The 121,896-nt window shown below is 39.1% G+C and overlaps 4 protein-coding genes and 2 pseudogenes across 8 annotated transcripts; 4 read left to right on the top strand and 2 right to left on the bottom strand.

The window, feature by feature from the left end:
- Window positions 1-948, top strand: part of LOC119261151 (60S ribosomal protein L6-like) — a 6,939-nt pseudogene extending 5,991 nt beyond the window's left edge.
- Window positions 949-15,559: 14,611 nt separating this feature from the next.
- On the bottom strand, window positions 15,560-33,651 carry RCHY1 (ring finger and CHY zinc finger domain containing 1). Of its 3 annotated transcripts, none has more exons than XM_037529455.2 (9): window positions 33,513-33,651; window positions 27,430-27,549; window positions 27,086-27,201; window positions 26,298-26,376; window positions 22,574-22,618; window positions 22,413-22,471; window positions 22,301-22,327; window positions 21,434-21,554; window positions 15,560-16,868 (listed from the first exon to the last, which is right to left on the bottom strand). In XM_037529455.2, exons 1-9 carry the CDS (start codon window positions 33,600-33,602, stop codon window positions 16,743-16,745), a joined length of 783 nt encoding a protein of 260 aa, XP_037385352.1. In that variant the 5' UTR covers window positions 33,603-33,651; the 3' UTR covers window positions 15,560-16,742. The 3 variants fall into 3 exon arrangements, with proteins under 3 accessions (XP_037385352.1, XP_037385351.1, XP_054543935.1); XM_037529454.2 differs by lacking the exon at window positions 33,513-33,651 and adding an exon at window positions 32,972-33,119; XM_054687960.1 differs by lacking the exon at window positions 33,513-33,651 and adding an exon at window positions 31,201-31,312.
- A 31-nt stretch (window positions 33,652-33,682) lies between these two features.
- Window positions 33,683-43,911, top strand: THAP6 (THAP domain containing 6). The gene is made up of 5 exons (XM_037529456.2): window positions 33,683-33,827; window positions 34,748-34,850; window positions 36,008-36,215; window positions 36,843-36,968; window positions 43,305-43,911. Exons 2-5 carry the CDS (start codon window positions 34,771-34,773, stop codon window positions 43,557-43,559), a joined length of 669 nt encoding a protein of 222 aa, XP_037385353.1. The 5' UTR covers window positions 33,683-33,827; window positions 34,748-34,770; the 3' UTR covers window positions 43,560-43,911.
- A 3,407-nt stretch (window positions 43,912-47,318) lies between these two features.
- LOC119260334 (60S ribosomal protein L6-like) lies at window positions 47,319-47,971 on the top strand (annotated as a pseudogene).
- A 16,533-nt stretch (window positions 47,972-64,504) lies between these two features.
- ODAPH (odontogenesis associated phosphoprotein) lies at window positions 64,505-69,515 on the top strand. Its single transcript, XM_037529312.2, has 3 exons — window positions 64,505-64,574; window positions 69,121-69,256; window positions 69,401-69,515. Exons 1-3 carry the CDS (start codon window positions 64,505-64,507, stop codon window positions 69,513-69,515), a joined length of 321 nt encoding a protein of 106 aa, XP_037385209.1.
- Window positions 69,516-77,323: 7,808 nt separating this feature from the next.
- CDKL2 (cyclin dependent kinase like 2) lies at window positions 77,324-118,588 on the bottom strand. Of its 3 annotated transcripts, XM_037529886.2 has the most exons (15): window positions 118,100-118,588; window positions 116,495-116,569; window positions 115,628-115,826; window positions 108,510-108,704; window positions 101,125-101,303; window positions 99,705-99,817; window positions 98,270-98,409; window positions 95,103-95,191; window positions 87,620-87,749; window positions 86,490-86,788; window positions 85,768-85,861; window positions 82,468-82,591; window positions 82,143-82,249; window positions 80,558-80,645; window positions 77,324-79,735 (listed from the first exon to the last, which is right to left on the bottom strand). In XM_037529886.2, exons 3-14 carry the CDS (start codon window positions 115,793-115,795, stop codon window positions 80,580-80,582), a joined length of 1,704 nt encoding a protein of 567 aa, XP_037385783.1. In that variant the 5' UTR covers window positions 115,796-115,826; window positions 116,495-116,569; window positions 118,100-118,588; the 3' UTR covers window positions 77,324-79,735; window positions 80,558-80,579. The 3 variants fall into 3 exon arrangements, with proteins under 3 accessions (XP_037385783.1, XP_054544032.1, XP_037385782.1); XM_054688057.1 differs by lacking the exon at window positions 116,495-116,569 and having other exon boundaries at window positions 118,470-118,588; XM_037529885.2 differs by lacking the exon at window positions 116,495-116,569.
- Window positions 118,589-121,896: the final 3,308 nt, after the last annotated feature.

Below are 121,896 nucleotides of genomic sequence, written 5' to 3' on the forward strand. Positions count from 1 at the left end.
TGTGATCATAGCATTGTGGTTATATTTTTTTTAAATAGTTCTTGCTCTTCCCATCTTGCAAGATGGTAGGTGAAAAAGCTGAGAAGGGGGCTAAGTTAGAAAAAGAAATCTGAAGCCAAGAAAACTGATGCTTTAAAAAAAAAAAAAAGAAAAAAGAAAACTGATGCTGCTGGCAAAGTTAAGAAGGGTAACCCCCAAGACCAAAACACCTAAGAAGGGGAAACGCCACTGCAGTCAAAACCTTATCGTACTCAGAGGATTTGGAAGACTATACCAACCTACTATGTGTCCAGAAAGATTAGTACAAGAGAAAGTATTCAGCAGCTAAATCCAGGATTGAAAAGAAAAAATAAGTTTCTTGTTGTTGTCACAAAACCGGCTGGTGGTGACAAGACTGGCAGTATCCAAGTGGTAGCCAAGTGGTTAAACATCAGAGAATGCATATTATCCCACTGAAAAGGTGCCTTAAAAGCCACAGCAAATACCTTTTGGTCAACATGTAAGAGCTAGCATTACTCCTGGGACCATTCTGATCATCCTCACTGGGCACCACGGAGGCAAATTCCTGAAGCAACTGAGCAGCGGCTGCTACTGTGACTAAATCACTGTCCCTCAATCAAATCCCTCTGCACAGGCTAAACCAGAAATTTGTCACTGACACCTTCATCAAAATTAACATCAGCATTGTGAAAAATTCCAAAACATTACACTGATGCTTACTCAAGAAGAAGCCATATAAACTCCAACACCAGGATGGTGAGATCTTCTATACAGAGAAGGAGAAATACAAGATTACAGAGCAGCACAAGTTTGAATGGAAAGCTGTGGATTCACAAATTCTGACAAAAAAAAGCTAACCCTCAGCTCCCGGACTACCTCTGCTCTGTGTTTGCTCTCACCAACGGAATTTACCATTACAAATTTGTGTTCTAAATTTCTTACCAAGAATCTAATTCAATAACTGATACATTAAAAAAAAAAGTTCTTATTTTTTAGAGCTATCTGAAATAAATAGTAGTAAAATAATATAATGACTAGAATTTGCTTCAAAATCTTGTGAAGGGAAAAAGTGGGTAATGTTATAGCTAAGTAAGGTTAGCTCTGAGCTGATCATGTTGAAATGTTGAATATGTGATTTGCTGTATTAATCTCTTCCTTTTTACATATATCTGACATTTTCCATATTAAAATGGGTGGGGAGAAGCCAACAAATGTAGACTTAATTTTAAGAAGTACAAATGTGAAACAAGTAATCTACTATGTCTAGAATACTAATTAATCTTGCTTCACTGTAGCTTCCCGTATTGGCTACCCTATCCTTGGTCTCAAATTCTTCTCATATGCTCAAACTCGTTCTGTTATTTAGCTCTTACCTTGGAAGTGCACCCTTAACTTCAGTCTCTTATCCCAGGCCCTTTGACTAATGTACCTAAACTTTCTGTTTCAGTTATTATTATAGGTAACAAATCACCCCAAAACTTAAAAAATTAAAACAACAATGATTTTCTATCTCTTGGGGTTCTGGAGTTTGACTAAGTTGAGCCTGGCAGTTCTCACTCTGAGTCTGACACAGGGTTACAATTGCAAGAGAATTAAGGCTAGAGGCATCTGAAAGTTTCCTCACACATAAGTCTGGAAATTAATGTTGGCTGTCAGCTGAGGTTGTCAATCAGAAAACCTATATGTGGGCTCACCATGTAACCCGGGCTTCCTCACACCATGGTAGTAAAGTTCCAAAACCTAATATCCCAGTAATACCCCAAGCTCTAGTGTATCATCTTTATCTTGTTTAAGAAACATCACTTCAGTCAGAGTATTTCCCCCATTCAAAGGGAGATAAAGCAGTTCCCACCTCTTATTAGGTGGAATATCAATGTCACAGTGGAAATGGGCACAGGGAATGGAACTCTTGTTGCAGCCATCTTGGAAAATCCAATCTGGAGCCCCCTTGATATGCACGTTTCTTGGCTCTGACCAATTTCTAATTATCAGAAAGCCAAATAGCACTTTTCCACTCAGAACTATCATCCATCTGGTCTTGCTCAGCTTATAGATTCCCCAGGGCACCAAAATTTGCATTACTCTAGCACCAGTAGAGCCTGGTCTCAGATTTCTGACTCCTCCCTTAACCCTTACTATTCTTCCTCCCTCCACTCTGGCCCATTCCAAAATGTGTAAACACATAACACTGGTCATACTCTTTAAAAAACTCTACCTTAAAAACAGGCAGACATGAAAGATGGTGGTAATAGACTTGCTTAATTAAGTTTTAAAACTATTCACTGACTATGCATTCTTAATGTCGGTTTGTGTCGTTATTATATAATGGGCACTAAAAATCCTCACTGTCAGTATCCTGGAAAAGCTCTTACTTTTAAATACCAGGTTGGGGGGGGGGGTGGGGTGCGGAAATCATTGTGTAGATGATTCCTGTCACCAGCAACACTGTGGCTCCATCTGCTGTCAGGAAACAAAGCTGACAGTGCCCTGGGTTCCTTTGCCCTGAAGGATTTTCCAGCATGGTTGTGCCATAGGCTGCCAACCATTTAGATCAATAAGCATAAATCAGAGAGAGGAAGAAAGTTATGTGACTTTGTTTAGGCAAGATACTAAAGGTAAAGAATGAAAATCCCATCTGTGTTTAGCCAAATGATAATAAGGGGAAATAGAGCTATGTAGATTCTCAAGGGCAGATTTCAGAGACCCGGTAATACAGCTATCTTTGAATAAACCTTTTACGTAAGTAAAATTGGTCTTGACAAATAACCCATGAACAGAACAATTAAATAAGATGCCCAATGTTACACAGGAAATAAATAACAGAGCCAAGACATAATCAGCAATCTGTCTCCACAACCTGTGTCCTTTACCACTCTACCACCCCAAAATAACTATGACTATTAATGGGGGTAAAAAACTTCTTTATGTATATCAATAAGTATTGTTTATATTATGGTTCTTACATAGAAAATTAATTTCCAGGAAAATTACAGTATCCTCCTTACCCCCCGCCACTTTCAAAAGTTCAAGTTACACTGGCTTTGTTTTTTACAAAAGACCTATATAAATAAGTACTCATTTCCACTGACAGGGAGAAACTCAAAGAGGATTTCCATTTTTTAAGATTTATTTATTTATACAAGCACTGGGTACAGTCAGAAGCGCGGGAGGGTGAGAGAATTCACCAGAGCCAGAGCAGGGAACAGAACAGGCAGACTGATGAAATACACTGTTGAGGGGAGCAGCGGGCGTGACAGGAGAGGTCTGTCGCACCATGTGGGACCCACCCTCGCCAGCGGCCGGGGATCGAACCGATGCTGCAGAGGCTGCGGGCAGCTTCGCAGCCCAGTGCTCAACTGCTGCGCCACCAGGGGAGGTCCTGATTTCCATTTTTTAAACAAAAGGTAAAAAGCAAATAAAGCACTCAGCAGTGAGCAGAAAGTGGGCTACTGAGGAAGTGAGCACCTTGAGCAGTGAGAGAGGCAGCACAATGGACCTCCCTCCGCAGAACTGCTTTAGACAGGCTGTGTATGTATCATCTCATTGCTGCTTCTGCTATATGTTAGTTAGTGCTATTTTAAGTCTTGTGTGTTATTTGGCATGATTTGGTAGGTTACTTTTTGGGTCTGGGAATGTGAAAATTTTTTTCTGTATAAATTAAGGGTAATTGCTTCTTTGCTTTATACTATATTCCAGCTGATGAAGTTTCACAGGAATGCTCTATTTTCAGATCATGGGGGAAATGTGTACTTACCCCATATTAAGCAAAGAAATTAGGAAGTAATTAAAGTCTCCATCCACAATTAGGTCATTTTCATGATTAGAAGGTTCTTTTCCCTTATAAATTTAGGAACAGAATTGTTCTTTTTAGGAATCAAATGTATTACAGTGACCCACACACACACACTGTAATCTCAGACTCGCCATAACGACACTAAAATTCATCAGCTGCTTTTACAAAGGAATGGATTCCCTTATAATAAGCTCAAGGCTTACACAAGCAGACTGGTTCATATACCAACCAGAGTCAGCTGAGCAAACAATCATTCAGAATGTTCCAAATCCAAAGATTGGTTCACTCATCAAATGAGACCTGCATGGGGTCAGGGATGGGAGTGGTAAAGGAGTCTTTCTTTATAAAGAACAGAGCAAACAGTTCCTAGTCAGCTCAGGGGTGGGAGTGAGGAAGGTGAGGAGAATCAAATAGGTCTGGGTAGGATAAAAGGAGGTAAAAGTGTTTGGAGAGTTCTTAGTTTCAGGCTGAAGAGAACACAACCAATTCCTGGTATGATGCTAGAAGGACCTCATGGTCTATGAGGCCCTAAAGAAAAAGCAAAAAAGCAAGGACCAATCCATTTGAGGCCACTTGTCACTGGGCAGACTTCCAAGTCTCCAGGCAGAACCCCAGTAATAATGGCAGCATCTACATCCTGTTCCAGTCACTGGAGACTTTGGGGAGAGGATACAGTTCATTAGGAGCAAATGCTGAAAATCTCCTCTGCTCAAACAGGAAGGGCATAAAGTCTTAGTATCTGAGGATCCAAGACACACCAGGGACTAACCTTAGTACGTTAGACCTCACTATACAAACCCTTTGAGGCTGTTATTACTATCTCTATTTCACAAAGAATAAAATGTCTGGAAAGGTAAGAATTGACCTAGTATCCCATGTCAGTATTTTATTAATATATTTTCTTAAGATTCATTTATTTATTTATACAAGAACCGGTTATAGGCCAGATGCGCGGGAGGGTGAGAGGATTCACCAGAGAAAGAGCGGGAACAGAACAGGCAGACTGATGAAATATACTGCTAAGGGGAACGGCAGGTGGGACAGGAGAGGTCTGCCGCGCCATGTGGGAATCTGGCCGGCTGGCCGGGATCGAACCCATGCTGCAGAGGCTGTGGACAGCTTCACAGGGCAGCGCTCAACCGCCTGCCCCATCAGGGGAGGCCCCATGTCAGTATTTTAAATTTACATCTCTTGGGCCTCCCTGGTGGTGCAAGGGGTTAAGACGCAACCTATGAAGGGCCTCCCCTGGTGGCGCAGCGGTTGAGCGCTGGGCTGCAAAGCTGCCTGCAGCCTCTGCAACGCGGGTTCGATCCCCAGCCCCCGGTGAGGGTCCCACATGGCACACAGACCTCTCCTGCAGTGCTCACTGCTCCCCTCAGCAGTGTATCTCATCAGTCTGCCTGCTCTGTTCCCCGCTCTGGCTCTGGTGAATTAAATAAATAAATAAATCTTAAAAAAAAAAAAAAAAAAACACAACCTATGAAGCTGACCGCAGCCACTGTAGCACGAGTTTGATCCCCAGCCGGCCAGGGAGCTACCCACATGGTGCAGCAGACCTCTCCTGGCTTGCCGGCTGCTCCCCTCAGCAGTGTATTTCAGTAGATCTGCCTATTCTGCTCCCCATTCTGTCTCTGGTGAATCCTCTCAACCCCCCACACCTCTGGCCTGTACCTCAGTTCTTGTATGCATAAATAAATCTTTTAAAAAAATAAAATAAACTTACATCTCTTTGCTTTCAAAATCCAAACTTTTTCTATTATATCAAGCAATTCATGTGACAATTCATGACAATTAGGAAACTCTGAGAGTTGTTACTAGCCAGCCACACCCCTAAAATTTTAGACTAGCTTAAAAACCCAAGTGCTTGGATACACAAACACACATAGCTCGTGCTGCCCAGTTGTGACAATGGGAAGTACAGTTTGGAGAAAATATCTCTATGCACTTGTCCATGTTTTCTATCCTTCCATATTCCTCATATCATCCTTCCCCCAACGGAGATTATTTCTCTTCATCTGTTTGTGTAGGGTAGGTGTTTATCAATGGGGACAACCTTATTTTTTTCAGACTCCAATTCATATACATCTACAGAGCCTTAGAGAAGATACTGGAGCAGAAAACAAAGAGAACTCTTCCTTTGCAGTCCTTCATAGAGAGGTTAGAGAAGTAAATCAAAGTTTGTTGGGCTTTGGTTTGGTCAAGCAAAACCAGAGTGGGTTGGACTATATATGTGGCTTCTAATCTGTTCCAGTTCTAAAGTCTGTGATTTCATTATTTAAAACAAATCCATTAATCTTTGCAGTGAAATAGCCCCCAAAGTGATATATCAACTCACAGAGAAAAAAGGTCAAAAAGAAAGAGATTAATTCTAACAATTACTGCTCTTTTCCTAGGAAAGCAACATGATTAGATTTATAAAAATAAATAAATAAAAGTGCACATACTTAAACCAGCCAGCACTCATTCTCTCTCAAGATGGCAAAGTAGAAGGCAGGCCCTGCCTCATGCCACAGCCCACCATCCCTGGAGGTTACATCAGTTTTGTAGTCGATACCAGGAAGAGATTATCTATCTCATCCTCTACAAGTTAAATCCAGGCCACCAGATCTGACCAGATGGGCTTACTTTTCATCCAAAGGGCATCAGTCTCAGAGTTATTGGCACGGGATTTCTCCATGTTCTTGCTCAGCTAATGAAACAGGAAATTGTGTTCTCTAGGAAGTATTGGGAAGTCTTCATCCTGTTAGGGGGAAAGGATGTTCTGAGCTAATCCTATACAGGCTTTGTGGGGTGAGGACCCACAGTCAGGCACCCCGTTTTGTATCGGGGCTGCCCTATAACAATCCTTTTCTCCATTCCTCCCCATTCACCTCACCACAGCAGAGGAAGGAGTTTTCTGATTGTGATGAGATTTGGGGAAAGTTATTACAGATCCATGGTCTAGGCCCTCTTTAGTCCCAGCCTTATCCCAGCTGCAGTGTTTAAAATTCACTGCTCCCTTTCCAGGGCAGAGCCTCCACTGTGGAGAGAGGCCTGTGCTCTGCCTGTAGTGTCCACGTAGGTCAAGGAATAACAAACTCAATCTGGCTTGGTTCCAAACCACAATCTCTTTTTCAGTTTTACCAAGAATATCTGACTCACTTATCTACTTCTCAATTAATACAAACTTAACTGATGCATATCTCTAAAATCATTGACCCTTTAAGATTCTGAGAAAGCATAGATCACATTAAGTTCTGTATCAGGCACCCCTGGAAGGGTTCTATAGGAACTAAGGACTCAGGATGGGAGATTAACATACATATAATCTAAGCCAAGCAGAATGGAACAAATGCCCATCAGATTTCAAGCAAATACTGTTGTGATGCTAAGTGGGAAGTGAGAAAGAGGAAGTGCAACAATCCAGGTCAATCTGGAGTGGGTATTCAAAAGATATCTTTCAACCCTTTGCACTCCGAACCATTCTGGACATTGGCTACCAGGTACTCGACGCTACTTTGCGGCAGAACGTGCATTTACAGACCCTTGTATTATTTAGTATAACTTTGGAACCAAGAAACATATTATAATGATATTGGACTTATATGAATTGGGTGACATCGAGAAATGTATATTTGCAAAAAAACCAATATTTTATTGTTTATAATTTTGTACAGTATGATAAGTTTTGTAACACTCCCCAATATGCATTGCAGGCTGATTAGTGCATGTTTGACATGTCCGTATAGAGGTCTAGCTGGAGCTCATCTTCACTACGACTTGTGTCATGAGATTCATTCGTGGTTGGACGCTTTGCCATTGTTCTAATAAAAAATATGAATAAATGCATGGGTTGAAAATTTCTAATTGTTATTACTAACTGACAAGATGATATTTACCAAAATAGCTTTCACCAAACAATTTATTCACTAAGAAAAGAATCACTTTTCCGTTTTCTCCTCGTTAGATCTATGTGCGCTGCTCGAAGCTTCAAACCAAAATGAGCTCAGCTTTGAAAATCTTTTCCTCCAGATGTAGACTTGTTTATTTGTAATTATATATCTCACTATACAGTGCGCGCTATGTTCGAAAACCGACCTTTCTTCTACAAACTCCCCTTATCGCTCTTTTCATGGCGTCGCGAAGTGCTCGGACCATCGTGAGCACGCATCTCACGTTCGCGTCCGACACAAAACCCGCTGACATTTCTTGTATATATCTTAGTAATTTTACGATATTTTGATTTAATTTCTTGTGCCATTTCAAGATAAAACTTCAGGGAAACATGCATGTCTCAAAAAGTTGCGTTGAAATAACTCAATTCCCTGTAATCACTAATAAATTGCAATGTCCTCTGAGAGGGGACATCCGAGTGATATGCTAGAATTCCGATGTCCCCTGAGAGGAGACAGCGGCGTGCAAAGAGTTAATACTTTGACTAGGCTCTGGGAGAAGACCCAGAACTGTCCCTTCCGAGTTTCTCCAAGCTCAGAGTGTCAGGGCTCCCACACACGTAAGAGGATGAGTCAATAGTCAATGGCAAAGCTCAAAGTAAGCCCATTCCATTGGCAATGATTAGAGTTAAGCAGTTAAGTTAGATAGGTTAAAGTGCTGTTTGCCATACTTAGTTCAATCTAAATTCTGATTCTAAAAAAAAAAATAAGCAAAATGAGGAAAAGATCAGTGAAAATGGATGGAAAAGTTGGAAGAAGGTGGGTGATGAAAGTAGTTTTGACTCCAATTTGAATAGAATGCCTGCCACAGGCAGGAGGTGGGGTGCAACCAGCCCAAAGCTTTGATCATAATCAGTTTACAAGTATAGATGCTTGACCTGTGTAGGCAACAAAGTCTGAGCAAGGGCTTCATCAGTTAGGGAATAGCAGGCATTATATCCGGTGTATCACATAGTATAGACTGGGCCTGTTCATTGACATCCATAAGAATTTCACTGCTTATTCTAAAACAGAATACATAAATCACAAGCTGACACACCTCCCTAAGACCATACTGTTGTAGTCCCTATGTAGCAAGGCCAAGCCAAAAAGTTGTCCTGAAGAAGCCAATTCCAAGCACTCTTTAGTTTTTAAGCCACTTGGCACTGTTAGAAGTCAAGAAATGCACTCCTATTGTTAGGGGGAAAGGATGTCCTGCGCTAATTCCATACAGGCTTTGTGGACTCCACCCCCACTCTAGACCAAAGTCATCAAGACATTGGGAAAGACAAATCCCGTCACCACCAAAGGGAAGGTGGCTGGGACCTGAGGGTGGAGTTAAGCAGCTAGGTTGGGTATAAAAACCAGACACGTGGGCCTTGGGGTCTCTCGCTCTGTCGCTCACCTCCTGGCTTCACGGCTCCTGGCTGGCGGCCAGCTCTCAGAGTGCCACTTGGGATTCCAGATCGGCGGATCTGGTAGGACGCATTTAAAACTTTGTCTCCCACTTTTCTCCCTGAGCTGTACATTTCCTCATTTCCCCTTCCCTTGTAAACAAACCTTTTATTAACCTTTCGCGTGTGCCTGCAGTAGAGCATTGATAAGTCCTTTTAAGCGCGCGGGTGAGGACCCACAGTCAGGCACCCCGTTTTGTGTTGGGGCTGCCCTATAACACTAGCACTTTCTATCAGTCAATAATCCATCTCTCCTCAGCCAGGAACAACTTGAGGTTATTTACTGCCTTTATCATTTTTAATAACCTGGCAATAGATACGGTATCTGGCATGTCACTGGAGCAAAATAAGAGTTTGTTAAATGGGATAAATGAAGAGAGGAACCTTCAAATTCCAGCATGATGTAACTGATTCCTATCTTCTACTTTGAAAAAGCCATGATTCACCATCTCATTTCACTCATTATGGTATACTGCTAAAAACTTCTGGGGTCTTTTCAAGGAATTTTACACATATGTGTACATACACACACATGTCAGATTCTTAGATATGGCGAAAACTTGGTAACCATTTTTTTATTTCACTAGAAATTCAACAAATTCTTATAAGCCATACATTGTAAGAGATTATTTTAACAAGCTCTACTACCACCCTCAAAAGTAGGCTTTCTTTCACCCCAACCCCTCTGCATTAGGTCCTGCCACGGCCTATCTTGCTTACCTCCACCTTAACCTGGCACCACTCTATTACCATTTGCATTTGTCTTCCACAAGTCAAATGCTAGATGGTTTTCATAGTTTTAATTGTGCCTCTGAAACAGGGATATAGGGGTGTTATAGTAGGTTAAAGGACAATTTTTGCACAATTGCAGGGAACAACAACGGGGTTTATCTAACCAACAGGGGAAACAAAAGGTTTCTAAGGCCACAGGTGACCAGTTATCTTACCCCAGATAGTGTCCACAGTGTCCTGAAATTCCACACAAAAGTCCACTCACCCAAGATGGCATCCAGGCAACGAGGTCCTGGAGCTCGTAGCAGCCGCCAAGCAGCCGGCCAGGATCTAACTCACCGAAGCTGGGGCGACGCTGCAGCAGCAGCAGCCAGTCTGAAGGTCGGCCTGGATAGCACCACCCTCATTGACATGTGCCTGATTGGATCATTTTTACTTCTAAGTGACTCATTGGACCGTTTTAGGGCCAATAGCCCGTCTGGCGCCATATAATTAACTAATGAGCACGATTGGTTCATTAGGCTCGCAATTCATTGGTCCGTTCTACATCCATGTGCCCACCCGGCTATCAAGCCCCGCTGTGGGTGCGTGGGTGCTGTTCAGAGGCCCCGCACCAGGTGGCTAGCAGGAAACTTCCACTTGGGGTCCAGACTCAAAACCAGGCTGGCGCCCACGGGAGGAGCTGCCCGAAGGTGGCAAATTCTGGCACAGGCAGGGAAAACCGCCAAGTTTTTCCAGTGGCTCCCACCACGTAGGTGGCAGTGGGAAAATGCCAGCCTTGCTCCCACCACAGTTTAGTCCTTCCAAAGCTTCAGATACACTATTTCATATACAGGGCTGAGGAAAGAAGGGGAAAGGCAAAAAACAAAGCATAACAAAGGAAATGCTAAGTCCTGTAAGGTAGATACAAAGTGCTATTGTTTACAAGAGGAAGAATTTACAAAACAAATTTGGATATTAATTAACATTTCTGGGGAAGGTAAAATGAGCTAAACACAAGCAAGCAAACTTTTATTGATTATATTTTTCTAAGAATGATTGTTCCATGAGGAACATATATGCAAAGTCAAGGAACAAAAATTTAGAGGATTGTTTAAGAAATCTATGTAAATGAATAATGAAAAATAAAACTCAAAAGATAAAACTGGAACACTGTAAGGTCTTCAAAGTGTAGAATCTGGGTCTAATCAAATAAATAGTAGGGAAGCTGTACAGTATTTTGACCAAAATTGTAACAAGTCTAAGTTTTAGGAAAAGTAATCTGGCAGGATGGATGTGAGGAGTCAGAGAGTAAAATAGGATGTGAAACAACCAGGTAGGTTTGAGACTTTTATGATAATGAAAAAGAGAATGTGTAAGATCAAAATAAGCAGACCTGCCCAAAGATGGTATATAATCCAAAAGAGTAATTGGACAAACACAATGAAAAAGTACATGTAAAAATGTCTATAAGAAACAAGTCCATTTAGTAAGAAATAAATTCACATGAATTTAATGCAAAACAGCAAAATGTTAAGAGAACTGAAACAGAGACAATTTAAAACGGCAGTCTCGAATATCCACTATTTCAAATTCACTACTAAACACTACTATACCCATGCCCTTATGAAAAAAGGATGTTGGTTTCTTAGTCTCAATTCACTGTTTCATAACCAAAATTTAAAAAGAAAATTAAACATGTACACAATATAAAAATAGCTCCATGAAAAATAAGCATGATTTTAAAATCTATGATGCCATAAATATACTACTACTTCAAACACAAACTAAAATTATTATACAGAGCTCCAGAAACCATCAGATTAAAAGAAAATTTATACACACTTTCTAGTGATTAAAAGGGCCAAAGAGCTTTCTGTGCACCAAGAAATTCATAAACTTATTGAACTGGATTTTAAAATAAGTACACTACAGATGCAAATTCTATGGCAGAGCAACCTGACTTATTTTGGGGGCAAACAATTCTGCGTTCCTAATTTCAGGGACAGACAATTCTAATATACTGGAGGTCAAAATAAGTATTTTTTATTATTAATTTTAAGATTTATTTATTTTTATACAAGAATTGGGGTACAGGCCAGAGATGTGGGGGGTGAGAGGATTCACCAGAGACAGAGCGGGGAACAGAACAGGGGACCGAAGTACACTGCTGAGGGGAATAGCAGGCGAGACAGGAGAGGTTCCATCCCACCATGTGGGTTTCTTCCTGGTGGGCTGGGAATCAAATTTGTGCTGCAGTGGCTGTGGATTGCTTCATAGGTTGCATCTTAACCCCTGTGCCACCAGGGAGGCCCAGACTAAATATTTAATATTCCTGTGAGCTTTTAAAAGTCTCTGAACAGGAAAAGAAAAGAATGAAGTAATCTGTTAAAATGTGAATGGAAGTTATCACTGGAAAATGAGGCTTTTATTACTTTTATTTTTACCTCTGTCCTTCAATAAAGTGAGAAAAGGCTAAAAAAAATTTTAAGAAGTTTCCCCCTTATCCTCCAAGAATATGGTCCAAGAACCCCTGTGTCTGAAACCACAGTAACAAACCCTGTATTTACTGTTTTTTTTTACTATACATACATACATATCTATGAATTTAATTTATAAATTAAGCATAATAAAAGATTGAAAATAACTAACAAATTAGAATTGTTAACAATATAATAAAGGTTATGCAAATGTGAACTCTCAAAATCTCATTGTATTGTGCTCACCTACCTTCTTGTGAGGGTACAGTGCCTACATGATGAGATGAAGTGAAGTGACTGACACAGGCATTGTGAAGTGTACGTGTAAGACTACTTACTACATACAGCTGTGAGCCGCTGGACTAATGGATAGGTCACATTGGGGTGAATCAGAGCAGGATGGCATGGGATTTCATTACAATACTCAGAATGACACACAATTTATAACTTATTTGATTTCTGGAACTTTTTCACTTTATATTTTTAATTAGTGGTTGAGTAGAGGTAATACAGATAGTTTAAACTGAGGAAAACAGGGGCCTCCCTGGTGGCGCAAGGGGCTGTGCACCACACTATGAAGCAATACGCAGCCTCTGCAGAACGAGTTCGATCCCCGGCTGGCCAGAGAGCAGCCCACATGGCGCAGCAGACCTCTCCTGATGGCAATGTGTTTCAGTCGGCCTGCCTGTTCTGTTCCCCACTCTGTCTCTGGTGAATCCTGTCACCCCCCGCATATCTGACCTGTACCCCAGCTCTTATATGCATAAACAAATAAATCTTTAAAAAAAAAAAAAACTGAGAAAAACAAACCCACAGATACCGGGGTCTACTGCATCCATTTTAATTACTGAATGCTAAGAAATTTTGTTTGTAAATAAGAACTGATCAAGGATTGGGGCATTGAATTGACATATCACGGAGAAATCCTTAAAGAAACTCTAGGGACTTTAGCCTAGACTTCAACACTTTAACTTTAATGGCATTTGAAAACGGCTTCAAGTACATGACTGAATATAATAAAGTGATTACATACTAATTCTGCATTATTTTGGACAAATTTGGATTCTGAGCTGAAGATAAAAGTAATCAGATTTTGAATTAAAATATATAAAATTGGAAGGTTTTTCTAATCATGAGCTCTCCATAGATGACTTAGCTGGCAAGGATTAAGTGAAAGACAATGTAGAATGGACCTGATCTAATTTCCAGTTCCAATCTTTAGCAGCTGTCTGTAGAATAAGCCCTGACAGTTAGGTTTTCTCTTTCTGTAATGCAATTACCTGAAGTAGGCACTGAATGCTAAGGCACACCCTAACAGTCACACACTAGGTAAAAAGCCAGGACACCTCCCCCACTTAGGCATCTTTGTTTTAGAGATGATGGTTGATTACAGTAACTGTTTGAACCACTTGTTACTCTTCCAGAGCTTTATATTTCTGCTCCTATTTTTTCAATTCACTGGTAGTGAACCCAGGAAACCCTAAGGCTTCCACACTGGATTCCGGCAAAACCAGAACTCAAGTCCTTTTGTTCTCTCTACCTGTGACCTCACTGTATGGCCCTAGGTCTGCTAATGAAATTTCCAGATCCTGTAATAAACATTTGTCTTTTCCAGTTTTCTGCTTGTTAGTGCTAAAGGATATTTTGCAATCATAAGTACTGGTTTGGAAAGCAGAGACGGGAGATGTTTATAGTTAGCTCATCTGGGCCCAGGTGACTAGCCTCAGGCCTCTCTAGTTAGCATCATTACTATCAACAGGCGGGGACCAGCAGAAACAGTCATTTGCTCCAGCATGTCATTTAACTTCTGAACCTGAGCTTTCTAATCTATAAAGTGGAGATAAACCTACATAATTATATTATCATAATGATTTTTTTTTAGATTTATTTATTTATACAAGCACTGGGTACAGTGAGAAGAGCAGGAGGGTGAGAGAATTCACCAGAGCCAGAGCAGGGAGCAGAATAGACTGACAAAATACACTGCTGAGGGGACCAGTGGGCACTGCAGGAGGTCTGCGTGCCATGTGGGACCCTCACCGGGGCAGAGGATCAAACCGGTGCTGCAGCCCAGCGTTCAACCACTGCGCCAGCAGGGGAGGCCCTATTATCATAATGATTAAAGCTAATGCATAAGCTGGCACACAGTAGATGCTTAAATCAGAGTTTTGCTATATAATGTTATATTCACTCCTACTCAAAGATATGACAAAAGGAAGTATGATTTAGTTTAGCAGGATGAGATGGTAGAAATAAAAAGTATTTAAAGTGGAAAACTAGTCTTTCTTCTCTGTATACTGATGGTAAGTCCTGGCAATACATCCCATGCCTTTAAATCAAGATGAGCACTACTGCTCCGCCCAGGCCAGAGAAACAGAAGGGAGAGAACAGGGAAGACAGGAAACGGAAACGTTAACACGGTAGTCTCCAGGGAAAGGGGAGTTTCCAGCTTTCCTGCTGCACCCAAGGAAGGATAGAGCTGACCTGGGAGAAGCTGGAGAGGACACTGGGGGAAGGAAGAAAGAAGGGTGGGGAGCCTAGAGGTGACACATGGAGCAGAGACATGTGAAGAAACTGTGCTTGCTTCTTGGTCCTGGACTGGTTGGAACAGAGGTGGGTGAGAAACCCATGGAGAGGTTAACAATGGCAGCTTTGATTTTGATTTTGTACCTCTGTCCCAGATGTGCTGAGCCCCTTCAGCCCCTTTCCTACAGATCCCCAGAAGAAGATGCCTCAGACTTGTGGCAGGCTTTTGGGTCTCAGCGGCCCAACTTTGGGCCAATGCTGTTTGGCTGGGCATTTACCCACAGGGGATGGGTTAACTTTGATTTGGAAACTATATTCCTTGTCTTTTCTTTGTTACACACTAATTGAAGTTTCCTTTTCCTTAAAGGTCTTACTAGAGTATGTTTGTCGTGATGAAGTGGGTGGCAGAACCTATTTACAAAGGGCAGGTTTGGGAGTTCTGGGGCTCCCCTCACCCTGCTCTTTAACAGGAGTAATGGAATAAAGAAAATCTGAGCCCAAAACTGGCAATCAACACTGATGCCTTTATGCAAGAGATTTCAACAAAAGAGAAACAAATGCATCAGAAATGTTATGATTCCCAGTAGTAAAACTATCTTCCTTATTCACAGGAGACCAAAGGAACTCAAAGTTGAAAATAAAATTTGTGGGGGGCAGGCACAGGGGAAAAAAAAAAGAAAATGTGTGTTTAATAAATACCCATCAACTGAAATGTACATATTTTATTCTGTAACCTAGAGCTTTATATAACAAGCTGGACATTTATATATTACACATAATACATATAACAAGCTAAGCATTTTTTATACTTTGCTCCCACATTAAGAGGTATATTTAATTTTATTATAAGTCCCCCCCCCAAAAAAAATATATCAGAGATCTGGCCAGGAATATTTCATACCACTTTTACTCATTCATATCTATTCGCCATCATGTAGGGAAGAATTCATGTATTTACAACAAAAACAACCACCATGTGCGCAGGAGAGGGCTAGGCAAGGATGAGGAACACTAGAATGTACCACCATAACAGCAGTGTCTTTTGTTTGTATTGCTCACTTATCCTCACAGCATCTAGAACCATACCCAGCAAACAGTAGCTGCTCACTGAATACCTGATGACTGAATGAATTATTCTTCAAAGAGATAATTCTCAACCTCAGTAAAATTACTTCAGTGTCGATAGCTTAGAGGCTTGGAAGAGTTCTACTCTTTTACATTTTTCCCATTACTCTTACGGATAAAAACCTCAAAAGAAGGAAAAGATTTTCTTTATATTATAAAACTGATTGTACTGCTTTACTGAAGCAAGAATAGATAACCCTAGAAAAAAACCTTTCTATAAAATACTGTTTCAAAATGATTTCTTTGCAGTTATTACATCAAAATTTACATTTACAGGATCCAAAGGACTGTCTTAGAAAACCCTAAAGCACATGTAATTGATTTTAACAGTAAGATAGAACATATTCTCATTATAGCACAGCCCGGAAAAATCAAGAATAATATTGAGAATTAAATGCAGTTCTATCACTTGAAGAAAAGTTCACAGAAGTGTAACATAGTTCTAGGGATGTTAATTTTCAGTGGCAAACATGACTGCCTTCTAAATAGCTGACACAAAAGGGATTTACAATCAAAACACAAGTGCGGTAAATTTCCTCCAATATAGAGCTCTGATAATTCTACCAAGAGACCCTGAATCATTAAGTACATTTGATTTTTACAGTGTGACCCTAATACAAAACACATCAATTCTAATGCATAGAGTCTGACACATTAGACAACAGGATACTAAAGATAGATTTTTTTCTATTATCAGAAAATGCTGAGTTTTCCAGTGCAGTATAGGCTGATCATTGCTGATCTAATCATTGCTGATCATTGCTGATTTTCCAGTTTGAGTGGTATTGTAGGATTCACAAATATTACATTTCATGCCTAATATATGGAACTGCACTGTAGATCTTCCATTGCAATCATTGCAGAGAATCTGAAAAGTGAAGAGATGAATTAAAATTAAGTATACTGAATCTTACTGATACAAAGCAATAGCTGCTCAAAATAACTCCTCAAAAATCACACTGCAGAAGTGAAAACATAATCCCAAACTTCTCCATAAGTAGAAATACCTTTAATTAGTTCACTGAAAACACACAGCAGCTATAAAGGTAGCTCTGAATATTGAAAATGAAAGTGTGTATTTGAACAAAGAAGGCTTATTTTAAAAGTTCCCAAATAGTATAAATAGCAGTTGTATGAAAACTAGCATAGGCATAATCAGGTCAATATCTATACTTACAATTCATGATTTCATTATTTTTCATTGACACTTAGAAAATTAACTCAAATAAAACAAATGTTAAGTATCTATCATTATTTTTTGCTTATTCTTTAGGTTTAATACACTAAGCTTCTAGTCTTATACTTCAGTAATGAATTGCAGTCCAAAAGAGTAGTTGCTAAGATTGAATAAAGAGCAGCATTTGGTTTATCTCTAAAATGACAATAAAATGCTACACAGGAATTACTCTCTTCCATTACTAAGGCCCTGAGGGGGAAAAAAAAAAAAGGTGTTAACCTGAAAATAAGTCAATAAATTACTATGTGAGAAAAGCATTAGCTTTTACTATAGTCACATACTAGAAAACTTCCCAAAATCCTATAAAATTGTAATTTGGAAAATGATTCTTGCAAGAATGTGATCCAAATGTAGAAAATAGATTAGCAGTTGCCTAAAACTACTTAGTGCCTAAAAGTGCCTAAAACGAACTAGTTGCCTAAAAGAATTAGTGAACAACTGCGAAAAGGTATGGAGTTTCTGGGGTTATGAAAATATTCTAAAATTGATAATGGTGATATTTGCACAACTCCAAAAATATACTAAAAACACTGAATTACACACTTAAATGGGCAAGTTATATGGTATGTGAATTACATCTCCATAAAGCCGCTTTTCTGAAAAATGACCAATATGAAATATAACACACTGCAGCCTCTAGCATCATATGATTACTGGTTAGTATTCTAAAAGTGATCTCTCATTGAGTTTACTAACAATTAAATTATCCAGATGAATTATGAGAAGTTCCAGCAGGAATAAAACAAAAAATATTTCTTTGGGCTTGTTAAGTGGTTTTATCCTTTTGTATACAGTATCTGAACTACACTAAAGATTTATATAAATGTCCAAAAGTTATTAAAGCACCAGAAAGCTATCTAGTTTTCTACTTCCTTTTAATTTTTAAGATTTATTTTTATTTATACAAGAACTGGGGTGCAGGCCAGAGGCGTGGGAAGGTGAGAGGATTCACCAGAGACAGAGTGGGGAGCAGAACAGGCAGACAGACCGAAGACACTGCTGAGGGGAGCAGCAGGCAAGATAGGAGAGGTCTGCTGCGCCATGTGGGTATCCCCCTGGCCAGCAGGAAATTGAACCAGCACTGCAGAGGCTGCGGACAGCCTCACAGCGCTGCGCTCAACCCGCTGTGCCACTGGGGAGGCCCTACTTCCTTTTTAAAAAAAGATTTATTTTATTGATTTATGCACACAAGAGCTGGGGTGTAGGCCAGAGGTGCGGGGGGAAGGAGAGAAGTGAGAGGATTCACCAGAGACAGAGGAGGGGCAGAACAGGCAAATTTAATGAAATATACTGCTAAGGGGAGCAGCAAGCAAGACAGGAGTGGTCTGCGGTGCCATGTGGGTCACCTCCCTGACCGGGGATTGAACTAGTGCTGCGACTTAACCCCTTGCACCACTAGGGAAGCCCCTAGTTTTCTACTTCTGATCTATAATTTATTACACCATGCTAAGAACAAACAGCAGCACATCTCAATTAATAGGGGAAAAAAAGATGATCATTCTTCTCAAGGTAAAAGGTACGGAAATACTTATAAAATTTTAGACTGCAAACTAATTGAGATCAAAGAAGTTTGAAATAGAAAAAAAGATAATAAACATCAAAAACCAAAAATTAACTAAAAATAAAAATGGGCACACACAATCATTTGAAATAAAAATTTAAATAATTTAAATAATTTAAAATAAAACATCAGACTAGTAACCACCCTCTACTGAATTACATTACTGACTGACTCTGGTAAGTAATTTGTAAATAATTCAGAATAAGGTTGTTGCCTGCCATCTAGTGTTGGAAAGAATCAGGAAGATAATCATTAGTAAAGATTATTTTATCCTCCTACATTAAACTAAAAAGCTTAGAGACAGTAACCCAAAAAAAAGAGAGACACCCTATGGAATGGGAGAAAATATTTGCATACCACACAACCAATAAGGGACTAATATGAAAGATCTACAAAAAGCTTATACAACTCAACAAAAGCAAACAGTCAAAAATGGGCAGAAGAATTAAAAAGACATTTCCCCAAAGAAATGCAAATGGCCAACAGGCATATAAAAAATTGTTCAACACTACTTATTATGAGGGAAATGCAAATAAAAACTACAATGTGGTACCACTTCACACTCGTGAGAAAGGCCCATATTAAAAAAACTGGCAACAACAAATGCTGGCGAGGATGTAGAGAAAAAGGAATCCTCTTAGACTGCTGGTGGGAGTGCAAACTGATCCAGCCACTATGGAAAGCTGTGTGGAAAACCCTCAAAGCACTAAAAATGGATTTAACTTATGATCCAGCAATTCCCCTACTAGGAATCTAGCCAAGGAATACAAAAACAAGGAATTTAAAAAGAAATCTGTACTCCTATGTTTATTACAACACTACTTACAATAACTAAGATATGGAAACAACCTAAATGCCCCAAAACAGATGAATAGATCAAGAAGATGTGGTATATATACACAAAGAACACTACTCAGTGATCAAGAAAGATAAACTTATACCATGTGCAGCAACATAGAAGAAGGGATTATGGAAAGGATTATGCTAAGCAAAGTAAGTAAGAAGGAAAAAGAAAGAATACTGGATGGTTTTACTTATAGGTGAAGCAGGAAAAATGAATAAAGGGTCAGGAAAAAAAGACAAAACTTGCAAGCTGACCAAAGAATAGAGGCAAACAGCAAGAGAAGGGGAAGGAAAAGGGTCACAAGACTGGAGGGGGGCCTCCCTTGTGGAACAAGGGGTTAGGTCTCAGCACTATGAAGCTACTGGCAGCCAATGACCTCTCCTGTCTTGCCTGCTGCTCCCTCCTGTCCCCACTCTGTCTCTGGTGAGTCCTCTCATTCCCTCCCTCCCTCCCCAACAACTCTGGCCTACACCCCAGTTCTTGTATGTACAAATAAATCTTAAAAAAAAAAAAGGCAGGAGGGAAGAGCACAAGGGATTAAGTGAAGGTTCACAAGTGCTATGGTGTTGGGAGAACTACAGGACAACACCTAAAGGGAGAACAATGATATAAGAAAATAAAGAAAAAATAAATTTTAAATTTTTTTTAAAAAAGGAGGGTTTTGTCCTTAAGAGAAAATATCTGCTTATCACATGTCAACAATGGGCTAATTTCAAATAAATAAATAAATAAATAAATAAATAAATAAATAAATAAGCAACAGAATAACCCAAGCAAAGAATGGGCAAAGACCTAAGTAAATAATTCTCCAAAGAAGACATACAGATACCCACAAAGACATGGAAAAATGCTCAACATCACTTATTATAAGGGAAAGACAAATCAAACCCACAATGAGACACCACCTCACCCCTTTGAGAATGGCCTATAAAAAAACCAAGAAACAAGTGTTGGCAAGGGTGTGGAGAAAAAGGAACTCTCATTCAATGTTGGGGGTAATGTAAATTGGTTAACGCCTCTATGAAAAAATGGTACGGAGAAGCCTTTAAAAAATAAAAATGGAAATACCATATGACCCATCAACATCACTTCTAGGTATTTATCATCTCAGGAATATGTGAACTCCACTATGAAAAGATTTATGCACTCTACAGTCACAAAAGCATTATCTATAGTCACAAAAGCATTATTCACAATAGCCAAGATATGGAGTCAACTTAAAGCCTACTGACAGACAACTGGAAATTGTGATATATGTACTCAACAGACTATGAGTCAACTATTTAAAAAAGTGACTTCTGGGACAATATGGATGGAGCTTGAGATGATTTATGCCAAGTGAAATAAGTCAGAAGGTCAATGACAACTATCAGGTGGGTTCACTTATTTGTGGACTATAACTAACCAAAGGGGAAAAAATTGGCAAATAAATCTTCAAACTCTAAAAATGATGGTCGTTACCAGAGGGGGAGGGAAGGAATAATAAAAGGAGAGAAGGGTTTATGTGATCATGTTTTGGCACTGGAACTTTGGTGGAGGGTAAGTGAAGTATATGCACATGCTAAAATGTTAAGATGTACTCTGAAAAGTAAATAGTTTTATAAACAAATGGGAAATCATTATATTTGATATAAAAATTGTAACAATTTTTAAAAGATTTTGTCCTTCCCATTAATCACCACTTAGCACTTATACCAAAGAGGTTATCTTTTAGACAGATTTGAGCAAAAGAACAAAAACAAAAAACATCAACAAGGAGCAGGAACACTTTTAAGCACTTATTATACTTACATCCACAGTCATATTCTGATATTCTGATGGCATAGGAGTCTGTGCTACCTCATCATCCAGCTGTCTCCAGGACCAAGTCATGTCGAAAGCAGAACGCATACATAATGGACATCTGTAGCCACTAGAAAAGATAGAAAGGTTATTTTCCAAATATTAAATGGATCACGTATCACCTGGGTATACTAGATCATGATAACTAGTATACAAAGCACCCAAGACAGGGCCTTGTTCTGTATTTCAAGACATTCCATAAAATTTATTCAGATCATATTATTTCCTTTCTAAAAATTTTGAAAAACCTTCTACCTGGCTCTTATATTAAATTAAAATTTCTGTTCATCAGTTTCCAGGAACCAAATACATTTATACAGTGTCTTCTTCCCTAACTATTCTCAACTCAATTTGACATCATTTCCTCACAATAAAGTTCCTGCTTTAGATAACCTCATTACCAGTTTTTTGGGTTTGTTTTGTTTCGTTTCTTTGCAGGTGATTGCACTGGGCCAATATAATGACTTAGCAGAATCATTAGTAACACACCTCAACAATTTTACATTGTAAGTCATTCTGGTAGGGACTGTGCTCCCTGATAAGTATGGCCAAATAGTAAGAGTTATCTATTTTAAATTGTGGGAAGAAATAAGGCATAAAAGAAACATGGACAGAAAGGTGCAATCCTATACTCCCCATGATGCTTTGTCAGTTTAACATTGTTCATCTACCCTATCCACCTCAAGATGGAGGTGCCATGTCCATGCCCAACACAGTACAAGCAACAGCAGTATTTTCCTGCCTTCCCACACCCTTACAAAACAAAAAACAGACATCTTACAATTATAATATTTTTAAATCCCATCAAACACTCACGCTTTCATCATTTCTTCATAACACGTTCTGAAAGAAAGTATAACATTATTTTAATAAAGCAAAAACTACTTCCATTTGCCAACATCTTTCAAGTAAAACACCAAACTTTTACCTATGCAGAAGATGTCCACATGGCAAGACCTGAGCAACAACACGGGATGTATGAATGTCCTATAAATGAAACAAACATTATTGCTTACATGAAGACAATATAAAGAAATTATTTTTAGTTCAGCAAGTAAGATTTCTAAAGAAAAAAGCTTTTAAGCTTACCTCCAAACATATTGGACAATTCTGTCGGGAAACATTTTCAATACACTATTTAAAAAAAAAAATCAAATTACCAAAGGCTTATTAACTAGCTGAAAATGTCAGACATAACAGTATTAATAATAAAATCTAGCTTTAATACATGTTTCTGATATGTCAAAGATCAAACAAAATAGTTGTGTTGCTTTGCATACTAACTGAAACAATGTAATTGCTCAATACATCTTAATTATTCAAATTGTCTTCACTTTACAGATAAAGAAACTCAATGAGCCACAATATACCGAAGATGCAGAGTGACATTTGGAATCTTTCATTTTAATGTGTGTTTTTTTTTTTTTTTAATATTTAAAGGGCAGGTTTATTAGGGAAGGGATAAAACAGTTAAAGACACTTGCGTAGACACAAGCGGACAGGAAGAGCTGCCCCAGAAGGGACAGGTTTGCTAAGAGAGGCCTGCCTGGTTGCAGGCAGGTGGCCTTGACAGGTCATGGGCAGGCAGGAAGGCTGCTGAGGGAGAGAGTTGGTGAAAAGAAGTACCTGCAAAGTCACAGGTGGGCAGACCGAGTGCTCCCAGTTTAATGTTTTATGCTAAAGCTAAACTACTTAATATATATATATAATAATTGAGTCTTATTAGGTACCATACGTTAAGAACATTATCTGTATTAGCCCAAATCATTATCACAACTCTAAATGATACAGGTACAATTTTTATCCATTTTATAGATGTTTGAGGCTTCAGTAGCTAAATAACTTCCAAAGTTACATGCTACTAAGATATGGAACTATATATGAGCTATAAAAGGCTACCTCCAGAGTCTGAGTTCTTAACCTGATAAGACTTAGCGTCTGATTATGAGGGGAGGTAAAGGAACACAACAAGTCACGGATGATGCCCAGGTTTTTGAAGTACATAAGCACTAAAGGAGATGATACAGCTATTTACTAACATACACAGTTAAGGACTTCCCTGCTGGCCTAGGGATTAAGTCTCAGTGCTACCACCACGAAGGCCCACCTCAAAGGCCTGAGTTTGATCCCTGGCCAGGGAGCTAAGCCACATATGGCACAGCAGCCCTCTCCTGTCTCGCCCATTGTTCCCCTCAGCAGCGTATTTCAGTCAATCTGCCTTTTCTGCCCCCCACCCTTTCTCTGGTGCCACTCACTCCCATACCTCTGGTCTGCACCCCAGTTCTTCTACACAAAAATTTTTTAAAATGAGAAACTGGGACACCTCTGGCCTGTATTCCAGCTCTTGTATGCATAAAAAAAAAATTAAAATCTTTTAAAAAAAAATAAGAAATATACACAGTAAGATAATTAGCAAGACAATAAACAAAAACATCATGAGGAGGGCCTCCCCAGTGGCGCAGCAGGTTGAGCACAGCACTATGAAGCTGTCTGCAGCTTCTGCAGCATCGGTTCAATTCCCAGCCGGCCAGGGTGATTCCCACATGGTGTGGTAGAGTGGCGCCCGTTGCTCCCCTTAGCAGTGCTTTTGGTCTCTCTGCCTGTTCTACTCCCCACTCTGTCTCTGGTGAATCCTCTCACCCGCCCACGGCTCTAGCCTGTACCCCAGCTATTGTATAAATAAAAAAAATAATAAATCTTAAAAAAATATACATATATAAAATATATATACACACACAAAAAATATGAGAAAAATGTATATGTATATATACACACACGTGCACGCACAGTTTTTTAATAATAGAGTAGGCAGAAAAAACCCTTAAAAATAGCAAGTTCAAACACAAAAACATTAATTCAGAAGGGCACCTACACCTCTATGTTTATTGCAGCACTATTTACAATATGCAAGCTATGGAAACAACCCAAATGCCCAAAAATAGATGACTGGATCAAGAAGATATGGTACATATACACAATGGAATATTACTCAGCAATCAAAAAAGATAAATTCATGTAATTTGCAGCAACATGGATGGTGCTGGAAGGGATCATGCTCAGTGAAAGAAGCCAGAAAGAAAAAGAAAAATACTAGATGATCTCACTCATAGGAATTTAGAAAACCTAAATAATGGACCAGGAAAAGGACTAATTATAATAAAGTAAAAATCAAAATCAAAAAGTAACTATAAACCAGAGACACTGAGGGGGGGAGGGGTGGTAGTAGGATTAAAACAAGGGTCGTGGGAATTGTACGGGGACTATAATCAACATAAAAATGCACATATTGTACACAAATGAAGAATGATATAAAAAATATATTAAAAAAATAGCAAGTTCAAAAATCTAGATTGTAATCCTAGCCCTGTCATTTACTAATAATTAAGATCTCGGGAAAGTCATTACATCTTGGGTCTTAATTTTCCTTACTATAAAACAAAATCAATACATATTACATTGACTCTAAGATGTACTTTCTAGGGCCTCCCTGGTAGCGCAATGGGTTAAGCACCGCACTATGAAGCAATTCGCAGCCTCTGCAGCACAAGTTCAATCCCTGGCCGGCTAGGGAGAAACCCACATGGCAAGGCAGACCTCTCCTGTCTCACCCACTGCTCCCCTCAGCAGTGCGTTTCGGTCAGTCTGCTGTTCTGTTCCCCACTCTGTCTCTAGTGGATCCTCTTACCCCCCCGCATCTCTGGCCTGTGCCCCAGCTCTTGTGTGCATAAATGAATGAATCTTTAAAAAAAAAGAAAAAAAAGATGTACTTTCTACACACACATTTTAACATCTCTGGAACCACAATGATAATCAATGGTATCTTTAAATTGGTAAGATGCAAATCTTGTCATGCAGGTGAAATAAGTTGATTGTGTTCATGCTGTGTTCACACATGCATGATTGTGCATATGCACACACATAGAAATATCATTTGTAAAAGGATACTGACTCCTGGATAATCCACTAGCATATTTTGCTATCAACCCAAATCCCAGCCTGCAAAATCACCACCTTCACAGTCCATTAATTAAGTACCAAAATCACCACCAAAGTCACAGTACCTTAAGAGTACTTAAAAACCTTAGGAATAATCTTCATTCAGCCCCATTCTTTTTCCCTTACACTTTGTTACCAAACCCCACATTATCCATCTCAATTTTTCTCATTACTTCACTATTTCAGGACAGTTATTATCTACTATCTGTAGTTCTACAATAACCTCTTATCCTTATCCTTACCCACATGGCAAGGCAGACCTCTCCTGTCACGCCCACTGCTCCCTTCAGCAGTGTGTTTTGGTCAGTCTGCTGTTCTGCTCTGTTTCCTACTGAAATTATTATAACTCAAAGTAAATGATTTCAAATAGTACTTTTTCTAATCAATGTCTATGTCTCTCTTTCTCTTTCAACACCCAAACATTTTACTACATATGCTATTCCCCTGTAACTGGAACTCCCCATACCTGTATAAACATTATTTATACTTCATTCTGATTGTATTACTTTGCATTTTTTAAATTATTCCTAAACCAGTACTGATGATAAGAATCTATAAATCAGTAAGATTTCAGCATTATGCTAATAACTGATATAAGTATATTCTTACAAACCATAAGAAAAGGAATTATAGATTCTGAGATAATTATTTTGGAATGTCTACTTCTTAATACTGCTTTAAAAAAAAATCTCTATTACACCTGGTAATATCTGAAAATTAGCATACTTCCAAATTCTATAAATTAGAATTTATAGTTTCAAAGATGGTTTCAAAAGCATTGTATTACTTTTTAAATTATGCAAACTGAATTATATACCTTGTGTTTTCCTTGGAGATTCACAGCTAGGCATAAGTTACATTTTAAACAGTGGAAAAAATCTTCCTTTGGACCAATCCTAAGAAAACACAAACATGAGAGCCAAGAAATTGGATTCATTTTTACTACAGTAATAATTTGTTCATTATATATGTTTAGTGTCACTGTAAGGAAAGTTCAACCTATAGAGGTGCTTGTTTATTGTATTGTTATACTTTATAACATCCATGTTACATGTTTTTGTAGCTAATACTTCAGAATTTCTAAAAAAGAAAAAAATTCCTATACACCAAGATAGCAATAGTAGCTTGTCAATGACTGGTTGGACTTGTCAATGAGTGGCTGGTACAATGAGTGGTTATCAATTTATTTTCACTCATTCTAATTTTCCAGTTTTTGTGAATCAAATCATATTTTATCTTTTTAATTACTTTTTAAAAAGGAAAAATCCACCCTAATATTTTACCTCACTTACCCACAAAACACTTAATATGAAAGTATATTTTATATCCCAAAGTTTTAAATAGCCACACAACAGTTGATGGACTACTTAAACGATTATTGCAAAAAACAGATATAAAGAAATACTTTAGAAAAATGGAAATGTGTAACTTGATTGTGTGGGTAGTAATATACAAATACACATATATTTGTCAATACTGAATTGGGTACTTTACATGAATTCATTTCACAGAACTAAGTTATATCCTAATAATATTGACTTTTTAAAACTATTATTGCCCAGATACATTAACAATAATCATAAAATAATACTCTATATACAGTACCTACAAATTCCACAGTTTTCACAATGGTACTGCTTCTTGTCTTTGTCAAACAGATGACATATATTGCAGTAATATTCTCCAAACAATGTGCTACATTCCTCACAAGTCTGTTGGGCCTAAAAAAAGACAAATTATTTAAAACTGGAATAAACTTATCAAAACATTTTGAATTACAATTTGAATATCCAGAATTTATGTTAAAGTATATGAAGTTTTATTTTTAAAAGTATTGAAACAAATCAAAGACTTTGCTCACTCTAAGGGCTAAAGATACTGTATTTGCAATACTCGATAAAATTTTTTAAGTCACCAGAAAAAATGTAAGTACAACAATAAAATCTTACGTGTTGAATTTTTTCACAGTTTATACACTGCACTTCCTTTACTTTAAAGCGATCTAGCTGATGATTTTCTTTGTTATCATGACACAGCCGACAAGTATAAAATTTGTCACAGCAAGGTGCCTAAACCCCAGGGGAGAAAAAGAATTATAAGAAACCAGAAGAAACTTTTCTTCGTCTTTCTCCTAGAACAAGGTCAACAATGATAACCAATAAATCATTTAGTAAACTGCTCCTAAATATAACATGTCACTGTTTCTTTGCATATTTTAACATCTATCCCCATAAAGTTTTTTTTTTTTTTTTTTTTAATTTATACAAGCACTGGGTACAGTCAGAAGCGTGGGACGGTGAAAGAGCCAAAGCAGGAAACAGAACAGGCAGACTGACGAAACACACTGCTGAGGGGAGCAGTGGGCGCGGCAGGAGAGGTCTGTCACGCCAAGTGGGACCCTCGCCGGCAGCGGGGGATCGAACCGGCGCTGCAGAGGCTGCAGGCAGCTTCCCAGCCCAGTGCTCAACTGCTGCGCCACCAGGGGAGGTCCTATCCCCATAAAGTTGAACATAACTTTTTTCTTAAAGACAAAACAATTATGGGGCTCCCTGGTGGCTCAAGGGGTTAAGGCACAACCTATGATGCTGTCCAAAGCCGCTGCAGCATGAGTTCCATCCCCGGCCAGGGAGTAACCCACAGGGTGCAGCAGGCCTCTCCTGACTCGCATACTGCTCCCCTCAGCAGTGTATTTCAGTCAGTCTGCCTGTTCCCTTCCCCACTCTGTCTCTGGTGAACCCTCTCACCCACCACACCTCTGACCTGTACCCCAGTTCTTGTATACATAAATAAATCTTTAGAAAAGACAAAACAATTATGAAGAATGGATATCCTTAAATTGAAAAACCAATTCACAACACTCATTCTGAGCCTAAATGTTGGGCAGGCAACTTAGACATTTACAGATCAGTTCACTTACCTACTTTACCCTCTTAAACACTAATATTATGAATTATATATATATATATATTTTTTTTTTTTTTTTTTTTTTTTTGTGGGACCCTTGCTGGTGGTCGGGGAACGAACCGCGCTACAGAGGCTGCGGGCAGCCTCGCAGCCCAGCACTCAACCGCTGCGCCACCAGGGGAGGCCCTATATATATATTTGTTAATGCATTCATTTTCTTACATTGTTGTTCATTTCTGTACAGTATTTGATTTCTCTACTCAGGTGTAATCCCCATAGAGTTCTTCCACCACCATAGCACCCGTAATCTATCACCATGGCCATTTGTGCTCTTCCCTCCCCGTTCTGATTGCCAGTCTTGGTCTCAGAATTCCTTTACAATCTTAAAAACTGTGAATCAGTGTGAATTATACCCACTAATACTGTGTTTTAAATTAAAAGTGATGGATTTTTAAAAGATCTATTGCTTCTTTTATATATACTTATATATTCAGTGTAGAAAAACTGGGGTGTAGGACAGAGGCGTGGGGGGTGAGAGGATTCATCAGAGACTGAGTGGGGAGCAGTCCAGGTGGATCTACTAAAACACACTGTTGAGGGGAGCAGCAGATGAGACAGGAGAGGTGTGTGGCACCCTATGTGGGTTAGTTCCCTTGCCAGCGATCGAACTCAGGCCATAGAGATGATAGTGCTGAAAGTGAACCACTACACCACCAGGGAGGCCCTACTACTTCTTTTAAAAATAACATTAACAGGGCCTCCCCGGTGGCACAGTGGTTGAGCGCTGGGTTGTGAAGCTGCCCGCGGCCTCTGCAGTGCCAGTTCAATCCCTGGCCACCGGGCGAGGGTCCCACATGGTGCACAGACCTCTCCTGCCGCCCGCTGCTCCCCTCAGCAGTGTACTTCATCACACTGCCTGTTCTATTCTCAGCTCTGGCTTCGGTGAATTCTCTCACCCTCCCGCGCCTCTGACTGTACCCAGTGCTTGTATAAATAAATAAAACAACATTAACAACACATTACATATTAATATAAATTACATATTTTAATTTGTAAAAGTTGTGTTTTAATATGAAAAAGTTGTGTTTTCCCCTCAAGTACACAGAATCTCATTCTTGCTTCCGCTTCTGGTTGGAGTGTATGAAAAAAAATTGGGTTCAAAGAAATACGTAGTTGAAAAAAGGAGTAGTATTTTAATAGTCTTTTCAGAAAATCACATTTCTTCTCTTGATACCATTATCAAAACTCAACAACTCTTGGGCCTCCCTGGTGGCGCAAGGGGTTAAGCCCCGCACTATGAAGCAATGTGCAGCCTCTGCAGCACGAGTTTGATCCCCGCCAGAGAGAAACCCTAATGGCGAAGCAGACCTCGCCTGTCTCGCCGGCTGCTCCCCTCAGCAGTGTATTTCAGTCAGTCTGCCTGTTCTGGTCCCTACTGTCTCTGGTGAATCCTCTCACCCTGGCCCCTGTATCTCTGGCCTGTACCCCACTTCTTGTATGCATAAATAAATAAAACTTTAAAAAAAAAAAAAAAACTCTTGTAAGTATTCAGCTTTAAGACAGAATCTGAAATTACACGTTAGTTGCTCTCCACTACATTAAAATCCACTGTTCATAGGCCTCCCCAGTGGCACAGCAGTTGAGTGCTGGGTTGCAAAGCTGCCCTCAGCCTCTGCAGCGCCAGTTCGATCCCTGGCCACAGATCCCTGGCCACTGGGTGAGGGTCCCACATGGTGCGCAGACCTCTCCTGCCGCCTGCTGCTCCCCTCAGCAGTGTATTTCGTCAGTCTGTCTGTTCTGCTCTCTGCTCTGGCTCTGGTGAATTCTCTCACCCTTCCGCGCTTCTGACTATACCCAGTGCTTGTATTAAAAAAAAAAAAAAAAATCCACTGCTCTTATCTTGCATTTTGAATGGATCTTTACCTATGGTCATTTGGAAAATATCAGTGCACTGGTTATGCAGATCTTCCAAATATTCACATTATTTAACATGCAATGTTTAAAAAAATCATATTCATTAATATTAAACTCATCTCATCAGAAATATCTTTAGGTATTAGGATACTTCTTTTTTTCTTTTTATACTTTTTTTTTTTTAATAGAGGCATGTTTTATTTATTTATTTGTTTGTTTGTTTTGTTTATACATGCACTGGGTACAGTCAGAAGCGCGGGATGGTGAGAGAATTCACCAGAGCCAGAGAGGGGAGCAGAGCAGGCAGAAGGACCGAAGTACACTGACTGCTGAGGGGAGCAGCAGGCGGCAGGAGAGGTCTGCCCGCCATGTGGGACCCTCCTCCGGTGGCTGGGGAGCAGCAAGGGAACGAACTGGCGCCGCAGAGGCCACGGGCAGCTTCACAACCCAGCACTCAACCGCTGCGCCACCAGGGAGGCCCGGTATTAGGATACTTCTAAGCCCACAGACAATAAAAGTTTTCCAAATTTTTTCTATTTACATGAAGCTCAAATTTTATCATCAATTTTTTTCCTTGTAATGAGTTTCACTTTCCTCTTTTTCAAGAAAATCTCCACCCAATACCCAAGACTGAATAACCACAGTTCAAGTGCAAAATGTTGTTCCGTGAAAACAGCAACTAGTTCAGTCTGCAGTCCCAATGCACAAGTTTTTCCCTCATAACAGCCATCCAATTTCAGTTGTTTCATGTAAGTTCATGATGAAAACATCAAACTTAAACTATAGATGTAGAACAGTTTAGTGCCACTGCCTTAGTTTATATTGAGAAGCCAGCAGTTTTACTCATTGTTTTTGCACATGCTAAAAAAAGGACAAATAATCTGTTAGAAAGTAGTTTTGACCTTGAGGATCATCAAAAAGGGCCTCAGGGGCCTCCCCTGATGGCACAGCGATTGAGCACTGGGCTGTGAGGCTGCCCGCAGCCTCTGCAGCGCTGGTTCGTTCCCCCGCCACCGAGGGTCCCACCAAAAAAAAAAAAAAAAGAAAAAAGGAAAAAACTGATTTCTCATATCTACTTTAAAAAAAAAAAAAAAAGGGCCTCAGAAAGCCCACGGGTTGATGTACATTGAGAACCACTACTCTAGAACAGGAACTGAATCCTATTCATATCTTGAACATGGAATTCTCTGACCACTACCTGCTCTCTTTCCAACTCAATCCAATCATTCCCTTGTAGAAACCCTATCTCCTTCATTCTCTCTTGATACACATAGTTATGTATCCAAAATCGCAACTCTGGTTAAATTCATTTTTTTCTATATAAATTTAATTATCACATATAACATCCTATGTGTGTATAGCTGAATATGGCTTAAGAAATAAGACCCACCAGACTGACTGGTATCACTTTTAAGTCATAACCACAAATTAAAAAGTGGACTCTTATTTTCATGTGCCCTAGTCAATTTCCTCACTCTTGTAGAATCTACGACCTACAATTCTGGTGGTTATTTCACATGTTGCTCTTTAAACCTGGAATACCTTTTCTTCCTATCTTATACTCTGTTGGTGACCTTTCTTCTCACTTCACTGTGAAAATAGAAATAACCAAGCACACAATCTCCCACAAACTCTACCAACCTACTTGCAAATGCATCTTATACAGTATCCCTTACATTACCATCTATAGCCCACATTTTTATGTAAGGCCAACAACACTTGTGCAGAGGATCCTCCTATCTTTGGCTACTCACAGTTTTCTCTTTCTGTTCTGAATACAAAATGTTCTTATTTTACTGGGTTATTTTCAAATACATACAAACATGCTACAATACCTCCCATCTTAAGAAGGGAAAAATTCCACAATCCACATGTCCCATTAACCACAGCCTCATTTTCTGGTCACTTATAACAAAACTTCAAGAATTATCCATAAAGACTAGTTTCACTACTCCCTTTCGCTCTTGAATCCACTCCAATCAGGCTTTCTCCTAATTTCACCACTAAAATTCTCTTGTCAAGTTCACAGGTGACCTCCTCACCAAACTTAAAGGTCAATTTTCAGTTGTCATCTTATTCAAAGGGCATTTGACTGAGTTCCTTAATCTCTCTTTAAAACTCTTCAGTTGGCCTCTGGTATTTAAAACAGAAAGTACTTGTCTTAGAGCTACGAAATACAGGTGTGGTTTCCTGGGAGGCTGAGAAGAGAGCCAAGACACTGATTTCAGTTTTAAAACTCAGGTTAAAAGAATAACAAGATCTCAGTGGAAATGGAATCATGAGGCTAGCACTCAATTTTTTACACAACCTTTGGTGAATGACTTTGAGTTTCATCCGAAAAGTAAAAAAAGTTCACCAAACTGTGCCCTACAAGGAAAGGTTTCAGGTTACCTTTACAGGCCTCACAGTTTTGATCAAGCAGGAACGTCTATCTTCCTTATTTTAAAGGAAGCACTTTAAGAGTGCCTTCTAAAACAGCACAGATTTTAGCAGCGCTAATATTTGGGGGTGAGGCTGTGGTGATGCCAAAGCTCAAATTGTTTAAGTAAAATCTTAAACTTCTTTTGCAAGGAATTCCAGTCAAATTTTAATTGGGCGGTTGCCAACTTATAAAATAGAGCAGGGTTTTTCTCAAAGAAAGCAGCAAAAGTAACAATGTATTCATGCAGATACCTTCCTACACATAGTTTCCACTAGTGGTAATTACACGACTCTCTTCCTGTTTCATACATATTACTCATTCTTTGGCGGGTTTATTCATAGTCACTGATTTTAAACCGAGCCTGGCCGCCTGTGAAATGTACTTGCCACTGAAGCTGAAATGTGTTACCTTTCTCCACTTAACTCTTTCTTGCCCATTATTTTATCACACTCCTTAAAGTGATCCTGGGGGAAAGCCAGGACACGTCTCAGGCTGTCTCAGCCTACTTCCAGCAGCAAAAGACTAAAATGAATAAACCTCTTGATAAAGCCACCGACAGGTAAGCCCAGCCACTAATCAAGCAAAAAAAAAAAAGCCTTGCTTGTTAAGTACAATCAGGAAGAAAACTGGGGTCTGCGGTCGCCTTGCCAAAACTCTTCTCTACAGCAGGAATCGAGCTCGAGGTGGAGAAGTGTCCTGAAAAACAGCTCAGCCCGAGTCTAACCGCCTCGCCCACTCCGCCCACCCGGTCCAGCGGAAGCGCATCAGGGACGAGCCCGGAGAAGTCGTCACCTTCAGAAGACATCCTCTGTCATAGTGCTCGCAGCCCCGCCGCCCTCGCTCTGGGCCGCAGGCGCCATCTTCCTGCGCTGAGGCCGCCATCTTTTCCACCGCCCTCCACTGACGTTTCTGCGGGTGAAAGCCACGCCCAGAGAAGCAGCGCGCTCTCGCACCCCCCCTTCCGGCCGAAGCCGCTCCCGGGGCCAATATGGCGGCCGAGCACGTGACCCGGGGCAGCCGGATTTCCGGTTTCCGGGGCTACGGGGCGGAAGTGGAGGCCGACGCAGTCTCTGTCGTCGATGTTACTGGCTGTCTTCGCTGCTAACGGTAATAACTCTTAGGTTGCTCTTGTATCTCCATCATTACCCGCCCAAGCCCTCAGCGTGGTTCGGAGCGAGCAGGATCGCCGCTGCGCGGAGACGTCCGGAGGCCCCAGAAGGGCCGCTACCTGGCCGCATCCGCACCTGTGACAGGGCGGCCCCTCCCTCTCCCTGCGGCGGCCGGTGCCTGGAGGACGGGGCGGAGCTCGGCTCGACTTCTGCTCGGAGATGGTCCCCGCGCGCTCTGCGGCTGCTGCTGCTGCTGCTGCTGAGCCCAGGGGCGTCTCGAGATGCTTCTTCCTTACTCCGTTTCGCCTTGACTTGCTCATCTTAGTTTCATAATATGCGTTAATATTTGCCATGTGCCAGTGGCCAGCTAAGATGTAGGGACCAGAAATGAGCAAAAGCACACACTCCTCACTCCCACCATACCCTCGTCGAGTGGTGGGAAAGAAACACATGGATCAGAGAATCACTGTAGTAAATGTAAGATTACATTACAATTTGAGAAGTGCTGGGAAGAAGTGCTTGTTCTACAAGCCATAATACTAGAGGAGCTCCCACTCAGTCTGACTGTCAAGGAGTGTTTCCCTGGGGACTCAACATTTGAGATGAAAGATCAGTAGGAGTTTGTGTGCCAAGCACTTTTTGGCACAGGAGCCTGTTGCCTGTCAGAAGTGGTGGAGGGAAATGTACAAGGCTGCAAAATTAAAATCGGGTGCTTCGGCATACACAATATGTATAACTAACTTTATTAAAGAGCCAAGCCCTTGGAAAACACTATGAACAAAGCTGAAGTTGATGGAAGAAAATATTTGCCTCTGGGTTTCCAGCATTGTTTCATGTAACCTAAAACATACTGGGAAATGTCAGTATGTTCCCGGTAGCTTTAACGTTACTAACTCTTACCATTTTAATTTTTTTCAGTTCTGTTATGAGTCGCTAAAATCATGGTGAAATGTTGCTCGGCCATTGGATGCGCTTCTCGATGTTTGCCAAATTCCAAGTTAAAAGGACTGACATTTCACGTGTAAGATTTTGCTGTAGTTAAGCCAAGTACTTTGACTGTTGGAAAAAGCTGAAGATAGTCTACGTAAACCTTCAAATTTTGACCTTTAGTCCCCATGTCCTTTTTAAATAACTTTTTTAGTTAAATTTGAGTGACAGTAGTACTTTTATGATTTAGTTTAGACATTTGAGACACCTGCCAAAGTATCCATCTGGTTAGCAATAATATCATAAAGTTCATTTTTGCTAATATTTTTTACTTTGCATTTTAACACCTTCAAAGAAGTCTGAATTTACAGTCTGAGGGGAGAAAGGATATTTACACAAATAAATGATGTCCTTTCTATTTAGAAATAGATCAAGCTTAGATGGTAAAGAAAAAATAGAAATTACAAGAGGCCTTTGGCTATAATGCAGATCAATTAAGGTGATCATAATTTAGTATTTTAGCAGTTCTTCTGACAGCAAAGGAAAGACAGGATAATAGGTCTGAAATTATTCATTTGCTAGGTTTATTTTGCTGTTTTTTGTACCAGGCGCTGAACCATGTGCTAGAGAAAGATCGCCTAACTACTTTGCTAGGTATGAGGGAATCAAATGAGTATGTGTGCTCTACCTTATTCCACGAGAAGGATTTAAAACAGCTTGAAAAATTGGAAAAGGTAGAGTTATTGGCCTCCAAAGTAGTCCTCATCTCCAGAACTCCAAGTGGAAGCTATTTTCTGCAGTCATTCATTAAACTCTTACAGAACTGTTATGTGTTAAATGCAGTACTGAGAAATTTCTGATACTGACAGAAAAATGAAAGTACAATGGACTGTATTCATGTGGGATAGGTTCTAGATATCAGTTTATATAGGTAAAGGCCCAAATAGTAGTCTTCATCATCTATAGATGAAAAAACTTTCTATTGTGGATCTTACTGTAAGTTGTTAAATATCCATTGAAACTTTTCTTCAGTATGAGAAAAATCAAAAAGAGTGCCATATGTCTATAGCATGATTGGTATAAAAATTCAACTATTAAAACAAAGTTATGAAAGCATGATTCATGATGGTTTCCTGAATATTCTCATTCCCAAGACTAATAAACTAATTAAGGAATCAATTTAGTCACAGCCTTAATTCAAGTATATGTCAATAGTGTTTAGTTTTCAAGAAAATTTTGTATTTTTTCTAGATTCCCCACAGATGAAAATGTCAAAAGAAAATGGGTATTAGCAATGAAAAGACTTGATGTGAATGCTGCAGGCATTTGGGAGCCCAAAAAAGGAGATGTGTTGTGTTCAAGGCACTTTAAGAAGACAGATTTTGACAGAAGTGCTCCAAATATTAAACTGAAACCTGGAGTCATACCTTCTATCTTTGATTTCCCATCTCACTTACAGGTATGTTTACAAAGCACTGCTTACCATTATTACTCACTTTTCATGGGACTATTGAAAAACTTTAACCATATTCATTTGAAGTCCTTTGATTTATTAAATTTTAAATTGCTGCTTCAACTTCGTAATTTGTAGAAATATTTTACCAATAGACACACAGAAATATTTATACATTACTAAGGGTTGGTGAAGTGGACTGTAACTTTAGGATTTAACGTAACTGAAGATTTGTGGTCTAAAAATTGGAAGTTAGCATAAAAGGCTTAAACTGGAGTTCCAAGTTGACAGTCCTCTCACACTGGAGCAGGAGTCAACAGCAGAGCCCCTACCAGACCAAACTATAGTCACATATTCATGTTTAAAGCTTAGGTTGGAGCAAAAAGACAGAGGGAAAAAGGAGGTAAGAATTAGAGAAGGAAAGGTGAGAAAAGGCTAGAAAAAGAAAATAAAGGAATTTTAGTAAATTCTGAACAAGATTATATAAATAAATGCTAATTGAATTATGTGCTTTCCTATGGAAAAAAAGTTGCATTAATTTTACTAAACAAGTTTAAAAGTAATAAAAACTTAAGAAAGAACAGAAGTATCTACAATAATTGTTATGCGTTGTTAATTAATTGTTCTCAACAGGGAAAAAGAGAAAAGCTTCATTGTAGAACAAACTTCACTCTCAAAACTCTTCCCGTCACAAACCACAATCACCAGCTTGTTGGTGCTTCCTCGTGCACTGAAGAATTCCAATCCCAGCTTATTTTTGTAAGTAAGGTTCCTAATATTGGTATTTCTTTTTTAGATTTATTTCTTTTTTTATTTATGTATGCATACAAGAGCTAGGACAGAGGTGCATGGGGTGAGAGGATTCACTAGAGACAGAGTGGGGAGCAGAACAGGCAGATCTACTGAAATACACTACTGAGGGGAGCAGCAGGCAAGACAGAAGAGGTGTGCTGTACTATGTGGGTTAGCTCCCTGGGGTTGAACTCATGCCACAGAGGCTGGTGATAACTTGATAGTGCTAAGACTTTAACCCCTGCACCACCAGGAAGGCCCTAATGTTGGTATTTTAACATGAATGTGTTCTCTCTATTAAGATCAAACTAGGGGTTTAGGTGTATCAGATTTTTTCTAATACGTAATATCCAAAAATAATATTGCTTTCCAGGGCCATTATAGTTTGTATAAATGCAATAACAATGTAAAGACAGTTAACCCTTCAGTTACATATTTAATTCAAAGAATAATTTTACAAAGATATTCCTACCAAGAAAATACAATAATTAATTCCTCCCTTTAGGTACCATATCTTCTAATATTGAAATATCTAATACCTGAAATACCTAATGCCTAAAATATGGTTAAGCCTTTATGTTTTTCTTGAACAATAGTCATACACATAACGAATATTCTAGCTTATATTTATTTATTCATCTCATTGGAATCCAGATCTATCTTATTATTTTAATTACTATAGTTTTATATTCTTGTAATCAGGCAGTGTTAGTCTTCCAACTTCATTCTTTTTCAGAGTTGTTTTTTTATATTCTAGGTTCTTTATACTCTTACATGAATTTTAGAACCAGTTTGTAACAGTTTCTACAAAAACTCCTGTGAAATTTTGATTGGGATTGTATTGAAACTACAGATCTATTTGTGAAGAATTGACATCTTAGTAAGACTATTTTAAGTCTTTTAACCATGAACTCAATAGATCTTTTCACTTCTTTATACTTTTAACATCTCCCAGCAATGTTTGATAGTTTTCATTGTGAAAGTCTTTCACTTCATTTGTCAGATTTATCCCTAAATATTTTATATTTCTGTTCTATTATAAATGGTATTGTTTTATTTACTGCTGGTATATAGAAACTTGATCAATTTTTGTAGATTGATTTAACATTTTGCAAACTTATAAAACTCACATAATTAATTTTAAAGGCTTCTTGGTAGAGGCTATCAAATTTCCCACATGAATAACTATGTTGTCTGTCATTAAAGGTAGTTTTAGTCTTCCTTTGCAGTGTGGGTGCCTTTCATTTCTATTTCTTTTTCTTGTTTTATTGCACTGCATTGAACCTCCAGGGCCCTGTTGAATAGACTTACTAAAATCTATTGATGCCTTGCTCCTGATTTTAGGAGAAAGGCATTCAGTCTTTCATTATTAAATATGATACTAATTGTAGGTTTTTTTGTAAATTCCCTTTATCATGTTGATGAAATGCACTTCTATTCCTACTTTGCTGAGAGTTTTTTTTAAATCAGAAATGCACATTTGTTTTTACCCCACCTGTGTTTTTCCTCCTCTTCTCAACTCTATGAGTTCTTTGCCTTCATTTTCTTCGTCCTGTGCCCATTATAAATCTAGCACCATAAGAAAAGCCACCTCTGCCCGATTTATTTCTACCAACTCCCATTTTCCTCAGTGAGTCCTAACCTGCCAGCCTCCAGGTCTCAGTGGGGCAGAGGCACTCTGAAGTGGTGCTTCCACACACTGAAAGGAACTCAGGGTGCCTGCTACTTACTCATCAAGAAATCTGTGTTCTACCTACTTAGCAATTAAGATCTTCATGGTCCCAAAGTAGTAGCTGGGACCTGACTCTTAAGTCTCACTCTTACCTCCTGGGTCAGTGCTAGCACAGTCTGCCGAAGTTCCAAAGAATGACTCTCCTCTCTTCTCCACCCATTACTTCACATGTTTTTTCTGTGTGTATTTCCTTTTGTTTTTATGGGATTTTTTTTTTTAAGATTTATTCATTTATTTATACAAGCACTGGGTACAGTCAGAAGCGTGGGAGGGTCAGAGAATTCACTAGAGTCAGAGCGGAGAGCAGAGCAGGCAGACTGACGAAGTACACTGCTGAGGGGAGCAGCGGGCGGCAGGAGAGGTCTGCGCGCCATGTGGACCCTCACCCGGTGGCTGTGGATCAAACCGGCGCTGCAGAGGCTGCGGGCAGCTTTGCAACCCAGTGCTCAACCACTGCGCCACCAGGGAGGCCTTATGGGATTTTTTTTAATCAACATAAATTCCCAGTTGTTTATTTTCACAAAAGAAAATAACAATGTATTTGCTATACCAAAAAAAGAGAGAATGTTAGTTTTGTCAAATGCATTTTCTGTACCTATTTAGAGAGATCATATAGTTTTTCTTAATTTTACTTTATCGATATGACTTATATATCGGCTGGTCTTTTAATGTAAACCAACATTGCATTCCTGGAATAAACCCTACTTCTTTGTGATGTATTTACCCTTTTCCACATTATTGGATTAGATACTAAAGTTTTGTTTATAGTCTTTCCTTGTATGTTCAAGAGGGATATTCACCTATAGTTTTCTTTCTTATGTCTTTGTCTGGGTTTATATTAGAATAGAGCTGACCTCAAAGAATGGTTTGAAAAATATTGTTTCCTTTTCTGATTTTCTGGAAGAGTTTAAATAGTATTGGTATTATTTGTTCTATAAATATTTGGTAGATTCCTAGTAAAACTAGCAGGACAAGTAATTTTCTTTGTGGGAAAGTTCTTTTATATATTTTTTTAAATTTTTTTTTAAAGATTTATTTTTATTTTATTTTATTTATTTATTTATACAAGCACTGGGTACAGTCAGAAGTGCGGGAGGGTGAGAGAATTCACCAGAGCCAGAGCGGGGAACAGAACAGGCAGAAGGACCGGAGTACACTGCTGAGGGGAGCAGCGGGCGGCAGGAGAGGTCTGCGCGCCATGTGGGACCCTCCTCCAGTGGCCGGGAGCAGCTGGGGATCGAACCGGCGCTGCAGAGGCTGCGGGGAGCTTTGCAACCCAGCACTCAACCGCTGCGCCACCGGGGAGGCCCAAGTTATTTTATATCTTACAGAAGATTTGTCTATTTCATCTCAGTTGTCAAGTTTATTAGCTTAAATTGTTCATAACATTTTCTTATTACTGTTTTAGTATCTTTAAACTCTGTAGTAAAATTGTCTCTTCCATATCTACTGTTGGTAATTTGTTTCTCTGCTGCTCAGTCCGCTAGAGTTTTACTAATTTTATTGATCTTGTCAAAGAATTAGCTTTAATTTGTTCTCTTGCTTTTGTTGTTATTTTTGTTTTCTACTTTACTGCTTTCTCTCGTATTTATCATTTTCTTTTACTGTCTTCAGCAAAATTTGCTTACTTTTTTCTAATAATGTAGGCAGTTGGTGATATTAATTTCTACTGGGGTACTGCATTAGTTCTATTTCTGAAATTAAATGTTATGCTTTCATTTCCATTTAGTTGAAAATACTTCTAAATTTCATTTTGATTTGTTCTTCCACTCATGAAAACTTAGAAATGTGCCATGTTGTTTTCAAATGTTGGGGAATTTTCCAGATAGCTTTCCATCATTCATTTTTTATTTAATCCTAAAGTGGACAGAGAATAAACAATGCTTGGCTTGAATGCTTTTTAAAAAATTTAATATTTATTTTATTTATGCATACAAGAGCTGAGGTGTAGGCTAGAGGTTTGGGAGAATAAGAGGATTTACCAGAGACAGAGTGGGGAGCAGAACAGGCGGATTGACTGAAATGCACTGCTGAGGGGAGCAACTGGCAAGACGAGAGGTTGTGCCATGTGGGTTTGCACCATGTGGGTCACCTCCCTGGCCAGGGATTGAACTCATGCTGCAGTGGCTGCAGATAACTTCAGAGTACTGAGACTTAACCCTTTGCACCACTAGGGAAGCCCATGCTTTTAAATTTATTGAGGCTTGTAATATAGAATAGCTAATGCTTTGTGTGCAGTTGTCAGATATTATATGTTATATTTTTCAGCACTGTAAGTAGGTACTAAATACTTGGTTTGCTCTGTCTTGATAAATTAGCCCCTCTGTCCTTAAGAAATGGACCCCTGCATCCATGGTTATGTTGTTTTCTCTGAAATCTACTTTGTCTGATGGCAGTATACACACTCTAACTCACTTTTTATTAGTGTTATGTTGGTTTATCTTTTTTCACTCTCACTTTCAACCTTTTTATCTTTTCAGTATTTTTTCTTTCTTTGTAGGCAGCATTTCTACCTTTTGGGGGCTCTTAGCTTTGTTTTAGTTTTGCAGTTGCTTTTGGATTTATAACAGGCATCTTTAATTTATCACAGGCTATATCCAGGTGACATTATGCTACTTCACAGGTAGTAAAAATGTTACAATAATATACTTTTCTTTCTCCTGTCCCACCCTTTCTGCTACCACTATTAATACATTTCATATTTACACATTATAAACCCCATACCACATTGTTGCTATTTTTGCTAAAACAGTAAATTATCTTTCAAACAAGTTTAAATAATTTAAAAAAAAAACAAACTTGCACATACCATTGTAGTTGCCATTATCTGGGATTTTCATGTCTTTGTGTAAGTCTTTGGTTCCATCTGGCATTATTTTGTCTGAAGGACTGGCTTTAACTTTCCTTATATTGCAACTGTGCTGGTGATAAATCCTTTTAGTATGTATTTGAGAAGTTATTTAGTCTTCATTTTTTAAAAATATTTTCACTAAATCTTAACATTCTAGGTTGATAGTTTTAGGATTTTATTATTTGGCTTTTGGCTTTAGTTCTTGAAAGATACTGTGCCACTGTATTCTCACATGCATTATTTCCTTTTTTTTAAAGATTTATTTATTTATATAAGAACTGGGGTACAGGCCAGATGTGCGGGAGGGTAAGAGGATTCACCAGAGACAGAGCGGGGAACAGAACAGGCAGACTAACTGAAATACGCCACTGAGGGGAGCTGCAGGCAAGACAGGAGAGTTCTGCTGTACCATGTGGGTATCTCCCCGGCCTGCCAGGACCGAACACGCACTGCAGAGGCTACGGACAGCTTCACAGCGCTGCGCTCAACTGCCTGGATTATTTCTAATGAAAAGCCTACTGTCATACTTGATCCTTTGTACTTAGCATTTCTTTTTTCCTTTGCTTTTAGGAACTTTTCCAAAGGCTTTCAATATGTTTATGATGTACCTTAGTTTAATTTTCTTAATGTTTCTTATACTTGGGATTTCTTAAGCTTCTTCTTTACCTGTGAGTTTATAGCTTTCATCAAACTTGGAAATTTTTGACTTGATTTCTTCATTGTTTCTTTTTCTACCTCAACTTTTCTTCTGAGCTGTTATGACATGTGTACCAAGCTATCTGAAGTGTCACTACTCAGTGAGGTTCTGACCGTGTATTGGTTTTTTTTAGATGGGGTCATTCCAATCTATTACTTCATCTTGACTGGAAGCAAAAATCCTCTTCACTAATTTTAATACTAAATAACAGCTTTTCAAAATAGTTTTACCTTGTCAGTGTTATTCTCCCTGTTTTGAATGAAAAATAGTATACCCAGCAAACTTACACATAATCATAGTAAGTATTGAGAAAACTTAAATTATCACTTTAAAATTCCAAAATCAGAATCCTCTCTAAATCTAGAATACCCAGCCTGAGGCTCTGCTCCAGTGCTCTTTGGCTGTCATTCCTTATCAACTGAAATATTTATTAAAATTGAGTAATTCAAGGCCTCCCCGGTGGTGCCGCGGTTGAGCACTGGGCTGCGAAGCTGCCCACAGCCTTTGCAGCACCGGTTCGATCCCCGGCCACGGGCAAGGGTCCCACATGGCACGCAGACCTCTCCTGTCGCCCGCTGCTCCCCTCAGCAGTGTACTTCGTCACTCTGCCTGTTCTACTCTCCGCTCTGGCTCTAGTGAATTCTCTCACCCTCCTGCGCTTCTGACTGTACCCAGTGCTTGTATAAATAAATAAATAAATCTTTTTTAAAAAAAAATAAAAAATAAATAAAATTGAGTAACTCACTTGAAAGTTTAAGTCTGTGTTTGTAAGGTAAGATAAACTTAGCGGCTCCACTCTCAGGGAACAAAACCTGTATAGTCATAGCAAGCAAGGTTTCTTTCCTATGCCTAAACAAAAGCCATATAGTTTCCATCCCTATCTTCTTTCTATGTTCTTTGAACATTCTTAGTATCACCAACTTAAAGATCCCTAAGCACCTTAAAGGAGGAACAAAGAAAGCCTAGGTATAAGCTTTTATCTAAGTACTTGTCTGTCTAATAACTTGGTGTTTATGTTTTTAGGAACATAGCTACAGTGTAATGGACAGTCCAAAGAAACTTAAACATAAATTAGATCACGTGATCAGCGAGCTAGAGGATACCAAGAAAAGTCTGCAGAATGTTTTAGACCGAGAAAAACGTTTCCAAAAGTCACTGAGGAAGACAATCAGGGAGTTAAAAGATGACTGTCTCATCAGCCAAGAAACAGCAAATAGACTGGAAACTTTCTGTTGGGAATGTTGTCAGGAGAGCATAGAACGAGACTATATTTCATGAAATAAGTTCACGTACTACCTTAAATGACATTGGTATAACTTTTTAGAAACTTATTTTCATTTATCATCATTAAATACTATCCATTTCAGATACTTGTTTGGATCCTCTGGAGCATTATGCACTGTAGTTATCCAAAGACTCTTTTGAAGATGTGTAGAAATTTGTTCTAGTCTATCATGTTTTTGTGTGACTTGTGACAATTATGTTTTTATAGACCTAAATTAGTGCTAGTCACTATTGTATTAAAGGATGTTAAAGGCTCAAGAAAAGTCCACAAGACTAAGGAAATGATATCAAATCAGCCACATTAAGCTGTAGTCCTAGGAAATGAACACTTCTTCAGCAGCATCAGATTTTTTTTCAAGGAAGTACCTTACATGTGCTTTATGTTAAGTCCATTGAATTGTACTTTAATGTATTTTACAATAAAGTAGAATTCAGTTATATGTCCATCTTGAACCCCATCCAGGCTGCTTTTCTTACCAATAATACAAAAAGATCTTTTTACAAGACATTGTGTAGTGCTGACCGTGAGAATGACACTTGGTGCAGATCTATTGCCTTTTAAAGTTCCTCAGAATCAAGTTAAAAAGACCTTGATGAGGTCTTAGTTTTCCTCTGCATTACATCGCTCCTCCTCACCAGGGAGTCCTTTGATGTAAACCAGTATAGCTTTAAAAGATTCTTAGAGGGTCATAAATCTGATTTTCCATGCTTATTTGGCCTGACAGTTATTCCAAACATTGTCTCATGACTTACTTCATCAGAAAGGTGTATTTTTAATCCCTGAATGCAAGTACTAGCTGAATATTTTTAATGCTGCTTTGTATTTTACAGAAAGTAATATTGATGACATTTTTTAAAAATATAGAAGAAACTTTTAAAAATAAGGATGTGGCTCTTCTACTTGAAATAGGAATTGGAGAAAGGATTACAATATTTTCCTCTAATTAGAATAGATTACTGTCCAAAATTTTTTATTTAGCAAAAAACATAAGTAAAACAGCCATTAGAGTAGGCGCATACTGAATATACAGAAATAGAACTCTTAGCTGTTTGTTGATCCAAGTGAGAGAAATTTAGCTTTTCTCCTAATTTCTTAGTAAAAACAATTCAGTCATCTTATCAATTAGAGTAAAAATTTCTTAACCCAACGCCAAAGTTCCACTTCAATACACATGTATATATACAAACCTCATTCAGATTTCTATGCCTTAGTAAGTAGAATTTCAGTACCTATTATCTCAATGTGCTAACTAGAAAGGAACTGTATTTTGTGCTTAAATTTGATTATCATTTATATTATATTACTATCAGTAAGAATATGATGGCTTAAAATTTTTTTATATTTAAGAATTTTATATTTTTATCCATGTTATATTTTGATGTAGGATTCCAAACCTTCCCTCAAAGTGGGATTTTACTCATATTTGAGAGGTCAGCATTACACTAAGAAGGAATCACTGGTCATATCTTTTTACTATCTTAAAAAAAAGTTCATTAGCTACCCGTTATTTATTTTAGTTATTTAATTTTTAATTGATAATGGGCACTTTAATGGAAAGTTTGGGTGTGCACTTAGATTTTATGGAGATACTGTGGTAGAGATGCAGACTTTTTCCCCCTTACTCTACTTTTCAGTATAAAAATTAAAATCAATGTGTCCTGCAAATACGAGAACACATCCAAACATAGTATATCCAAATATTAGCTCTGTACTGGCTGCTTAGAATAAATGAAACCTGGGAAACCGTCCTAAGACTCAAGCCCTAGTTTCTGCCACTCTCATAGTTGCCACAATCAGTTTACTACTTGTGTTCACAATGACCTCAGCCTTAGTTCCCCTGCCTGAGAGATAGGTAACTGTGGGCAAAATATTGATATTCTCAAGGGCCCAGAGTTTTCTGTCTGCTCTTTATTCTAATGGAGAAATGATTGCCAGTAGAAATCTGACATAAGAAATATAGGATCTTCCCCACCTCCACCTCTAACAAATGCCTGAACACAGTGTATACCTCAGTCCTCTGTTCCCAGAGATTCCAGCTTAGCCAAGGAAGAGCAAAACCCCGTGCAGAGCAAAACCAGTTCCCCTTCAGAGATTCCTCAAGCAGCCAAGGCCAACCTCAGCACCAAACCAGGTATGAAGGACTTAATGTGACATTTTTCTCCATATCAAGTTTAAATCTCTGGAAATAGAATTTGGTTACTAAAGATGATCACAATTATACCATTGTCTTTAATTTGAGAAAAGGTGAAATGTATCAAAAGATATGTTTAGTTTTAATTAAATTATTACAGAAATAATTGGGGGTTAGGAATCCTTTATACTTGAAAAATAAAGTATTTTTTCACTGATGTGCTGTATGTGGTTTTATACATTCAGTTATTCAATAAAATGAGCAGAGAAACAAAAGAGTATGTGGTGGTTTTGCTTTAATGTCTTCCTCATGTTTCCTCTCTACCATAGCTACTATCATAGGGCCTGCTAACTTAGGTGACCCAAGTGGCAGGCTTATTTTCACCACAATAAGGCCTACCTTGGAAGCTGTTTGGGGCTTCACTGAAAACTGGCAGCCTTAAATATGGCCAATTGCATTATTGAGAATAGTATACTTAGTGTGAAATACACTTCTTTCAGAAGCCAAAGAGATAGTCTGTTAAAGCATTGTGTTTCCTTCTTCCTTGTGGGAAATGCAAGTCATAATCATTTATCATTTACTTCATAGGGGATGGCCTACCATGTTCCTCACCACTCGACACTCCCACAAAATTCTGCTGATGTGGCCGGCCCAGAATTTCATGGGTTTTATTTCACCCTCTGAGTTACCCGCAAGGCCTCAAATTTACTAGTCAAATCTTGCTTATCTCATTGGATCAATACCATCCATCAATATAGTGAACAAAGAAATTGTCTGTAGAATGTCTGTCTGGTCTAGGTCACTTTCAGTTATAGAACTGAAGCAAGAGTGTAACATGTTTGTTCCATGTGATTGTGAACTGTCTATAGTCCTATTTTCTTACAGAGATGGAAAAATCAGCACACACCAGATCAGTGGTCACGTACCTTATATCCATAGCCATGTTAATCTGTTCTAGCAAAGCAAGCTATAATCTGGCACAGCAGCTATAATCAGGGTTCCTACTTGGTGGATTTTGCCGTAGTCTACTCTGATCCTGCAGGATGTGTCAACATTTTTCAGGGGCCAGAGTGATCAATCAAATAGAAATATGATGGGGACCACCAGTCTTGCATCCTGGCTAAGGTGATACCTTAGCCAACACCACAGAAAAATCAGAAGCTGGCTTGATATGAATAAAAGGTGTTTACATAACAGGCCTTAGACTGCTATCCTTAGAAAGATCTGCTTGCGAGTTTGGCTCTTAACAGGCATCAAGAAACTTGGATTCTAGGAGAGGTCCCACTAGTCCCTAACTGATAAGAGGCTCGCTCATTGTGCCTAAACTGTGTAGAAACAGTGTGTTTTATGCTGGACACCTGTTTCCTTCCAGGCGCTTGGAATTTGGGAATATGTTAGGTAAAGGGTACCTGCATGACCTGCCCCCAGTAAAACCTTGGACAGTGAGGTTCCCCAGTAGACAGCTTTTCAATTTGATGTTTATAGAAGCCCTAATAACTCTGCCCAAAGGAAGGAACACTCTATCCCTAGGAAAGTCAGAGGTATGGTTGGCTCCCCCATGGGATTAATTGAAAGAAAGTGATATTTGATAGTCTGAGAGGGCTCTTTCCCATCTTGCAAGATGGCAGGTTAAAAAGCTGAGAAGCCAGCTACTGAGGAAAAGAAACCTGAAGCCAGAATGTCTGATGCTGCTGGCAAGGTTAGGAGGCATAAATCTCAAGGCCAAAATACCTTAGAAAGGGAAACCCCACTATAGCAAGACCCCATTCTAGTCAGATGAATTGGTAGATATTCCTGATCTGCTATGTATTCCAGAACAGTTTTATGTAAGACTTACTCAGCAGCTAAATCTAGGATTGAAAGAAGTGTTCTTGTACTGTCAGAAAACCAGCTAATGGTGAAAGAATGACAGTATCCAAGAGGTTAAATTTCAAAAAATGCCTGCATGCTGTCCTATTGATGCTGTGCCTTGAAAGCTGTTGAGCCACAGCAGAAATCCCTTCATTCGGCATGTGAGAAAACAGCTGGCATTGCTCTGGGGGCCATTGTGACCATCCCTGTCTGGTGCTACAGAGACAGGAGGGTGGTTCCTGAAGAAACTGAGCAGTGGCTCAGACCTCTGCCCTCAATCAAGTTCCTCTACATAGAACACACCAGAAATCTGTCACCATCTCTACCCAAATTGATATCAGTGGTGTGAAAATCCCAAAATATCTCACTTCAAAAAGCTATGTGAGCCCCAACACCAGAAAGTTTAGATCTTCAACACAGTGAAAGAAATGCGAGATGACAGAGCTACACAAAACTGAACAGAAAGGGGCTTCCCTGGTGGCACAAGGGGTTAAGACTCAGCACTATGAAGCTATTTGCTGTCACTGCAGCATGAGTTCAAGCCCCAGCCAGGGAGGTGACCCACATGGCGCAGCAGACGTCTCCTGTCTCGCCCGCTGCTCCCCTCAGCAGTGTATTTCAGTCAGTCTGCCTGTCCTGCTCTGTCTCTGGTGAATCTTCTCACCCCCACACCTCTGGCCTGTATCCTAGTTTTTGTATGCATAAATAAATAAATCTTTTTTAAAAAGATTGAACAGAAAGCTGTGGACTCACGAAGTCTGCCAAAAATTAAAGCTGACCCCCATCTCCAGGGCTGCCTCTAATCTGTGCTTGCTCTCACAAGTGGAATGTAACCTCACAACATAATTAAATAACTGATCCATTAAAAAGGAAATGTGAGAGATCATTATTACTCTGGCAGCTTCCTACACCTGGAGGCCAGTCCAGATGGGGCCTGAGCTATCATTGCCACCTTTGCCTGCCTTCTCTGCCATGGTCTGTCACACTGCTTCCCCAAATTTCATTTTAACATAGTCTAACAACTGCCACGTCTCCCTTTTGGAGAGATGCTCAAGAAAAAGAATCATATACCCTAACTCCACACCCCTCAATTTTCTACAAGCTAGGCTTCTGATCATAGGATTGTGCCTGCCGGGGACCAGCCTCCGGCAAAATGTCATGTCAGGGGTTCCTGAAAGGATGAGATGCGTCGGCGAAAACGAAAGGGCTGAGGGGAAGGGGATGAGGTAGAATGAGGAGACACTGACACTTGGTGAGGTGCTAGTATCTTCTGCCTAGAGACTCAGCAGGTCTTTATTTATTCATTTTTAGTAATCAGAAAAAAAAAAAATACATTGTCATGTGTAAAGCAGAAACAATTAGTGTATTTTATTCCCATGGACTACTGGCTCCTACGGGTCCCAGCTAGACGGTAGCCTTCAAGGTTAATAGATAAAAAACCAGACCTAACACTAAAACTTATTATTTCAGCTAGACAATTATCTAAGACAGTGGATAGCCGCCAGTACATCCCTATCAGCTAAAGCCCCTGCATCAAAAGACTATTTTATTCACATGGCCTTCAGCCGGAGACCAGCTGCTGCTCAGCTATCAGAACTTTTTCTACCTACAAACTTCTTAACACAGTCAACTTCATTTAAAAACTTTCCTAAGAAACTTCAAGAGAAGGCAAAAGAAGGACTACAATTGTTGTGCTGGATTGCTTGTCAGGCATGCACAACAAACCATCTTCCATTGTCAAGTGGGCCAAACTGCCCAACAACTAATTTCTAAACAGACATTTTTCCATGCTATTTACTTACAGTATGCTGATACATATAATTTATTGCCTAACATACTTTCTGATATAATTTTTCTCTCTCTATGACCAAGAACAAAAAGAAAAGTGATGCCAGATCTTCAGCCCCACGGTGTGAGGCCCTTTCTCTTAGCTGCTTGTCAGTATCCTATCTGGCTGGGGCAACAATGCCCCCTGCAGCATCGGATTGTGCCCATGCAAAGCAAGAGCTGGGTAGGTGGAAATGGAAGAAGAAAATGTTAGATCAGGACCAGGAAACCTAAGAACAGAGACAGATACAATTTATAATATAAGACCCACATGAGGGCTACCCTGGTGGCCTAGGGGTTAAGTCTCAGCACTATCAAGCTATCCCAGCTGTGGTCTGAGTTCAGTCCCCGGCTAGGAAGCTACCTGTATGGCGCAGCAGACCTCTCCTGTCTCACCCACTGCTCCCCTCAGCAGTATGTTTCAATAAATCCAACTGTTCTGCTTCCCACTCTGTCTCTGGTGAATTCTCTCTCTCTCTCTTTCTCTCTCTCTCTCTCTCTCTCTCACACACACACACACACACACACACACACACACACACACACAAGCGTGCATGCACGAACCTCTGGTCTACACCCCAGTACTTCTATGCAAAAATAAATAAAATCTTTAAAAAAAGAAATGAAAATCAAAATCAACAAAAAAACTATGAACCAGAGACACTTTTTGGGGGGTGGGGGGCGGGAGGGGAGGGATTGGGGTCAGAATGGGGGGGTTGCAATTGTATGGGGAATATAAAAATAAAATTTATTATTTAAAAAAATAAATAAAAATAAAAATAATAAAAATAAAAAATAAAAATTAAATAAATTAAATAAATTAAAAAAAAAGAACCACAAGAGGTCAAGAATGAGCACTAGTAATAGCACTTTGAGGAAATGCTGAGAACTTAACACACTCAGCAAATTCCACACATGTTTAAAGTACCAAGCACTGTGCAACAGTGACTGTGGCAGGTACTGGGGAAACAATATATAAAAGACCCAGTTCCTGAACCTAAGGAGGTTACAGACTAGTACAAAGTTCCAAAAATCATAATCCAGAGATACCACGGTAGGCCTCTCAGGAGGAGGGCCTGCCTGCTGCCTTTCTCCTCACTGTCCACTGCTTTATTCAATGACATCATGCTCAACAGATTTCATACCACAGTGTGGCACAGTTACAGTGAGTCTCATTCAGCCTCATTTCATATTTAGGCACATAAAGAAGTTTATAGGCTAACTAACATTTAATGTGATAATATCCCATGATGTATATTGCTTTCAAAGCTCCTACACCAAAGATGATAAGATAAAGGCATTTTATGCCTACAGGGACACAAGAGTATATAACAAACAAGAAGCAGGTGTGTGGCTGGACTGTTGTGATTAAAGTGCTAAGACTATGAAACTCATGGAATCTCAGAGTTCCAAAATGGAGCATTAGTGTGTTAGTATCAGCACTTTTAAAGCTCTATCCCAAGACATAAATTCTGTTAGCACCCTCCTAGGACGTGAAAATGGAAGACCAAACCACCGAGGAGAGAACCAAACACACTTAAATTCAATACCCAACCCTGTCACTTTATTGCATAGAGGACCTGGGTCAGGTTATTGAATGTCTCAGAGCATTTACAAAGCAGACAATATCCAATAACACCTGCTGATAATTGTATTTAGTGGTGTGAAAAACAGATCAGACAATGAGCTTTCCATATTTTGTTTTCCTTTTATCTATAAATCCCATGCCAGAAGCATAGGAAAAAGAGATAATAAGAAAGGTAAAAAAAAGCAAGAAGGGAAAATGTGTTTGATGGGAAATAAAATGATGGTGGGACAGATAACAGTGGGACAAGTAGGCAATTTGTGTCTTAAATAACTTTCCCTCTCTGTGACAGCTCAAAAGCATGCAAGGAACATTGTCCCACTGAAAGAGGAAATGTTATTTAATCTCTATCCCTTTCCTCAACTTTGCAAAGCTATTTAATTCATCTTAAATATGTTTTTCATTCATTAATTTATTCATTCAACTTCATAAAGAATCTTAGTGCTGCCCAAAATGTGTTTCACAGATGAATGGGTAAGTCAAGGGGCTTATACCAGTATTTAGTTCTGTCAACAGGCTTTTTCATATCAAGACAGGAATTTAAATCAAGACAAATTTAAATCCAAATCATTTCATTGCTGAAAAACCAGGAGTTGCTTGTTAACATTACAAACATTGTCCAGTTGAGACATTGACGAAAATCCAAGCCATGGATTACTAACATATCTTGTGACACCTGGATATTTCAAAGAACTCTCTCAAACCCTTGCCAACTTAAGTATTAAGATTAACAAGGCACAAGGTGTTGAGAGGCAGCACTATGAAGCTATCTGCAGCCACTGCAGCACAAGTTCGATCCCTGGCCAGGGATATGACCCACAGGGCTCAGCAGACTTCTCTGTCTCCCCTGTTGCTCCCCTCAGCAGTGTATTTTAGATCTGCCTATTTTGCTCCCCACTCTGTCTCTCGTGAATCCTCTCACCCCCTCATTTCTGGCCTGCACCCCAGATCTTGCATGCATAAATAAATAAATCTTTAAGAAAAAAAGAAGATTTACAGAAACTACTGTCTGGGTAGATGCAGTCACAAGATTTTAACTTGCCCATGACTGGTCACCTAAGAGAAGTCTCCATCTCCTGTTGAGACTACCAATTCAGCTTTGCAACTGACTCGATACCTCAGAAAACTAAAAAACATGTCTTCAAAGTACTGACATCTGAGAAGCTGCACACCTCATCTGTCTTTCCACAATCTTTTTTTTTTTTTTTTTTAAAGATTTATTTATTGATTGATACATACATACATACAAGCACTGGGTACAGTCAGAAGCGCAGGAGGGTGAGAGAATTCACCAGAGCCAGAGCGGGGAGCAGAGCAGGCAGGAGGACTGAAGTACACTGCTGAGGGGAGCAGCAGGAGGCAGGAAAGGTCTGCGCGCCATGTGGGACCCTCCTCCGGTGGCCGGAGAGCAGCCGGGAATCGAACCGGCGCTGCAGAGGCTTCGGGCAGCTTCACAGCCCAGTGCTCAACCACTGCACCACCGGGGAGGCCCTCTTTCCACAATCTTAATAGATCCTCATATTGCTGCCTTTGTTTTGTTTCAGATACTCGGGTTCTAGAGGAAATATTTGTCTGAGACTGGAAATTATTTTCCTGTAATAATGAGAGTTAACATTTAAGAGGTACCCACTCTATTCAACGTGCTTAAATGTTACTAACTCATTTAACCTCACAGCAAATCTTTGGGGTAGATATTACTATTATTCTCCTTTTACAGGTGAGGAAATTAAACAGAGAAAAGTTAGATAACTTGCCCAAGGTCTCACAGCTACTATAATGATAGTCTCCCCATCATACAAAGAGACACATGGTTGTCAACGGTGATTTCCAACACCAGGCCAAGAGATTTCCGATTCACTAAATTTTTAATTGCTATTGAATATTCACATTTGAAGGCCAGACTCAATCATTTCACTCAGAAGCTCCACTTGGGTCAGTTAAAAATTGAAAGATAAAATGTGAACTCAGTCTTTGACACTGGGAAAAGCCCATAGTTACTCATTACCACAATCTGAATTTGTCTGACGCTATTGCCACAGACAAGGCAGCTGAACACTCAGGATGAAGTCACCTTACCACATACACAGTCAAGACATTCAAGAATCCATGGGCTTCACCTGCACAGGAGCCTGTCTAGTCGGTTGGGTTTCCTCAGCCCTCAGGAAGAATGCATGGAATGACAAAAAGATTTGGGCTAATCTCTGTTAATGCTTTGTACAACCACTGAAACTGACATAATTTTCTACTCCATGTCCACATCTATAGTCTAAATCAAAAGAGTATAAAATTAAATAGTTCTTTCCATTTAGCAAGCAACATTTGGCTTCAGGCAGAATCTTTATTGTGTATGTGATTTGCCACTACATGACTGTTAGCAATATTTCAGAATCAGTTTGAGCAGACCACATGCACAACACTGTATATGGCTTCAGGTACGGCTGGATTCAATGATTTAATCATATTGTCAGAGTCTGATATCTCTCCTCTCTGTTTTATCAAGCAGGTTCTCCTTTTATGTAAGTATGTCAGTTTACAACTTTAAATTCAAAGGGAAAGTGTGTGCCTCTTTTCCAGTCACTTATACAAAAATCCTAGGACTCATTTGGATTTGATTTGAGTCCAGTGCCCATCTCTAAACCAATTTCTGTGTTCATGCCTACCCCAGAGCTGTAACTGGCATAGTATGGCATTGATTGCCTTACATTGGTTGGCAGGCATAAGTTACAGACAATTCTGTTGCTGAGAGACTAGGGAAATAATGGTTCCCCGGACAGAACTCAAAAATTAGGGGATATTTGCTGGACTGGGCAAGCAAAAACAATGGCAATGGAGCTCAGAGTAGTGTGTGGCCTCTGAAAGGTATATTCTGGGAGCACAGCTTAAGAGTGAAGGCTTTAGTTAATAAATCTCTTTATGAACATTTACCCACCAAGACAAGGGGAATTGTGTATTTTTGTCCTTGTTAAAATTATGGTAGAAATCTGGCTTAAATGCACAATTTGGTTAACTGGGAAGCTCAAGATCATTTCATTATCATATTTGACCCAGAAATTCTTGATCTTGTGACAGAATGGTTCTCCAACTCACTGCAGACCAAATGCATTCACATTAATTCATCCCTAGGCTCACACATCCATGCAGTCCAGAATAAGTAGGTATGTATGCAAAAGCACTATGGGTTACCCCCAAATAAGTTTCTTTTGAAAAGTAAAACTTCTAGATGATGTCCCGCCCACCCATCTCCTGATCTGTCATCCCCACTAGGCCTGTGAGGTGCATCCGTGGGTGCTTTTGAAATTTCTGAGAGAATGAAACAAAAATTTATACATGGTGACTTTTTAAAATTTCTCTAATTGTAAATTCTGAACAAAAATAGACAGTGTATTAAACTCAAATGCAATTGTCACCCAACTTCGACAATAAACATGCACAGTCTTGTTTTATTAACCGCCTCCATTCTCTCCCCATCCTCTGATTATATTGAAGTAAATCCCAGACAACATGCAATCTGTAAATATTTCAGTACCCAAAAGATCAGGAACTCCACTTTTTGTTGTTGTTATTGTTGTTGTTGTTTTTTTAGAACGCCACTTTTTTTTTTGACAAAACCATTCATTATCACACCTACAATAATCCTTTGATATCACTAAATACCATCAGCGTTCACATTTCCCTAATTGTCATTTTTCAATTTGTCTGTTGAAGCCAGACCCAAATAAAGTCCAGTCTTTGTAACTGGCTCATTGTAGGGTAAATGGTTTTTCAGGCTTTTCTTCCCTCCCACCATTAGGATTGTCCTGTTTGATGGGGTACCCACAGTTGTTATATGGTTGCAAACTGTCTTGTTTACTTCTGTGGGCCATGGGAGGAGTATTGAGATAGTTGCTGAGAGAAGCAGAAGAGAAGCAGAAGCACAGGAGGCAAGAGAGAGAAGGGGAGAAAAGAAACCAGAGAAGTGACTTTTAAAGAAACCAGAGTCAAGACTTGCCAATAGTCCTCCTGCCTGCCACCACCCTGGCACCCCTGCCTGCTATGTGCCTGTTTGCCACACTGCATGTGTGGCATGAGAAACCTGAGAAAGCCACGGAGGGCTCCACTGCTCTCCTTTATCCGTCTGCGTGGATCACAGAAACCTGCTCAGTGCCCTTCCTGCCCCTACACTCACACATCTCATGAGACTCAATCTATAAATTCCCTCTCCTGCCTATTTTTATTTATTTTGCTTTGAAAAAGAATTTTTTTAACAAACCAAGTCTTTTGTCCTACAATACATGGTGAATTTTAAGGATACATTCATAAGGCTTTTACAGCGACGAGTTGACTCTAGGTTATGAGACTACACCTAGCACAGTGACTAAGAATTCTGGAGGGGCCTCCCTGGTGGCTCAAGGGGTTAAGCACAGCACTATGAAACTATCTGCAGCCACTGCAGCACCAGTTTGATCCCCGGCCAGGGAGTTACCCACATGCTGGTGCAGACCTCTCCTGTCTCGCCTGCTGCTCCCCTCAGCAGTGTATTTCAGTCAATCTGCCTGTCCTGTTCCCCACTCTGCCTCTGGTGAATCCTCTCACACCCCCCCTACCTCTGGCCTGTACCCCAGTCCTTGTATGCATAAATACATAAATCTTTAAAAAAAAAAAAAAAAGAATTCTGGAGTCAAACTACCTGGTGCTGCCATTAGCCACGTAACTTAACCTCTGTGCTCACTTTGCTCAACTTTAAAATGGAGATAATGGTAATACCTCATTGGGTTGCTTTGAGCATTTAATGGCTTAATGTAGACATAATAATAATTTAAACAGGAATGTTTAGAATACAGTTAATGATATATTTACAGATAAGGAAATTAAAGGTCAGGAAGGATGACTGATTCAAGATCTCCCTGTTAATTGCTAATTGGTGGCAGGGAAGGCATAAGAACAGATTTATCCCTCTGGTGTGATGCTGTCAAATCAATGATAAAGGAGGGCACACTCAGAGTGAGTATCACTATGAGCCTCATCAGGATGCCATTGTGTATGGGCAGGAAGGGACACAGAGCAGGTTTCTATGCTCCGAGCAGACCGGACATGTAAAGGAAGAGTCCTGGAGCCCTTGGTGGCTTTCTCAGGCTTTTATTGAGCTTTACATGTAGTGTAGCAAACAGGTACACGGCAGGCAGGGGTGGGGAGAGGTAGGAGGCCAGCAGCCTCCAGGCCCCCAGCAAGTCTTCACTCTGGGTTTCTCTGGTTTCTTTTCCCTGCTTCTCTCTCCTGCTTCTGCTTCTTTTGGTGACTATCTCAATACTCCTCCCATGGCCCACAGAAGTAAATAATACAACAATGTAACAACTGCAGGTGCCCCATCAGGCAGGGCAATCCTAATGGTGGAGGGCAGAAAAGCCTGAAAACCATTTACCCTACACATTGCCTTTTCATTTTTAAATCACTGGAATAACTTTAGAAAATTTCCCTGGGCCTTGGTCTCCTGATCACAAATGGGGCAGCTGAAGATATGATGAAGGTGCCTGAAATTCCCTTTAGGAGAAATTCCAGTGGAAGAGGCCCAAAACCTTTGCACATATGTTATCCAAGCTGCCACAAATCTGTACCTTCAAGTCAACACCAGTAACAGACACCCCGCCCCACCCAAAGGAACATCTGTTCCTGGTCCTGTCAGAGAACCCTGAGCTACCCCAGGCCTCCAGGAGATCAACCTCCAGAGACAACCGCTACTCTCTCAGCTTGACTCAGAGGACAGGCCCAAAACCCATTACTCCCCACACTACCTGACACATCTAATCCTGACTCACCCTAAAGGCAGCTTCCCCAGTTACTCACCATGGCCAAGTAAGGGGAATACCTCTCTTGACAGCGTCAGCAGTTTCTGCAGTGGGAGACCATCTCATTGGACATTAACTGTAGCTCACCTTTGCTTCAAGACCTAGCAGCAAAACAGACCCTTCATCCCAACAAGACTGTAGAGATGACAAGGCAAGAGGCAGCTGATTCATCCCCAGGTAGACAATCTGGTGGATTCCTGGGGCTGTGAAAGGCAGTCCTAGAGAACGACCTTAAAAGCCAAGATGGACATACAGAACAGTCCAACCTTCTTAAGCATTGCTGGTCTTATGCTGATTGATGGCTGGTTTTTACCTCTCCTGGTCTTGCTTTCATTTCAACACAGGATAGTTTATATTGTCTCCCTCTGAACTTCCAAAACCGACAACTTGCCGACAACCATTTTCGTTGTATCCATTATCTTTAGAGTATGAATTTCCTGAAATTCTAAACGCACTTCTAAAATACCAAAAGGAATACTGAATGAGGGAGCAAAGCAAGGAAGTTACTATAGATTATCCCCAAAATACAGTTGTTCGGCCACCTGTTGGAAGACTTTCCTGAGACAGGGAGAGATTGCTCTCCTCACTTCATCTTTTTAAAAAGTTAGAGGAAGTTCAATGTCACAAATCTGCCTAAAATTCCTAAAATCATCCCATCATCTCTAGTCAAGGAGCAGTTGTCTGTGCCCTTAACTGTTCACAAACACATAGTTTCCCACTTAGAAGAATTTTTTTTTAATTTATTGAAGTATTATTGTTTGACATTGTTTTCAGCATTTTGTAAGTATAGGATTTCTGGCCTCCAGGCACAGTCACGGTAGTGCATCCACATCAAATCACCATTAGTCCACCACCGCAGTCCCTTGTGCTCCCTCCCCACTTTGTCCGCACCACTTCCGCTCCCTCTCTATAAGCTTTAGTTTTTTAGTCAGCTTTCAAGCATTACTTTTTATTTTTTTAAAAGATTTATTTATTTATGCATACAAGAGCTGGGGTATAGGCCAGAGGTTTGAGGGGTGAGAGGATTCACCAGAGACAGAGTGGGGAACAGAACAGGCAGACTGACTGAAATACACTGCTGAGGGGAGCAGCAAGATAGACAGGAGAGGTCTGCTGTGCCATGTGGGTAGCTCCCTGGCTGGGGATCGAACTTGTGCTGCAATGGCTGCAGATAGCTTCATAGGTTGTGTCTTAACCCCTTGCATGACCAGGGAGGCCCCTCAAGCATTAATTTTTAAGTTGACTTTATCTGAACCTTTGTTTGTTTCGTCTATATTTCACACCATGCATTATTCAGTTGTCTCCTTCTACTTTATTTTATTTAGTATAAATCCCTTCCACCTAGAAGCATATGATTTCTTTAGTGTCTTCAGAAATGCTTGCACACTAACCAAAAGAGAAACGTCAAAATGAAAGAAATATACGTCAAAATGAAAGAAAATATGGGTGTATGTGCATTAGGATTCTCTAGAGAAACAGTTCCAATAGCTTATGAATATAGGGAAGGGACCCATTTTAAGGGAACCGGTTCACAAAACTATGGAGACTTGCAAGTCCAAAATCTGCAGTGAAGATTGGCAGAGTGGAGAACTAGGAAAGGGGCTGTCCTGCAAGTCCAAAGGGAGTCTACTGGCGGAATTCCCTTTTGCACTTGCTCCAGGGAGTTTTTTGGTCTATCCGCACCTTCAACTGATTAGATGAGACCCAACCTGTTTTATGAAAGACAATCTGCTTTATTCAAAATCCATGATTTTAATGTTAATCTATTCCAAAAGCATCTTCGCAGAAAGCTCCAGGATAATATTTAACAAATACCTGGGCACCTTCTTCCAGCCAAGTTGACATATAAAGTTAACCATCATCAGGGTATGAGTGAAGCAGAAAAATAAAGGACCTGAAATTGCTCTAGTTCAGATTCACAAAGCAGGATGTGGCAGAGGGCTGGAGCCCCTGGATAAAATCACCTTCTTACCTTTACACTCCCTTCCCCATGACAGGAACTTGCTCCCTACTCCATCCCCAGACATTTGTCTATTCTTGCATTCCACAACTCTCTACTGGCCCTCTGTGTGCCAGGCACTGAAGCTACAACTATAATCAAAAGTCATTTCCTCCCTGCACTTAAAAATGGTTAAAATGGTACATTTTATGTCTATTATGCCACAATTAAAGATAAATAATTTTTTAAGTTACAGTTCTTGCCATCAAGAGTCTCAAAGTCCAGATAGAAAGGACAGACACAAAGCATGGCTTCAAAGTAGGGGTCACCCATAGTAAGACAGGGACAGTCAGTTCTCCCAGATTCATGGGTCAACAGAAACCGCCTCACTCACCTCATTCCTTTTCTTCCCACTGATAATGCTGCTCTGAACAGAAGACTGTCCCGGCTACCACTAAACAGGTCACAAGCAAGATAACCTGAAAACTCACTTCTCTAGTCCTGTAACTTCCAGTAACCCTCTGCAGACTAATAACTTGTCTGAAGTTACAGTGTTGCTTTGTATTTACTCACTAAAGTATCAGTGTGTTTTCACTCTCCTAATTTTTCTTTATGGACAAAAAAATAAAAAAAAAATATTTAAATCAACCATAATCTCACCACCAGATCACACCCAACAGCAGCAGTCAAAAGCGCAGACTAAAAAACTTAGGTGTTGGGCCTCCCTGGTGGTACAATGGGTTAAGCACCATACTATGAAGCAACCTGCAGCCACTGCCGCACGAGTTCGATCCCCAGTCAGGGAGCTGCCCACATGACGCTGCAGACTTCTCCTGTATTGCCTGCTGCTCCCCTCAGCAGTGTATTTCAGTCAGTCTGCCTGTTCTGTTCTTCACTCTGTCTCTGGTGGATCCTCTCACCTCCCGCATCTTTGGCCTGTACCCCAACTCTTGTAAGCATAAATAATCTTTAAAAAAAAAAACACCTTTGGTATTGTTACTTATGACTCTCCTTCATCTCTCACCCACTGTTTCTAATTCACCAGGAAATCCTGTCAACTCTACTTTTAAAATACCTTCAGAATTTCCCTGCTTCTCACACCTCCACAGCTACCATCCCAATTTGAGTCACCATCCTCCTGCCTGCTTCCACTCTTGCATGCCTCAACAATCCTTACAGTAACCAGGGTGGTTGTTTCGAAATGTAAGAGCACATCACAGTTCGCAAAATCCCCCAAGTTGTTTCCCATTTCACTCAGAACACTGATCTGGCCCTGCATTCCTCCCTCACTTTAGCGCCTACTGTTTACTATCCCCTGACTCTGCCTGACTCTCTGCTATAAATTGCCTCCTGCTGTTGCATGTCACCAACCCTACCTCAGTCTCAGGGCCTTTGCACTGGCTTCACCCTCTGTCCCATACCCTTCTCCCTGACAGTCACATGGATCACTTCTCTACCTTCCTCAAGTCTGATTCAAATAACACTTAAAAAAAAAAAGATTGATTTATTTATGCATACAGGAGCTAGGGTGTAGGCCAGAGTCACGGGAGGAGAAGGGCTGAGAGGATTCACTTATTACAGAATATTCTAATATATTCTATAATTTACTCCTTTGCTATATTTATTGTTTAATGATCATCTCTACTTCATTAGAATGTTAACTGCAGTAGGGCAGATACATTTGTCTACTTTTGCTCATGGGTGTATCCCAAGTTCCTGAATCATGTCTGGCACATAGTGGGCACCCAATAAATTCACTAATGAATGAATAATGAGAGCAATGTGCACATCCCCAAAGTACCACTCCCCAGTTCCCAACACCCTGCTTCTCTGAGCTCTAAACCTGGGAAGGAAGTTATGAGCGGCTTTTCCCTAAAAGTATTCACAGAGCCTTTTTAGTGGATGAGTGTTCCTTCTGTGAAGACAATTGTCACTATGGTATATTGGAAACTTTTTATCAGGATAACCTAAATAAAGTCCCCGGACAGAATAAAAATCAATGAGTAATTCCATCTTGGTTGATATTTGATTGGACAGGTTCGCATGTCAAAATATGACTGCAACACATGACCCTTCTGTCATCAACCACTATTTCCTGACACTTTTCCCCAAACAAACATTATAAATATTGCTATACTTGCAGCAATGCCCTGTGGCAGGCGCATAATAGGTGCTGAGTAGTAAAAAGTTGTTCTTTTACATTTCTCACAGGAACATTGATGGGCCCATGCAGACATTCAGTGTTTGTAGTTCACACTGGAGATGGTGTGGGGCGGGAAGTTCACAGGACACACTTAGAGGGGCTCCTCACCAAATGTCCCCAGTGGCGTTCTCTGTTATACCCACTTCTCTTCTAGCAGCTGCCCCTCCCTCAACTCTTAGCCCCCCAACCCCGGCTTGGCCGAGGAACGTTCTTCCCCGGTCATTTCTAGGCGGTGCTGGCAAGGACAAGACTCTTTCTTCATAGAGTAAGTTGGAAAGATAGGAAACAAAAGAGCCCTTCCATAAGGATATAAATTCAGAAATGAATTAATGAGTAGGTGGATTAATGCATTTTACAAACAAAGTAAATATATTGAATTAGAAGAAAGAATATAAACTTTGGAGTCAGAAAAATACAAGTTCTGAATTTCTTAGCCTTAATTCTTAATCTTTCTGAATCTTTGGGAAAGCAGTGTCACTCTTCTTCAATCCTATCTCCCCTCCTAATAAAGCTATTGTTAAATAAACAAACCACCAAAATTGGCTACTTGAGCTTTTCCCCTAAAACATTGGATCAGCAACAGTGACCTGAAATCATTTACTTAGTTTTCTTGACATTGAAAATGTGGAAATTAAAGTCCTATTGACCAGCCTTCAACTAAATGATGAATTACGATTAGGAGATTTTAAGGTATGTTTTAATCAAAATCACTGCATCTGAAACAGCTTTCGGAAATATTTCCTTTCTTAAAGATTTTTTCAAATGAGTTTGAGAACCTGATAACTTCAACAGCTTCCTTGATTTTATGTTACTGAATGTTTTCACTCTACTTATAATGTACAAGTAAATAAGATGCAGCAACACTTACTCTATACACCAACAGTAAAGAAATTAGAATTTTGTGTTAAATTTGATGAAATTTTTTAAAATTTTGTTCCTTTTGAAGTTTTGCTTTATAAATTTGATTTATGAATACCTCTGACTTATCTATTTCAAGACAATACAAGCAAATGAAAGAAAATCATGCCTTTTTGCTTTTGCTCTTTATTTTCACCAACATTTACAGTGAGCTTATCAGAAATCCAATACAGAAAAGAAAGAAAATTAGAATAATACAAATGTCTATCATTTGTATTATTTTTATTTGTATTGTTATTTATAGTCATATTATTATTTATATTTGTATTATTATTTATTTAACCAAACTTTATGATAAACATAAAGTTTGGTTAAATAATTTACAATAAATTCATATGACAGAACACTGGGCTATAGTTAAAGAAATAATGTGGATCTGATTTTATTGGCATGACAATATGCAGGAGACCAAGTAGCATATACACTACACATCTGTTGATATAAATTATAGATTATGTTTTTCTGCTTTTTAGCCTTTTTTTCTAGATTTTAAAAGGACAAGTATATTAGGAAAAGGAGAGAGAAAAAGAGAGGCACCTGAATAGTCATAGGAGAGCTGCCTTCTTAGCCTCTTTCTTAACATTCAGGAACTTTTTTTTTAATATTTATTTATTTATGCATACAAAAACTGGGGTGTCGGCCAGAGGTGCAGGGAGTGAGAGGATTCACCAGAGACAGAGTGGGGAGCAGAACGGGCAGACTGACTGAAATATACTGTTGAGGGGAGCAGCAGGGCGAGTCAGGAAAGGTCTGCTGCCATGTGGGTTGCTCCCTGGCCAGCAGGGAATCGAACTTGTCCTGCAGTGGCTGATGAGAGCTTCATAGCGCTGTCTTAAACCCCTGTGGCACCAGGGAGTCCCACATTCAGGAACTTTTATTGCCATACCTTGGTTAATGTCTAATGTCCTGCTAACCTGTAAGCTCCATCAGAACAGGACTCCTAACTTTGGCCCCAGCACCTAGTCCCATGTCAGACAGGGATGCACAGTCAAGAGTGTATGAATGAGTGGGCAGTGCCTTGAGCTAAGGAACTAAGTTTGTTCTGGATGTCCCCTGCTTCCTTTCCCAAACTGCTGACAAATCAACCACTTAATCATCTGTTCTAGAACTTTACCAAGTATTATCAACCAGCCTGTAGAATTTACCATTTTCTTGTTTGTAAATGATTTGAACTCTTGTTCATTTTGGTTCTCAATTTGCAGTCTCTCTCGGTAGATTGTCAGTCCTTTGAAGCCAGGGACTATGTTCTGTTTTATTCTTTCTGTGGCACCCAGGAAAAGGCCTTTTGAGTGATTGAATTGATGTGGCAAATATAACCTCCTAAGAGAACAAATTAAAGATTGGCATCACTACAATTTAGTAACCAGCACAGCAATTCCCTCTCATGGACCAGGCTCTGTGGTTGAAGCCTTCTGTCAATTATCTTTTAATTTGCCACAAAAATCCTCTGAGGGAAATATATAGCTCCATTTTATAGGCGAGACTTCAACAAGTCTCAGCGAGTCACCCATGCTAGTAAGAAATGGAAGCGATGCCTCCCCGGTGGTGCAGTGGTTGAGCGCTGGGTTGCGAGGCTGCCCGCAGCCTCTGCAGCCCCCGTTCAATCCCCGGCCACCGGTCGAGGGTCCCACATGGCGCGCAGACCTCTCCTGCCGCCCGCTGCTCCCCTCAGCAGTGTACTTCGGTCCTTCTGCCTGCTCTGCTCTCCCCTCTGGCTCTGGTGAATTCTCTCACCCTCCCGTGCTTCTGACTGTACCCAGCGCATGTATAAATAAATGAATAAATCTTAAAAAAAAAAAGAAATGGAAGCGAGATTGGAGTTAGTTTTTCTAACTCCAAGTCCATGCTCTTAATCACCTGTGACCATCCCTTCCGTTCACCCAGCATCTGACAGACAGTGCTCATCTCAAGAAACAAACTGGACACAGACGTATCAGGTTCGTCTTAGAGACAATTTGGTAAATCAGAAAGAACTCTAGAAGGACACCTCGCTAAGGTAAGCTCCCACAGTTCTTGTGTTTGTTTAGTCACCAACCATGCTGGCAGGTAGAGAAGGTAGCTTCTGACTCCGCTCCTGGACAAAAGCAAGGAAAAGGAGAAGCCATAAACTCAGGTGGGAATCATGAACAGCCTGGGTCAGGAAACCTTTAGATAATTCCCTCCCTGTCCTCTGACTTTTCTTGTCCAAATTTATTTTATTTTTATATTTTTTACATCATTCATCTTTTTTTTTTTTTTACAATGTATGCTTTCTCAGCTGAGCTTCCATATGTCCTCTGACTTTTTTAAGTATGTAAGTACACAGAGGAAAGCAGAGTTATTTCCTGGACAGATTCTTCCTGTAGCAGAGGAAGACCCACACACACAAGTAAAGAGAAGGCACTCACATGGGGGACTTGAGGGAATTTGCGGGATAGCAAGGGTAGGGTTGTCCATGACCAGACTCCAAGAAGGGATGAATGAGGTTTGGCTGTCATTACACGGTTCTGGTTGATAAATACTGTCTGGAATTTCCTTGCTGATTTCTTGTTCTCACAACCGCAGGCCCTGATCCCTGTGGTCCACTATGCAAATGCAAATTACCTGAATCGGCTGCTAGTGAGTCACCAACTCCCCTTTAAAGCCGGGTTGGATTCAGGGCAGTTCTGCTGGGGCAGAAGCCATGGCTCCAGGACCCTGCTTCTTTTCCTGTTGGCTGCTGGTGTGCTGGTTGGTGATTATGGTGGTAAAAGGTAAGGGTTTTGTTTTATTCTATGGTGGGTCCACCGATTAATTTATTTCTTAATAAGTGTGTAAAAGGGCAAAATTTGGGTGTGGGATTATACCAATTCATATATTGGAAATATTTATATCAACTTCCATCAGCTAGTGTGGTTGAAAAGAAAGGCTGAATTTTACCATCTGAAGAACTTGGTCCGAGTCTCAACCCTCACTCTGTGATTTCAGGCACCCTTCACCTCCCTGACATCAGTCTCTTTATCAGTGAAGTCACAGTGTCAATAATATTCATAGTTATGGGGGTTGTGAAGATATAGTTCTCATACGAGAAAAATTCTTCAAGCTTAACTGTGAGGTGGGGGGTAGAATTGGATTTGTAATGGTGGCCTTAATGTAGTATGTACAGAGGCTGGTTTATAATGATGCATCCCTGAAATATATATAATGTTAAAATGCAGTTGCTTCAATTTAAAAAAATATTAAACACATACAAATTCCAGACAGTATTCCAGATACTGGCTATGATTGCTATCAAGCTAACAATTTCCACCATAAATAACTGCAAAGTCCACCTCATCCACCACTTTCCATCCCCAGCAGCACAGTAATTTGCACATGTGGATGTTTAGTCTCTGTTTGCTATTTGTTCCTTGTGTCTTGGTGACACTGGGGTTAGCATAGATTCTGTCTTTGAGATTGTATATTACATTCAACCTTCCTGCTGTGCCTATTCTTTTTCCATTCCAACACTACAAAATTGTCAGGGGGCCTGAGCCTTAGAAGGGAAAGAAAAATAGGAAACAGGGTCCTCTCTGGTGCAGAAGTTAAAGTCTCAGTGCTATCAAGCTATTGCCAACCACTGTGGCAAGAGTTCAATCCCCTGCCAGGGAGATGACCTACATGGTGCAGCAGACCTCTCCCGTCTTACCTGCTGCTCTGCTCAGCAGTGTATTTCAGTAGATCCACCTGTTCTGCTCCCCACTCTGTCTCTGGTGAATCCTCTCACATACCTCTGACACCTCTGGCCTGTATCCCAGTTCTTGAACACGTAAATAAAGTAAATATTTTTTTAAAAAAAGAAAAACAGGGAAGGGGAAAGTGAGCGAGGTAGAAGCCTGGGTAGAAAGCTTTCCTCACAGTTGACCTTAGTTCCAGAACAAGGTGTTGCTTGGGAAGGAGAGACCCAGGAGTCATCTGGGTCCTTTACCCATTTCATGTCATGGGCTCACGCAGGTGCTCAGCCAGGTCCGTTACCCCCTAACAAGTTCCCTGCTCCCATCCCGGTTCTCACAACAAAACAGAGAACAGGGGCATCTGAGCTGGTGGTGAGCCCGCCAGAGATCACCCTGTCCAACCTCTGCAGGCACCCTGGGGATCAGAGGCCAAGGAGGTGTAGATCACAACTAAATCCTGCCCCAGACCTCACAAGCAATGCTTGCTGAAACCCACCTAAAAGAGAGAATATCAAATAAACTAACTACCTGACACCTTCTTTCCAGAAAGTGAATCACTCTTCAGAAAACTCTAAATGTGGAGCTAAACAAGTTATGAGATTAGAGGTTTATTCATAATCTTTAAAAAAAAAAAACTAAGATGTGAGATTTGATTTCCGAATTTGCTCACTTTTCCCCCCGCTGTCCTTCCAGTGTAGCTTCCAGCTTCCCACGCAGTCTTGCTGCCAACCCACAGCTCACTTACAGCTCCCCTGGCTCTGCCTGACAGGGTCTCTCGTGAGTCTTCTAACTCGCCCACCACAGCAGCTGCGGCTGCTCCCTCCTCCTGCTTTCAGCTGTTTATTGTGGATCTGCTTCACATCAGGACATTTAAATGTCTCTGAGCTGCTGCCTTCACAGAGGCTTTGTTAAGCTGTATAATTTTTTTTTAAGATTTTATTTATTTATACAAGAACTGGAGTATAAGCCAGAGGCACAGGAGGGTGAGAGAATTCACCAGAGACAGAGCGGGGAGCAGAACAGGCAGGTAGACTGAAAACACTGCTGAGGGGAGCACAGGGCAACACAGGAGAGGTCTGCCATGCCATGAGGGTATCTCTCTGGCCGGCTGGGAATCGAACCCTCACTGTGAGGCTACGGACAGCTTCACAGTGCTGTGCTCAACCCGCTGCGCCACCGGGATCTCTTTCTCTGACTTCTTATGCAGCTTAGAGCAGCGGCCCATCCCCTGCAGTCTGCATTCCACTCTACTCCTGCACCCCCACACCCCACCCCCAGCCTCCCGTGTCCCTCCCTGATTGTTTTGCACAGCCCTGTGTCCTTCCCACCTCTGCGTTCATAGAGGCTTCTAGCACTGTAACCTGCACTTTGTGAAAGGACTAGGCTTTACCTGTAAAATGTGAGATTTGGCCGAGATGTCCAGTCATTCTTTGAGTCTACAGAATGAATTGAGTTAAAGTTTTTGTGAGTAAGCTCATCTCAAGACTTATATTTCTTTCTGGTTCAACTCAGAAAACACATGAGAAGTTCTAAAATTCCACATGCCATGTAATGGAAGACCAGCATACTAGTATATCAAGTATAAAGCTTACTTCTCTTAAAAATCAGTGTATTTCATTATAAACCAGCTATTGTCTGCCCCGAAAACCACAGACTACAGGTAATTATTTAAAAAGAGTTTCTCATCCTTACTTTTTTTAAAGTGCTAGTTGTTGGTATGCTATGAACACTATTCATGTCTAGACTATAATAAACCCATTTAAAATTGATATCCAAACTCCAAGCAATATTTTGACTTTATTTTTTTTTTATCATACACTAATTTTAAAGTAAACAATTACCGTGAATTTTCTGGGTCTGGAATTAAAAATCTCACTGAGCTCCACAAGAAACTACAGAGGGAAACAGTCAACATCTGCCTAACTGTTCAATTGAAAATCGACTGTCTTAGGACACTATAAACCAGTGACTGTTCTAGGTGCTAGAGACATAGCAGTGACCAGAGGGTCAACCTGCCTGCATGGAGTTTCTCCTAACAGCTGCATCTTTTCAGGCCCATCATTAGTGCACAGATTTTATGAATAAAATCTATCTAGATGGGTCCAAAAAATGGGGCTCAGGTTAACAGAATTTCTCCATAACATGCAAGATTAATAATAGTAACCAACACTCACTAAATGAATATCTATGTTAAAGATGTTCTTGAGCACTTTACACATCTTATTTCAGATAATACAACTATTACAGGGCAGGGAGCAGGGCACCCCAGTAACCTCAAACCTGCCTGCTCTAAATAGGTTCTGCCATCTGCCACATTGAGACAAACATATAAGACCTTTAATGGAAAGGAACTTTAATACAATAAGTGTGCAATACAGAAAAGACAAAGAATATAGTTTCCAAATCAAGCACCCAAAGTTACACATCCCCTCAGGGGTAAAAGTGCACCCAAACAGGATTGGCCCAAAGCAAGGCCTGAAAACCTGCCACAAGTCCAAAGCACCTTCTGGAGGGGACCCATAGAAAAGGGTCAGAAGCAGTCAAACAAATCTGGGAAGAAAAGAGCAAAATCAAAATTAAGATAAAAGCTGCCATCACTAACCTCCCCACAGGTCTCTCACCCACATCTGTTTCACCCAGTTCAGGACCAAAAAGCAAGTACAGCTTCTTCACATGTCTCTCTGCTCCATGTGCCTCCTCAAGGTCTCCTTCTGGCAGGATGGAGATCCTGCTTCCTCCCCACTTCAGTCTCTTCTCCAGCTTCTTCTCCTCCCTGCTCAGCTCCACCCTCCTTTGGATGGGGCAGGGAACCTGGAACCTCCCCTTTTCCTGGAGACCACTCTGTTACACAGCAAGCCAATGATAGGTAGTATTATTTTCTCTATTTTACAAGTAAGCAAAGGAGAAGTTAAGAAACCAGTCAGTGGTCACACAACTATGAAGTAGCCAAGCTTCAGGGAGCCTGTTTTTAAACACTATTCTTTTCTGCCTCTCAAATTGTTTTTAATTCGTATTTAAATTGGCCTGCTTTGGCCTGGTTAAGTTTTGTTTTTTTTTTTTTAATTTTTTTTTTAAAAAGATTTATTTATTTATTTACACAAGCACTGGTTACAGTCAGAAGCGTGGGAGGGTGAGAGAATTCACCAGAGCCAGAGTGGGGAGCAGAGCAGGCAGAAGGACCGAAGTACACTGCTGAGGGGAGCAGCGGGCGGCAGGAGAGGTCTGCGCGCCATGTGGGACCCTCCTCCAGTGGCCGGGGAGCAGCCGGGGATTGAACCGGCGCTGCAGAGGCTGCGGGCAGCTTCGGAACCCAGCACTCAACCACTGCGCCACCGGGGAGGCCCTTGGCCTGGTTAAGTTTTCAAAAGAGATCTCATCTTCGACATTGAGTGCCTTTGATAGCATGTCTCAGTATGTTACATAATGAGAAGTATTTGCTGAATATTAAGGCTATCAATGTTCCATCTCACTGAACCCTAATAGTTCTTTCAAACGTATTTTGAGATTTCTCTATTTCTCTCTTCCAATCTCTCCTGCTACCACCTAACGTATTTCCCTTTAATTTCTGCTGTCAGATCTGTTTCCTGATGCATTTTTCTCCCCATAGGACAAGAGGTGGTTACCCCTCCTGGAGGCTCACAAAATAATGTAGACCCTACAGACTGCCAGATCTTTACACTCACCCCTCCGCCAATCACGAGGAAGCCGGTGACAAGGGTCCAGCCCATCACAAGGACACCCAAGTGTCCCTTCCATTTTTTTCCAGGACGATGGCCCAGAGTCCACATTCGCTTTCCAAAAAGACCTTTCCACCCTCCAAAGTGCAACCACCGTTTTCAACTTCATTCATTTTTTGGGCCACACAGACCCTTTCCTCCTCATTATAGATATTTCCCCAGAAGGAAACACCAGAGCGGAAGCTCATCTGAAGAAAGCAGAGAGAAAAGAGAAGCCCCAGACATAAGGAAGCAAAAGAAGCAGATGCCTCACAAAAGACTTTGAAAAGATTTGTTTTTCCAGATTAGGAGCTATCGAGCTTGAAAATTAAGTATCTTAAATGTCATTAACCAGTAAATTTCTCTGTCAGCAGTGAAGATATTGACTTGTAGCTTATTTATATTTGCAAAACAGGAGCAGTGACACTAGTCTTACCCCAACTTTTTATGATTCCAGTATATTAATGCAAATAAAATGCTAAATTGGATCAGTCCAGTAATTCCTATCCATATTAAGATGCCAGAAGCATCAGCTCCCTCTTCTAAATCAGAGAGAAGAATATTTAAATAACTTGAGATCATTGTAAACCGAATGAACACATCGGTGACACCCTTTTGTATTCTTTGGAAAACTGCAAAAGCACATGGTACATTTATAAAACAATCTTCAAAATATATTATAAAGATTAATGCAAAATGAAGTTATGAGGAGTCTGATTATAGAAAATATTTTAAAGATGTCATGAACTGAATTACCTAGCCCCCCAAACTCTTTTTTTAACTATGATATCTATGTTTGCCTTAACTTTAGCTTTTTAAGCAACAAGTGCAAATTAGCTTGATAAGAATCTCCTGTGTTTCTCCTATTACCTTCAGGTAGATACTAGTTTAACTATTAAATTAAATGATATCCAATCACCCTGAAACTTTCAACACGGTTGCAGGCTCAAAAGTCTGATGAAAAGGCCACATGGAGGTGTCATAACTCTAAAACTCCACAAACAAAAGTTCATTCCGTTACAGGAATCTAGAATTCTGAGGGTACAATGTAAGCAACAAATTGCAAATATTGTGTTCATTGGTTATTTCTTCAGCCATTCTGTAAAATACTGCCACTGTTTGTGCCACTTGTCTTGCCTGAAACATAAGAACTTTGATTTTGCCTCTGCAGTGGGCAACCTACACCTGTTCCTTACAGGCACTGCATGCAAAAATTTTTGCTGCCACTGCTGCTACTGCTTCTAAGAAGAGGAAAAAAAAGTTGCATAAAGACATAAGGAAGCTGTCAATGTCTTTATAGAGAAGATATAATTATCAAGCTGTGCTTCCTTGCTATATTAAAAGCTAAAAAGAAAAAAAAATCCTTCACATACTTCATAGCAAATTTGCATTATAACAACAATATTTGCTTCAAAATAATAGGCCTAAATCTTTATTTGAATGCCTCATTAAGAAGCTCTGTATTTTGTAATAATCTTGCTCCCTTTTTTGATTGTTTTTGGTTTGTTGGGCATAACCAGAAAAGGGCCAACCTTGGGCAAACTTGAAGACAGAGAAAGGTTTATATTTGAGTCTCACCTCCAGTGCTGAACCCCTGCTTTGCTGGGGCCTTTACTAGGGCATGCTCGCTGTTCCCCAAATGCAGCTCACCATGGTACTTGTGTGCTTACAGGGACTCAGGCTGCTCTAAGCACACATGTCTTTGACTGGACTTTCTTTCCCCCAAACATAGAACTTTTCAATCTCAGATTTAACTGCTCTGAATCTGGCCCTTAAAGGCCTCACTATGTGGTATGTAAACCTCAGGAAAACTAAGACCAACTAAAGATAGATTAACAGTTTCAATGCATTAGTCACTATTATCTTTTATAGAAAATAGGCCACTGCTTGGTGTTTCATAGTGAGAGCCTCTTCCAAAATAACCCAAGGCAAAATTGCATCATGCCTGGTCCTTGAACATGCATAGAGTGGCTTATATGCATATTTGCATTTAAGCCCATATTTGCAAGTAAAAGCATATGGATTTGTGACTTTTTAAAAAAATGCATCTTTTGGGTTTTGCATCTTTTGGGTTTTTAAATTCTTCTTTTAAAGTACAGTGATGCCTAGCAGGTCTGCTGGCTCAAAGGGAAAGACTTCAGTCACAGATATCTCAAAGTGGATTTATTTTCAAATGTGCTCCTGTTAGCATACAGGTGGGATTAGCTGTTTTTGAAGCAGTGGGAGTCTGTTGGAAGGGTGTGGTAATTTTCAAGTAGCAGAAATAACCCATACAAGTTTAAAGTTCTAATCATGCTAAAAGGCACAACCTGTATGTAATCAGACAAACCCAAACTGAGGGAGCTTTACTAAACAACTACTCTGTATTCTTTAATAAATTGTGCCTGTCATGAAAGTTTAAAGGAGTACAATGAGACATTGTTAGTGTGGCCCCCAGAAAAAGGGGAGGTGTCATGTTCCCTGCCCTACCCAAGGAAGGGTGGAGCTGCATAGGGAGGAGCCGCAGGAGATGGGGCTAGAGGAAGGAAGCAAGAAGACGTGTAGGATGCACATGTTGCAGAGACACGTGAAGAAGCTGTGCTTGCTTCTAGGCCTTGGACTTGTACAGGGACTTGGGGGACACGGAAGGACACTTGAAACAGGCCTGGGTGAGAGACACGCGGGGGTAAACAACGACAGCTTTTATCTTGATTTTGTTTGCTCTTTTCCTTCCAGAATTGTCTGGTCCCTTTGTTACAGGGCAACCCCAAGGTCAAATGGGTTGGCCTGAACTTCAGTCCTCACTTGCGTGCTTAAAAGGGACATATAATGAGACTCAACTGCAAGTACACACAAAAAGCGTAATAAAGGGTTCATTTACCAAAAAATGGGGAAACGAATAAACGAATAAATCAGGAAGAAAGAGAGATAAATTGATGAATGCGTCCTACCAGTTCTGCCGACCTGGAACCCCAAAGGCATGCTGAAAGCCGGCAAAAAACCATATACCCACCAAGGCCCACGTGTCTGGTTATATACCAAGCCTGGTTGCTTACCTCCACCCTCAGTTCCCAGCAATCCTCCCTTTGGTGGTGAAGATATTATGGGATTTGTAGTCCAGGGTGTCTTGGATCACTTTGGTCTGGGGTGGGGATGGGGTCCATAAAACCTGTTTGTGGAGTTTGTTCAGGACATCCTTTCCCCCAACACCCTCTGCCCCTTTCCTATGGGTCCCCACTGTTAGAAAAGAAAGGAGGCCATGAGTATCAGACTGAAGTAGGCTATATTTAGCAAAAGTCCATGAGGGGAGACTCTCGGCTGCAGCAGAATGAGAATTGCATCCCGAGATTGGGAAAATGGGTATAGGGTAAGGAAAAAGTATGAAGCTTTTCTGCCCTCCCACCATTAGGATAGATGAGGGAACCCTGTGGTCCTGAATGCGTGCCTGATGGCGGGCACCTGGAGTGGGTACACCTGGGCTGAGAGACTGAGTTTATAAGGGCGGCGCCATGGGGACGCCAGCAGAAGCCAAGAATGAACGGAAGCCGAGAGAAGAAGACGAGAGCAACAGAGATCACCAGAGAGCCCAGACAGAGTGAAGATTTGCTGGGGGCTGGGAGGAATGCCAGCCTCCTGGCCCCCCAGCACCCCTGCCTGCCATATGCCTGGTAAATCTAAATAAAAGACCTGCAAAAGCCACTGAGGGCTCCAGGACTCTCTCCTCCTTTACCCCATCAGCATGGGATCTTAGAAAACCTGCTCAGTGGCACGTCCTACCCTTACAATGGGTCTTTATAGTGTCTAGTTACTGCCGGAATATTTGGTGGGGGGGGCTGTGCGGGGCGGGGTGGGGGGGGGCAGGCCTCTACTGCCTGAGGACATCTGCTGGAATTATTTACTGCTGTCAGCTTATCTCTGGTTCCCCTTATCCCTAGTTCAGCTTATTTCTGTGCCAGTTTTATGAGGGGCCTATGTGTGCACTCATCACCCACCAGGTGCCTTAGACTTGTGGCAAATTTTCAGGCCTTGGTGGCACTGCTTTGGACCAACTCTGTTTGGCTGGGCATTACCCAAGAGAGGATGGGTAACTTTGGGTGCTTGATTTGGAAACTTTATTGTCTTTTCTTTGTTTCATACTAATTGTATTAAAGTTCCTTTTAACTAAAGGTCTTGCACACTAGAGTATGTTTTGTCTTGATGCGGCGGATGGCAGAACCTATTTACAATGGGCAGATTTGGGGGCTTTGGGGCGCCCCTCACCCTTCCCAGTAAAAATGACAACTAAAAGCAGCATGTGATCCTAAAGGTAGGAAGGAGAGAGAGAAGATGCCATAAAGGATACAAGTGGGACAACTGGCAAATTTTTTATGTGGACCTCATTCGAAGGAATAGTATGTCACTATTTTCTGAATTTGATAATTATGTAGGAGAACATACTGTTCTTAGGAAATATTTGCTGATATGTTTGAAGGTAAAGGAGCATGATTTCTGCAAGTAAATTTCAAATTATTCAGTAAAACCCCAATTATTCAGGGGAAAAAAATGCATGTGTTTGTGTGTATGAGAGAGAGAGAGAGAGAGAGAGAGAAAATAGGAGAGGGAGGAAAGAAAGGAGGGAAGGAGGAACAAAGCAAAAATAATAAAATGTTTTTGTATTTGATATATTTGAGTCAAGAGTGTACGAGGGTGGGCCTCCCCGGTGGTGCAGCGGTTGAGCGCCGCGCTGTGAAGCTGTCCTCAGCCTTTGCAGCGCCAGTTCGATTCCCCGCTGGCCAGGGAGAACCCCACATGGCGCAGCAGATCTCTCCTGCCACCCGCTGCTCCCCTCAGCAGTGTACTTCGTCGGTCTGCCTGTTCTGTTCCCTGCTCTGTCTCTGGTGAATCCTCTCACCCTCCCATGCTTCTGACCTGTACCCCAGTTCTTGTATAAATAAATAAATAAATCTTTTTAAAAAAGAGTGTGCGAGGGTTCTTTGTATTGTCTTTGCAACTTTGCATAATTTGAAATGATTTCAAAGTAAAAGTAAAAAAACATTGTTAGAAATAACACAGAGAAGTTAGTGCGAGGGAGGGTCTCAGACCTGGGTGACCAGTTAGACCCCCTGGGGACAGATGGGGGTGGGGGGTGATAACAGAGTTGACAGCGATGACAGGGGGAGGGAGGGCACTAGGAAGAAAAGGAAAGTTGAAAAGCAGACTAGATCTTGGGAAACTAACTGGGAAGCCTGTGCTCAAAGTACCACAGTAAAACAGGAAAAACAGCAACACCCAGGCCAGGTAGTCTGTGCTGTCCGCTGGAGAAGGGGAACTTCACCACCGGGAGGACAGTGCTCCTACATGTGCTGAGTGAGTCCCAGTGCCCTGATCTGTGTGAAAGGAGGAAGGCAGGGATAGGAGATGGAATTGGACAGATATCCTGGAAATAAACACAACAGAAGTGAGGAAGTAGAGGACATGGCTGCAGGCAGACCTGGAACGTAGACCTTGACCTTGTTGATATGAATAGCCCTCCTTGTTCTCCAGACTAGGGGCTGTGAACTTCCCTGGAGGTCATGAGGCCTGGCCTTTGGAAACAACTTAGCTTCAGGGGCTGGCAACTCTGGGCCAGACCTGCATGTGACTACTGCCAAGCTGGGCCTGGGGGTAAGGCAAGACCCCTATCTTGGGTGGGAGGTGAAGGTGATCTAAGGAGTGACTCTGGAGGTAAGATGCCATTCTAAGTGGTCACTGGTATAGCAACTGATGTGTCTGACAGGCAAGGGCTGCGAAGGGAGGGTGTCTGGTTTTCTGTAGACACAATTCACCACACTTTATTTCTCAGGTGGAAGATTCCCCTTTGAACTTTGCTTCTAGGTTGGGTACTCACCTCTTCTGTGAGCTTGCTTTGCCCTTCTCCCTCCCTTTAACTCTCTTTAGATTATCATTTACTTGAAAAGCCTAGGGAAGTGGCTGCAGCCCCAGATGTGGGGGTACTGTTGGTTATCATGAAAGAGGAAAGGCAAGTCCTCTGAGACTTCTCGGGGAGGAGGCAGGTGAGTCAGTATTGCTTGCCTGTGGAGGGGGTGGGTATTGCATGTGCACTGTTGGGTGGCCTCAGTGATGGTGATGGAGGCTAAGAGCAGAAAATTTGGAAAGGAAGCACCACAAGACCAGATCTAGAGGTAGGGGGATTAGCTGAATGGAGGCAAACTGACCTAAAAACCTGTTTTCCTGACTAACTGAAATCGAGGCATGTTGCTTTTCTTTCCCTGATTTATTTTAGTTCACGTTAATGGACAATATCCTTTCTAGAATTTTGCTTCTACCTTCCTCCCATCTATAGGACATGACCTGCATTCCAAAGTAGAACAAGAAGGTATTAAATAAGGTTTTTAATGGGGGGGAAATAAATTTTCACTGAAAACAAATGCCATTGTGTGAATCAGTTCTTCTTTCGTTTAAGAAAGTTTCTCAATGTATATACATTCAACACCTGCTATCTTCAAACATTTATAAACAAAACTCTAAATCACAATTACTTACAAGAGAAGAAAAAATTTGTAGTAATGTTATAGGGCAGGGAGAGGGGCAGCCCAAAACCCCGCAAACCTGCCTATTCTAAATGGGTTCTGCCATCCACCGCATCAACACAAAACATATGAGACTTTAATGGGAAGGAACTTTAATAAAATTAGGAAACAACACAGGTAAGGCAAAGAGTCTAGTTTCTAAATGAAGCACCCAGAGTTACCCACCCCCTCGTGGGTAAAAGTCCATCCATATGGGATCGACCCAGAACAAGGCCCCAAAGCCTGCCCCAAGTCTAAAGCATCTTCCAGTGGAGACCCACAGAAAAGGGTCAGAAACAACCAGACAAGCCCGGAAGGAAAAGAGCAAAATCAACATCAAGATAAAAGCTGCCATTGTCACCTCCCCATGGGTCTCACCCCAGTCCACAACCAAAAGACAAGCGCAGTTTCTTCACATGTCTCTAGGCTCCATGCGCCTCCTCCAGGTCTCCTGGCTCCATCCTGCTTCCTTCCTCAGTCTCTTCTGCAGCTTCTCCTCTTTCTGCTCAGCTCCACCCTCCCTTGGGTGGGGCAGGGAACCTCCCCCTTTCCTGGGGACCACCCTGTTACAGTAAGGTACTTCTCAGAAGACATGTTAAGAAATAGGTAAGCTGTAGGTTAATTGTCATTTTTAGTTATTTAATATATGAAGTACTCTGGTGAAAAAATAAGACTCATAAGAAATCAATGTGAGAATGTAATTTTTCATTCACATAGAAGAGTGTTAAGGACCCATTTTCTAAGTTAAAACACCACAAAAAAAAAATAGAAAAAAAAATCCATTCCATTGTAGTCTCTAAGAAAGTCCTTAAAGCCTTAGAATTGACTCTGGTGTTTTTAATTCCCTACCAGGGTTCAGTTATATAAAGAGGGCTGGAAAACAAGTCAATCACATTTTTCAGTCTAGTCTAATTCAAAGTTTAGTACAGACCAGACCTATATTGTAGCACAACTAAGATAATGGAATGAATAATGATAGTCATATAATAAGTATATTTTCTTTGTTCCCATTTCAATAGGAAATCAACTATTCTAACAAAGAAAGTAATTCCCAATCAACAAAACTAAATTCTAAGCTTGCATCTGTCACAAATTTTATCTGGTTGTCTTTATGAGACACAATATTTTATAAGCAGCCTGTGGCTTATATCACGACTCTATAAAGAAAATTAACCTGCCACCTCTATTTTGAAAGTTTCTAAAAAAAAAAAAAAATTAACAGTGTTGACCTCAAAAAGCAATCAGCTGGGAAAATCATAGACAGTTTTATTTGGAAACAAAACAACAGAAGAGACAACCTCAGCGAGAGCCTCTGAAGTACTTCTTGGCTTTTTCTTTAGATTCCTCACCTACATGACCTTGGACCAATCATCCCCTCGGTTCTGAAGGAAAAGGAAACGATGAGAAAATGGAAGGCACGGTTGTTTCCATAGTTTGCTGGTTTTACAAGTACATTGTACCCTCTCCCTCACGACCTTGTTTAAATAGGGCTCTGAATATTAATGTTGACTCAGATTCTTTCTCTTTTTTTTTTTTAAAGATTTATTTATTTATACAAGAACTAGGGTACAGGCCAGATGCGTGGGTGGGTGAGAGGATTCACCAGAGACAGAGCGGGGAACAGAACAGGCAGACTGATGAAACACACTGCTGAGGGGAGCAGCGGGCAAGACAGGAGAGGTCTGCCGCGCTATGTGGGATTCTCGCCAGCCAGCTAGGATGGAACCCGCGCTGCAGAGGGTGCGGACAGCTTCACAGTGTGGCGCTCAACCGCCTGCGCCACCAGGGAGGCCCGACTCAGATTATTTCAAACTTATTTGTTCAATAGCATACAATGTTGTATATATTACCTATAGTCTGTAAATTAAATAAATTCAAAGAGAAACCATCTATGGAGCTCCGTGAGGTATAATATTTATTCATTTTAAAACATACACACAGCAAGTCCATTTCCCCCACTGGTACATACACATATTTCTTATTGGGATGTGGTTTAATCATATCCTTGTAAAGAGAGATAAAATAAACTTAAACTGAAAAAAGGATTATTTTGGTTCAATGTCTATAGCTCCAATTTGCAAAATTTTCTTTTTAAGGAGTTATATCAAGGTTCTAACCAAATATGATCCTAGCGTTTCAACTTGAACTTAGAGTAAATGGTTTTTAGTTCCTTAATTCTAATGTTCACAAATGTCTTAATAGGCAAAATATACCAAAAGCAGATATAGAAATGAGAAGGTAACTGATCTTAGATCCTCAGACATTGAAGTGATATTTTCACACTGCACTTTAACAAATAAAAATAACTTTTTGAAATAAACTGGAAAGCTACTTTGTTTGTAAGTATTGTCTGTGGCTTTCCATGCTGCAGTCTGCTAACAGCAGCCTATTAATGCCTCTATACTAATTTTTTTCAGGATGTTAGCCATACCAATTTAGTCAGATATCTGGTCAGAAGTGAAAGACAGAGCTTCGAAATCAAGACCATATTTTAATTGAACCACTTGCAGACTTTTAGATTAGAACTCCTTATTTTGCCTCTTCCCAAATGTTCTACTTTTTTAAGACTCAAGTGTCTAAGGTTAGAATTTTAATAGTAAGCTCCTCAGAATAACAGAAAAAAAGTGCTAGTTAAATTCCTGGGCTAAATTCTAATCAATGACTTTTGGAAAAAACAACACACTGTTAACTGGTTATGGCAAGAAAACCTACACATAGTCTAATTTCCTTAACAACCATTCTTTAAAATGATAAATGCAGAGCATAATTGGAAACCCAGTAACCAAAAACTTGGAGCTAAATTGGTTTAACTCTCCCACCTAAAAGTTGTAGATCAGTGCATTAGGAAAGATGTATGGACTGTAGGGTAAATTATTTGCACCTTGGTAAAAAGATTTTGGGAAGGCCTAAAGAAACAAGTAGATAGGGACACTCTGTGTTCTAATGTCACCCTCTTACTGTGTGGACAGACATAAAGTCCTTGACAGTGGACGTGTTCTCCACAAAGCCTCTTCAGCTGGGAAGTTGCATAACAATTGGCCCAGAGAAAAGTAATCAGTCCTAGTCAACTGGTAATTTTGCATCCCATCTCTTAATTTTGTATATATACTCCCTTTTCAATGGTTAACACTCAACTTCAACGAGAAGTATTCGACTCCAAGATACCTATAAAATTCTTCTTTACTGCTTTCATTCCAATCACTTTCCTTCATACAGGAACAATAGCACCAGAATGTTACAACACAGAGGATTATCCAATGATAGAATTGTATAAAGTCAATTGAAACGAAAGGTTTTGTTGCCACATTTGCAGCAGAGAGGCCAGATTCCCATAATACACTGATCAAACATCAACAATAATCACAGAAACCAAGGACATACATCTATCCTTTGAGTGCAGTTACAGATCTCCTTAAAGTCTAGAAACAAGCAAGATTTTAAAATGTTTTACAATTAAAATAGGGTAAAGGAAACATTATTTTTTTTACTGATTCTTGTTTTTTTTTTATTTTATTCAACTGATTCTCATTTTTATCACTTACCTCCACCAAACCCACTTCTAAATAAACGCACACATTTACACAGATAATAAAGTTCAATGCATGAACATACCTTTATACACTATTTCTCTCTCTTACCCTTTTTTACTCACTTGTAATCTTAAATAACTTTAAATACACACTCTACTAATAGTAAATACATATTCATGTAACAAGAACCATATCACTATTCTTTCACTGAATATATCTTGAAATGCATCAGTGGACTTGAAAGGCGATGGGATAACAGTTGAGGAGAGGTACTTGCTCAGTATTCCTTTGAAACATATGGAAGTCTTTATCTTTCCTTCTTCTGCAAGGCCTTTCTCAGAAAATGCAGGCAATTCAGAAGCAAACAATCAAACCCCACAAATCTCCCCCTTTAGGTTATCAGCACTTTTGTTAACAAAAAGGATGTCATCTCAAGTGTAGAGCAGCATCTAAAAGGACAGGGAGGGCATATGCCATCGAATATTTTACATAAAATATGTCTAGGCACTGATTTCTATCACACTTGCTTTCTTGTATATACAATCATCCCCCCTTGGAACAAAGAATATGTTCCAAGACCCCCAGCAGACACCTGAAATTACAGATAGTACCAAACTGGCTGTACATTACATATACTGCTTCTTACTATACATACACACCTATGATATTTAATTTAGAAATTTGTCACATGAAGAGATTAACAATAATGAATAATAAAATACAACCATTAAAATAATATACTGTTGTAAGAGTTATGTGAATATAGTCACCAAAATATCTTATTGTACATAACATTTTCAGACTGAGCTTGACTATAGGTAACTGAAACTGCAAATTATCACTAAAAATGTCTGATTTGGGTTTTTTTTTGTACTGTTATATTTAGAATAGTGCTGACTCCTCCTTTATCGGGAAAATGATTACCAAGCAAACATTGTATTTTTCTTCTTTACAAGTCCAAAGGACAACAGTGATTGGGTAAGGGAGATAAGTTATACTTCTTTCTGGGTTCTTATCATTCTGAATTCGCATTATCATATCGAGTAAAACACAGGAGATTAACTTAGGCCCAAAAGATATAAATTCTATGAAAAGGGGTTTCATCCCAGAAAAGAACACTGCCTCTGTTTTTTTTTTTAAGTGTTACAACTCTATGCCTATCAGTTCTCAAGAAATCAATCACTGGAAAATGCTTCATCTGAAGAATTTAGGCTTCAAAAAACTCTCCCATGAAAGGTTTCACAGTTTTAAGTATAAGAAATCAAACCTACCAATTTTAGAGCCAAATGACACTCAATGCTGGTGTTCCACTCGAGGCAAATCAGCCTCCAAAACATCTGACAGGGGGGATCCTGATGCCTATAAATTAATAATTGAGCATTATAGATTCTCAGTAATTGTTCAGATCACACTTTCCAAAAATTCCACTTCTGGTCATTCAAATATCGGATGTTCAAAATAAACTATGCATAGTTCAAGTTGTTTTCATAGAAGAGGATATCTTTGACTTCTTTGTTTATATATATGTTAAGATACTTCTGAAATGCCAGTAAGTTCATTACAACCCATCTACCCTATTTATTATCAAACGAACAAAAACTTCTTGAGAAAAAAACAACAAAACACAACAATTGAGGACTGAGGAGTAGAGTTAAAGTTTGGAGACATGACCTTTCACATAAGGGAACATTTCCAATATTGTTTATTTTAAATTCCCGCGGCTTTGCCCAAAGATTAGGCACTAATCTCAGAGGAGTGAGGAAGTGCAAGAGTCTAAAAGTCTGAAAGAAACCTTATCTTTATGGCCAGACAAACCAGGAAAGGGGATTTCTGCAGGTCAAAAAGTATAGGAGCAATTCTAGGGGGAGAGAACTAGAAAGGGACCCTCTAAATTTTGTTTATAAACCCACAGAAGTCTCAGTCTAATTCCTGAAGTATGCATGCATGGGAAGCTCTAAACCAACATAGCAAAGGCTCAGGGAACTGAACTGAAATTTGAATCACCTACACAAGTCTATGACTAACCTCTGAACTACACAAGCACAAAACAAATATTTTCAAGAGTGAAAGAAATTATTTTAAAAAAATGACTATATGGAAAAGCAAATCTTTAATATGAATAGAGTGGATTGTCCTGGGGAAAGATGTCAAACACTCTTTCTTTATTATTTATTGCAGTAACATTGCATTCTAAAATTATATATGTTTCAGGTGTTCATCTATAATCAACAATAGATTTAAAAGAATAAAAACAATTGAGAGTTTCAGTTTTGAAAGACAGGTTATAATATTGAGGTTTAATGTATTGAAATCCTACAAACTACAAAATCTGTATTTTTATAGCACTATACCTGGACTACACACACATTTAATCTATAAACACATTTTTCATCTATAAAAACCTGAATACTGTAAGCTGGGAAATGCTTATACACACACACACACACACAATCAAGATACTAAGTGCATTGAATCATAAAACAAAATTTAACAAGAAAATTTTATAGATCCCACCAACAAACCTGCCTAATCCTCAAAAACAAACACTCCCCAAAATACTTTAACAGGGGCCACCCCGGAAGCTGTGGCAGCCTCTGCAGTGCCAGTTCCACGTGGCGCGGCAGACCTCTCCTGTCTCACCTGCTGCTCCCCTCAGCAGTGTGTTTCAGTCCTTCTGCCTGTTCTGTTCCCTGCTCTGTCTCTGGTGAATTCTCTCACCCTCCCCACACGTCTGGCCTATACCCCAGTACTTGTATAAATAAATAACTCTTTTAAAAATAAATAAATAAAATAAAATACTTTAACAGGAAATATGAGGCCCAAATTCAATTCCACCTACGAAGAGTATTTCTGTACCTGATGTAATGCAATACTGGGGGCATGAAGGTCAATAGCAGCCAGAGAAGGAATTCGAGATTCTGAAATATTTTTGTTGTCTTTCCTCATTAGTCTGGAATTACGAGCTAGATAAAAGCAACCATAAGCATAGTGAAAAAATTAGATATTTTGTTATTTTCTCACATTCTATAATCTGTCCCTCAGTGTGTATATATTTTATATATTTACATAGTTAAATATGTAGTTACTATGAATTTATATTTTTAATATTCTATTTACTTGACATACATTTTAAATAATTTTATAAACAAAGGATTGAAAAAGTAAAACATTATAAACATACCTATTCCTTCCAAGGCTCTTAGTTCAGGGAGATGATTATAATTTAGTTCAGGCAAATGGACATCTGTCTTTGAGTATTCTTTTCGTTTCTTATTTGCCTGCAGTAGGTTCTTTTCGCTAGTGACCTAATAGCATCACAATGGTTAATACAAATCAATTAGCTTCCAGGTAAGCCAGGTATACTGTCTTTTGTAACTACATGTTTATATCCTAGATTTTTGGATTTAAAGAGCTAGAATATAAAATCTAAAGAATATCAGTAATGCAAAAAACAATTTCATCCATTTATTTCAAAACCTCTTTGTTAAATGTATTAATATTACTAACAAGTGGATTACTTGAGTGCTATGAATTTCTCCTCCCTTTGCCAACCTTCATTGTAAGTCCTGGCAAGCAGCAAAAAGTTAAAAAATGGGTATCACTCTTCTGGTCCTTCAGGCCAGCAAGGTCAGGTCTTAAGACACTTGCCAAGTTTGTTAGTTTATCAGTGCTGTGGTTTATCTTAATTTTGAGCTGTTCAACTTGTATGTGTCACATCTCTTAGGTTGGTTTTTATGTTATATATAAAATAATTTGTTGTAAAAATCTATGTGCAAGTACAGAAAATAGTGAATTCAGACTGCTAGAGTTATACATTCAAAGAATGACAAATGTAGGACCTTCCTGGTGGCGCAAGGGGCACGCTGTGAAGATATCTCTAGCCACTGTAGCACGAGTTCGAGCCCTGGCCATCCCGGGAGTTAACCCATATGGCACAGCAGACCTCTCCTGTCTTGCCCGCTGCTCTCCTCAGCAGTGTATTTCAGTCAATTCACCTGGTCTGCTCCCCACTCTGTCTCTGGTGAATCCTCTCGCCCCCCCAACCCCCCGCCCCGTATCTCTGGCCTATACCCCGGCACTTGTATGCGTAAATAAACAAAATAAATCTTTTTAAAAAGAATGTCAAATACAATACATGAGATACTTATAATAATATATGTACTTCCATCTCAGAGCATAAACTTTGGGAGAAGGATATTGATCTTCAAGCTAGAAGTTGAAGAAAGTTTAGTTTTAGCCCTGTCTCTACTAATTTCATTAAGAAAAAACACCTACAAAATATATAGGTCCTTTTCCCACTAATCTTTACCTCCTTTCATGACTGCCTTTTTCATAGAAGGAGAAACAGGGGAAAAAAGATCTAAAATTATCAGCCAGCATTGATTTTGCAATTCCTAAAAAGACGGTTGATGCCAATTTCTGCAAAATGGCATTGAACCCAACTATTTTGAAGAGCCTTGCTCATCAATTTCCCAAAGCAGACCAGGAATGTAATACACAAATATCCACAAAGAAATCAGTAGGGCATATAAAAAAGGAACATATATGGATACAGAAATTGTATGCTAAGAATAATTAAAAGAAAAGTAAATGTAAAGTTAAAAGCATGAAAGATAAGAATTTTATATTTTTCAGCTCTGAGGATAAATGTGGTAAAGTAAGGGCCTCCCTGCTGGTCTAGGTCTTAAGTCTCAGCACTAGCACCAAGAAGGCCCACTGCAATGGCCTCAGTTCTATCTTGGCCAGGGAGTTAATGCACTTGGCACAGCAGACCTCTCCTGTTTCCCCCACTGCTCCCCTTAGCAGTGTATTTCAGTGGATCTGCCTGTTCTGCTCCCCACTCTGTCTCCAGCGAATCCTCTCACCGGTGTCCTACCACCTCTGGCCTATACCCTACATCTTCTACGCAAAATAAATGAAATAAAAATCTTACAATAAAGGAATACTTCTTTAAAAAAAAAAAAAAGAGAGAGGTAGAGTAGGGAAATTTGTAAGAAAAAATACTCCTTTGGGAGTACATTCCTACCTCCCTCTCCTTTATATAAGAATTTATTTACCATGTTTCTTAAGCAGCTTTAATGTGCTACACACTGTTCTAGGTATGGGGTAGAGCAATGAGGGAAACAAAGCACAAATTTCTACCTTGAAAGCTTACATACAAGTGAGAAGAGACAGACAACTTATACTTAAGTGAAAGTAGAGGATGTCAGATACATGGTATGAAAAAAATATAAAGAAGGAAAAGGGATATAGAATAATGGGGAGCAAGATGATTTATAATAATAGGGAAGACCTCAAACTAAGGTTTTTGTATTCAAGGAGGAGAATAACAACTTTTTTTTTGGTATTATCTGGAAAAGAATGTTCCAAAGAAAAGGAAATAGCAAGTGTGAAAACCTAAATGTGGACGATGTCTGGCCATATTCCAGGAATAACAAGGAAATCAGTGTAGTTGGAATAGATAGATCAAAAATGAGAATAGTTGTAGGTGCAACAGAGGGATGGAGGGGTGAGTCATGCGATGACATACAGGTCCAGTAAGGATTTTAATCTTTACTCAGGGGTGAGAAATCAGGAGAGTCTGAGTGAAAGAGTGACGATGATTTGACTTGATTTTATTTTTTTTTTAAAGATTTATTTATTTATACAAGAACCGTACATGCCAGATGCGTGGGAGGGTGAGAGGATTCACAAGAGACAGAGCGGGAAGCAGAACAGGCAGACTGATGAAATACACTGTTGAGGGGAGCAGTGGGCGAGACAGGAGAGGTCTGCCCTGCCATGTGGGCATCTCTGCAGCTGGCAGGGATTGAACCGGCACTGCAGAGGCTGCAGACAGCTTCACAGTGCTGCACTCAACCACTTGCACCACCAGGGATGCCCTTGACTTGACTTTAAAAAGAAGCATTCTGACACCTATGCTGGGAATAGTAATGCTCTTCTGAACCTTCAGAAGACCTGTGAACCTTACATATGAATTTCCCTTATTACAGCCCAACACTATGTTTCCATTTGCTGAACTACTAATCCGTGAGTTTGGGTGAAGAGAAAGATTGACTTGGCCATAATCGCCAGTCTTTTTACACATAATAGATAATGAAAAAACATTTGTTACATATAAAAATAAAATACTTTCATCAAAAATCTGGTAGGGAGTGGTAAGAAAATTTATTTTATCTATTCTAAAAAAGAATCAATCACCAAGCATTATGTTAAGAAAATTTACTGTTACCAGAAAATTTAAGCAGATGTCATTGTAAAAGTAACATTAAATTTAAGTTTCTAAACTTATAAAACTTACTTAAACTTTATGATTTTCACATTTATGATTATGACAAGCTGGGATGATATATGTATAATTAAGTCTCTTTTATGACAAGCCTCCAAATAAAATTCTCAGCCCTTTAGTATCATACTTAATTAATAAAAGTCTGGAAATTACTTATGATTGCTCTTCTACAACTTCAAATAATTTACTTACTGATGTGTTCACATTAATATTATAAATGCCTGATGGAGAATGTTTATTTGGTTTAACAAATGGAATACAATACTTCTTGGTTTTCTCATCCACTCTGTAACAACAAAAATTTATGTTAGAACCAGTATTAATTATTTTTCCAAGCACAAAACCAAGTGACAGAACACCAAGTGACATACAACTTAATCAGAATTGAACGCCTTTTCAAAAATACATAGTACTCACAGAGCTGGTGCAAAGGTATTTTTGCTTTCTTCTTCACAACTGCTTCTCCTGCCAATCACCCCCAAGTATCATCAAATTACCCTTTAAAAAAATTACTCAGAGCTGGTGAAACCAACTAGCTTCATGCCTAATCACAAGTATCATCAAATGCAAAATCAAGAGGACCATCTCTGTACCACTATGTCACACCAGCCACAACCTGCAGCGGCAGGCCCTCAAAAACAATAACTGATTAGCACAAATTCTTTTCATGTTATTAGGCTAAATAGCTGTTCTTTCCCTTTACCTTAAACAATCCAACTCTACTTTTTTAGGATTCAAATGAATATTTTTTTAATCAAAAGCAAAAAGCCCAAAAACTCCTTGAAATAGCAACCTGAGAAGATGAATAGCAGCCAAGAAGTCTGTGCAGTAATATAATGTAGCTGAAATGACATTGTTTCAATTTGCAAATATAACCTTAAATAACATTTTGCCCTTATTTTCCTAATTCATACCTGTAACTCTGAACTCCTGGGATAGTCCCCAGTCCAGAATTAATAGCAGGAGCCACCGCAGAAAGATTGTGCGTAAGTGGCGGGATGGCCATGGCTGGGCTCCTGGAGCAATCCACACTGCTGTTGCTGCCATCTCTGAGGCTTGTTGAAGGCACTGCTTTGGTGTGACTTGTCCCATTGTCATGAGGACAGCTGGCATTTGAAGCTTTATTTATTTTTTCAGTTTTTTCTCCATCACTTTTTGACCCTTTTATTTTAAAGACTTTAGAATCCTTAATTTTGGGATCAGCATTGGTATCCTGGCCACCGATAAAAGTTTTAAAACATTAGTGATCTAAGGAGGATAAAAATTCACCTTTTCCTATAAAGTATGTCAACAAAGCAAAATTCCATAAATATCACCCTTTTTGTGCCCCTGTTTTCTTTTTTCTACCTATGGGATTAAAATTAAACGTGGGACTCTTGGTCAGACTAGTTCTGATATATATGTACATTTTTGTTTACACTGTATATATAATTTCAAATATATATATATATATATTTCAGTAGGAAACAAACATGGAAGAGGAATCAAGCATGTCCATTCTGTTTTACATAATTGAAGAATTATGGAACACAAAAATAGAAAACTTTCTTCTTTTCATTCACTTGAGAAAATGAGAAAAGGCTGGTGGTGGATTTGAATTACCTTATTCAGATTGTGGATAACATAAAAGAAAAAGTAAAGTTATAATAAATTAAAAATGCTGAACTCTCAATGCTCTACTTTATATAAAATTCTTAAAATTATACTTTTCTCTCTTATCATTTAAGGGAAAAAATGTTGTATGTACATGTTTCTGTCATGTGTTTGTGAGTGTGCACTGAGTCGAAATGTTCTTAAATGAATGTGATTTCCTAACAAGATCTATTGCACATTCTGGTATTTAGTCTCATACACATTTGACACTCAAAACATGAAATATTAAGATTCTTAAATATGTAATATCCATAGGGAAGATACAATTTTTACAAGTAAGCTAAAAGATAACTTGTTCATTACTCAAAAAATTTTATAAAATGTTTGTTCCAAAAATTTAAAGATAGATATATTAAAGTTTAATACACTTTATTAAAACTTAGACATTTACCTGTACCACAAGTGTTTTTCTCTCTTCACCCAAGGCATCATCTTTTTCCTTCTTCCTGTTTAGGGATTTTTTAGATAAAGAACTATATCTGGCATCTTTCTGTACTTTCAACTGCAGCTCCTGAGAAAATCTATACAAAAATATATTTGTCAATAAAATAACATGCAACAAATAAATCTAGAAAAAATGCTTTCAAGATACTTGTTTTAAAAATTGACTGTTCAACTAGACTACATTATTTAAACTGAGAAAAAATTATGGCCTAGATTAGCAGGTCTCAAAAGGTAGCTTGCAGACCCCCCTTGAAACCTTTCCGTAGGTTCACGGGGTCAAAGATATTCATATCTTCTTTTTCACCATATTAACATCGGCACTGATGGTGCAAAAGCAATGATGGGTAAACTGCTGATGCCTTACCAAAACTGAAGCAGACACACCAAACCATACTGGCAGTTATAGTGTTCTTGATAGCCACACATTTTCAGTTAAAACAAAATTGTTAAGGCAGCTATGAACAATAACCCTGAAGAAGCAGTAAAAAAAAGTATTTATTTTATTAAATCCAAATCCTGAACACAACTTTTTTCATATTCTGTGTGACAAATGGGAATCTGCATAAGGCTCAGCAACTTAAATGAACATACTGCTATATATTAATATCTCCATTTAGGGCCTCCCCTGGTGGCGCAGGCAATTGAGCAGCACTCTGTGAAGCTATCCGCAGCCTCTCCAGTGCCAGTTCAATCTCGGCCAGCGAGGATCCCACATGGTGCAGCAGAACTCTCCTGTCTTACCCCTTGTTCCCCTCAGCAGTGTATTTCAATCAGTCTGCCTGTTCTGTTCCCCACTCTGTCTCTGGTGAATCCTCTCACCCTCCCGCGCATCTGGCCTACACCCCTGTTCTTGTATAAATAAGCAAATAAATTTTTTTTAAAAATCTCCATTTAAAAAGTTAAAAATAATGACAAAAAAGAAAGTTAGACAGGACGGCTATGGCTATTCAGACTTGAGGTATTTGGCAGATAGTTTCTTGAAAAAAATTGTCAATTCAAGGATAACAATGGACAACATTTGTATCAATAAAAAAAGTTTTAAGCAAAAATTAGAAAACTGTTAAACTTACATCTACTACTGGCAGCTTAGTATATTACTAATAAAGACTTCTGGTGAGAAAGAATATGACTTTTTAGTATTGTATAATGAAATATGTCAACATCTTAAAAATCAGCATAACTTGGCAAACCAATAGTTTTTCAATGACTAATATGCCATGTTACAAAAGCATGCATGGGTAAAAGCTCTATCCAAGGTACAAGATAGACAAGTGCATTTTAATGTAAAAGGGTAAGAAAAGTTCAGATATGGTTTCAGATTTTACACTGTAGCCAACCTTTAAGAAACAACCTCTGTCCAAGGACTTTTGGTGTTTTGGTGATAGAAGTCATGTGATATACATTTGAACAGGTGTGAACTTATGCCCCTGAAACATATATAATAATGTAAACCGAGTAAAGACTGCTTGAAACTGGCAGAAGGCTCCCAGAGGAGTCAGACATGAGCTGGGACGTTCACCCAAGCCAGGCCCCTTCTGACCAGCAGTCCAAGCCCAGAAGGGGAGCAGGCACCCAAGGCCCGGGCAGACTGGGCACACAGGGGAGTGCGTATCCACATCACCTTTTTAGAACAGGGACCTTTCTTCATTAAAGACTGCTTGAAACTGGCAGAAGGCTCCCGGAGGAGTCAGAGGTGAGCTGGGAAGTTCGCCCATGCCAGGCCCCTTCTGGCCGGTCCGAACCCAGAGGGGAAGTGGGCACCCACAGCTGGGGCAGACCGGGTGCACAGAAGAGTGTGCCTGTCTCCAAAGCGCCATTTTAGAACAGGGACCTTTCTTCAATAAAGACTGCTTGAATCTGGCAGAAGGCTCCCTGTAGAGCCAGAGGGAGAAGGTTCCCTGCGCAGTCAGAGGTGAGCTGAAGGCCCCCACAAGCCCGGTCCCACCTGGCAGGAAGTCGGAGCCCAGAGGAGGATGCAGAGATTTGGAACCCAGAGTGCAATCCAGCTGCCCCACCTCCAGGAAAGTCTGTGGGACTTCAAGACACATATTTGTAACTAAACACAGAAGGAGGAGAAATTCTGTGACAGTGACCATTAACATACTCAAAGTACCACTGCCTCACTAGACTTCTGGCATAACAGTTTTTGACTTGATTGGATTGCCAGTTTCTGAAACTCCCAAAAGAACACACCAAAAAGATGCCAGCCAGTACCAGCGGCACAGTGTCCCAATGCATAAGGCAAATTAGAAGACAGGCAGCAGGGAAAAGAAAAACTACAAGCAAAGTAGCAACGCCTCAGAAAAAAGACACACCACAAAAAAAAAAAACACCCACCAGTTTGCAATGACAGTGACTTGGAAGAACTTCTGAACCTTCCGGAAAAAGAATTTAAAATTGCCATGATGAAAAACTGATGGAAGTCATTAAGGAAAACAACGCTCAGAAGAATGAAATTGAGTCCCTAAAGAGGGAAGTAAAAGAAATGCAGGAGATCAAAGAATTAATGGAGGGGCTAAAGAACTCTGGGAAAAGCAATGAAAGCAGAATAGATGAAATGGAAGAACAAATAAGTACTCTTGAAGACACGAAATAAAAAGAACCAAAACAGAAAAGAAAGAGAAGTACAAAGGAAAAAGACCAAAGAAAGACTTCGCGAACTATCTGACTCCATGAGGAAAGGAAATATAAGAGTTATAGGAATCCCAGAAGGAGAGGAGAGAGATGTAGGAACAGAGAAAATATTCAAGGAAATAATTGAAGAGAACTTCCCAAATATGAAGAAGGAGCTGAAAATTGATATACAAGAAGCAAGAAGAACACCAAACTTCCATGATGAAAGGAAAAACACAGCAAGATACATAATAGTAAAGCTCCCAAGAATCCAAGACAAGGAAAAAATAATGAAGCTGACAAGAGGAAAGAAACAGATAACATTCAAAGGAAAACCAATCAGACTGACATCAGACTTTTCCGAAGAAACACTATGGGCAAGGAGAGAGGGAAGGGACATAGTCAACAGGCTCCAAGAAAACAGATTCCAACCAATGAAACCAAGAGCTGGTTCTTCGAAAAAATCAATAAAATAGAAAAACCCCTAGCCAGGCTCACAAAGGAAAAAAGGGAGAAAGCACAAATAAACAGGATCATAAATGAAAGAGGAGAAATCACAACAAACACAGCAGAAATCAAAAGAATAATCAGAAACTACTATGAACAGTTATATGGAAACAAGTTCAACAATCTAGAAGAGATGGACAAATTCTTACAACTCTACAATCACCCAAAGCTAGATAAAGAAGAAATAGAACACCTAAACAGACAAATTACAAGCAGCAAAATTGAAATAGTAATTAAAAACCCGCAAAACAAATGCCCAGGACCTGATGTATTTACAAATGAATTCTACCAAACGTTCAGAAACGAATTAGTACCTATCCTTCACAAACTCTTCCAAAAAATTGGAAAGGAAAGGATAATACCAAACACGTTCTATGAAGCCAACATTACACTAATACCAAAACCGAATAAGGACAACACAAAAAAAGAAAACTACAGGCCAATCTCCCTAATGAACATTGATGCAAAAATCCTCAATAAAATTGTAGCTATCAGAATCCGACAATGTATCCATAAGACAATTCACCACGACCAATTAGGATTCATTCCAGGTACACAAGGATGGTTCGACATCCGAAAATCAATCAATATTATCCAACACATCAACAAAAAGAAATATAAAAACCAAACGATAATATCAATAGATGCTGAGAAAGCTTTCGACAAAGTACAACACCCATTCATGATAAAAGCCCTTGAAATTCTTGGGATACAAGGAACATACCTCAACATCATAAAGGCCATATATGACAAGCCAACAGCCAGTATCATTCTCAATGGTGAAAAGCTGAAAGCATTCCCATTAAGATCTGGAAGAAGACAAGGATGTCCACTCTCACCACTGCTTTTCAATATAATACTGGAAGTCCTAGCCAGAGCAATAAGACAAGAGAAAGACATACAAGGAATCCAAATAGAAAAAGAAGAAGTCAAACTATCACTATTTGCAAATGATATGATAATATACATAGAGAACCCCAAAAACTCCACAGAAAAACTAATTCAACTAATTAATCAGTTCGGTAAAGTGGCAGGATACAAAATCAACATGCAAAAATCAGTAGCCTTTCTATACACAAACAATAAATCTGAAGAAGAAGAAATCAAAAAAACCATCCATTTTATTATTGAAACAAAAAAAATCAAATACTTGGGACTAAATCTAACAAAAGAGGTAAAGGACCTGTACAAAGAAAACTATAAAACACTGTTAAAAGAAATAGAAGAAGACACAAAGAAATGGAAAGACATCTCCTGCTCATGGATTGGAAGAATAAACATTATTAAAATGGCCATCCTACCAAAAGCAATATACAGATTCAATGCTATTCCAATAAAAATTTCAATGTCATTCTTCAAAGAAATAGAACAATTATTGATGAAATTCATATGGAATCACCAAAGCTCTCCTGAAAAAAAAAAAGAAGGGAATGGAGGCATCACACTCCCAGACTTCAAACTATACTACAAAGCCATAATCATCAAAACTGCATGGTATTGGAATAAGAACAGACACACAGACCAATGGAATTGAATAGAAAATCCAGAAATAAACCCACAGATTTATGGTCCACTAATCTTTGACAAAGGAGCAAAGACTATGCATTGGAGCAAAGAAAGTTTGTTCAATAAATGGTGCTGGGAAAACTGGGTCGCTACATGCAAAAGAATGAAGCTTGACTACTACCTAACACCATACACAAAAACCAACTCAAAATGGATTAAAGAACTAGACATAAGATCTGAAACCATAAAATACATAGAAGGAAATATAGGCGAAACACTACATGATATGCACATCAAAGACATCTTTACAGACACATCACCCAAAGCAGTGATAGTGAAGGCAAAGATAAACAGCTGGGACTATATGAAATTAAAGAGCTTCTGCACAGTAAAAGAGACAATAACCAAAACAAAGAGAAACCCCACCGACTGGGAGAACATTTTTGCACACAACACTAATGATAAAGGACTGATCACAAAAATCTACAAAGAGCTGATGAGACTCAACAAAAACAAAGAAAATAATCCAGTCCAAAAATGGGCAGAAGGGCTAAAAAGAAACTTCTCTGGGCCTCCCCGGTGGCGCAGCGGTTGAGCGCCGGGTTGCGAAACTGCCCGCAGCCTCTTCAGCGCCGGTTCGATCCCCGGCTGCTCCCCGGCCACTGGAGGAGGGTCCCACATGGCGCACAGACCTTTACTGCCACCCGCTGCTCCCCTCAGCAGTGTACTTCAGTCCTTCTGCCTGCTCTGCTCCCGGCTCTGGCTCTGGTGAATTCTCTCACCCTCCCGCACTTCTGACTGTACCCAGTGCTTGTATAAACAAAACAAACAAACAAACAAACAAATAAATAAATAAAACATGCCTCTATTAAAAAAAAAAAAAAGAAACATCTCTGAAGAGGAAATGCAAATGGCCAACAGGCATATGAAAAAATGTTCAACATCACTTGTAATCAGGGAAATGCAAATCAAAACTACCATGAAATACCATCTTACACCAGTGAGAATGGCACTTATTAAAAATACTAGCAACAACAAATGTTGGCGAGGTTGTGGAGAAAAAGGAACTCTCCTGCACTGTTGGTGGGAGTGCAAACTGGCCCAACCACTATGGAGAGCTGTGTGGAGATTTCTTGACCTACTAAACATAGATCTTCTTTATGATCCAGCAATCCCACTCCTAGGTATTCACCCAAAGGACACAGAAACATCAATTCCAAAGAGCACCTGCACCCCTATGTTTATAGCAGCACTGTTTACAATAGCTAAGCTTTGGAAACAACCCAAATGACCAAAAATAGATGACTGGATCAAGAAGATGTGGTACATATACACCATGGAATATTACTCAGCATTCAAAAAAGATAAACACATGCAATTTGCAGCAACATGGATGGCGCTGGAAGGGATCATGCTCAGCAAAATAAGTCAGAAAGAAAAAGAAAAATACCAGATGGTCTCACTCATAGCTAGAATCTAGAAAACTTAAATAAGGGACCAGGAAAAAGCATAACTATAAGAAAGAAAATACCAAAATCAACAAACAACTATGAACCAGAGACACTGTATGGGTGTGGGGGGTGGGGAAGGGAGGGCTTGGGGTCAAAATAAGGGGGTTGTAATTGTAAGGGGAATATAAAAATAAAAGTTAAATAATAATAAATAAATAAATAAAAATAATGTAAACCAACATTACCTCTATAAAAATAATTTAATAAAAAAAGAAGAAAAAGAAAGAAGCTACCACTATCAAGTTTTGGTATAATATCGAAGATTTTGATACAAAGAAGCCTATCAACAATTATCTGAAAGGGTTATTATAATACTCTTCCTTTTTTTTTTTTTTTCTTTCCTGGGGCAGGGCAAGGCACACAGAAAGAGAAATATCAGTTAGGGACCAGGGCCCACCTCAAGAGACTTTTGACCCCATTCTGAGAACCCAAAAATACTCTCTAGGGAACACAGGCAGGGGCTGGCTCAGCTACCCACAAAATATTAGGCTAAAACCACATAGCAGAGCAGAAAACTGGGGGGACTCAGAAATGCCCAGAGGTAATGAGGTGGGCGCAGCAAACAGTAGAGAAACAGCTCACAGAGACATTTTACATCAAGCTCCAGCCTCTTCCATTTTCTAACTACACGTATGTGTGAGGCCAGAGTTTCTTCATATACTTCAGCCGAAGCATGTTACAACTAACTGAATGCAGACACAAATATGAAAATCCAGCTATCTTTTATTAGTTACATATTAAATAGATTTGCAAAATATACACAGCAATGGCCATTGTCACACATCTCGCTGCAATCAGTTGCACTGATGCCAGTAGATGGAATAGCACAAGGGACTACACCAGAAGCTCTGGCACCTACAGGTTTGGCATATCAAGGACCCCAGTACATCAGTGGTGTCAGCAATACCACAGGATTGGGTATGATGTAAGTTTGGCACCAACAAGGTTGGAAGCTTTGCAACTGCATCAGCATCCAAGATGATGGCATCACTTGTGAGTTGCAACATAGAAATCAGTGACCTGAAATTCAGATTTCATCAAGGGGAGACAGAAACAAAGCATAAAGTGGCTGCTTTGCAAAAGCCAAGAGCCCTAATTTAGTGAAGAAAGCAAGGGATCACTCCCAGGAATTATGTTATTGCTGAGGGTACATGAAAGTAAGTAGGAAGAAATTTGAGATCCTGCAAAAATAGGTGAGTAGAGATATAAGAGAACTACTGTTTGTTACTGGTATGGAGGCCTTACTCCAACTCTGGGTTGGTATGAACTGGAAAACATGCGTCAGTACTATACCTCTCAGCAAATCCATCCATATGAAAGAAATCATGGTGCAGGAGCTCAGCACAGAAGGGCCTTTTGTCAGGGTCAATATGTAAGCATTTCTAGGGGGAAAAAAAAAGGAATATATTAGTTCCTATCAAAAATAACTACCTATTGGCCTCCCTAAGGGTTAAGCACTGCAAAATGAAGCAATTTGCAGCCTCAGCAGCATGAGTTCGATCCCTGGCCAGTCAGGGAGCAACCCACATGGCGCAGCAAACCTCTCCTGACTCGCCCGCTGCTCCCCTCAGCAGTGTACTTAGGTCAATCTGCCTGTTCTGTTCCCCACTCTGTCTCTGGTGAATTATCTCACCCCCCGCATCTCTGCCCTGTGCCCCAGCTCTTGTATTCATAAATAAATAAATCTTAAAAAAAACACTACCTACTTTGACATTTCTAAATATAGACAATTATTCTATGTAGTCAATGAAAGAAATCTAAACATCTGTATTCAATGATAAAGAATAAAGCACAAAACCTAACAATGACCACCAATGGCATACAATATCACAAAAAAGAAAGACTATCATATTCAGGGTCTCTAGATGGAAATATACAAACCTCTCATGAAGAAGTTTTGCCACAAAAACACCTGATTCTGATAAAGCTCTAGTTATACTATCAGTTTATAAGAATATAGGACGCAGAGGAATACATTAAATTATACTATGTGGAAAATTATAAGAGACAAATAACCTAATTTCTCAACAAATAAATGTCAAGGTTTAAACAAAAAGGAAAGTGATAAAGAGGAGTTTACAAATTAAAAATCTTAGGAAAGACAATCAACCAATTGAGACCTTTAGAAATAATGTAGACCCGGGCCTCCCCAGTGGCGCAGCGGTTGAGCGCTGGGTTGCGAAGCTGCCCGCAGCCTCTGCGGCACCGGTTCGATCCCTGGCTGCTCCCCGGCCACTGGAGGAGGGTCCCACATGGCGCGCAGATCTCTCCTGCCGCCTGCTGCTCCCCTCAGCAGTGTACTTCGGTCCTTCTGCCTGCTCTGCTCCCCACTCTAGCTCTGGTGAATTCTCTCACCCTCCCGCGCTTCTGACTGTACCCAGTGCTTGTATAAATAAATAAATAAATCTTAAAAAAAAAAGAAAAGAAATAATGTAGACCCAAATTCATATTATGAAAAGAAAATAAGAAAAAAATCAGTTAAATTTTGGACACTGATGCTTTTTGATATTAAGAAGTTACTGCAAATTTTTAAAATTTCAAATTCATGTAGAAAGGAAGGGATGGGACCTATTTGCTTATTATTGTGCTAGATACTTTAGGTAGATGATTTTATTGTAATTCAGATTTGTTCTGATTCATTGGAATAATCAATGGTAGTAAAAACAGAAATAATACAATATGTATCTTTAAATGAATAAGAAAAGTTCTTCAATTAATTAAGGTATTTTATAAATGAAATAATATATCTAGAATTGGCTTCAAAATGTCCCTACCCCTTCCCAAAACAAAAAATTGAGAAAGAAAATTATCAAAAGGTTCCTAACTGTTGAAGGTAAATAACAAATATGTGAGGATTCATTATACTACTATTCTGTTTGAAATTTTCTATAATAAAATGTTTCAAAAGTTATATGATTCTACTATAAGAGATATAATTTAGACAATAGTCATACCTGTATTCCCTTTAAATCTCTCTACAGACATATCATAAAGCAGTTATCAATAAGTAATATTTGTATCTGTTAGAAGATTATGCAGAAAAGTAGAAACGTATTACTCTAAAAACTAGTTATAACTAATTTTAAGTTTACTAAATTTTTTTTAGTTTACTAAATTTTTTAAATTCATTTTATTTTATTGTATTCCTACTATTTACAGTGACTATACACAGAGTAGGTAATGTAATAATTAAAAAACAAATAGTATTAAATATTGTTCTGATCCTGGAAAAAATAACTTCTATTATAGTTACATACAAAATCCAGTGTCCTCTGAAACAAGCTACTTACCAAGGGCTATGAGAACACAGCTGAACACACTCTGAGTATAGTGAGCTAGCACTTCAGCTGGGCCTAGTTTACTAAATTTTTAAAATTATTTTTAAAGAATTAAAAAAGCAGAAAAAAATTCTTCAGAAAATACTGTGATGTGATCCTGTGTTACAGAAATACTTATTTAATCCATTCTTTAAGACAACCCTAATTATGCAAGAAATTTTTAAGCTAATAATTCCAAAAGTTCCATTTTTAGAGATAATTTGATCCAACAAGAGTCTCCCTAATACTGTCCTCAAACACAAGCCAGTTGAACTTTCAGTGGTGAACTTAATGTAGTATACACACATGTTGATTTTTAATGATGTACACCTGAAGCTTATATAAAATTATAGCATATCACTTCAAAAATAAATAAAAATAAAAAAAAACACTAGGCAGTGAATGATGATCATTTGTAAATTAACTTTAGAAAATCAGTGACTAAGCAAAGCTCTGTCATGATCCTGTGCACGATACTTTAATTTTTCCTTTTTTATTATCTTCCTTTTCTTTTCTACTTACACAGGCCTTCCATTTTAAATGCTAAATATTATAAGCATATATTTATGAAGATATTTCACATTTGGAAGATGCTAAATAACACTAAATGGTTTTTTATTTATTTTTTTTTTTTTATAGAGGCATGTTTTTATTTATTTATTTATTTGTTTGTTTGTTTTGTTTATACATGCACTGGGTACAGTCAGAAGCGCGGGAGGGTGAGAGAATTCACCAGAGCCAGAGCGGGGAGCAGAGCAGGCAGAAGGACCGAAGTACACTGCTGAGGGGAGCAGCGGGCGGCAGGAGAGGTCTGCGCGCCATGTGGGACCCTCCTCTGGTGGCCGGGGAGCAGCCGGGGATCGAACCGGCACCGCAGAGGCCGCGGGCAGCTTCGCAACCCAGCGCTCAACCGCTGCGCCACCGGGGAGGCCCCACTAAATGGTTTTTTAAAACAAAAATTTTATGTCTTTATTTCTGAAGTTCCCTTCCCCCATCAAATTTTTTATATGCTTAATGCACAAAAAGTGAAATCATCACAAACAATTGATTTAAAAGATCAACTAGGCAAGGGGCAAAAAGAGAAAACCAAGCCTCCATAATATAAATTCCCTGTCAGAAAGTGAAAAGAAAAAGAATAATTACCTTTGCTAAATCTATAGCAACTTCAGAGAGGTTGGGATAGCGTCTCTCAAGTGGTTCTGTTTCCTTGATTTCAGGCAACCTTACTCCAGCAAACACAGGATTTTTATAAAACAATTCCTGATGTCTTGGAATTAGATTACCTGGAAGTATAAGTAGCATACATCTCTGTCATTATACATCATGACAAAAATGGCAAAGAGATGATGAGTAAAGAAGGGAATACAGCTAATGGGGCTGGGGCCCAGCATGCAAAATGAAAGACAGTGTTGTACAGTAATGACACCTGGCAGTCTTTAAAGTGGTTTTGACACAAGTCAACTCAAGTAAATTAACATTCCTATCTCAATACACTCAATTAGGAAAGTTTAGACACCACTGTACATAGTACCAAACACATGAAAAAACATAAGAAAAAGACAGGTGAAGAACATTTTATAATTTTCTGGATACATCCAGCACTTCATTGCTTTCTCTTTTTTTAAAAGATGTATTTTTATTTATGAGAGGATTCACCAGAGACAGAGTGGGGAGCAGAACAGGCAGATGCACTGAAATACACTGCTAAGGGGAGCAGCAGGAGAGACAGAAGAGGTCTGCTGCGCTATGTGGGTTAGCGCCCCTGCCAGGATCGAACTGAACTCATATTGCAATAGCTGGTGCCAGCTTAATAGTGCTGAGACTTAACCCCTTGCACCACCAGGGAGACCTAAGAATTTAATTTTTTATTAACTATTTTTGTTCCTGTATATAAGGTCCAATTTGAGCACTTTATCTCTTTTGTCAACTGTCACGCCTAATATAGTATGAAATATATATGAAAATTCTGTGTAAGAAACCTGAATTTCTAATCCAATAGTTAAATAACCCTCAATGACTTTTCTATTATTTCCATTTTCCAAACTTCATCTCCCAACAGAAAGCTTATTTTTCAACAAATACAAGAAGGCTCTGATAGGCTAGCTTTGAATTTCTGCCCAAAGTACTAACAACAAAAGTCAAATCTGTGGTAAGCAAACAATTTTGGAAATATCTGTCTCTTGATGTGAAAGTAAGGATGAAGGTAATAGTTGGATTATACTAAATGTTAGCTAACCCAAAGGTAATAAGTGATCATTTACATCTTCCCAAGTTGTGATTAATTGAAAGCAAAAGTACAGAGAAAATACACAACTCTTGCTCTTCTGTTGTGGGGGAGTGGGGACAGAGTAAAGAGATGAGCATGATTAAGAGCATATTTTTTTTATATATATAGATATTTATATCTATATATATATATATGTGCATACACACATATTCATACTACAGGATTTTCCTATTTGCTCCCTACTGCCACTTAAAACACATAGCATCTTAATATATCAACAGTCTGTAGCTTGCTAAATGTAGTTTGTAGGGGAAAACACCTGACATTTAAAATGCAGATGTACAATCTTACCTAAACACATCATAATATGATATAGCTGATCAATATCAGAATCTCCAGGAAAGAGGGGTTCCCCCATGAACATTTCAGTTACCAGACAGCCAATGGCCCACACATCAACAGCCCTGAAAGAAAAGTGATGTGGAGTAAAATCTGGCATTTTATTTATTTATTATTTTTTTAAAAGATTTATTTATTTATGCATACAAGAGCTGGGGCACAGGGCAGAGATGCGGTGGGGTGAGAGGATTCACCAAACAGAGTGGGGAACAGAACAGGCAGACTGACCAAAACACACTGCTGAGGGGAGCAGCAGGCAAGACAGGAGAGATCCGCTTCGCCATGTGTGTTGCTCCCTGGCAGGCCGGGGATTGAACTTGTGCGGTAGAGGCTTTGGATTGCTTCATAATGCGGTGCTTAACCCCTTGTGCCACCAGGGAGGCCCAAATCTGGCATTTTAATGTTTATTGTGACTGACTATGTTCTGCATATTACTATTTGTAATTCTTGATATTGAGAGCAGGGATAGAAAGACTTAAATTATCCATAAAAAGACATTCCTTTAAAAAATAATGTACTAACTCCCAGGAACTTCAATCATGTGATGTAAGTTAAAGGCTTCTGAAAAGTCAAAACAATAATTATGTGTACTTTATTCTAGAAATACGTCTTTCAAGTTTCCATTCTTTGATTATACTTAATTCAAAAAAGTTAATCAGTCTATCCTTTAGTATACTAAAAACAGCATGCCAGAAGAAGGTAGTCATTGAGGACATATTTAGTAGTAAGAACTGAAAGCTAATAGGAAGATTGTCTTGAAAATCAGTCACAACAAAGCAAAAATATGCTGACATCATTTATCATAGGGACAACTACCTTGACTTTGCTTAAGGTTATATATAAAAGATAACTGTACACATATTATACATGGCAATAAGAATGCAGAGTGATCAAAACATTAGTGAGTTATTATAGCAAATAGAGTAATTGTAGAAAACAGAAAGATTTCTATTAAAAAACAATAAAGCTACAATCCTTTCTTTGAAGAATTCACTTATGAAGACAATTTATGTTTTAAAAATGTTTTATTAACTTGTTCCTACTCCCATACCTCCTGCTCTACCTCAACCTAACAGTGTCAGACTTATCCGATTTAGGTGTTAGTCTTTCTTTACAAGTGATAAGTACATCTATTTCCAACCTACTGGAAAAAAACAACCTACCTTTCATTTAAGGTTTAATACAAGGTTTCACAAGAATGTTTATAGGGGGAGCACCAAAAATGATTACATATCACTTTATAAAGTTCTTTTCAGAGTTTTAGTAATCTTTCATTATATTAGAAATATAGTTCTTTTTATTAAAAACAAAAAAACAAAACAAAACAGAATTTAATCCACTTGCCCACCCCACCCCCTCAGTGATGTCTTACTTGCCATACTTGACGTCACCAACCAGCAGTTCTGGAGCTCTGTACCAGCGGGTGGCCACATAATCAGTATAAACCTCCCCTGGAGCTGCCAGTGTCCGTGCAAATCCAAAATCACATAATTTAACAACGCCAGACTGGGAGACTAATATATTTTCTGGTTTTATATCTCTATGTATGATCTAAGACAAAGAGCAGAGTATGACATATGTTGGACACATCAATTTGAGTAAGTTCATTCTTTTTTGAGTACCTGCCATGTTCAGAGCAGATCTCTAGAATGAATACAAATAAGAGTATATAAAATTGTTGCGTGCTTTAAAGAAACTAGGACCTAGTTGGTGAAGAAATAACACTTCTGCTTCAAGTTTTAAACAATCAAAGAACTGGATGAAATATATATTAAACACAAAATTAATTATTCTGTTAATGACTGCTCTTAAGACCAAGAGAGCTGAGCCATTATTGAAGACTGGGATGGTAAAGGAAATTTTGATGAAATGGGTGGACTCTAACTCAAGTCCTTAAAACCAAGTATGACCTGGAGAAATGCAGATAGAAAGGGAAGGCCCATCCCAGTGGATGCAACAATAAGAACCAAAGAACAAAGATGACAGCTCCCTTCCCAAGACGACTTGCCCGTGTCTCTTTTACCAAGCCTGTCCCTTTCTGCCTGCTTATGTCTAGCAAGTGTCTTCTTCTCCTTCATTTTCTTCTGATAAACCTGCCCTTTTGGATATATTAAGAAAAAAAGAGCAAAGATGAGAACAGATCAGGAAATTCTGGAAGAATGTTTTCTCTAGAGTAGAGGTTCTATTCTAGGAAAGAGGGGTGCTGCAACTGCCAGCCTGGGAAGGCTGAGCTGTGTCAAGGTCATGGGCGTAGTGTATAAAGAAGATTTTGGCCATAAACAAGATAAAGCAGACTGAGAGACAAGAGTGAGGGAGAAGAGCAGTGGGACAATTGTGAGGTGATGAAGGCCTATACCAGGCTGGTATTCAAATGAATAGAAAGGAAGATACACAGTTTAGAAATACTATAAATGAAAAATCAACAGAATTTATGAAGTAATCTCAGATATTTTATTTAAACTTGTGAATCTAAAAGAATGGTAGTTCTTTTAGAGAAAGGCCTAGAAAAAGTTTGATTGGATAATTACAGTTTAGTGTTAGCCATATGAGTTTTTAGGTGGACTGTTGAGCATCCAACCGCAGGCATTCACCAAGCAATTAAGGGGAAACAAGGTCAGTGGTTAAGTTTTCTAAAAGAGACACTGAGGAGGAGAAAACAGGTCATTGAAATAGAGACAATACTAAAAATTCTATAGTCAAAACAAATTATTAGGACTAATTAACTATTACAAGTAAATTGCATTTTGAAAATTAAAAATATCTGTTTTAAATTATTTCAGTGATTCAGCATCCTAAATGGCAATCTGCCATGGCTGAGCATTTTACATAAGCTACCAGCTTCTATCACCTCTTAGACTTCCATGTTGAGGGCACAGGGCCACCCCCACATCCCCTATTCTGTATCAGAAAGAAGTGAACTGGGAGTTAGGACACCAGGGTTCTAGTCTCAGGTTTTCAGTATAGTCATAGACAACTCGACCTTTCTGGATTATCTCCTCATCCCTTCAAACGTGGGGATTAAAATACATGATTGCAGGCCTCGCTGGTGGCGCAGAGGTTAAGCACCGCATTATGAAGCCATTCACTGCAGCCTCTGCAGCACGAGTTCGATCCCCGTCCAGCCAGCAAGCAACCCACATGGCGCAGCAGACCTCTCCTGTCTCGCCCGCTGCTCCCCTCAGCAGTGTACATTAGTCAGTATGCCTGCGCTGTTCCCCACTCTGTCTCTGGTGAATCCTCTCACTGTCCCACAACCCCGCCCCGTATCACTGGCCTATACCCCAGCTCTTGTATGCATAAATAAATAAACCTTTAAAAAAAAATAAAGTACATGATTGCCATGGTCCCACCCTACTATAATACTCTATGAATTTGGTAGCAACAAAAGAACATAAGAAAAACCAAGTCATTGTAGATTTGGGTGGTCAAGGAAAGTTTTGTGAAAACAATAGGCTCTGATATGGTAATTCAATAATGTCATGTCCTAAATAAATGATCATACCTAATTATTTTAGCAAAAATGTTATTTAGATATCTACAAATACCTCATAATACTCTATTAATTGGGTCAAACTTTAATTGACAGTAACTGTAATTCATTCTTTTTTTTTTTTTTTAATAGAGGCATGTTTTTATTTATTTATTTGTTTGTTTGGTTTTTTTTGTTTATACATGCACTGGGTACAGTGAGAAGCACGGGAGGGTGAGAGAATTCACCAGAGCCAGAGCGGGGAGCAGAGCAGGCAGAAGGACCGAAGTACACTGCTGAGGAGAGCAGCAGGAGGCAGGAGAGGTCTGCGCGCCATGTGGGACCCTCCTCCGGTGGCCAGGGAGCAGCCGGGGATCGAACTGGCGCTGCAGAGGCTGCGGGCAGCTTCGCAACCCAGCGCTCAACTGCTGCGCCACCGGGGAGGCCCTGTAATTCATTCTTAAATATATTTACTTGACTCAGCTCATGAAAGGATTAAAATGCTATTAGAAAAAACACAAGTACAACAAATCTAGCACCTTAAAATAGTATCCATTTATTATTCAAAGTTCTGTATGTCCACAATCTAGGAACAGCTTAGCTAGCTTTTTTCCTTTAAAATTTCATTTTCAATTACTTGAATAATGCATTTAAAAGTAAATAGCTTAGGGTCCTCCCGGTGGCGCAGCGGTTGAGCACTGGGTTGCAAAGCTGCCAGCAGCCTCTGCAGCGCCGGTTCGATCCCCGGCTGCTCCCCGGCCACCAGAGGAGGGTCCCACATGGCGCGCAGACCTCTCCTGCCGCCCGCTGCTCCCCTCAGCAGTGTACTTCGATCCTTCTGCCTGCTCTGCTCCCCGCTCTGGCTCTGGTGAATTCTCTCACCCTCCCGTGCTTCTGACTGTACCCAGTGCTTGTGTAAATAAATAAATAAATCTTGTATAAATAAATAAATCTTTAAAAAAAAAAAAGTAAATAGCTTAAAGTTCTTAAAGTGAGACATTTTATCCTTGTATGTATGTATACATTTGTGTATGTACATGCATGCATTTATTTATTTCCTTTCCTACAATAATTATTTGTCTGTTTAAAGAGTAGAAAGGGTAATCTTCCCAGAAAGTAGATTTTAGGATATATTTTTGACATATGAGAGCTAACACTTGATCATTTCTGTGTCAAGCATTATCTATGTGTTTCATATGTTTTTATAAGTCTTAATTTTATCCTTACAACAACCCTATGAAATAAGTTTTATTATTATGTCTGTTTAATAGAGGGTTAAAAGTGAGCTTTGGGAAAAAGTTACTGTAGGTTTAGGGAGGAAGTGTGAAATCATCTAGAAGAGTCTGGGTAAATGGACAATAAAAAGTAGCATGACTAAAACTAGAGCTTACTGGAGGTAAGTGGTCATAAATTAGAGTAAAATCAGTTTTCGCCCCATAAACACTACATTTTACACAATTTAAAGTGATACATGAGCCCTATGAAGTTAATCTATGAAATCACTGGATATTAACACCTTTTGCCTCACAGAGAGAATAGCACTCATGCCAGCAGCACTTAATTCCTAAATTGCCTGAATGTGTCAGTATGATGTGAAATATGTTATTAAATATGAATTGATTAGTCATGAAAGCATAAAAAACAGAGACACAAGCCAGTGTACGCAGAATTAATTCAAATAATTCAAAAGGGAGAGCCAATGTTTTTTTGTACATAGATTCCGTTGGCAAGCCTATGGTTAGTGTGGAGATAAACGCAGGGAGCTTAGTCATCTAACTTCAAGTATCACAGCCCCACTGTAAAGATATCTTCCTTCTTATGAGGAAGATGAATCAGTCTGCACAGATTGATTCCATTTGATTCACTAACACCTTGTAATGGTTTGATTCCTGTCTAACCAACATAATTTTACTTCATGTATTTTACCTCTGGAACTATGATCGCTTCCTAACTTACTAAACAATCATTTAGTCTCCTGAGCTTGTAAATTATGAGTCTGCCCTAAGAAAGATATGGTCTCAATATTAGTTTTTTTGTTTGTTTTATAAATTCTAAATGTATTTATTTACTTATGCATTCAGGAACTGGGGTGTAGGCCGGGGATGCCGGGTGTGAGAGGAGTCACCAGAGACAGAGTGTGGAGCAGGACAGGGGGATGCATTTCTACTGAAATACACTGCTGAGGGAAGCAGCAGATGAGACAGAAGAGTCTGTTGCACCATATGTGGGATAGCTCCCTGGCCAGGGATCAACTCAGGCCTCAGCAGTGATAGCACTGAGACTTAACCCCTATGCCACCAGGGAGACCCCCCTCAACATTAGTTTTATTAAAATCAATTTTATGAGTCTGCATCATTTCATATAACCTTCCCAGACTGAATCGGGATGAAAAAGACAGCTTAAACAGTCTGAACACAAGCGCAGAAATTGAAAGAGTAATAAAAAGTCTTCCTAAGAACAAATGCCCAGGACCAGACAGCTTCTCCAATGAATTTTACCAAACTGTCAAAGAAGACCTAATACCTACCCCTATTCAAACTAACAACAAGAAAAACCAAAAAAAAAATCAAAGAGGGTGAAAAAGCCCCCAACACATTCTACAAGACCAACATCCTATTCCCAAAACCAAACAAAGAAAGTACAAAAAAAGAAAATTAAAGACCGATATCCCTGATGACTATAGATGCAAAAATCCTCAACAAAACCCTAGCAAACTGAATACAGGAATATATTATGAGACTCATCCCTTAGGGATGTATGTCTGGTTCATCCTATACAAATCAATCAGTATAATTTACCATATCAACAAAATGAATGACACAAATCACATTATCATTTCAATAGATGTTGAAAAAGAGTTCAATAAGATTCAAAATCTATTTATAATAAAAACACTCAGTAAAATGGAAAAAGTATAACTTATCTAAACATTATAAAAGCTATATATGACAAACCCAAAGCTAACATCATACTTAATGATGAAAAGAATAAAGCATTTTACTAACATCAGGAACAAGACAAGGATGTCCACTGTCACCACTATTATTCTGCATAGTATTAGAAGTCCTACATGAAGCAATTGGGTAATAAAAAGACATAAAAGAAATCCAAATAGGAAAAGAATTCAAACAAACATTATTTGCCTATGACACGTTTATTAATATAGCTAGAGGACCCAATGACTACTAGATATATACTAGAGAACCCAAAAAATACTAGAAATAATAAATAAATATGGCAAAGTGGCAGGATGCAAAATCAATACACAAAAATCAGTTGCAATTCTATATACAAACAATGTCTCAGAAGAAAGAAAAATAAGGAGAACAATCCTATTTACAATCACACAAAAAAGAATCAAACTTAACAAAGGAGGTAAAGGACCTATATATTAAAAATTATAAGACATTGTTAAGGGAAATAAGACACAAGGAAAATAGAAAGATATCCCATTTCATAGGATAAACATCACTTAACTGGCAATATTACCTAAAGCAATTTACAGATTCAGTGCAATAATTCAAAATTCCAGTGACTTTTTTCAAGGAAACTGAACAATTATAAAATTTATATGGCTCTGAAAACTACTGCAATCCTAAGAAAAAAGAAGAAAAGTAGAGGCATACTTTCTGACTTCAAACTATATTATACATCAACAATAATGAAAATAGTATGGTACTGGAACAAAAAATAAACTCAGACCAACAGAATAGAATAGAAAGCCTAGAGATAAACACACACACACAAATATGACAGTTAACTTTTGACAGGGTGTCAGGGCCATACAATGGAGAAAAGAGAGTTTCCTTAAACAAATGGTGTTGGAAAACATGGACAGTCACATGCAAAAAACCCCCACAAAAACTGCATCCATACTTAACTCCATACACAAAAATTAATTCAAAGTGGATTAAAGATTTGGAACTTTAAACTATAAAATACTTGAAAGAAAATATAGATGACGCACTATAGAACTTCTACTACCAAACATGTATTTGGTGACTCAACTCCAATGGCAAAGAAAATCAAAGCAAAAATAAACAAGTGAGACTACTTGTCAAGCTAAGAAGCTTTTGTTCCTCAAAATAAACCATCACATAAACAAAAAGGCAAACCACAGAATGGGAAAAAAACACTTGCACATCACATATCTGACATGGGGCTAATTTCCTAAATTTACAAAGTACTAATACAATCCAACAACAAGAAGACAATGCAATCAAAATTTGAGCAAAAGATCTAAACAGACACTTTAAAGAAGACATTCAGATGGCTTACAGATATATGAAAATTGCTAAATATCATTTATTAAAAGAAAAATGCAAATCAAAACCACAATGAGATGCCACCTCACTCTTGTGAGAATGGCCCATATCAAAAAGAATGGAAACAACAAATGTTAGTGAGGATGTGGTGGAAAAGGAACCCTCATTCACTGTTCATGGAAATGCAAGTTGGAAAAAAGTATGGGGATTTCTTAAGATAATAAAAATGGAAATTCTGTTAGATCCAACAATACCTCTGTTAGGAATTTATCCTAAAAATGTAAAAATTCTGATATGAAAACATTTATGTACAACTATATTCATAGCAGCACTGTCCACAAATGCCAAGGGATGGAAAAAGCATAGATAAATGGAAAAAGAAATTGTGGAATATATATTCAATGGAATACTAAATAGTGCTTATAAAAGATGAAATAGTGGCTTTCGTGACAAAATGGATGGACCCTGCTTTAAATAAATGAAGTCAGAAAGTGTAAGATAGATATCAGATAGTTGCATTCACCTGTGAAATATAAGTAACAATAGCAAAAAAAAAACAAACAAACAAAAAAACCCAAACCCCCCACACAAACTAAATACATCAGGAATAAATCTGGGACTTAGTGAATGAAAGAATTTAGTGGTTTCCAGACAGAACACGGGGAGAGAGAAAGGAGGTGTGGTAGGAGTATTAGGTATTCTCACAGGTTCTTTGGTGGGGATGAGGGAACATTTGCACATACAAAGGAGCAAAACTATAACACAAAATTTAAAAAACTTTTTAAAAAGTGTCTTATTAAATAACTGAAGAGTTAACAATTGGCAAAATACCAAAGAACTATGGAGAAGGATTACTGGTGCATGGTGGTGGATGTGGTATGAGAACATATATCTGAAGAGGTGTGCACCTATACCCCTAAATCATATAGTGTAATAAACCAATGTTACTCGGAAAAAAATAATGTAATTTAAAAGGAAAAAGGTAAAAAAATTATCAAATCATTAATTAAACTAAATACTTACATTGTGACTGTGACAAAATCCAATTCCATTAATAATCTGAAACAAGTACTTTTGAACTAGTTGGTAATCTAGTCCATTTGGAAAGAGTTCCAAGTCATCAAGAATTGTATGGTCAACAAATTCAAAGACTAGGTACCATCGTTTTTTTTTCTTACATACTTCCAACAGATTGACCAGATTTTCATGTCTTAGTTGCTGTTATAAAAGAAAATACACACACACACACAAAAAGGTTTTATTAAGATTAAATTACTAGCAATTAGTCACATCCTAAAGTAGATTTTAGCGGGAGAAACATATACAAAACATACATAATAAGTATGTATTGTGAAAATATATTCTGGTCTTTAAATTATAGTCAAAAGGCCATATTGCTCTGTTCTCTTTTCAGAGAACACAATTTAGTCAATGGAAAAAGAAATGTTGCTCCATCTTTGATGATACCAATACATCATCTGTGGTTATAGAGTAGGCAAGGCAAATTTCCCCAAAGTTTGTGACATATCCTGAAAAGGTTAAAATAAGAACACTTTTCTTTGATATAATAATGGGAGCAGGATGCATGAATTGTCAGTGGAAGCATTCCTAGAACTGACTGGCACCAGAGAACAGCAAGGCAGGGCATGCTGAGTAATCACCTGAAAATTCATTTGCTGGAAGCAATCTGTAAGTGAGGCAGAATGGAAGGCAAAACAATTTATCATGAACAAACCTGCAACTATAAATTTCAGGGAAATTAAAGATAACAAAACTCAATCCCACACATAGGCCTGTTCTAAGCAACATTATTGTGAGCTATAGAGAATTTCTGCTGGCCAAGAATAAGGTCAGTATCTGTCCCTCAGTGAACCTCCCACAAATAACTGATCAAGAGAGACCTGGCTGATTTTGTTAAAAGATAAGAAGCACTCAAAGAGAAATCAATCGAGGATCTACTGAAAGACACTCGAAGAAGAGAGAAGAGGGCCTCCCGATGGCACAGTGGTTGAGCGCTGTATTGCGAAGCTGCCGGCAGCCTCTGCAGCGCCGGTTCCATGCCCGGCAGCCAGGCGAGGGTCCCACATGGTGCGCAGACCTCTCCTGTCACCCGCTGCTCCCCTCAGCAGTGTACTTCGTCAGTCTGCCTGTTCTGTTCCCTGCTCTGGCTCTGATGAATTCTCTCACCCTCTCGCGCTTCTGACTGTACCCAGTGCTTGTATAAATAAATAAATAAATCTTAAAAAAAAAAAAAAAAAGAAGAAGAAAATAGATATGGCAGATAAAACCTCACCAGAAAGTGTTGCCACATTAAAAGGAAAAGTAACCACTAGAATACAACCCTCAAAATTCTCAAGGAAAGAAAGCAAAATTCAGGAACTTTATCTATCCCCAACAAAGCTGTCATTCAACTATAAGAAGAAATTTTGAACATAAACAGTGAATCATTAATGCAGGACTAAGTCATATATATGTGGGCACATGGCCACAAAAAAGGTGAATATTTAAAACCCAAGGATGTACAGATAATATTACTAATAAATATTAGGAGAAAAAGATGGTATAAATAAGATAATAGAGTATGTATGCAGATTTCCTTGTCAATGGATAAAAGCTGTATTTTTTGACCTGGAATTTTTAATTACAAAGTCTTGTTATATTTATAGATTTAATGGTAATCACTAAAATGAATTTGATAGCTTCTAAAATCAAATGGTCGATGAAAGGGAGAGAGGAGGAAATAGAGGTATGGTGATTAAATTGCAAAGGATTAAGTATATCAATAAAAGGTAATGAAAAGTACAAATAAATTTTTTCCAAATTACTAAAGGAAACAACCAATCTGAAAACAAGAAATCAGAGACTATATAGAAAAAAGATTTTAAAGGAGTAATAAACAACGTAATATTATAAATCATAGTAACTAATACATAGAGTTTACTACATTCTAGGCATTATTCTAAGCACAAAAATCCTATTAAATAAGTTTAATTATTGTCCTGCTTTATAGATGAGGAAACTAAAACAAATAGCATTTAAGTAAATTGTCCAAGGTCACATTGCAGTAACTGTAGAGGCAGTGAAATGAATGACCACAATGATACAAGGAAGAGCAGGAAGGGTTAGTATTATTTTATTGTAAGGTACTCATACTACTTATGAAGTAATTTAGCATTATCTGAAAATGGATTTGGATTAGCTGCAAATGTATATTGTAAACTCTAGGGAAACCACTTTAAAAAACCATGTATAATGGTTCAAAGATGCTCAAACCTTGAATTTGGATTAATGCACTGTACTGGGCACATCTGCACACACATGGCAGAGGCAAATGAGCATACTCTGGAAAAAGATAAATTTATCTTACTCTCAAAACATTTTTACAAGTAAATGTTTAAAAAACAATATCCAATACAAAAAGATAATGAAAAACACAAAATAACAAGACACCATAAGCAAGGACTTTAAACTTACTAAGGAGGTTCTGGTCTAGTAGAGTGTCAGTGGCAGAACAGGGAAATTTCTAGCATAAATAATTGTTAACTGGTAAAGGTAGTCAACTACTACAAAGGGTAAAAAAGGACACTACGGAGATTTTCATTTTTCAATTTTTTTGTTTTGCATTTTTAAAATTTTATATATTTCTTACATCACTTTTCATTTTTGCACAATATTTGCATTTTCATCTTGGTTATAGTCCCCATACAATTCCCGCCACCCTTGTTTTGCTCCTACTCCCTTCTCTCCCTGTTGTACTGTGTCCCTAGTTTATAGTTGTTTGTTGATTTTGATTTTTACTTTATTATAATTAGTCTTTTTCTTGGTCCCTTATTTAGGTTTTCTAAATTCCTGCTATGAGTGAGGCCATCTTGTATTTTTCTTTTTCTTTCTGGCTTATTTCATTGAACATGATCCCTTACTGCTCCATCCATGTTGCCGCAAATTGCATGAGTTTAACTTTATTGATTGCTGAGTAATATTCCATTGTGTATATGTACCACACCTTCTTGATTCAGTCATCTATTTTTGGGCATTTGGGTTGTTTCCAGCTTTCACCTATTGTAAATAGTGCTGCAATAAACATAGGGGTGCAGGTCCCCTGTATCCTTTGGGTAAATACCTAGGAGTGGAATTGCTGGATCATATAGGATAAGGGAGATTTTTAAAAGATAGTAAATCCAGAGGGCCTCCCTTGTGGCACTATTAAGCTATTGCCAGGCACTGTAGCATGAGTTTGATCCCCAGCAAGGGAGCTAACCCACACAGCGCAGTACACCTCTCCTGTTGCCTGCTGTTCCCCTAAGCAGTGTATTCTGGTAGAGCTGCTTGTTCTGCTCCCAATTCTGTCTCTGGTGAATCCTCTCACTCCCTGCACCTCTGGCCTGTACCCCTGTTCTTGTATGCATAAATACAAGATTTATTCATATGCATAAATAAATTGTTAACAAAAAGAAATAAAACAAAGGATGAAAGTTAGGTAAAAGGAAAATAATCCCTAATGGAAACTTCAGAAGTAAGATTGAAGAATAATGGAAGGTGGGCCTCCCCAGTGGAGCAGCGGTTGAGCGCTGGGTTGCGAAGCTGCCCGCAGCCTCTGCAGCGCCGGTTCGATCCCTGGCTGCTCCCCGGCCACCGGAATACGGTCCCACATGGCGCGCAGACCTCAACTGCCGCCCACTGCTCCCCTCAGCAGTGTGCTTCGGTCCTTCTGCCTGCTCTGCTCCCCGCTCTGGCTCTGGTGAATTCTCTCACCCTCCCGTGCTTCTGACTGTACCCAGTGCTTGTATAAATAAGTGGATGAATCTTTTAAAAAAAAAAAAAAGAATAATGGAAGGGATAAATTATAAGTATATCCTAATAAATACTGACTGAATAATTTTAACTATATATAGAATTAAAATGCATAACAGGAACATCACATATATCAATAATGATATAGATAGAAGGAAGATGCAGGTGTAACTGAAATTAAAAAAATTTTTTATGCATACAAGAGCTGGGGCATAGGCCAGAGATGCCGGGGGTGAGAGGATTCACCAGAGACAGAGTGGGGAACAGAACAGGCAGATTGACCAAAGTATACTGCTGAGGGGAGCAGTCGGCGAGTCAGGAGAGGTCTGCTGTGCCATGTGGGCTGCTTCCTGGCCGACGGGGATCGAACTCGTGCTGCAGTGGCTGTGGATAGCCTTATAGGCTGCGTCCCAACCCCTGCGCCACCAGGGAGGCCCCTGAAATTAAAATTTGTAATGTTCTTGCAGTGTGAAAGTACTCATTTGACATTAATAAATCAAGTTTGCATATTATAATACCTAGGAAAATCTCTACAAGACAATCTCTAAAGAATATATGACAAAGGAAGTCAAGAAAAAAGTGAGTGCAGCTAGGAAGATGATAAGTATAAATCCAAATATTTGAGTAATAACAGTAAATAGACTAAAATTTTCAATTAAATACAAACGCTATCAGACTGGATGAAATGAAAGACCAACCACATCTGTCTTAAAAACACACATCTTACATCTAAGGACATAAAAGGGTTAAAAGGAAAAAGAATTACATATATATGCCAGATAAATAACTTTGAAAACAGCTGGCATAACCATACAAGACGAGGTGTACTTTATGACACGGAGAAAAGAAAAAAAAAACACAGACGGTTATAAGGCTATAAAACGTTTATGGACTAGACTCAATATTGTAAAGTCATCAATTCTCTTCCCAAATTAATCTACATAGGGTTAATTAAATCACAATAAAATTCCTAGGGATGTTTTTGTGAAAACTGATAGACTGGTTCTAAAATTTACTTGTTTGTATGTTTGTTTATATATGTAATTGTTTTAAGATTTATTTTTTTATACAAGAACTGGGGTACAGGCCAGATGTACGGGAGGGTGAGAGGATTCATCAGAGACAGAGAGGGGAACAGAACAGGCAGACTGACTGAAATACACTGCTAAGGGGAGCAGTGGGCAAGATAAGAGAGGCCTGCTGTGCCATGTGGGTATCTCCCCCGCTGGTTGGGATCTGGTTCTAAAATTTAATTGGAATCCTGAAGTGGTCAAGACAATCACAGAAGACAAAGTCGCAGAATTTATTCTATCAAATATAAAAGTGACAGACTAGAATAAATATGATTGTGGGCTTTTGCCACAAACTTTAAGGACATATAACATTTGGACATATAACATATATTTAAGGACATATAACATATAACATTTAAGGACATATAACATTTAAGGACATTCATCAAAAGATGAATTCAGAGCAGTGAAGAAAACATGGTGTTTTCAGTAAATACATCTGGAACAACTGGACACCCATAAGGGAAAAATAAGACTTGATTATGTCATATATCATAATTAAAATCAATTTTAGGTGTAGAAAAATATAAGTATGAAAAGCACAACTAGTAAGCTTCCAGATAATAAAAGATTAATAATGAAAGCTAGGTAGGGTAAGACTTCTTAAATAAGATATAAGTGGTACAAGTCATAAAAGAAAACATTAAACATTTTACTACATTGAAATTAGCTATTTCTGTTTAGCAAAAGATACTATTAAGAGAGTGAAAAAAATCTTAAAGAAATTCAGTTAAAATTATAATTTTAATTATAATAATTAGAAATTCATGTTTATTTGGTGAATGTGAAAAAATCAAGGGAGGGGATAACATGCAAGTCAAGATAAAGTTTATCTAAAAGGTGAAGGAGAGGTTAGTGACTAGGATGGGGCAAAAAATGGGTTACTAGCAGTGTTATATTTCTTGACATACATGGTGGTATGTACATAAATGTTTGCATTCTAATAATCCACTGAGTTATAGTTTTGTGCACTGTCTACACGTTGGTTATACCTCAGAATAAAAAACATTGAAAATAAAATATCTAAAATTAACAACTCAGTGTTGGGGATTAATGACATATCAAGAAGAGAATTAGTGAACTAGATGATAGGTCAGAAGAAACCATGCAAAACGGCACACAGAGAGACTGATGGCAAGAAAAATGTAAGAGAGGAATTTAGTGAGAAGATTTAATATCTGTTAGCTGGAATCCAAAAAGCAGAAGCAAAAGGGAATGAATTTAAATAAAATTTGAAAGATAAAAAGCAAGAATTTTCCAGAATTAATTCAAGAAATCATGTATATATGTTGAAGGGGGCCTGAAAATTAAACATTTATCTATCGCAACAGATTAGAAAAGAGAACTGCAAAATAAATCCATCCAAAATAAATAAAACGGATGAAATACTAACAAACAAAAATTAATGAAATAGAAAGGAAATACATGATAGAGAAAATCAACAAAACCAAATGATTTTTTTTCTAAAGGTAAATAAAACTTAATATATTCTTAGAGTGAACGAAGAGAGAGTAAAGAACATTAACATAACAGGCCTAAGACTGCTATCCTTACAAAGGTATGCTTACAAAATGAGCTGTTGGCTGGCACCTGGGAACTTGGACTTCAAGAGGGTGCTCTTCAATTCCAGAACTGATAGAATGACTTACTTTGCAAATATTATTTTTATGCTCAATACCTGCAATCCTTTTGAGAGTCTGGATTTTGGTAAAAGGCAGCCTGAGGGGGCTTATATGATCAGCTCCCAATAAAACCTTGGACATTGAGTGTCCAATGAATTTCCTTGGTAGACAATATTACCATGTGTAGTCAAAACTCATTGCTGGAAGAAATAATTGTATCCTGTGTGACTCTACTGGGAAAGGATTCTTGGAAACTTGTACCAAGTTCTGGAATTCAACCCATGTGCCTTTTCCTTTTACTGATTTTGCTTTATAAGCTTTCACTGTAATAAATCATAGGCTGAGTACTATGAGTGCTTTGTAAATCTCAAAACCAGTGTTGGTCTTTAGAACTCTCAACACAGATTATAGACAGGCAGGCAGATAGACAGAGAGTAGCAACAAACACTTTAAAAATCTTGTTATATTCACGAGATAAGTGGCTATGCATATATAGTCATTTTTTTGTTTATTCTCCCAAAGAAGAAATTTATACTTCAAATCTCGTTATGAAAATAAAGCAAATATAAAACCACAGTATTTTTGGAAAAATGTAATCTTTAGAAAAATCTAATCTTTTTCAACATTTGATTGAAGCATACATGTATTTACTCACCTTTAGTAACTTGATTTCTCGCATAGCAATTTTTTTAACCATTTTGTCATCATCGCTTTCTAAAAACTTCTTGATGGCCACAATTCTTCCACTATCTTTATTCCTACATTTCATCACCATTCCATAGCTTCCTTCTCCAACCAATCCTAGGTTCTCATATTTTTCCATTTTAATTTAAGACCAGTAGGAATTTTTCTTGCTGTGGAAACCATTATTAACTCTAGTAAATGATGCTGAGTATGTTAATTTCTTCCACACCCACCTCCCAGAAATTTAATTCTTTCCCAAGTGTTTTCCATGTTAGAGCAGTCACTGTGTTTTCTCTCTCCTGTGCTTATTCACAATTTCTTCTTGTTTTCACATTTAAGCTTTGTTTTCACAATATTTGCACAAATTTCATAAGCAAGGCAGGCAAATTAAAGTTAGTAACTTTAAATTTAAATTACTAAATGGCATGTTAATGAAATTCAACATATTTTTAACTCAGATAAAGCAGTAATTGAACTATCAGTCAAAACAATTATGGCTTACTTTGGAAAAACACAATTCCTTTTCATTCAAAGGAATTTGTTTTTAATGAAGATAAAATTTATTTTTTATATCATATTTAAAGATCAAAGCTGAAAATCTTTAAGCCCTTTCTATTAAATAGGGAAAAATTTTTGCTCATAAAGTGATCACTTACTAAGTTAACACTAAGAAACTATGATAAATGATTTTTTTTAACTTTTCTTCTACGGTGTTAAATTCCTCAATTGAACTTACAGAATAACAGCAATGACATCATAGTTTATAAACAAATTTTCTAAATTAAATATTAGTACAACCAAATACAGTGTTTCAAAAATACTTTTAATGATTACTCACTATGAGATTGAATTTTGAATTTAGAAATCATTTACATCCTATTATATGGCATTTTCAAGGCAATCCTAATAAAATCTTATTTTAGTAATGGTTGATGATGGTCCAGCAATTATTCCATTACATATTTTGGAACAGAAAAAAAAATTTCAGTCAAAATACATGTAGATGTTAATTCATAAGGTTTGATTGCCATAAAATAGAAAAGTTAATAAGCTATGACTTCAAAATTAAACTTCTTAAATATGATATTGAAATTAAATTCCAACTGCAAATTGATTACTCCAAATTTATTCTCCCAACCGACTGCACAATTGGGTCATAGCACACTGAACCTATCTGCTTCTTTAAGAGGCATTGCCCACAAGACCTTAAAAGTATCATGAATTTATATTTAAGTCTCAATCCCAACATAGTCCTCAATATTTTGGAAGCAAAAATAGTCTTTCGGTAACTATACTCAAGTAATTCAGTGTTGAATTTTATTTTATCTGACAATATAGAAACACTCATAAAACTTGGAAAGAAAAAACAGTCTCATGTTATTGCATGCTTATGGCACTCTAAAATTAATTTACCCAAATTGTGAACTGTGATGTTTTACTCCTCTCCCTATTATAAATAGTACACTAACAAGGACAAAACATATCCTCTTGGCTCTGGCAAACCGTGCGATCCAATGTACACAATACATTTTTAGCACTTTTCAGTTAACAATTTAGAGTCTGTGTTATATATAACAGTTTAGGGTTTTATTACATGTACATATATATTTAATGGATATATGTATGCAAAAGAGATTATCCTCGTGGGGGGAAATGAAAATAAATCTCAGTCAAAACCAACTCTAATTATTTCATTAATTTACTACCAGTTTTAAGGGTAGGTTCTACCACAAACTGTTTGTAGGGAGTTTTCCTGACACTAATTTCCCATACATTTGACATTATAACTTCCATCTAATATCTATTACCTATTTTTTATAAAGAAAAAATTACTCATTGTAAGTCTATCCCGCCTTTTCTTAATTTCCCCCCCTTCCAAGAAAAAAGCATGTTTTAAGGATTAGACTTCAGGTTTATCTTGCCAAGGACAAAAATAACTGGAATCTATAACCTGGATCATTTTAACCATTTTGCAATTGGTGTCCTCACAATTTTAAAATGCAAAGTGAATAAAACTTACCTTAGCATATCTTAGATGTTCTGAAGCATAGCACAAGCTAACATATGCATATGATTACTCCAACTTTATTCTCACCAACTGCACAACTGGGTCACAGCACACTGAACGTGCCTGCTTTCTCAAGTGGCACTGTCCACAAAGACCTTATAAAAGCATCACAGTTTAAAAATCTCCTTGCTTCCTGAAACAGTTACTCATAAACTGTAACTTCTCCTGGAAGTAAGGGTAATACCAAGTGAAAAGAAGCCTGGTCTATAGGCAATGCTAGGTATTACCGGACATGTGCCATGTAAGCATCTGTCTTTACTACTATCAATTTAAATAATAAAAACTGTACTATTTTTTATTTTGTTCAAGACAGACTGAAATCTATTCTAGATAGATGACTGAGATAATGGAAGTTTTTTAAAGTATTGTACTTACTATTTCTTTAAAATCCTTTAGCGTGGCAAGACCCAGAGGTTTTCAACTTGGAAGTAAATTTGAGGTGAAATGCATCTCGCTCGCAGATCTAAAAGATGCTGACTAGCAATTCCAATGCTGTTGTGATAGATTTCTTCTGTGAATAGTCACGGGTCCTAGGTGAAGCTGGCAGGGAGGCAGATGGGCCTTGGCCCGCCGCAAGCTCACACTCTGGAGCACCGAGGGCCGCATGCTGTCGTTGTCAAGGCAACGACCTCACTCCGTCCCCAACCATTGGCACAAAGTCTCCAGAGAGAGGCACGGCCCAGGTCAGACTGCGTCCTTGGCTGGCACCAACACCTGTTAAGACCAAGACTTGTAAAGAACTTACCTGCGGTGGGAGGGCACCTGGAAGGTGCCCAGTCCCTGGAGTCCGTGAATCTATTTGGCTCCAGCAAGCTCTGGGCAGAGGCGTTGGCCACCGAGCTGCAAGGGGGCGGGTCTTCATGCGCTAGGCCCGCCCCCGAGTGCGCCAAGCCTCCCTTATTCTGATTGGCCAGAGCCTGTCGTTAGGAGCTATGATTGGCTCACCGCCAACCACCCCGCCCCTTTACCTGGCGCTTGGCTCAGGTTTGGTTCACTAGGGCGCAGTCGCCAAGCCTCGGCGCACTGAAGCGTTCTCGATTAAGGAGCCTCGGTTCTGCCTTCACCCGGTCACGACAGCACTGACTGGAGAGATCGGGAATGATCGATCAGTGAGAACTCTTAAGTTCCCAGTCATTTTCTCTTTAAATCATGAGAACTAAACGTTCTAGAAAACACTTTGATCCTTGGTGAGAGACTGTCCTGGAGAGCACACATTAAGGTATTAACTCCTTCTTATATACTAAGAAACATTTTGGTTTATAAATAATCTTTTTTTTAAAGATTTATTTATGCATACAAGAACGGGTACAGGCCAGAGGTGCGGGCGGTGAGAAGATTCACCAGAGACAGAGTGGGGAGCAGAACAGGCAGACTGACTGAAATGCACTGCTGAGGGGAGCAGCTGGCACGGCAGGAGAGGTCTGATGTGCTGTGTGGGTAGCTCCCTGGCCAGGGATCCAACTCTTGCTGCAGTGGCTGCTGTTAGCTTCATAGGTTGCCTCTTCACCTCTTGTGCCACCAGGGAGGCCCCTATAAATAACCTTTTGCAAGTTTGCTTAGCAGTATTTGATCACCTTAACCTGTTTAATATGGAGCTCCTGAAGCTGAGGACTATACCTGGAACGAGAGTATGGAGAAATACATAATTCTTTGGTCAATGCAAGATGTAAGTCTTAATGTTGCAATAGCTCTTCGCTTAACTGACAGAATTGGGGGGAGCCGTGTTCCATTTTGTTACCTCTGTAGGCTATAAGTAAATCTGGTGAACTTTTTATATGAGCGGAAGCTCACCTTTTGTAAAGTGGCAAATCCAGGTTTGTTGGGTGTGAAACTTGAAAACAAGAACACAAATATCTTTAATTTTGCACCTTTACAAAAAGACCCATCTAAGAAAGAGGCCCTAAAGCTTAAATAACTTGTTTATATTCCAGTGATAACCAAGAGGAAAAAGATTGAACATACTAAATTTGGTGAATATATAATAAGAAAGTCATTTCAAAACAATTGTGTTTGAAAGCCAACTATACAAGAGACAAAAACTGTACTCCTTGGATAAAGCCATGTACATGTTTGCTGAAGAGGAGGTGGCACTATGTAGAAGCAGGATTGGGTAATTCTTTTTTTAAATGTGGAGATTATTGTTTAAAGATGATGAAAGGAGGGCCTCCCTAGTGGCACAAGAGGTTAAACACAGCACTGTGAAGCTATCCACAGCCTCTGCAGCATAGGTTCGATTCCCAACCAGCCAGGCAGCTACCCACATGGCCACAGCAGACCTCTCCTGTCTCACCCGCTGCTCCCCTTAGCAGTGAATTTCAGTCATTCTGCCTGTTCTGCTCCCCACTCTGTCTTTGGTGAATCCTCTCACCCCCCTGCATCTCTGGCCTGTATCCCAGCTCTTGTATGCATAAATAAATAAATCTTTAAGGATGATGAAAGGAAAGAATGTAAGAAGGTTTTTTTTTTCACATTTTTGATCACTATTTTATTTATTTATTTATTTAGAGGCATGTTTTATTTATTTATTTGTTTGTTTGTTTGTTTTTGTTTATACAAGCACTGGGTACAGTCAGAAGCGCGGGAGGGTGAGAGAATTCACCAGAGCCAGAGCCGGGAGCAGAGCAGGCAGAAGGACCGAAGTACACTGCTGAGGGGAGCAGCGGGCGGCAGGAGAGGTCTGCACGCCATGTGGGACCCTCCTCCGGTGGCCAGGGAGCAGCCGGGGATCGAACCGGTGCCGCAGAGGCCGCAGGCAACTTTGCAACCTAGTGCTCAACCGCTGTGCCACCCGGGAGGCCCTCAATATTTTATTTATAACATAATTAACAGCAATTATCCACTTGACATGGAGTTGGGAAAAGACAACCAGAACAATGATACACAATTATTGTTATACCACGATCAGTGTTCTTCAGAGTATTCTGTAAGAAGGGTTTTTAAAGAGGCAAGAAAAGGAGTAATTAATGAAAAACCAAAGACAGGTAATGAAGACACATGTGAAAAGGTAATAAAGTGTAAGAAGGGCTTAGCCTTGAAAGTGTTTAAAGATGAAAAACTGAGAAAACAATGACTCATTCATGAGCCTAAGATGTTAAGTAAAAGAACTTTATTTTTGTAGGGGAAAAAATGGTGAGATTGACGTTAAAAAATCAGAGTAGAAATTCCTTGAAATAGGTGGTTATGAGTAGTCATATTTTTAAAGACTTATTTTTATTTATTTATGCACAGAACTGGGACTGTAGGCCAGAGGGGGGAATGAGAGGATTAATCAGAGACAGAGTGGGGAGCAGAACAGGCGGATCTACTGAAATACACTGCAAGGGGAGTGGCGGGCAAGCAGTGCTTTATATGGGTTAGCTAGCTCCTTGGCCCAGGATCAATCTCAGGCTCTAGTGGTAATAACATGATAGCCCTGAGACTTAATCCCTACGCCACCAGGGAGGCCCTGAGAAGTCATTTTTATATTGATACGAAAGGACACAAAATGTAAAATGTGCCACTTGAGTCTAAATACTATTAATTTTAAATGAAACTATTATTTCATAGGATTGGCGTCCCTAGGGTTAAGAATGGAAAAAATAGGTGGCACACCTCTACTAGAGAATTGTTAGTGCAAGAGATTAAACAGAGTTAAGGAAGCGATGCTGGAGAAAGCACCATTGAAATGGCTTGTCATAGGTTTCAGCTAGATGGGAAGATAAAATATGACAGAAGTTACTAAACTGAAAAGAGGCAATGAGGGAGTGCATGTTATAGGCATGAAGAATAAGTTGCATGGGAATGAAATAAGATAAAAAGTTTTTTATCAAAGAAAGCAATTTGTAAATTTAAGAACTTGGAAAAGGCATAAGATGATGTTCAGTTCTAAAGCGTGGCATGTTTAGCTGTTCCTTTGGGTAGCTGAAGTTGAGTGAAAACTGTTATTGGAGTTGAAGCTTGAGTTTAAAGTATGAAAGTCATAAACTTTTGGTTTTATATTTATTTTCTTACATCATTGTTAATTTTTGGATAGTATTGGATTTCTCCCCTCAGGCATAGCTCCTGTAGTTCTCCCCCAGCCACAGTACCCATGATCAATCTCCATCATCCCTTATGTTCTTCCCTCCCCTGTTTTGACTCCTCCCCAGTTGTATGCCTCAGATCTATTGTCAGCTTCACCTTTTGTCTTTCGT

Source organism: Talpa occidentalis, unplaced genomic scaffold (genome assembly GCF_014898055.3).
Source record: "Talpa occidentalis isolate TD23 unplaced genomic scaffold, MPIMG_talOcc4v2.1 talOcc4.6, whole genome shotgun sequence".
NCBI lineage: Eukaryota > Metazoa > Chordata > Mammalia > Eulipotyphla > Talpidae > Talpa > Talpa occidentalis.

Bases quoted from the DNA above. Each gene is read 5' to 3' on its own strand.
- RCHY1 (XM_037529455.2), bottom strand. From the start codon at position 33,602: ATGGCGGCCTCAGCGCAGGAAGATGGCGCCTGCGGCCCAGAGCGAGGG. The intron at 22,472-22,573 runs GTAAGCTTAAAA...TTTCATTTATAG, and splicing joins ATTGTCCAATATGTTTGGAG to GACATTCATACATCCCGTGT. The intron at 16,869-21,433 runs GTAAGTATAATA...TTCACTTTTCAG, and splicing joins ATCAGAATATGACTGTGGAT to ATTCTCTGCAATGATTGCAA.
- THAP6 (XM_037529456.2), top strand. From the start codon at position 34,771: ATGGTGAAATGTTGCTCGGCCATTGGATGCGCTTCTCGATGTTTGCCA. The intron at 34,851-36,007 runs GTAAGATTTTGC...TATTTTTTCTAG, and splicing joins AAAGGACTGACATTTCACGT to ATTCCCCACAGATGAAAATG. The intron at 36,969-43,304 runs GTAAGTAAGGTT...TTATGTTTTTAG, and splicing joins TCCAATCCCAGCTTATTTTT to GAACATAGCTACAGTGTAAT.
- ODAPH (XM_037529312.2), top strand. From the start codon at position 64,505: ATGGCTCCAGGACCCTGCTTCTTTTCCTGTTGGCTGCTGGTGTGCTGG. The intron at 64,575-69,120 runs GTAAGGGTTTTG...TTCTCCCCATAG, and splicing joins GGTGATTATGGTGGTAAAAG to GACAAGAGGTGGTTACCCCT. The intron at 69,257-69,400 runs GTGTCCCTTCCA...TCCTCATTATAG, and splicing joins CCCATCACAAGGACACCCAA to ATATTTCCCCAGAAGGAAAC.
- CDKL2 (XM_054688057.1), bottom strand. From the start codon at position 115,795: ATGGAAAAATATGAGAACCTAGGATTGGTTGGAGAAGGAAGCTATGGA. The intron at 101,304-108,509 runs GTAAGTATTTAG...TCTTTGTCTTAG, and splicing joins GATTTTGTCACAGTCACAAT to ATCATACATAGAGATATAAA. The intron at 98,410-99,704 runs GTAAGATTGTAC...TTATACTTCCAG, and splicing joins TCATATTATGATGTGTTTAG to GTAATCTAATTCCAAGACAT.